The sequence below is a fragment of the Asterias amurensis genome, chromosome 14 (assembly GCF_032118995.1).
Source record: "Asterias amurensis chromosome 14, ASM3211899v1".
Taxonomy (NCBI): Eukaryota; Metazoa; Echinodermata; class Asteroidea; order Forcipulatida; family Asteriidae; genus Asterias; species Asterias amurensis.
The window spans coordinates 14,709,786-14,846,697 of NC_092661.1; the positions used below are offsets into that span (position 1 = coordinate 14,709,786).

Consider the following 136,912-nt stretch of genomic DNA (forward strand, 5'->3'; position numbering starts at 1 on the left):
ACCGACATCCTGTCAACTGATACCTACCGACGCCTGCCAAGTAACTCCTGTTCAGTCATCGAATGCACCCCCACTGCTAAATTCTGCACTCTCTATCAAGCGCAGGTCATAGACAACACCATGTACCGTCACCTCAAGCCATCCGCATCCGCCTAATCACGTTTTTTTGGCCAACCTTAAGAGCCACAAGCCAGATGTTCCTCTTCGTCCCATCGTGGCGTCCCGGGGTCACCCACCTACAATACTGCAAGACACCCCACCAAGACCCTTCATCCACTAGTTGGCCTCACTGAACATAACATTAACAACTCAAGCAAGTTCGTCGACATTATCAAATACATACATCTCCGGGCAACTGAGATCCTTGTCAGTTTTGACATCATGTCACTATTCACCAACATACCAACTGAAGAAGCATGCAACATTGCCGAACAATGCCTTTAATCCTAACCTACACTGACAGACCGCACAAGACTCACTCCAGAACAAGTCCACGACATCCTTATCACCTGCTTCTCCGCTTTTAGATTCAGGTGGCGAGACTAATTCTACAAACAAACCTCTGGGGCCACCATGGGATCTCTACTATCCCCGGTCCTGATGGATTTGTTCATGGAGGAGTTTTAACTTGACGGTATCAAGAACGCCAATCTTCGCCCCAACCTCAGGTTCCGCTACATTGACGACACCTTTGTGGTTTTGGCCCAACGGCAAGACAGCACTCCAAAAGTTCTTCCATCAACTGAACAGTCAATATCTACGTATCCGATTCAACATGGAACAAGAACAAAACAATGCTATGTCCTTCCTAGGTGCCGAAGTAACAAAACAAGCTGATGGTACTCTAGCCCACACGGTACATCACAAGCCAACGCACACCAACAGATACGTTCACAACTCATTATTCCACCATCCTCGCTTCAAGTCTGCTGTCTCCAACACCTTGGTCCATTGGACCTTGGACACCTGTGACAAGGGCAGCTTGAAGCAGGAACTACAACACATCAAGACATCACGTCAACTTAATGGCTACAAAACTTTCAACCTCAGCGAGCCCAAGCCAAGTCTCACACCAGATGAACTACCAGAGTTCAAGGCTGCAATCTCCCTCCAAAACATTGGCCTATCTTCTCACAAGCTTCAACGTATCTTCATTCAAGCTCAAGTCAAGACCTTCCATACAGCATCAAACAAGATTCAAGCATCACTCCACACACACAAGGACAAGCAAGACACTCGAGACAAAGCCAGCGTTTACCACATTCCCTGCGATTACTGTAAAGTATACATCGTGGAACCAGGGCGCAATATCTCAACAAGAATCAAGGAACACAAAGCACATGGCACACTGGAACACCTCAACAATTCAGCCATCATCAAATATTCACACGAACACGACAGCATCATTAAGTGGAATCAAGCCAAACTCATAGCTCATGTACAGTCCTGGCACAAATGCAGAGTCGGGGAGGCCATCGATATACAAGCACGCCATACAGTTCCAGAAGACATCGGTTTCTTCATTAACGACATCTGGTCACACATCCTCAAGCCAACCCTTCCAGCAGCAGCTCACCACAAGAATGTCACACTCCAATGCACACACATCCAGCCAGCAATCAACTCACATGCATTACCGGCCAAGAACAGCTTTGATCCATCCCGCCCAAATGCTCATCCATCCAGCACTTCTAAAGTTCGACCATCGCCTGTAGTCCAACATTCTCCTGAAGACGAGCAGAATAAACTGTTAGAAACATCGAGACCAAACCTGCTCTTTCCAGAGCCAATACTCACCTTAAGAGGTTTACACATGGTTGTCCCCGTAAATTCTTATTTCTCCACACCATGCAAAGCTTCAAACAATACATATCCAAGATGGGATTAAATCGCAACAAACCTAGGTAGAATAGCTAGAGAATGATCTCTTTATACTCAAAACTCTATTTCGAGATGCATTTTTCTCATTGTCTGTATTTTTTCTTTAATTTTTTTACGGCGACGGTGATCCATCTGCCTATTGGAGACCAATGGAAACTGCACCATTCCAGTTGCGGCCATGAAGACATCAATGGGAGCTGTGTATCTTTGAGGAAAACGACAGGAAAAGGTAAGTTTATTTTAAGGGACCGTAAGTTGTTGTGATTTATCCTGAAATCAAGATTATGTCTAGATTTAAAAGGGGCTCCATGCTAAAATTTAGCTTTGAAAATCACCAGTTTTCCAATTGCTAGAGTCCTCATGAAAAAAATCTAAACCTCGCAGCATGAATATTGTTCTATGGTGAAAAGTATTTAATGAGAATAGTGGTTTTGTAATAACTTGATTGGCATATATTTCAGGAGTCTGCAGTTCTGCTGGGTATGTGGTGTGCTACCTGCCGATGACCAAAAGCCATGATGCAACAGTGCCTGACTATGCGGACAGCATCCCAGCTGTCTTTTAAGTGCACCAAACATAGGTAGATAGCTAGAGAATGATCTCTTTAATCTCTAAACTCTGTTGGGGAAGTGCTTTTTGCTAATAGTTTGTATTTGTCGTTTATTTTTTACGGCGACGGTGAACTGGTGAAATGTTTAACCATCTGCCCATGGGAGTCCAGTTGAAACTGCACATGCCGGCCATGAAGTAATCATTGGGACCTTTGTACGCTGTGAGCAAAATGACAAGACAGGGTAAGTTTATATTTAGTTTAATTGTTGGCAAATTTTGTGATTTTGACTGGAGCATAACTGTTTTCCTCTTCTGGATTAGTGATGTGAAAAAAATAACATTGTATTACATAAATGTGCCAAATACAACCTTGCAACATGAACTATAATTGTTCTACAGTAAAAAGTATTTGGTGAAAATAACTATACTGAAATGTCTTAATTGACATATATTTCAGGAGTCTGCAGATCTGCTTGGGATACCTGCTGATAACAAGCGCCAACATGAAAACAGCCGAGAGGATGCCTGCCTATGCGGACAACATCCCAGTTGTCATTGAAGTGCACCAAACATAGGTAGATAGCTAGAGAATGATCTCTTTAATCTCAAAACTTCATTTCGCAGTGCATTTCATTTGCTTGGATCCTTTTTGTTCTTAAGCAGCTCTATGAAAGTTGGCCCTGATGATCCAAGTCTTGATATGGTACTAATGCGAGCTAGCATTGTAATTTTGTTGTAGATGATTGTGACGACTGCGTGTCAACATGGACCATGAAGATGTGACGTCACAGTACAGAAAGATACATCATGGCTTGAGGAGATAGACTTATTCCTCAGCTACTCACCAGGGTCCTAAGTGGAATTTGAAGGTATGATCTGTTTTAGCGAAGCTTGAGATGAAAGTTTAGAAATCCATACAAGTGCAGACAATAGACATTTCTTAGGTTTCATTATTCAAACATAGTCCCATATACCTTAATAATAATAATAAACAGTTCTTATATAGCGCAAATTACAAAATAAAGTCTCTAAGGGCTTCTATGATTGAAAAGATGGGTTTTAAGTTTAGATTTAAATGTTCGTAGCGTGGCACAGTCTATGATATTGTTGGGAAGAGAGTTCCAAAGTCTTGGAGAAGCATATTTGAAGGAGCGATGACCGTTGACCTTGTCTGAAAAATGTATGTTAAAGCGTGCGCCAGGAGGGTCACTGAGTGAGGGATATGCATACTTAATAAAAAGCAATTCTTGATATAGTATACACACATCTTTAACCTTTAAATCCAAATCTCGCTCTAATTATTTTTTTCTTTCTTTTTTGATCATATTTAATACAGGATTAACACGTTCGAACATCTTCAAGTTGGACGCGTGAAGATGCTGTGCCACCTTAGGCAACACCAATAAAACACTTGCTTCACCACCTCATCTAAGGCATCATGACAACAGATGAACATTGTCAACAGAATGAACCCAAAGAACACAAACGAGACGAAGAGGCAGACCAAGTTGGCGTTAGATGGATGACATCAGAGAATTTGGAAGCGTCACTTGGATGCGACAAGCGCAAGAACGATCAACGACATTCTCTAGATAGATATTTTGCCACTTACACAAAAATATTTACTCTGTACAAAGTCAAGACAACATAAGGTTATTTGTAAAAGTAAACTCACTACCAATAACAAGTAAACAAGTGTGTTAAGGACTGTATATAAGTGGTGATTTATGTAATGAAGTTTTGTATTGTAATAATGAATTAAATATAAATTGTAACTTTTATTTTGTGTCACTCTGTAATTTAATTAGTTATTAATCTAATTGTTTACATGGTATCTGTTCAGGGGTACCCTCACATGGTGGCCACCATGTTTTTTTACTGGTTACTATATGAAGACATGTAAATATTGTGACACACTTGGGGTTTAGAACTCTTTTTAAAGTTTGTTATGTCAAAGGTCATGACCTTGTGTGTGTTTGAGTACTCATTAACCAGGTTTATTATTACAAAGGTCTAGACATTGTTCATGGTATTTATTAAGGATAATCAGTCCAGTTTTTGAGTACTCTTAACGTCGTTAAACAAGTGTGTTAAGGACTGTTTATAAGTGGTGATTTATGTAATGAAGTTTTGTATTGTAATAATGAATTAATTAAAAATTGTAACTTTTATTTTGTGTCACTCTGTAATTCAATTATTTGTTATTCTATTGTTTACATGGTATCTGTTCTGGGGTACCCTCACATGGTGGCTACCATGTTTCTTTACTGGTTACTATATGAAGACATGTCAATATTGTGACACACTTGGGGTTTAGTAACTCTTGTTAAAGTTTTTAATGTCAAAGGTCATGACCTTGTGTGTGTGTTTGAGTACTCATTAAACAGGTTTATAGTTACAAAGGTCTAGACATTGTCCATGGTATTTATATGGATAATCAGTCCAGTTTTCGAGTACTCTTAAGACGTTAAATAAGTGTGTTAAGGACTGTTAGTGGTGGTATATGTAATGAAGTTTTGTATTTTGATAATGAATTAAATATAAATTGTAACTTTTATTTTGTGTCACTCTGTAATTCAATTATTTATTATTTTAATTATTAACATGGTATCTCTTCTGGGGTACCCTCACATGGTGGCCACCATGTTTTTTTTACTGGTTACTATCTGAAGACATGTAAATATTGTGACACACTTGGGGTTTAGAACTCTTTTTAAAGTTTGTTATGTCAAAGGTCATGACCTTGTGTGTGTTTGAGTACTCATTAACCAGGTTTATTATTACAAAGGTCTAGACATTGTTCATGGTATTTATTAAGGATAATCAGTCCAGTTTTTGAGTACTCTTAACGTCGTTAAACAAGTGTGTTAAGGACTGTTTATAAGTGGTGATTTATGTAATGAAGTTTTGTATTGTAATAATGAATTAATTAAAAATTGTAACTTTTATTTTGTGTCACTCTGTAATTCAATTATTTGTTATTCTATTGTTTACATGGTATCTGTTCTGGGGTACCCTCACATGGTGGCTACCATGTTTCTTTACTGGTTACTATATGAAGACATGTCAATATTGTGACACACTTGGGGTTTAGTAACTCTTGTTAAAGTTTTTAATGTCAAAGGTCATGACCTTGTGTGTGTGTTTGAGTACTCATTAAACAGGTTTATAGTTACAAAGGTCTAGACATTGTCCATGGTATTTATATGGATAATCAGTCCAGTTTTCGAGTACTCTTAAGACGTTAAATAAGTGTGTTAAGGACTGTTAGTGGTGGTATATGTAATGAAGTTTTGTATTTTGATAATGAATTAAATATAAATTGTAACTTTTATTTTGTGTCACTCTGTAATTCAATTATTTGTTATTCTTATTGTTTACATGGTATCTGTTCTGGGGTACCCTCACATGGTGGCCACCATGTTTTTTTTACTGGTTACTATATGAAGACATGTAAATATTGTGACACACTTGGGGTTTAGTAACTCTTGTTAAAGTTTGTAATGTCAAAGGTCATGACCTTGTGTGTGTTTGAGTACTCATTAACCAGGTTTATTATTACAAAGGTCTAGACATTGTTCATGGTATTTGTTAGGGATAATCAGTCCAGTTTTTGAGTACTCTTAACGACGTTAAACAAGTGTGTTAAGGACTGTATATAAGTGGCGATTTATGTAATGAAGTTTTGTATTGTAATAATGAATTAAATATAAATTGTAACTTTTGTTTTGTGTCACTCTGTAATTCAATTATTTATTATTTTAATTATTAACATGGTATCTCTTCTGGGGTACCCTCACATGGTGGCCACAATGTTTTTTTACTGGTTACTATCTGAAGACATGTAAATATTGTGACACACTTGGGGTTTAGAACTCTTTTTAAAGTTTGTTATGTCAAAGGTCATGACCTTGTGTGTGTTTGAGTACTCATTAACCAGGTTTATTATTACAAAGGTCTAGACATTGTTCATGGTATTTATTAAGGATAATCAGTCCAGTTTTTGAGTACTCTTAACGTCGTTAAACAAGTGTGTTAAGGACTGTTTATAAGTGGTGATTTATGTAATGAAGTTTTGTATTGTAATAATGAATTAATTAAAAATTGTAACTTTTATTTTGTGTCACTCTGTAATTCAATTATTTGTTATTCTATTGTTTACATGGTATCTGTTCTGGGGTACCCTCACATGGTGGCTACCATGTTTCTTTACTGGTTACTATATGAAGACATGTCAATATTGTGACACACTTGGAGTTTAGTAACTATGTTAAAGTTTTTAATGTCAAAGGTCATGACCTTGTGTGTGTGTTTGAGTACTCATTAAACAGGTTTATAATTACAAAGGTCTAGACATTGTCCATGGTATTTATATGGATAATCAGTCCAGTTTTCGAGTACTCTTAAGACGTTAAACAAGTGTGTTAAGGACTGTAAGTGGTGGTATATGTAATGAAGTTTTGTATTTTGATAATAAATTAAAATTGTAACTTTTATTTTGTGTCACTCTGTAATTCAATTATTTGTTATTCTTATTGTTTACATGGTATCTGTTCTGGGGTACCCTCACATGGTGGCCACCATGTTTTTTTACTGGTTACTATATGAAGACATGTAAATATTGTGACACACTTGGGGTTTAGTAACTCTTGTTAAAGTTTGTAATGTCAAAGGTCATGACCTTGTGTGTGTTTGAGTACTCATTAACCAGGTTTATTATTACAAAGGTCTAGACATTGTTCATGGTATTTGTTAGGGATAATCAGTCCAGTTTTTGAGTACTCTTAACGACGTTAAACAAGTGTGTTAAGGACTGTATATAAGTGGCGATTTATGTAATGAAGTTTTGTATTGTAATAATGAATTAAATATAAATTGTAACTTTTGTTTTGTGTCACTCTGTAATTCAATTATTTATTATTTTAATTATTAACATGGTATCTCTTCTGGGGTACCCTCACATGGTGGCCACCATGTTTTTTTACTGGTTACTATATGAAGACATGTAAATATTGTGACACACTTGGGGTTAAGAACTCTTTTTAAAGTTTGTTATGTCAAAGGTCATGACCTTGTGTGTGTTTGAGTACTCATTAACCAGGTTTATTATTACAATGGTCTAGACATATTGTTCATGGTATTTGTTAAGGATAATCAGTCCAGTTTTTGAGTACTCTTAACGACGTTAAACAAGTGTGTTAAGGACTGTATATAAGTGGCGATTTATGTAATGAAGTTTTGTATTGTAATAATGAATTAAATATAAATTGTAACTTTTGTTTTGTGTCACTCTGTAATTCAATTATTTGTTATTCTAATTGTTTACATGGTATCTATTCTGGGGTACCCTCACATGGTGGCCACCATGTTTTTTTACTGGTTACTATATGAAGACATGTAAATATTGTGACACACTTGGGGTTTAGTAACTCTTTTTAAAGTTTGTTATGTCAAAGGTCATGACCTTGTGTGTGTTTGAGTACTCATTAACCAGGTTTATAATTACAAAGGTCTAGCCATTGTCCATGGTATTTATATGGATTATCAGTCCAGTTTTTGAGTACTCTAAGAGTCTTAACGACGTTAAAAAAGTGTGTTAAGGACTGTATATAAGTGTTGATTTATGTAATGAAGTTTTGTATCGTAATAATGAATTAATTATAAATTGTAACCTTTTATTTTGTGTCACCCTGTAATTCAATTATTTATTATTCTAATTATTAACATGGTATCTGTTTGGGGTACCCTCACATGGTGGCCACCATGTTTTTTACTGGTTACTATAGGAAGACATGTAAATATTGTGACACACTTGGGGTTTGAAGTAACTCTTTTTCAAAGGTCATGACCTTGTGTGTGTTTGAGTACTCATTAACCAGGTTTATTATTACGAAGGTCTAGACATTTTCCACGGTATTTATTAAGGGTATGCAGTCCAGTTTTGGAGTACTCTTAACGACGTTATTTGATAACAAGGTTATGACATTGTTTATGGTGTTTACATGTATATACGGTTTCGAGTACTCATTAACGAGGTTTTGTAATTACAAAGGTCATGCCATTTTCTAGGGTTTTTATGAAGGGTGTTTGATTCAGGGAATGACCGGGTTGGTGGCTGGCGCTGTAAGGTTGACATTGTTTGCAGTGTTAATTATGGGTGTTTGAGTACTCATTAACGATGTATTATGATCTCTTTTCACTGTTAATTGTGGGGTGGGAGATGACAACCTTCACGTGGTCCACCCTGTTGTTAACTAATTGTCATCAAACAATAGAGCTTTATAACCATGTTTATAAAGCTCTACGCACCAAACCAATTTGTTAATGACATTGTGATGACATTTTCTTTGGTGTTTATTTAGAGAGTTTGAGTACTCATTAAGGTTGACATTGTTTGCAGTGTTAATTTAGTGTGTTTGAGTACTCATTAACGATGTATTAGGATCTCTTTTAACTGTTAATTGTGGGGTGGGAGATGACAACCTTCACGTGGTCCACCCTGTTGTAAACTAATTGTCATCAAACAATAGAGCTATATAAACAAAGCTCTATGCAGCAAAAACAAAATTTTAATTACAAGGTCATGACATTTTCTAGGGGGTTTGAGTACTCATTAACGATGTAGATTTTAAACGATCTCTTTAAACAGTTATTTGTGGGGTGGGAGGTGACAACCTTCACGTGGTCCATCCTGTTGTTAACTAATTGTCATCAAACATTAGAGCTATGCATATACAAGTTTAAAGCTCTATGCATCAAACCATACCCTTTTCATGAAATGCCCGCAGTAGATTTGAACAAATGTGTGAAAATGTTGTTTGTTCTTTTATGCAAATCACTTGTTTATTTTGTAAGATGTTACGGGAAACAGCAGGGTCACGGCAAACGTGCGGCGTGCGCCGTCTCCGTTTTAATTAAGTAAACTCATTTTGGGGAAGATGTATGCTGTTTAGTGTAACCCGTTCGTATGTACGCAAAAGAAACAAAAGCGCCCGCCTAGCGCGTTAGCGCTGCTGGAATAGAACGCGCGTATGTCATGTAACCCTGACGTCATAATCAATTCCATAAAAAAAATTACGAAATTGTAACATTTTGCCCATTTTTTTGACACCGAAAAAATATGTTTCCCGCAGTAAAAATGTAAAAAGCTAACAACGGCAACATTCTTCAAGATACTTAAAATTTTATGCATTCAAATCTCTAACGTAATGGGAAACAGTCAGGGTCACGGCAAACGTGAAGGGTTCATAAAAAAAGAGTTATATTCATAACACACTTTGCGACGGTTTTTCTTTAAAATGTGTATACGGTTAAACAATTTTGACAACCCTTCATTTAGCAAAACATCTCGAGATAATCCTCCTTCATTTTAAGTGTTGTTCAAATATTTCCCACCAAGCGGAGCGTTTTACTGACGTGCTTATGAACACTCGGATTTTCTCATGAATTCTCAAAGGGTCTGGGAGCGCCTATTCTGATCACGATTTTGCAAAGAAACGCTGCGCGTCAGCTTCATTATCTCGTAGTTGTGCACTGACTGAGCCAAAAGGGAATTAATGACTTGATGAGCTTTTAAGAATGTTCATGATCAGTCCATGCATCAAACAGTTCATGACATGTTCATCACAGCAGTTCATGAACCAAGTTCATGAACTGATCCTTTCCATTAATGGACAAGTTAAAAACGTTTTGTGTGTTTTCATAAAAGTCAATTTATAAGCTTTCTTTGCAGTTAATGAACTTCTAATGAATAATCATAACTCAACTGTGTATTAACTTAACTCCCTGTTTACAAATTGGTATACATTTTCTTCTAAATTTAATTATTTACAGTTTCTGTATGTCAGTGATAGTAGTGATCATTAGTATCATAATTACCAAGCACTTTACTCTGACAATTTTTGTTCCTGCCCTTTAGGTGTACAGTAATTAGTTTTAAAAATTTCAATTTATTTGCCAGGTTAACATTACGCATTTATAAAATAAAGACATTGATCATGTGAAACAAGAAACAACTGTGTGATGTAGAATGATCATTGTAAAGTAATAGAAAACACCCTGCCCTGTAAAACACTCTGCATTGTTTTGTTGTCAAATGAAAATGTGCCTGTGTGAATTATGATTAATTTTGTTCACCTAAAAGAACTCGGGCAAAATCCGAGTCGGTTTCCTTTGATTTTGAAACTTGGCACGGTGACAGTTTTATTAAAGAGATAGTTACACAGTAAGTAGTAGTGTTTGTTTTGAAGAACATCGTTGGTTATCAACTCTTATTCTAGAAATTAAAACGTCACTTTGTATACAACATAAATTTGTCTTGCAACAGTCTCTTTAAATCCTCCATAACAACACATCGAACAAATGGAAGAAACAAATCAAGCAGGGACAATCTTCATTATTTGCACAAATTTAAAGTTGTCATTTTTGCCACTATTTACACTAATGTATGTATACATAAGCCGTGATAGTAGTAAAATTTACGTATATAATTTTAACCTAAAATCTTCAAGCAAATGTTTCTTGAAACAACCCCAAACAAAAGTGTCAATAACATAGACAAAAGGAATGACGGGAGGTTTTATATGGCCTCAACATTATTACTTATTTTTCTACCTTGTAGAAATGCCGAAAACTACAAATTTTTTGCATTAACAAGTGCAAATAACCAGTGGAGCCTTACGTGTTTCTAAGTTTTGCTCTTTGCTTGGCAAATAAAACCATATTTGTTGTAATCTAGCGACTGTTTACATCGCGCACAGAGAGGTAAAAGATTTGCCACGATTTTACGGACACCTTGAAAACAGGACCTCCTCCTTATCGCACATATTATTACAGTTAATCGCACTCATATTACAATTTATTGCAAAATATTTTCAGAAGCGAAGTAGTGCAGCCATTGTGAATGGTGATTGCGTGATGACTGATCTTGAACGGCACCTCTGTAAAATGTTCAAAGTCATTGAAATAGTTGGTAAGAGGGGCAGAACTGTTCCTGTGCTTCTTGGTACTGATGTGATGGCGTGGTTGAAGGCTCTGGTCGCAAATAGAAATGCAGCTGGAGTGGCACAAGACAATATATTCTTATTCGCACGAAGTTGTTACGGAGGCTCAGGTCATATACGAGGAAGCGACTGTCTACGAGCATATGCAAATCAGGCGGGCCTTGAGAATGCTGATAGCATGCGGTCTACAAAGCTTCGTAAACATGTAGCGACTGTTTCGCAAATTCTGGCCTTGAATGAACATCAGCTTGAAACACTTGCAAACTTCATGGGTCATGATTTGCGGGTCCATCGTGAGTACTACCGGTTGCCAGACACTGTCCAGAGGGTTACCAAACTGTCTAGACTCTTCCTCAGCTTGGAGAGAGGCAACTTGGTTTCGCAACATGGCAAATCTTTGGAGGAGTTGCATGTTACTGGAGGTAAACAAACCCGTTTTTAACTTGTCTTTCCAAATTAATTCAAACTGTGGTAACTCCCCCCCCCATAACATTCATTCACTGTACAACCTCCCCCCCCCATCCCCCCCCCCCACCCAATGGATTGGCCAACATGTTTAGGTGTGTGCGCCAAAAAGCAAGCATACCTAAATGTTACAATTGCTCTTTGTTTTTGGGGCATGATAACTCGGCCTGTGGCCGTCATCACCTAACCCCCCCCCCCCCCCCATTTTGAACATCATTCACTGTACACCCCAAACCCCACACACCCAACCCAACGGATTGGCCCACATTTTTATTTGTGTGCCAGAAAGTCATCAAAGCTAACTGTAGAAGTTTTATTTCTTTTTATTGCAGAAGGCTTCAGCAGCGATGAGGACAGCAGTGATTCAGGTGACTCGTGTGACCCAGCTTTGGAGGACAGTGTTGATGACAGTAAGTTTGTAATATTTGTGACTGCCTATATCTCTTGTAGGTCTCTTGCATATGCTGGTCCTATTCCCTGTTGACCGACCCCCCTAGACCCAAATGCGATAAGATGCCAGACTCCGTTTGCTGTCAACAAATTTAAGGTGTCATGCACCACCAAAGTACAGTCATAACCTAAAGTCACTCTGTAGGCACAGCCGAGTGATTAGCCCATCTCGGCAACTCATTCTGTACGGTAGCATGAAACAAGATGGCTGCTTCTTGTCAGGCATTTTCTGCAGGTACCTTTATCGCATTCTTTTGTGCTCAGTTGCGTATTGATTTACTCGAGGAGTAAATGTCACATCGGTAACATGAACATATTTAGGTTATGTATACGCCCCATTTGATTATGTTGACTAATTTACCTCTTCTTTCCTGTGTGTTGTAGGAAGGCCACCAACCCAAACGGATCCAGCTCCAAAAGATCGACAAGTCAAGCGTCGACAATTCAAGCGACGCCCCTGGACTGCCCAGGAAAAGAAAGACGTCACCGAGGGCTTGCAGAGATTCTTTTTGCTGAAGAAGATTCCAGGGAAACGTGACATTGAATCGTCCTGTCCTGTGGCATTGCAGACCAGAACTTGGAGAAACATTAAGGACTTTTGTAGAAACACGATGACACTTCAACAAATTTAAGGTCTCATGCACCACCAAAGTACAGTCATAACCTAGAGTGACTCTGTAGGCACAGCCAAATTATTAGTCTAGACTTTTGGCCTGCCCCCCCCCCCCCCCCCCCCAGGAACAAGAAAATACGTGTACCACCCCCAACAACATTTCCTAGAAGGCCAGTATACACATTGACATTAGTGAACCGCAAGAACAAGGATTCATGTGTTATGTCCTCACATCGATAGGTACCATTCGACTTTTGGCAATGTCCTCCATTGGATAGTATGAAAAGTATGTCCTCAATCTGCAGTGTACACATGTATTGGTGGGTGTGTGTGCGTGTAGTTCATGTAGGCCTACATTGTATCCATGCTCTACGACAAAACAGCACTGCGTGGCTGTGGGCATTATGGGTTGTGTATACACATGCAGACTCCGTTGAAGGCGCGCGTAATTCAAATTCCACTACGCTGGGATTCGCCTCATCTTTCTTCGTGCGATTTTGAACAAAATGTTAAACTACTATGAACTTGAAACTTATCATAAACATGAACCTTCATGAGTAGATGAACCCGCAACTTTTTTGGAATGATGACGTCATTGATGACGTCATTACGTTAAATAAACGGTAAATAATTGAAAAATTCATATCTTGAGAACCACAAACGCTACGTACAAGATTCTTTCACTACATGAAACCTCTTGTAATGTTCTACAAATGTTGTACACAACGTGACCTCATTTGACCATTCACCCGAACACCCTGAGTTTGTACACAAACTCTAAATTTCTAGTTATTATTATTATTATTCAATATGTATAGCTCTATGGTTAAACGCAACCTTAAAACTTGTTTTTTATGTGATTATTTGACATTAATATGTGGAACTCAGTTTTGTAATTGCGATGGATTTTTTCAATAAACCTGTTTTATATTAAATTGAATTAATTTTGTCAACTTTAATTTGCATTGCATTGATTAAGGTTCTTCCTCTTTAATGCTTTATTCTGGCCCTATGCTTTAGCATTGAGTAGGATTCTGGCCCATGCTTTAGCACTGTGTAGGATTCTGTCCCTATGCTTTAGCACTGTGTAGGATTCTGGCCCTATGCTTTAGCATTGAGTAGGATTCTGGCCCTATGCTTTAGCATTGAGTAGGATTCTGTCCCTATGCTTTAGCACTGTGTAGGATTCTTCCCCTATGCTTTAGCACTGTGTAGATTCTGTCCCTATGCTTTAGCATTGAGTAACATTCTCTGACACTTTCGTCATAAAAACTCATGCTATTCTGCAAACACATTATAATGATCCATGATTTACAAGGCAGAGGGCGCCCTATCTAGCCCTCCGTTGGTTTCAGCAATCATTGGTTTTGTACAGTACTCTATGGAGTAGAGCAGAAAGCACAGGTCAATGAGTAGAGTAGAATCCTACTTCGCCTGTGTGGTAAAATTTTTGTTAACATATCTTGCAGGGTATATCATAGGGTCAATAGAGGCTGGAATGACGTCAGGTCACTGACTGCATACCGATCTGCCTGGAGAGCGTTGACTGCCTCATGCGTCGGATGACGCATGAACCCCTAAGTCTAAGTAAGTATGTAAATTATTCAAACAAACTATGGGGATTGGGATATGGTTCCTATAATGAAGTGTTTAAACGTTGTATGTGGGGTGGGGGGGGGGGGGTCTAGTTTGGGACAATCCGCCCGGGCGAAATAGTAATCCGCCCGGGCGAAATAGTAATCCGCCCGGGCGAAATAGTAATCCGCCCGGGCGAAATAGCAATTCGCCCGGGCGAAATAGCAATCCGCCCGGGCGAAATAGTAATCTGCCCGGGCGAAATAGTAATCCGCCCGGGCGAAATAGTAATTCGCTCGGGCGAAATAGTAATCCGCCCGGGCGAAATAGTAATCCGCCCGGGCGAAATAGTAATCCGCCCGGGCGAAATAGTAATTCGCCCGGGCGAAACAGTAATCCGCCCGGGCGAAATAGTAATCCGCCCGGGCGAAATAGTAATTCGCTCGGGCGAAATAGTAATCCGCCCGGGCGAAATAGTAATCCGCCCGGGCGAAATAGTAATCCGCCCGGGCGAAATAGTAATCCGCCCGGGCGAAATAGTAATCCGTCCGGGCGAAATAGTAATTCGCCCGGGCGAGTTAGTAATCCGCCCGGACGAAATAGTAATCCGCCCGGGCGAAATAGTAATCCGCCCGGGCGAAATAGTGGAGCCCGATTTTGTTTTCGGTATGTCCTATATACGCTTCCGTAACAACCTCCATGTCACAATATTTTTTTATTTTTTTTAATTATTTATTGTTATCATTATTATTATTTCTTATTTTTTGGGGGGCACTCAAATTTGTCTCAAATAATTTGGGCCTTCAAAAAGTTAATGAGCGCGCCGCCGACGCTCTGTTTTCTTTATATTTACCGGGCGTGCTCACAGACATACCGAACGCGGGCGTGCACCCTGGCAGAAAATGAATAATAATAGCGCCCTCTGCTGGCAAATTCTTGGTCACACCACGGTCAAACAGAGCTATAAAAACCCTAGCCCGAACGTCTGACGTCATTCTTCAGAAATGGGTCAGGCCTCCCAGTGATGGGAACTGACTGAGAGCAGAGTCGTTTTGTTTTATATCCTTCAAAATCCTTCAAAACTCACTCTGAACAAACAAACCGTAAGCGAACGCTGTGGCGTCTGATTGCGACTGAAACAACAACTTTACGTTCACTTTGTTTCAGGAGTCCACCCCTTCACTTGATGCAAAGAGGTTGTACCTTAACTTTATTCAAGAGGCCGTACCTTTACTTGATGTAAGAGGTCGTGGTGCGAATGTCGTCACTGTAAAAAAATACCGTTAAATGTTACGGTCCTTTAAATCACCGTAAACTTTACTGTGGAAGTCGTGTAAATTGTGCCTTGTTGAAGGGGGAGTTTGCAAAACTTCCACTGTGAAATTTACTGCCCTTTACCTGGCATCCTATATAGCTACCAGGTAAAGCACCGTATTTTATGTTTTTGTTTTTTGTTTTTACAGTGTAGGCCAACCTTAACTTGATGCAAAGAGGCCGTTCCTTAACTTGGTGTATAGTGGTCGTACATTAAATTATACCAAAGAGGGCGTAATGCCATTAAGGCCGTATCTTAACTTGATACCAAAAGGCCATAATATATTTGCTGGCAGTGTAAGCACTTAACTGACAAACCTATAGAAGTTTGAGATCGATCGGCCATCTGGTTCACGAGAGAGTATAGTGAAAAACCGATTACAAATTTTGCATTGCATCTATGCCAAAAAACAAAAAATGAATAAAACGCTCACTGAGCGATAAACTCCGAACGCGAAATTAGATTATTCATTTCTCACCAAATATGAAGTTTCAGACGGAAATATTTCAAGGGATATTTTCTTCATATCGTCATCATTAGATCGTGTAAGTTTTATGTAAATCTGTGATCTCCACGAGTTTTGTTTCTTCCCAATTCTGTAACGAGAGGAAGCATCAATTACGGCATTTTCGCAACCGCAAATTAATTGTCTTGAATCAAAGACAACAGACGTACAATTGAAGGCGCTTTAGCAACATCACACCAACCACCACAAGTTTGACTTTGTCTTGAATCAAAGAAGGTAATCGTAGAACGGAATAATGAATGCATAATACGGTGCATAAAAATGCTGTCATCCCAAACGATGACCATCGTTATCTGTCAGACAAGCAAGTCCACAAAAAAGGAGCAATTTTTGATATATTATAAACGAGCTAACGGGTCTCTTGGGATCCCGGACCATTCACTATGTTCGCTTGACTGCTGACAATAATTGAGTAATCATACAGACAACCGTTCTGGTTCGTATGACAAACCAATAATGAGCCCCAAGCCATGACACCTTTTATTTGTTTTACAGTCAGAGAATAGCATGGGGTCCATTTTGTGTGATTTAATGGCATTTGACACATTAATTGGTGATATTGTCAAAGACCAGTAAATTCTCTCTTGGTGTTTCCCAATTCATAAAAAATGAATAACATGTGAATTGGACTAAATTATTGGTCGTCAATTTTTGCAAGAGAATAATGTAAAGAAAAGAAAAACACTCTACTTGCCTTGCTGTATTACTTTTTTGTGCTTTCAGATGCATAATAAAAGGCTTCAACTAAAGTCTTTTATTGACGGAGTGAGTTAATAACCTCTTTCTTAAAAATTACGTTATATTAGAGGAAGTTGTTTCTCATAAGCTTTCCATTGTTCGTTTTATCCAGGTTCGAATCCTGGTCATGGCACAAACTTTATTTTACTTTCCAATTTTCCAATTTTTGATACAATGTCAGCCGTACAGTAAAGTAGCTTGCCATGATCGTCTAGTGGTTAGGACATTGCGTTGTGGTCGCAATAACCCAGGTTCGAATCCTGGTCACGGCACAAACTTTAATTTAATTTCCTTTTTTTAATATAAAAATCTGTTTTCATTTTAACAAACTAAACCTTCAAAAAGAAGACGTTATCAGTCTTACGGTCAAGTAGTTTGCCGTGATCGTCTAGTGGTTAGGACATTGCGTTGTGGTCGCAATAACCCAGGTTCGAATCCTGGTCACGGCACAAACTTTATTTTACTTTCCCTTTTTTAATACAAAATCTTTATTCAATTTAACAAACTAAACCTGTAAATTGAAGACCAATGTCAGCCGTTCGGTCAAGTTAGTAGTTTGCCGAGAGTGGTTATGACATTGCGTTGTGGTCGCAATAACCCAGGTTCGAATCCTGGTCACGGCACAAACTTTATTTTACTTTCCCTTTTTTAATACAAAATCTTTATTCAATTTAACAAACTAAACCTGTAAATTGAAGACCAATGTCAGCCGTTCGGTCAAGTTAGTAGTTTGCCGAGAGTGGTTAGGACACTGCGTTGTGGTCGCAATAACCCAGGTTCGAATCCTGGTCACGGCACAAACTTTATTTTATTTTCCCTTTTTTAATACAAAATCTTTATTCAATTTAACAAACTAAACCTGTAAATTGAAGACCAATGTCAGCCGTACGGTCAAGTAGTTTGCCGTGATCGTCTAGTGGTTAGGACACTGCGTTGTGGTCGCAATAACCCAGGTTCGAATCCTGGTCACGGCACAAACTTTATTTTACTATCCCTTTTTTAATACAAAATATTTCTTCAATTTAACAAACTAAACCTGTAAATTGAAGACCAATGTCAGCTGTACGGTCAAGTTAGTTTGCCGTGATCGTCTAGTGGTTAGGACATTGCGTTGTGGTCGCAATAACCCAGGTTCGAATCCTGGTCACGGCACAAACTTTATTTTACTTTCCCTTTTTTAATACAAAATCTTTATTCAATTTAACAAACTAAACCTTCAAAAAGAAGACGTTATCAGTGTTACGGTCAAGTAGTTTGCCGTGATCGTCTAGTGGTTAGGACATTGCGTTGTGGTCGCAATAACCCAGGTTCGAATCCTGGTCACGGCACAAACTTTATTTTACTATCCCTTTTTTAATACAAAATCTTTCTTCAATTTAACAAACTAAACCTGTAAATTGAAGACCAAATGTCACCCGTACGGTCAAGTAGTTTGCCGTGATCGTCTAGTGGTTAGGACATTGCGTTGTGGTCGCAATAACCCAGGTTCGAATCCTGGTCACGGCACAAACTTTATTTTACTATCCCTTTTTTAATACAAAATCTTTATTCAATTTAACAAACTAAACCTGAAATTGAAGACCAATGTCAGCCGTTCGGTCAAGTAGTTTGCCGTGATCGTCTAGTGGTTAGGACATTGCGTTGTGGTCGCAATAACCCAGGTTCGAATCCTGGTCACGGCACAAACTTTATTTTACTATCCCTTTTTTAATACAAAATCTTTCTTCAATTTAACAAACTAAACCTGTAAATTGAAGACCAAATGTCACCCGTACGGTCAAGTAGTTTGCCGTGATCGTCTAGTGGTTAGGACATTGCGTTGTGGTCGCAATAACCCAGGTTCGAATCCTGGTCACGGCACAAACTTTATTTTACTATCCCTTTTTTAATACAAAATCTTTATTCAATTTAACAAACTAAACCTGTAAATTGAAGACCAATGTCAGCCGTTCGGTCAAGTAGTTTGCCGTGATCGTCTAGTGGTTAGGACATTGCGTTGTGGTCGCAATAACCCAGGTTCGAATCCTGGTCACGGCACAAACTTTATTTTACTATCTCTTTTTTAATACAAAATCTTTCTTCAATTTAACAAACTAAACCTGTAAATTGAAGACCAATGTCAGCCGTACGGTCAAGTAGCTTGCCGTGATCGTCTAGTGGTTAGGACATTGCGTTGTGGTCGCAATAACCCAGGTTCGAATCCTGGTCACAGCACGAACTTCCATGTTCCTGTTTTTAATTCCCTCTTTAAACATTTGTATGTACCATTAATTGTTCAATTCATGAACGATATAAACCTATAAAAAGAAGACACTATCAGTAGTACTGTCTTTTTGAAAAAGAATCCCGAGTCAAATTTATTTGTGGATGATAATTCAATAACAAGTTATTACGTTATAAAATAAATCGGTTTGTTTTTCCTCTCTTATTTTGTCTCTTCTTTTCGTAATTGCTTTAATCTTCTTAAGATAGTCTTCCCACGCTTATTTCCTTAATGTAACAATTAGCCTGCTTGGAAATTAACATTGGTCATTATTTGGAACAACATTACAGGGCCCAATTTCATTGGCTCTGTTGGCCGCCGAATTCCGCGCTTATACGATCACGATTCCCCGCTTACGTGCAAGCGCCGAATTTCTGTGCTAGCCTTGTAAGCGTAGAATGCCTAGTAACGTGGAGTACGCACGCGCAAAAGCCAACATTCGCCGCTAACCCGTAAAATACGCTTGCCGTAAGCACAGAATTCCCTGCTTCCGTAAGCGCCGATTCTGTGCTTACGGTAAGCTGAGCCATGAAATTGGGCCCAGATAGGCGCGTTGGTCAAAAATGGCCGTCATTGTGACAAAGTGTTTTTATTTTATTTTTTAGTTTTGACCGTGTTTATTGCTTAGTTGTGAAGTTGTGACCGTGTTTAGTTTGGCCTTTTTAATAATTAAAAAACACTTGGATTGCTGCATTCATTTTGAAATCAGATGCACCTGACCAATCACAACTCAGAAGGTTGGCTTTTCAAGCCGATGACGTACACAGGCTACGCGCTCCTAAAGAAGCACGTATAAACAGCACCTTCGAAACTGCACCTCGGGTGTGGATAAGGCTTCGTGTGCGTCAGAGCCACGGTTTCTAAAAGGCCGTAAGCTCCCCTGAGCAGTCGATAATTTTGCAAAACAAAACTGTAAATTTTAGAATTCTTTGTCTTGATACTGTTATTAAATTGCATTCACATAGTGGGTATTGTAACGTGCAGGGACTTGTACAAGTTTAACATAATCATGCTTAATTTGCATAATACCGTGCACGTTTTTGACGTATTGGATGGTTCTTTTGTTGGTTGCTTTGAATTCATTTCCACTGTGTACAATTTGGGAATGTGGCTGAAATGTGTGGTATGCTAAACATTGGGTGCAGAGAGTGGGGCGGTGGTCACGATTTCATTTACGAGGCAAAGCCCTTTTCATTCCGTTAGTTCAGAGTAATTATGGTTCGCACCCTCTAGCCCGAGAACTCCCTTACACCGCTCCTCAATTCTCATGTAAGTGCGATTCTGTCAGCCCCTCTGCTCTTATTTATTTATTGGATCAAACTATATTGCAATAACTGTTGTTTGTGATTAAAATTTATCATGTGGACGCCCCCATGGAAGCTATGTGCCACACTTTTGTGTGTGTGTCAACGTTGGTTTAACCATGGATGAAGAAATTTCTTCCTCCATGGTTTAACTAAGTCAATCCCCGACCCACCCCAATTGTATTAATATACATTGTCAAGCTGTTATTTCCCACGTGGCGGTGTTTGTACCGCATTGATGGGTTTTGTACTGTAAACTGCCAATTATTGGCTTGAGTAGGAGACTACGTTGCAGCAGAAGCAATGCTATAATAACCGCGTTCTAATAATTATATTGAATTCGGGCTCTCTTTCCCTTTTTGAAATAATCCTCTAAGAAGGAACGGGTGCATAACGGTGTTGTTAGAGACGTAGTCTCACCTCTAAAGCAGGAAGGAAAAGTTTCCGTATGGCGCCACCACTTTTTCATTCAATATGAAATAATATAGTATGAGATATCCCTTTTTGAAAAAATTTGTGAAAAAGTGGTGGCGAGGTGCGGAAAGTTATCCGACAGGAAATATGTTTGTTATTTAAAGTTACACTATACAAAAAAACCTCGCTGTGGTATTAAACAAAAACGATCCACCGGGCTCTGCCGCACCACGCCAATTGAGGTTGTCCTTTGACCAATCATGTACGCCGTGTGTTAACACATCTGGGCCCAATTTCATAAAGCTGCTAAGCACACAAACTTGCTTAGCATGAAATTTCTTCTTAGATAAAAACAGGATTAGGTCTACCAACCATATTTCATTTGTGGCATATCGCTTATTACTGGTGTAACAGTGGTATTCACCTTGCTAACCCTGCAAATCACGTGGAAGTTTGGTTGGTAATCCCGTTTTTATCGAGGAAGAAAAATGTCATGCTATAAGCGACATGTTTGTGCTTAGCAGCTCTGTGAAACTGGGCCCTGTGCGTTTCGATTGTTTCATCATCAGATTACCTAAGATGGCGGCTTTATGACGTCAATGGCGATGGTCTGTTGTCCATTCTAGTTCTTTTTAATTTAAATTCTGAACAAATATATAAATAAAGCAATCAAAATATAAATCATGGATTAAAACATCAATGTCTCTTTCTGTTTTATTTAAATCACACGTTTATTATTAATTGTTTTATCACAGACCGTGTACCAAACCAAAACGCATAAACACTTTGAAATTAATTACACAAATAATTTAAATTGATGATGCCTCAAAGATTTTCTAAGTTGAAATGCTTGCACAGTCACAACCGTGGGTATACCTTTTGTTACAACAACACCAAATGAACAAGTATTATGAACGTTGAGTAACTATAATTTACGGATTTTATTAAAAAACCTTCAATAATACTTCTCAATGACATTATTATTTTTTTAAAGAATATTGAGACAACTGCAACTGAAGTGGTTTCCAAACTGTTGTTCATAAAATGCATATGGAAAAAAACGTGTACTAATGACAGTGGCTGTGCACCTATGAATAATACATGTAATTCCATTAAGAGAACTACTGCATTTATATCTACAATGTGAGATTAATTTTGACAACGAAGGATTTGTAATCAAGCAGAAAAAAATGAAATATACATACATTTCAGCTCAAAGCTATGAGTACTATAAGGTAGGAGTCTTTGCAGGATGAATTACTCTTGTTTGTTGCCCACTTGGAAAAAATTTCATTAAAAGAAGTGCACTCTAAATTTGTTATTGCGGATTTAATTTTTTTTTTTTTTTACCCATACACCGATGTTTGTATAGCACGTATACTCAGTACTTACCCGCTAGTTCTGTGACAAAACCCACATGCATATTACTCGAGTGGGATTCGAACAAGTGCTGATTCGAACCCGTGATATAGGAATTCTAGAGCAGTGTAATTTTAAAAATATTATGCAAACTGTTGTCCAAGCTGTCATTTTGTAAGTATGTATCTTTCTTTTTCGAAAAAAAGTAACGTAATTCAGTATGATAACTCGTACAGGCAATGTAATATTTTCAGACTTTCATCTGAATTCAGATTGTTTATGTCTGCTTTGTGAAAACTAGAAACAATGTTGATTTCTACAGTTATAAAGAAAATCTGCTCTGTAAGCACTTTCTCGTATTGCGAATGTGATGAGACCACTGTTCACATAATCAAGTTCTTGAAATCTATTAATTCAGTGGTTTTACCAAAATGAGGACTTGTCATCACTTTTTTCAACATTCCTTCTTAAGTTTGCTCCCGACTTAATTTATATAATTTTGTCAGTAATAACTGTTATTATTCGAGCATCGGTCTCTTACACTTCCTCAAGGTGGTGACTGCAAACAATAAGGAAATTGTTGCACAGAATGTATGCAAGGATGAGACTGCCTCAAAGCAGCATCAAGTAGTGTCGAATCATTGCAAACAAATACCATTGTGTTTTATTGCGCCAGTTTTACTGGCAGAAAAACTGCGTATAAATAATCTGTACATTCTCATATTGCACAAAACGTACATGGGACTTACCCAACTAACCCTTTCCACACTGTATCTCTTGTTCCGTGGAATACAGCCCCGGGGAGGCCCTGGGACTTTTTTTACCTCACGGTTACCTCGGTGCACTTTCACACTGTGTACCTATTCCACGGGGTTCCGGTTGCACGTTTCAAGAATACCACGGGGTTTTACCGCTCAACCCCGACTCCAGAGCATGGGGTGGCTACTCCCCGGGGTATGCCCATTTGCTGGGGCAGACCAGGGGTGAAGCGATCATTGTCTGAAAGGGCTGCCCGATATTCCCACGGGGGCAACCCGGGGAATACAGAGTAGTGTGAAAGGGGCCAATGCTTGACCGTTGCAAAAACCGCATTGCAACTTACACAGAAAATTAACACAATCACTAGCCTTTAAATGCGTAAACACAAACGCTATAACTTAATATTGCTTTATGAACTGCACAATAACTGTGAATAAAAGACCTGTTTAAAGTTTATAATGTAAACGATAAATTCGTTGTTGCAAATTTGAACAACATCAGTGTTTAACACTGACGTTGCTATACGTGACGTAAAATGAATGAACAGCAAAAGCGAAATGAGTGCAAAGCATAGTGTTAGATTACACCTTATCTGAATAGGTGTTATAATGGGTGTGTCTAGTTGGGTGTAACACCAGATGCCATACCATATTTTAGACTGGGTATAAAATAACACAGATGTTTTTTAAGGTGTAGGCCTACACTCTAGAGTGTGTTTGAATGCTACAAACCACGTAAGCAGGTGAAAAATGATGAGCATGTTTAAAAAGTTGGTACAACATTGAGTTTAAACTCTTAACACTGTTTTTATAGACCCTGGACACTATTGGTAATTGTCAAAGACAAGTTTTCTCACTTGCTGTATCTCAACGTATGCATAAAATAACAACATGTGAAAATTTGAGCTCAATTGGTTGTCGAAGTTTCGAGATAATAATGAGAAAAAACACCATTGTCACACGAAGTTGTGTGGGTTCAGATGCCTAATTTCGAGACCTCAAATTCTAAACCTGAGGTCATGAAATCAAATTAGTGGAAAACTACTTCTTTCTCGACAACTACCTCACTTCAGAGGGAGCTGTTTCTCACGATTTTTTGTACTATCAACCTCTCCTCATTACTCATAATCAAGAAAGGTTTTATGATAATAATTATTTGAGTAATACCAATAGTGTCCACTGCCTTTAAGGTATCATCAATTGTGATACACATATTATCTGGGTAGTTTATAAAATGTCAACTGTGTGCCGGATTCTCTTGGGTGTTACACCGGTAGTGTTAAATCTACACCATGTAATAGACGTATTTCAGCTCGGGGGTTTTCCGGCAGACACAATTTCTAGACCCGACGCAGTCGTTCCCGGACCCGGCATAGCAACCCAAGCCTCGGCAGCAATTATTCTGGCGATTGGTAATTGTGCAACTCTTTCCGTAGCCAAGACACTGAAAAAAGGGAATAATATTACAGATTGGTTATAGTTGATTGTTGTATTGGAATATTAAACCAAATAACGCACTCTTATAATAGGTGCATTTTTAATGCATACTTTTCATTCAGTGGACACATTTTTTCAATGTACAAATTTGTCAATGCACAACTTGAAGTACCGAATTTGAAGTATCAGTGATAAAGACAACAGACAGACTCAATGATTCCTGGTATAAAACATTTCATGGAATAATATTTCAAGGGAAGTCTTTCACCATTACCTTCTGTAAACCCTGTAAATTATTTGTAAATCTGTGAACTTTTTATTTTTGTTCTGTTCAGAAAGTGTCCGATGGATGGCTTTAAGGTTATGTGCCCCAGCATCGTAGGATAGATTTGTAGCCTACTCCGCAAAAACTGGGGTGTTAAATAAACTGCCATGGTGTCAGATTTATCCACATTGACGCCGTGTAGTTTTTTTTATCACATTAATACTAAAAGAACCAATTAATTAACACCGGGGGTTTTGAAGCGTAGAGGGGGCTATGAACCAAGCTCCGTTGCATGTCATTTCTTCAATTTCCATAAAAAATTTTGTTTACTACTTATTGTTAAATCACTGTGCAATGGTTTAGTGTGAGAACTGTTTTGAAAATGGTGGTTGAAAATGCATGGATAAAGAAAGAAAGAAAACCACATGTCATTGATTATTAGTAAATGGGTTAATTGATGGTGTACATACAGTTTGAACTCAACACTGACAAAACAACAACACGAAGAACAAGCAGTTTTACTTTGTAATCGGACAACAGTGCTTGAAAGAGGGTTTCAGATGTTAGCAGTCACGTTGGCAAGATGAATAGAAGGAAAAAGAGAAAAGTGCAACCGTGCAACCGTTTGCAAATTCAAAAGAATTTTTCAGATCATGCAGTTTTAGGGGGAAAATGCAAACAAGCAAACTTTTTGTTTAAAACGGGAGTCCAAAAATATCCAACGTTTAGTTGTTACATAAACCTTCATATTTCTTGACCTTAAAACAAGCAACGCCGGTAGATTGAAGTGCATCATTTTGCTTACAGGGTAATGTTTCAATATTATTTCATCATTTTGTAAAACAATAAAGTGTTGGTTCGACTTTATCTCTGGCTCGGACTTTCCACAAATTTTGCTTATCCTTAATTTGTACCAACGAAGCAAGGCTTAATTGAAATTGGCGGGTTCAGACAAAGTCGGTTTCATTGAGCTGCTGAGATGCACTTGCTACTAGGGTAGAACAATTTGATCAAACCAAAAATGCAAGTGACATTGATGTTGGTCATAGTTTCCCTCCTGACTGAAGCTAACCATCTGAATGTATTTTTATGTCAAGCAGCTCAGTGAAAAAAATGTGCCTTGGTTGACGTAAACAAAAATAGGTAAAACAATAATGTGAGAAACTATGGTTTAAAATGAAGACATGTATCAACCCAAACTATGGACATTTTTGTTGTTTGAGACACCCTTTATTATGACATTTTGTAACCCACCGATAATGGTTCAAAGTACGGTCTCAGTAGTGTTTTTATGCAGTTAGACCGAAGTGCACCACGTGGGGAGGAAGTTTCACACGTTCTTTTGATTTGCTCTAGAACAGATCTGTCAGGCTTTAATAAGGAGGTAGAAATACAGGTCCTTTACTAAGTGTTTCTTGGTTAATTAACAAAAAACATATCACATAGTGCTCCTGTACTAAGAAAACTTGTGTGGTTAGGCATTCACTAACAAAACTATATAATCATGCAGGTTTAAAATTCCCTTTGGAAACAAAACATTACAGTTTGTTCACTACCTTATTTCGTGCAAATTCATACAATCAAATACGATGGTGTTTGGTTTCAATTATTTCTTGACTTGACGCTTCTAACAACTCCTGTTCTGAAGTTGAATCTCGACCTAACCAACAAATATTCTCATATCTCATCAAGTTGCCTCAAAACAGAAATTGTAAACTACAAACAAATAGCAAAGCAAAACGGGGGGCAGACAAGCTAAGCAGAGTATAGAGCAGTCTAGGTTTCGGGTCTGACTAACCATTTAAACTAGTCACGGATAAGCTACTCTACAACCCAGTCACACTTAAAGGCAGTGGACACTATTGGTAATTGTCAAAGACTAGCCATCATCAGTTGGTGTATCTCAACATATGCATAAAATAACAAACCTGTGAAAATTTGAGCTCAATCGGTCATCGAACTTGCGAGATAATAATGAAAGACAAAACACCCTTGTCACACGAAGTTGTGTGCTTTCTGATGCTTGATTTCGAGACCTTAAATTCTAAACTTGAGGTCTCGAAATTAAATTCATCGAAAATTACTTCTTTCTCGTCACTTCAGAGGGAGCTGTTTCTCACAATGTTTTATACTATCAACCTCTCCCCATTACTTCTAATCAAGAACGGTTTTATGATGATAATTATTTTGAGTAATTACCAATAGTGTCCACTGCCTTTAAAGTAGACACTATTGCTAATTACTCAAAATAATTATTAGCATAACAGCTGTATTGGTAACGAGTAATAGGAATAGGTTGATTGTATAAAACATTGTGAGAAATGGCTCCCTCTGAAGTGACGTAGTTTTCGAGGAAGAAGTAATTTTCCGCGAATTTGATTTCAAGACCTCAGATTTAGAATTTGAGGTCTCGAAAGCATCTGAAAGCACACAACTTCGTGTGACAAGGTGTTTTTTCTTTCATTATTATCTCGCGACTTCGACGACCAATTGAATTCAAATTTTCATAAGTTTGTTATTTCATGCATATGTTGAGATACACCAAGTGAGAATATACTGGTCTTTGACAATTACTTAGTCTCATTTTCCCTTTCTCTTCTCTGCTTTATGTGTTTAAGTGCAGGTATAGCAAAGCATATGACCCAACAAGAATAACATTGCTCAAGGCATTCTTTAAAAAAAAAAAATGCATTTTTGTAACAAATTATTCATTTTTGTTTATATGAGACTAATCGTATGTTTCTGTTTCGGCCAAGGTTATCTATACTTGTACTTTTACAAAACAGTAATTTCACAAACAAGACACAATCAATCGGACGGAAAACAGTACCACAACAGGGCTAATACTGTTTGTGGTCTTCGAACCTAATGAGGCCACATGCACGGTAATACGGTGACTTCAACTCAAGTTCAGTTTCTGTCGTGCCGCAAAGGGGGGGGGGGGGGAATTCTTCAGGTTTGATTGTGTTTTAAAAAACAATTCTTTTACTAGACCGTGTTTGTTTACGAAGTTAAAAAAAATGTCTTGACTGTACAAAATGACGGGGGCACGAAGTGAACGTCAAACTACACAATGCCGAGGCTTTTATTTTCTACTTTAAAACATAACTTCAACCAAGTTCCTTTCATCATAATGTAAAACATATTTGGGCGCATTTTGTAGCCCAAATCGCCCAGTCCAAGTCAATGTGCCCCCTTTAGCTTAAATGTTGCCTTATTAGCGACATCGTATTGCAACCCACATGTGTTAAGGCTATTCATACAAAAGAATCCCATTGTTAATAATTGTTAATGAGGCTTACTAACAAAAATGATACCTTATTGTTGTTATGTATTTATTTGTTTAACACGTCTGAATGTTTACCATTTGTTTTCCATTTTGTGCGGGTCCCCTTGGTGGTGGTTTTGGTCTCCTCTTGTACTCTTGTAAAAGGTTCTCAAACCAATCGTCGCTCTCGTCCTCCATTGCAGCCACTGTCATGACAACTGTTGCCATGACAACCACGAATAGTAGTGCGCATGTCTTCATTGTGTGTGTATGCCCTAGTTGGCAGTCAAAGAGTGCGGTTCAAAAATCTGTGGAGAAAGCGAGAAAAAAAAAGTGATTTTAGTTTTGTTGTGGCTGGTTATTTTTTTTACACCGGGTCAGACGGTACAAAGGAAAAGAGGGCGCAATTTCTAATGCCAGAGACGCGATTTGGTTTGTTTTGCATTGTGCCTACTGAGTTTTGTTTTATTAGTAAATGGGTTTCTTAGTTAGGCTACCTGATTGTGTAAAACATTTCTCAAATTGCATTATATTGTATAATATGTAGCTGCAACAGACTACCTCATACCACGTAAGTTTTCGTTGGCATTGTTTCCCATTCATTACCAAACGTGTACAGACCCTTTAAAGAAGTGTTTTCTTTTTAGAATATAATATTCCCAAAAGTTGTATCTTGCGTGACTCAAAAAGCTCAAAAATGATTTTTTTTTTTGGCACAACGCAATATTGTGGACAAATGACTGGACAGAAAAATCAGTTTCTAGTGTCATCGAACAAGGAAAACCGTAGACTCGTCACCAGTCACTTACCTAAGGGGATAGATAGATAGATATATAAGAACTTTGTTATCCCACACAAGTGGCAAAAAAAAAATCAAGTGACGGAAGGGAGCTTTTTGAGTCACAAGTGGATGAGGTGGGTGACGCGTGGAATCGCCCCCGGATTTGCCATAACTAGTTCGTCACGATGATGAAATTACTTGACATTACTGCGTGTCGTGGCCGAGCGGTTAAAAGTGCATCAGGCTGAAGTTAGGGTTTGCTAAAGTCATTAGGGTGTGGGTTCAAATCCTGGTCATGACACTGTGTACTTGAGCGAGACACTTAACTATAATAGCTCATCACTCAGGTAAATGGATTCCTGTCAGGGCTGAGATGGTTCTTGTGATTGATTTAGCTTTTATAGCAACACTCCAACATGGAGAGGAAAGGGTTTCGGGAATGAAATATAATGGCCCAGTGATATAGGATTTGAGGCATTGCATGGTGAGGGATCAGTATATTGGTTTGCGGAACACAATGTGTGTATCTACTTGCTAGGTAGAGTTTGTTCTTAGAGAACTGCTTTTCTTTATTCTACTACCGCGGGGTAGATTTATCAGATGTTCGGGAGACGTCTAAGTTCTGAAAAGAAAGTTCTGCCTTGAAATACTACAACCATTAGGGCCCAGTTCCGTATAGTCTGTTAGCATAACAACTTGCTAAGTGCAGAAATCTCCTACAGAGTCTGAATACAAACCCAAATTCATTAAAGTTTGCATTGTTGCAATTGTCGCCCCTCGCATTTTTGTTTGCAGTATTTTCTGTTTATGTACGAACATCGGATGATTGGATTTGCTGCGGTCGGAATGACGCGGTAAAACGGGTCACACTTCCCTTGAAGTTGGTGTGACCCTCGTGAGACCATGATTGAGGTCATACGAGTGTTTAGCGAAGCCCTCTGAGTAAGGAAAGAATTGTTTTTCTAAACCCGACATCGGGCATAGGTCTACCTCCAGAGAGGAATCGCGGGGACTGTGTCGTCATGATCGAGTTGTGAACGACCGCCTATATGCCGCGACCCCTGCGCCCTCTCTCGGTATTGTGCTGTTTATGGAGAGTGTGCTCCCCTTCCCCATAACATTTATTGCGTTAAATTAAAAATAAAACATTAGTGCTTGACAAATATTAATAAATAACTTGGTTTGAAAATAGCATTCGTGGTGTATAAACTGGTGATACATGGTGTATTAAGCGTGCTGTTAAATTGTTAACCATATTATTCAATACTACACATAACAAACAATGCACTGTACACAATGGTAAGTGTGCAATTATTTGACATAATCCACGCCCACTTTTTAACACCGATCTACGCCATTTTAGCACCAACCCATTTCTCCTTGCGACAGGAACCATTAAATTCTCCTCTATTGGGCATAATCTGCCCTGGAAAAAGTCTGACCAGTTCCCCAAAGTCACTGAGACCAAATTAATGAAATGGATAAAATTTGTTTGCTTGTGTACCACCCATACTTCTACGCGTTTCTTCTTGGTAAACTATATTTTCACACCTCTGTCAAAGCCAACATTCCTTCGTGTACAGCTGCTATGTCACGTCCAGGCTAATTAAGTTCACAAAGCGTAAACCACTCTTCAATCTTTTCAATTTATTTGTATTAATAAGAACCCAAATGAGCGTTTTCGTTGACGCCTCAGCTGTTACAGAGCCATGTAATGACAGTCGTTGTCCAAGAACACCTAATTATTTCCCTCCATATACAAAAATGACTCTCAGAAAACCCTGTCTTGCATTTCTGTTCATTATTATTTTGTGCTTCGATGAAAGTGTCAACGTAATAAATAAATGCGTATTTAAGATAAGACGTGGAGGCCATGGGATACAGTGCATTAGTTGATATGATGTTGACCTACATCAAACCACTTTTTCAAATTCGAAAGCGATTTTTTTAAGGCTTCGCTGCAAATAAGAGTTATTTTCGTAGCTCTCATGAGTTCTATATTATAGTGGTCTAACAAACAAACTTATTCTTTGCCTAATAATTGTCCCTATGTTGACGGTCAAAATAGTTCATCCTTTGAATAATTTGAACAAAGAGGGGAAATAATATTACAATAAGTTATTAAGATTGTGCCCTTACACTGATGTGAAGGCCTATTGCATACTCAGTACTTTCCCGAGTTTGTTGTAAAGACATCTGGCAATCACTTGGATGCATGACATTCAGATACCTCCAAGCCCAGACATGAATTATTTTATAGTAATAATATTAATCTAAGCATTATATAGCGTATTTTTACACAAAAAGGTACCACAACGCCTTACAACAATAATTACAAGCAAGATGTTGTTAAATTGATATTATTGACACTCAGCATATTTTGTTGTATTGTTGTGTAATTATTTTTTTCGTATGCCATGTATTCAAGCATTTGTTTTTCAATGGTAGGACCACTAAAACCGAATTGAATCGAATCGTGATTGTATGATACCGGTTTGTTTATTTTACAAGGTGGGCTCGCGTTTCCTAACATTTCAGCGTAACTACCTCCTCGTTGAATACAAATACAGAAAGTTCTGGAAACCAAAAATTTACTGCGTCCCAACGCTTTGGTTGCCGTTTATCTTTAAGCAAAGAATCCAAATGAGCTTGGCGTCAGGAGTATTCTAGATTCATAAGGCAACCGTTTTCCTCTTGATGAGTGCCAATCAGGAAGGATTTGCCCACAGCCCGTTTGCGACGGCTTCCTGTTAGTTCAATCAATTTATGACTGGGCTAAGCAATTAGGCAGCAAAATTGACAGGTGGGTAATTGCCAACCACAACGTACTCTCCTCGCCAAGTAGAAATAACGCTCACATGTAATCATAATAATTCTTATTGACAATAATGAAGGTTTTCTCCTCATTGATATGTGAGTGAGTAACTTTATTTATGGCACAAAGTATGGGCTGGGGGTATAGACACTATTGGTAATTACTAAAATAGTTATTAGCATAAAAACTAACTTGATAACGAGCAATGGAGAGCTGTTGTTACATTGTGAGAAACAGCTCCCTCTGAAGTAACGTAGTTTTTTTTTTAGAAAGGGGTAATTTCTTCAACAGAAGCCTTTTTCATGCATCTGAATGCATACAAAGTAGTGCAACAAGGGTGGTTTTACTCTTTCATATTCTCTTCTAAATTCGATGACCAGTTGAGCCAAAATTTTCACAGATTTGTTATTTTATTCAGTTGAGACACACCAACCACTGGTCTTTGACAATAACCAAAGGTGTCTTTCAGTGTCCTATGGCCTAGCCCCAATGTAACTATATCTCAGAATTACTTATTCCCAAAAGGCAACCTACGTCTCGCGTTCTCCGATCATCATCATCTACCCGCCCACCTGGAGTTCAACTCTGGTCCTACCCCCCCCCCCCCCCCGCACTCGCTATGGAAAACGAGCCTTCTCAATCGCCACTCCCACTCTTCAGAACAATCTCCACGTTCACATCCGTGCCTCCACTACACTGGACTCATTTAAAACCGCTCTCAAAACCCCCCTTTTTTAAATCCATCTAAGCTGTTCAGTTTCTGCTGCTTCATCCAACTTTAAATTGTCATTTTGGGGGTGTTATCGTACACTACTTATTTCAGCGCTTAGAAACCTGGTACTAAGCGCTCTATAAATCCATGTTATTCATTATTTCTGGTATTCCATGCCAATCGAAAGTACATTTAGACGTCATCATTATAGTTGTCGACTTAGAGCAAGTCCTTGAACGCATTTATAAATTAGACGGGCCAATTAAAGTCTCTATAATAAGGTTTGACAAGATACTTGATTAGTAATGGCTTCACCACGATAGTTTGTAAGTTCTTTTCTGCAGTCTGAAAAGTGCCCTTTCACAATCTATGAATGTTTGATGCTCGTTACACGAGAAAACACAGGGGTAATTTATTGACACCGAATGGCGCAACCAATTACGCCTATTGCGTAATTAACCGATTCTTTATAATGGTAATGTTGTCAGTTGAAGTGCTTAATTTGCTATTATGAGGCAAACAACCTTTTAACTTCTGGATGTCTGTCAATCAAGCTAATTAGATACAGTACCTCATCAATTTTGTTTTACCTCTGGGCGACCGTTTGTGAATTACAAAGAAAGACATTTTGGCGGGCGATTACTCCAATTTCCTTGTAAACTAAAGGCAATGTCAACTTTTGGACACAAATCACTATCACTGATGGCTGACACATTGAGGGGAAAGGGTGACGCTTTGTAACCAAAAAAAAAACCAAACAACTAACAAAAAAGAAGTTGGCTGTGATAAGTAGACTTGGCCGCTTCCTATAGAACCATGGGTGAATATGCCCGAACCATCTAGAACCATTGTTAAAGGGAAGGTACACGTTTGGTAATTACTCAAAGCAAATATTAACTTAAAAACTGACTAGGTAACGAGCATTGGAGAGCTGTTGATAGTATAAAACATTGTGAGAAACGGCTCCCTCTGATAGAGCAGCATAGATTTTGGAGTAGAGGCAATTCCTCACTAAAATAATAAAATACTTCTAACTAGAAGTCTTTTATTCCTATCTGAAAGCACACAAATTTGTCCGACAAGGGTGTTTCCTCTTTCATCATTTTCTCCCAACTCCGATGACCAATTGAGCTCAAATTTTCACAGGTTTGTTATTTTATGCTTATGTTGGGATACAACAAGTGAGAACACTGGTCTTTGACAATTACCAATAGTGTACCTTCCCTTTAACCCGAGGGGCGTATAATGGTGTCTTTTGACACCCTATTTGAAATGTGAACAAGCACCCTATTTTTATCTGCCCTTACATTTAATGTATTGTGAGAGAATAATTTTGATACAGTTTTGTTAGGTTCCAACAAACCTGGACACCTTTTTACAAAATGTAGGTCTATGGCTAAAACTTTGTTTAGGACCATCCTCTGCATAAGTAAGGATGCATTGAACAACGTGTGTCAACGTTCTTGGTGTTTCGTGGTATTTGGCAAAGCCCAGGAGTAAATACATATTCAAACCGGGGACATAACACAGTAGGGTACACGGTTCGGGAAAGGTCCACAGTTGAAAAACATGTACAAAACCAATCGGAGCAGTTGCCAACCAAAAGAGGGACAATATGAGGTCCAAGATTGCAGGCGTTATTATACAAGCTTGGAAGTCATGCGGGTTTCGACAACGGCCATTATAGCTACATTTTGGCAGCTACATTTTGGCAACAAACCCCGTTCGTTTTATATACGCTTTCATTATAGTTCAGCGATTAAAATATGGTTATTTATTCCATAACCCGGGGCCAGTAAATCCATAAGGAGTATCAGTTATCTTTTTGTGTAATCTTTCCAAAGAGTAATCGGATTAGGGTGGCATGAGAATAGTGGATTGATGTATTTTCGTGAAAGCAATCTCTTAATACGATGAGCTATTAGGATAGGAAACGCCCCGGGGTTGACAATCACTGTAGATAACCTGAGTAGGAGGTTGTGTCCGTCTTGACGGTTCTTCGGGCGCCCTGGTAGTACTGTATATACTCAGTACTTTCCCGAGCTCTGTGGAAAAAAACCAGGCATAATATTTGGATAGGATTCGAACCCACGACCTTTGCAATCTATAGCAGTGTCACTGAGATTACCCGGTAGCTAGAGACAGTTCGAATATTTTAGCAGCGGGTACGGTGACGGAAATTTGCATTGGGGATACAAAATATAAATGTTTTTTTTTTGTAAATACCGTTTCGTTCGTGCAGTGACTCTCTCGGTGAACTCTGGCTTTTTGATTTCAATCAGCTATGACTGTTGAAATCGAATTGACCAGATTTCACCTCTGGTGATCATACACTGCGACAATCCACTCACCACAGTCGGTCATTATTAAATAATTTTGTAAAGTATGTTTTACTAATTACTTTATCTTACATCAATTTATTTTTCAATTCCTCTTCATCACTAGACATAATTATATTTTTTTTATTGACTGCATTTTAAGACCCCTAGAGAATCCAATTCAATCAAAGACCGATGCCTCATCCAACATGGATGTTTTCTATTAAGAAAAACAGATGGGCGATCTATCACTGTTCTACGGGGAACACTCGGGGTGTAAAAGCAACCTTTCCTGGAGTGACGGGCAAAATCACTGGCAATTTTTCTCTCCAGTCGTTGGTGGCAGGGTATAAACAAGATTTTTAGTGCCTGATCCATCATAGTAACACGCATGTCGAGTCGTGATGCAGTCACAATTGGGTGGATTGCAAAGACATGGGATGAAGTGGTTATGGTTAATCTTTTCAGTGGATGTTGACAAAGGGTTGTTCTTTTTTAAAAAGTACAATATTTTGATCATGTCCCAAAAAGGGATAAGTCCTTCTATGTTGTTAGAGCGAGTCCCTTCTCTCAACGATAAATGTATTCGTTTTTCTTTTTTGCGGGGAAAACATTTAAAAGGCGCAATTTTGGTAACTTAAAAAATAATGGTTAAGCCCTCCCATGTCGTTAAAGAGAGATTCCCTTTCTCTCAAGTGGGTTTTGTTTACGTACACAACACACGGGATTACGCCTTAACGTCCCATTCGAAGGACGAAGCAATCATGGTAAGTCTTGCTTAAGGACACACTTGTCAAAACCGGGACTTCAACCCAACCCATACTGATCACTAAGCACCATAGTTTGAGTCCGGTGCTCTTGACCGTTCGGCCACGACACGACACATTGTAATCCAACTACATTATAAAAACACCCACAAGAGTATGGTAAATTTAAAGAAATGACCATTATAAATCGTGTTATCATTGCGTATACAGGGTACCTGACAAAGACCAGTGTGATGAGCCATGGAGTTTCTTCCTCCATGGATGAGCGAACCATCCTAACCCAACGTTGGCAGGTGAGCGTCAAAAATTATTTTTTGAAAAAACCCAAACACAAAACACCTTAAGTTACCATTTTTTTCACATTTGACTAATCTCTTGTACAAATTGACTAAGTGATATTTTCAGTATAAACTTGATCTCAGTTTGATCTTAGACAAATTAAAGCTCCCCGAAATGTCAGATCTAGATTTGTACTGGATTATATTAGTCAATCTATCCTCAATCAAGATTGCACTTTCATAATGTTTATTTATCATCATAACCAACCGGAAATCCCATTGATCTGTGTATAGAGTATAGAACACCCGTGGTGTTTACATAAAGTGTATCCCCCTGACATCCCCATACACAACCTCGCAGTGAAAGAGAAAACCTTAAGACAATTCCGGGCTAATTATTAGTCCATTCGATTAAAGAGGGGATACCCTCCCCTACTATAATTCCATCCTCCAGGGGGACTTGGTTTAATAGAACCCACGGCTTTCACCGTAGTCCCGTAGGTCATGAGGGATGGGTGTATTTGTTGCACCTGCCTGTGGCTTGAATATGCCAGCGCAAATTCCTGTCTTCACCATCTCATGGAGGAAGACCGCCTCGAGAGTACCAATCTAGCCGTCCAAATATCGGTATACGTTGCGTTGGGTCCTTACTTTAAAGGCAGAGGACACTTACTATTGGTAATTACTCAAAGTAATTATTAGCATAAAACCTTTCTTTGTGACGAGTAATGGGGAGAGGTTGATGGTATAAAACATTGTAAGAAACGGCTCCCCCTGAAGTGCCATAGTTTTCGAGAAAGAAGTAATTTTCCACGAATTTGATTTCGAGACCTCAAGTTTAGAACTTGAGGTCTCGAAATCAACCATCTAAACGCACACAACTTCGTGTGACAATGGTGCTTTTTTTCTTTCATTATTTTCTCGCAAGTTCTATGACCGATTGTGCTCAAATTTTCATAGGTTTATTTTATGCATGTGTTGAGATACACCAAGTGTGAAGGCTAGTCTTTGACAATTACCAGTAGTGTCCACTGCCTTTAACCATTAAATGCACTGAACACTATGGATAATTAATCAAGATATATATGAGCATTAAAACTAGATTGGTATAACGAGCAATGGGGAGCTGTCTAAAAAACATCGTAAGGAACAGCTCCCTCTGAACGTAGTTTTTGAGAAAGAGGTTGACTCACCCAAATATACCTTTTTTGCAATCTGAAAGCACAAAAGTTCGTGCAACAATGGTGTTTGTTCTTCTCTTGCCTTACACTTCGATGACCAATTGAGTCCAATTTGTGGCAGATTTGTAACCATGCATAATGTTGGGATACACCAAATGAGAATACTGGTCTGAAAATTACCAAAGGTGTCCATGACCTTTGTCTTGAGTGAGTGAGAAATAACCTCTTTCGCAAAAACTACGTTCAATTCAGAGGGAGTCGTTTCTCACAACATTTTATACTAATAACAGCTCTCCATTTTCTCATTACCAAGTCACTGTCCTTATATGCTAACCATTCTCTTGAGAAATTACCAATAGTGTCCAGAGCCTTTAAAGGTAAAGAAAAACCACAGAGGTTCTACCATCAGGGAGACAAAAAGGTCAACTGCGAAGAGATATCAATTTCTATACGGATGTGTTTTTCCTCGGTATGGTTGCTAATCAGCTGAATATGTTACCGGCTGGGGCCGAGACTATTTCCGTTTGTGCCGGCGGGCTTTTTTTTCCAAAATGACAAAGGCAATCAATGAAATCCTGTTGGAGTATGAGGAATTATTTATTAAGTGCAATCACAAGATCGACTAGTCTCCGTGGTGACAAAGCGAAACTAGAGCTTTAGAGAAGACAAATTTAGCTTCTTTTAAGGCAATCAAACCCGCTCCTCATTTGATTCTGTTTGTCCCTTTTTTAACGGTGAACGAAAATGGGGTCTTTATTTTACAAAACGATGGATCTTCCAATAATTTAAACGGACTTGGAAATGTCCATGAAGCTTGAAGACTACATTTCATAGTCTGCCTATAAGGATCATTCTGCCGTACGCCCTTACTGGCCTGTATTCTTCCTTTTTTGAAAGGGCAAAAGTATGGCCTGCCCTTCTTCCAGGCACACTATAAGCAATTTATTCTATGAAACAAACGTCCGTAAGCAATAAAATGTTTCCACAGGAAACAGTATGGCATCACGGTTACATCTTTGTTTTTTTTCTAGAGAATTACCCCAACGAGAATTTGTCCGATTCCAATACGAAATTTAACCTGCAATGACTTATGAATCACAGAACACCAGTTTTCAAGCTAGGTTTCTGGAAACTTTGCACGCCATTATTACTGCGTACAGGCCGCTTGTCACCTGGCACGCTGCAGCGGGCCGGTTTGTCTTTACGCTGATGAGACAGACACCTGCCGTAGAATTCGAGTTGTCGCGGGTTCGACTTCTACCGTAGACACCACTTGATTTTCCCCGCAGGTCTCGGAGTACACAATGCTTGTTACTGACCTACCGTATTGTGCAAAACAGCTGAAAGCGTGTTTTGATTAGGGTTGCTATAATGTTTAGGAGTTGCAAGGGTCGTAGGTTCGAGTCCCAGCCGAGTGGTATGCCTGTGATGTTGTTCACAGAGTTCGGGAAAGTACTGATACAGTGCTAAAACACATTGGTTTACATGTATAGGGGTAAACCAAAATTAATTTGTTTAGAATAAATATTTAGCCAAAATTATTAATATCAATGAAGTTATTATTATAACAATACCATTTATAACCATTTTGAGAAGATAATCACAGCACCTTGACGTTGACCAAAAGTACATCCTTGATGAAACGACCATTGAGCCTTAATTACTAATAGCATTAATTATATCCAAGCTAGCCATCCATGGTTCCGGGCATCATCATTCTAAGCCCCTTGGGGATTAGGGTGGATCATCACCCTAAGCCTCCATGGAGATTAAGATGGTAAGTAATGGGATATGTAGGCTGAAGGCTCAATTTACACGCATTAAGAATTAATGGAATATAGTGGGTTTGTTTAATCAAGGTCTGATCCATCAGTTCGCTGGTTGTGGATGAGGACTTCTCCTGGAAACGTCGTGTCCCCAGTATTCAGAAGTGAAAGTGATGCTTATTATAATGAAATGGGGAGTGTTAAGGGGGTACACTGACTATTGTTCCTTCCAATGTTGGTTTGGTGGAGTTAATTTGACTAGACGAAACTATTCAGTTATTTTAGTAATGCCATTTTTTCTTTAAAAAAGCAGATTGTTGTTGAACTTTAAATTGGTCAGTGGGAACTTAAAAAACAATGTTTACTACTGCATCAGAGTTCTCAACAAATCAATGAAGCTCATTGTAATGTTATTTGAAATGTAATAACCGCAAGTTGTAGTTTTTTGTAGGCACCGTGAGCTAATTTAAAAAGCAAAATATTAGAAGCAGTGAAGTGAACCACACTTACCACCTGTTACCTTCAGACTAGATGCAATTTCTTTACGAAATCAAATTCCTTCACGAATGTCAACAGTGATTATCATTTTAGTACACTGAGAACAACCTGTAACTTCACCTTGATCTTCCTTTACAAATAATGTCCATAGCTAAATTTCATGGAGCTGCTATGCACAAAAATTTGCCTCGCATGAAATTTCTTCGTTGATAAAAACAGGATTACAAACCAAAATTCCATCTGTTATATATTGCTTGTTACTGGTATTCAGCTGTTGTTTGCTTATCCTGAAAATCACGTGGAAATTTGGTTGGTAATCCTGTTTTTTTAATCAAGGCAAAAATGTCATGCTAAGCAAATGTCTGTGCTTGGCAGCTCTATGAAATTGGGCCCATGTCTCACATTGATATACGTACTTCATATTGTAAATGCAGAGTGTAAATGCCGGTATTTCGGCAGATATCATTTTTGTGTTATCCAACCAGGATTGACAAACATCTGCGTCGAAATGAGAATATGAAATGTTTGTATAGTTTGTCTAGTCTGTTTTTGATGTTTTGTTGTCACAGTGTGGAGATGATTTTTCTTCTGTGTTTTTCTCGAAATCAGTTATTTTTCACATGATTTTACGCCAAGTGACGAGTTCCTTTTTAATATGTTTTTCTGGCCAGCTTCAACAAAAATCCCACACTCGGCTCATTTAATTTTAGTTTGAAAATGACTACTCCCGGTGCTTCAGAATTTGGCAGATGAAAGGAGTAATTCCATTTGAAAAGTTGAGCAATCAATGGTCAAATTAGACAACTCATATTCATAATATTGCGAAGACCGTTCAATTTCTTAACAACCAGCAGCAAAAGGCTGTCACCTAAATCCTCAATGAGCAATCGTTTTTTCACATGTTAGTTTTCTTCAAATGTTTGCATTCAAACTCGTTTACAAAGGCTAATACACTGCAAATCCCGTTGGTAAAAAATTTCCCAACTTTTCTGCCCAACGTTGGTTCAAATATCAACTGACTACATAATTGGGCATAACTTAACCAACAGTGGTTGGGCAATAACGTTTATCTAATAGTTGGGCAAACAGTTTAACAAAACAAGTTGGTCAAATCATTTTACCCAATAGTTGGGCAAGTTTGTTTACCATTATGTTGGTTAAGATGTTGCCCAATAATGTAGTCAGTTGATATTTGAACCAACGTTGGGCAACCGTGTTGGGCAAAGGTTGCTACCCAACAAAAGTAGCAATGATTGACTATTTGTTGGTTACTTCTTTATTCAATTGTTGGTTAGGCCAAAAAAAAAAAAAAAAACGTTGATCGTCCGGATTTTTCCAAAAAGAGGAAGATGAGGGCCCTTTTTTTTAAACGTAAAATATGATGCAACAAAAACTTCAATTCGGAAAGGGCATCTAATTTGCGGTACTCTTTCAACACTGGATTCATCTGATATGTGCAGTCTATAATGTTTTCAGCCAGTCATTCCTCTTCACTTCTGCTTCAACTTCTGCTTTGTTGTATCTGCTGGAAGCTGGGCAACTGTTGGGTAAAATGATTTGACCAACTTGTTTTGCAGTGCAGGCGGCCAGCATTATCATAATGTGCTATGCCCATTTTGTGTGTGCGCATTGTCGGCCTGCCAGTGGTCCACCCCATGAAATGGCTGTTACAATGAAGATGACAAAATTCTAGGTCACCGAAAGCGTCAAATATCATCGCCACAAATATTTGACAAGCAATCTTTGAAAGGAAAATTAAATTTGATCTATCTATCCTTTTATAAAAAATAAATAAAAAAAGTAATCCACACAATTCCTGGTAGCCGTTAACGAGACGCACTTATCGCTCCTACGGGGATTATCGTTTCTGAACCTGAAATAATGAGTTATTGAATAACAATAGCGCAATTTAATGTCATGCAGGTCGTGAAAACAGCCACTGTTGGTTCCAATTTCCTGCCCTTTGTGTTGAACATGGAGGTTTGAGTTTTACATGGAGGTTTACTTTTGTTGGCCCCGAGCCGCATGACTTGTCCTTGTTTTCCCCGTGTTACAATAATAACAATAATAATAACAATACCTTTGTACGGGTTGTATGTAGTCTTGAAATCAAGTCGGTAACTGTTGTGCGGTAAAATGCCCTTGGTGTGATAATAAATGCATTTGAAAGAATCTAATTCTGACTATATACTGCGTTGCAAAAATTATTTTATTTTTTGACCTAATACTGCATTATGTCTTGTAATGGATTATTCCTCAAATCCAAAAGGCCCAAATTATACAGCTCACAATTTAAAGGTAAATAAATTTATCATGTCAGAAGTAACCTGGTAAAAGAGTTAGCAATCAACAGTGTTCATTGCCCTTTTTTTTTTTTTTTTGCTTTTTTAAAATGACAATTTCCGAATAATATTGGGTCTATATAATTTTGTCGAGATAACTGAGCCCGATCAAAAAGTCCGGAACACAACGGATTTAATCTAACCCTTGCCTTTCGATCGTTAACGACGACGGACTGTTCAGCCATTTCCCCAACACGGGAGTAAACATCAAACTATGCACGGTGGGCTCCGTCCTACTTTACTTCTGAAAACTAAACTGTGTCCCTACACATGAATCAGTGTATTTTATGGGTACACCTTTAAATATTGGTTGTTTTTGCTTCTAACCTATAACGTTTCAGAGAAGCACTCCATTCCCCAATCTCGAAGAGTATTTTTGACAGCCAGCCGCCATGATGTTGCTTGTGTGTGTGTAGGCCTACCACTACTACATACAGTACGAACGTTGTACATGTACATGTACACTAATACTAAATCATTACAGTTTTGTTACAATATTGCGCACCGGTAACTTTGCCCAACAACCAGAAAGCTTTGTGCACAACACCATTGGTTACTGTGGTAATTTTGACCAACTTCTCGGGCAAATCTTGCCCAACTACAATAACATATACATTGGACCAACCAGTTAACCAATAATTTGGTCAACTTTGCCCAAGCGTGTTGGGCAACGGTTTTGTTTAACCAACGTCCATTATTTGTGACCAACAAATTAGTAATGCATTTACCCAACACATTTTTTGACCAACAAATTTGCAGTGTATACTGTTTGCAGTGTTTTTGCAAATCTGTGATCATTTCTAATTTCAATCTTATGACATGTAATATAGTATGCACGTTTCCGGGTCAAAAATATATTAGCTTCATCCCAATGGTCAATGTGAAGGAAACGACATATTTTCTTAATACTCAGAGCGTACTCTAGTAATTGAAAACAGAGGGAAAGAATAACAAGGAATTACAAGTCGCTCCCAAAGGACAATCTAAAAGCAACCCTAATCAAAATTGTTACGACTTGAAAAAAAAACCATATTAAAATACACATGACAATGGTTAGAGTATTATACTACATGGCGGTCTGGTTTGATATTGGTGCATAATCAATACAGGGGACTCAAATTGTGATAGACTCAAGAAGGCACAATAATGCTGTGTTTGCCTCCAAGTTTACTGAAAATATTGCGCTGTATGACATGGCCTCAATACCCGAGTTTTGGGAACGAGTCGGATACAAAATGGATTTCTTGCAGCTGAATTTCTTTCCGGTGTGCGTTGATACTTCAGTTTGTCTCCGTGTTGTGTGTTTGTATAAGGCAGCTGTGCAGATTCAAACTAAGTCTCTTATTCTCACTGTAGTAGAACAGACTGTGTGTGATTTAACCTCGAGAGCGTACGAGCTTTTGCGAGATTCTGAACTTCCGGGAACCTCGAATAATAGCAGCTACAGCGTGCATTGAGGAAGTTGTTTGTAAAAAAAAAAAAAAAAAAAAAAAAATTGCAGAGTGATTTTTTTTGTAGGGAGAACCGGGGGGGGGGGTAAATTCCACCCATAGACTATGGTTTGATAAGTTGTTCAAAAGCTACCCTTAATTTCCGCTTCACAATTTTTTACCATAAAGAACAGTCCACCAATAGGGTTTCGGGATTGATGTGACAGAAATAAAAACCACGCGCAAATTGCACCCACAATAACCTCCAAATATAATTTGATGGCTCAAAGGTGCTTGTGTTGCAACATTGCAGTTCCCAGTTCCTTTATCGTTTCAAGTCACGTTCGTTTTTTTCACACGTTCACGTAACGCGCATTTTCAAACTCATTATTCAGTAAAGCACGCACACATAACGCGTGAAAGCAACGCATACAGCTCATTTGAATCTACAGGTTAGTGCTCGATTGGGAGTTGGTAATGTTTCAGGAATTTCTGAAGTACGATCATTGTTATCTTTTACCTTTTTAAAACAGTCTCAGAGCTTGGAATTTATATATGCACTTATGTTTCACAGTTCATATGAAGCAAACAACATTACGACATATGAGGACAAAGCTGGTGCACTTTTACGTGGTTAGTGACATTGACTGACCACAATGGCAATTGTCTATCGAACTCTGACGTCACACCCCTATAGTGCTCTGCCCGTGCCTTATTTGCAGCTTGGCGTTACCTTTTCCAGCTCAAAAGTGTGCACGCTCATAGTGGCCCATTTTACAAAGAGCTACATATAATATAGATCTTAACTGCAAATCAATCGTATTGCTAAGTAAAGTGTGATGTCACAATACAAAACAATCTGGTAATACGGACAATTTGTCTTTGCGGAGAATTTATTGTATTTTCGAAATCGAGACCTTGATTGTAATTTTACCACCCGTTGTATAGTGTTGGTACCCGGTGTCACCTCGCTAGACGTGAATGATAGGCTCAACATTCTTGTGAAAACACCATGACAGTTTCTTGATGTTATTTCACCAAAGAAGACACTGGTATTTAGCTGAAACATTCCACATGTGTGGCTTTACTTGTTTCTTACTTTGCCTTATAAGTCATGCATTATAGTTGGTGTCTGAAACAGTGACTTCGGCTACAGCTTCGGCTAGATCGCGCGCGTCTCCCCATTCTTCAACACTGTGGCAGACGCGCTGATGAGCCGTAAGCTCTAGCCGAAGTCGCCGTTTCGAACACAGCCTTTCTTTGACAAAAAAACAATGACTCCACACAATTTGAAGGAAACAAAATCCCTCAACCTATCAAGTCCCAACCTTCTTGGACACGCCTGGGACTTACCGAATATTAGTCACTATGACCGTACAGTATTATGCCTGCCAGTAAATGCCCAGGAGTGCTCAGAGGCCATTTTAGTATAAAATATGATTATTTATATGGGGTTAAATCAATAAAGTTTTTGAATCACAGTCCTTTCTTGGTCCAACATTTAATTACAATGGCACCTCCCAATTAACATTATGGATTATTTTGGGCCGAATGTAATCTTTGGGTTATTAATTTTGTCTTTACACCCTGGACATATTAACCGTTGGGAGAGACAATTTCGAGGCTGAACGGTCCTTAAGAAAATTGTATAGATTTTCCAATCACTCTAAAACGGACAGAATGAAGAAATATCGATCACGCTACATACGTAATTGAGCGGAGTTATGATTTTCTTACAGTTGTGGAGTGTCCAATTTCAGACGTACATTCTGCACAGACATACTCAAAACAAATCATAAGTTATTGTGTATTTTGTCTTATCACTTCTTCTCCTTAAACTACAATCCCGTCCACATCTCATTGGGCACCCGCATTGGGGCCCCCGTGCACCCTATCAAAACTGGCTCTCCTTGCATTGTCTTCGTAACAGTCAACATTGAGCGAGGAACGGGGGAAGAGGAGAGAATGTTTATTGTCAGGTGGGGGGGGGGGTGGTGGGGGGGGGGGGTGGACAGGGAATGTTTATTGTAACGTTACGAATATGTGTCCTAAGCATTTTAACAAGGTAGCCATAATGGTTAGTGCATGGTTAGTCCTCCATGGTTAGTGTGTGTCATTGTAGGCTAGACTTGTAAAAACACGAAAACCTATACTGAGCAGCCGATTCCGCTTGGCCGATTCCAAGGCTTTGCCTGAGAATCAGGTTAAAATGCATATTCTGTTTAAGCAGTCTCTAAAATTCCTAACTTATAAATGGTTAATTCCCATTACTCTAACAACACCTCCACGAATGGATTTGCATCCATTATAACCGATCATTCGTCACAGTTAACTTCCAACAGTTTATAAATATTTGAGACAAATGGCTAATTTCGCCTTAATTTTCCACACTTGGGTGCACCTCGTTTTTAAGTACTCTTTCCCGCCGGGCCGTGTTTACTGTCACTTGTTCATCCATTTTGCAAAGGTATTAACTGCAAATGCCTATCAAATATTCATCTTCATTAAAAGGTAAATGTCTTTCTTGCCACGTTTGAGATATGCATCTGTTGTTCATAGCATACTTAACCTATAAATATCATTGTTTGGCAGGTAATAACTTGAAAAGCACTTCGTGGTTATATAGTGTAAAATCCTATGCTGTATATGGTTTTAGTCTGCACTTAACTGCAGAAACTTGGGTGTTATAATTGACATGAATGTTGTCACATACCCAAGAGAGCGAAACAACAATACCACTGTGTTTGAGTTGACAGAACTGAACTCATTTTAACACAACCCGCTATTTTGACGTGTTCTGGCAGTGTTTAAGGTAATATCAGTGGATATACTTACACTATTTTAGAGGTATCATATTCTCGTGGTATCTCGTTATTGTAGTAATGTAATTTCCTTTTCATTGTTTGATTATTCATTCCTTTATTATGTGCTTAATGTGCTTACACTATAACGTACTATCTTGTTGTGTTAAATGTGTATGCTACATTGTAACATGCTATAGTGTTTTCACTATATATTATTCTTATTCTTATTCTTATTCTTGTTCTTGTTCTTGTTCTTGTTCTTGTTCTTGTTCTTGTTCTTGTTCTTGTTCTTGTTCTTGTTCTTGTTCTTGTTCTTGTTCTTGTTCTTGTTCTTGTTCTTGTTCTTGTTCTTGTTCTTGTTCTTGTTCTTGTTCTTGTTCTTGTTCTTGTTCTTGTTCTTGTTCTTGTTCTTGTTCTTGTTCTTGTTCTTGTTCTTGTTCTTGTTCTTGTTCTTGTTCTTGTTCTTGTTCTTGTTCTTGTTCTTGTTCTTGTTCTTGTTCTTGTTCTTGTTCTTGTTCTTGTTCTTGTTCTTGTTCTTGTTCTTGTTCTTGTTCTTGTTCTTGTTCTTGTTCTTGTTCTTGTTCTTGTTCTTGTTCTTGTTCTTGTTCTTGTTCTTGTTCTTGTTCTTGTTCTTGTTCTTGTTCTTGTTCTTGTTCTTGTTCTTGTTCTTGTTCTTATTATTTATTCGGCATGAAAACACATACAAAGTACAAACATATACAGTACAAAACAAAAGCCAGGGACATATGCCTGTAATTAAAAAAGTTTACCTAAAAACTGTAACCCGAAGGCCTTCAATTCCAATATCCCTGGCCATATATTAAAAATCTATAATTATTTACAATAAATCTATAAAGACATTAAGAACATTAAGACAAAAACAGAAAGGTAATTAAAAGAAGGGACACAGAATAAGTAAAAATGCAAAATAGCCCCATTTAAAACGGTTCCTCTATCAGTTTAAAAAGAGTTGTATATGTGACAGGTATAAAGTAATACCCCCACAAAACTATTTTCTTGTGCATTCAATTTCCTTTTTAATGAATATTCATATCCTCGGGCGCCACCAACGGCGACCCCTCCGTCATTATTCTCTGCGTCGAAGACGAACGAACATTGAATATTCTCTTCGTCTTCTTTTACAGAATAAACGTTATAACTGCAGCCAAAGTGTCCTCGTATCCCTCATTTTGACCTCACATATATAAAGAGTTATAAAGAGTCTTATATGTAATAAGTAGTGTACACTAAAACTATGTTCACACTAAACACTATGTTCACACTAAACATCCCATACATGATAGTGTTTTTACATCAAAAGGTAATAACGTTCTTATTAACTGTTCACCCTCCAGTGTGATATCCTAATATCCAAATGCAAACAATTAGAAACAGTCTACAGATCCAGTCTTAATGAGACTAGTCACTAGTTCATTACAAACATCTAATGAAAAGATAATAATTTCAAATCCACTAGCCGCGTGTGACCGGGGAGAGAGACTAGGTAAGCATTATAAAAGATTTGCCGCTGGCCCTACAGCTGGATATGTAATGATGGCGTCAAAGAGCTACGGCTACGGCTGTTGCTAAAGGGTGTTACTGTGTAAGGCCGTATCCGAATTGGCGGCTACAACTATGGCTACGGCTGTTGCTAAGGGTGATGCATGCTGTGTAATGCCGTATCCGAATTGGCGTCTAGAGCTACGGCTACCGCTGTTGCTAGAGGGTGATGCCGTGTAATGCCGTATCCGAATTGGCGTCTACAGCTACGGCTACGGCTGTTGCTAAGGGTGATGCTGCGTAAGGCCGTCTCCGAATTGGCATCTACAACTACGGCTACGGCTGTTGCTAAAGGGTGTTGCATGCTGTGTAAGGCCGTATCCGATTTGACGGCTACAGCTACGGCTACGGCTGTTGCTAAAGGGTGTTGCTGTGTAAGGCCGTATCCGAATTGGCATATACAACTACGGCTATGGCTGTTGCTTAAGTGTGATGTTGTGTAAGGTCGTATCCGATTTGGCGACTACAGCTACGGCTACGGCTAGCAGTAACACCCTTTACCTATAGAGATGTCCTGAACCTCAACGCATGATGACGCAGACATCTAGCCGAAGCCCGTAGCTGCAATTTTGTAGCCTGCCAGATCGGACACGGCCTAACATCAACCTATACACAGAAATGACACGTGTTCGACACAATAAAAGTTTGATGCCCCGATTCTGACTGTGTCAATAACCGCAGGGAAAAGACAATTGAGACACATAGCCATCATAAACCAAAAACGGTTCGTCCATCAAAATAATAATAACACAAGCCGGAAGTAAAGAGATAGATCTCATATTGGGTGCACTTGTCATTTTGTTGGCAAGCAAGAGCAAAAAAAAACCCTGTACTGATATGTGCTCTACTCTCAGAATGCAATCAAAAACTTGCCTTTTTTAAACTGATGGAAAAGAGCCTCGTAGCTGCTATGGCAGAGACTTGTTAAACTACCCGAGGCAAGATTAAGAGTGTCATTTCATAGACGCCATGTGAATGCCGCAGAAGGGCTTACACTTTTTCTTATTCTTATTTTTCGCCTTGGCACAACCCGCGGGCGAACAACCTGGAAACGGCACTTAACAAACCCCGTTGTCGCTGTTCTCTCCACGCTCATACTCATCTCACCCACTCTCTCTTTAGTCCCGGTTTTATAAAGTTGTTTGGATGCTGTATGGGTGCCACTTTACTACACTGGTGCCCGCAAGCCAAAACAAACATTTTGACCAATGGGCAACTGAAGATGGCCGTTTGAGACTTCCGTGGCGTTTTTGTTCGCGGCACTCCATATACACTGAAGCATGTTTCTCGTTGAACACACCAATTGTAAACCATCAAGTGGGATTTCAAAACTTTTAATTCCATACTCAAAATTCACAAGACGATCAAGTGTAATATATGGTATAGTTCATTATCATCATATGAAGTGAAATAATTACCAACGGGATGAGAAAAAAATCAGCTTGAAAGATAACAAGTTCAATAACATAGTTTAAATGTTGGATTTATTTACCGTTAGGCCTATAGTAATGTAATTTTCGGTGTGTCCGGTTTATCGATTTGATAGTTTTTTTTTAAACCAATCTTGGGTGGGATAACTTAAACCTGGTTTGTGTTAACAATCAGTGTGTCTTCTTCTACCGATTGTAGTTGTGTTTTTAATCAATCTTCGTTAGGGATAACTTAAACCTGGCTTGTGTAAACAATCAGTGTGTTTAAGTGACCGATTGTAGTTATGTTTTTAACCAATCTTTGTTAGGGATAACTTAAACCTGGCTTGTGTAAACAATCAATGTGTTTAATCTACCTCTAATGTTGTTTTAACCAATCTTCGTTCAGGATAACTTAAATATGGTTTTAGTTAACAATCAGATGTCTAATCAACCGATATTGTAGTTGTGTTTTTTAACCAATCTTCGTTAAGGTTAACTTAAACCTGATTTGTAAAGAATCAGTAGGCCATGTTTAATCTACCGAATATGTTTTTAACCAATCTTCGTCAGGGATATGCTTTAACCTGGTTTGTGTTAACAATCACTGTCTCTAATCTGTAACGATATTTTAATTATGTGTTTAACCAATCTTCGTTCGGGATAACTTAAACCTGGTTTGCCCAAAAGCAATCTGCCAGAACAATCAACTTTGTATTCGGTTCTCGAAACTGTTTCCACGTTATTTCCAAGGGATATTAAATGTGTTAGGTGAATAAACCTTGACGTAGTCTGTTCATCCCCAACACCTGTTAATTTAATCAAGCAGCGCCGTGAGAGAGATGGCAAGCAACCAACTTGATCACGGTCTTACCCGATATGACTGACAACTTATACCATCCGTAGTTGCCTATCCAATCGAATAACAAACCATAAGGGAATGATAGTAACACTATCACCTCAAACCCTGTGAACATTCAGTCCCCTTGATATTAATTGGAAGCTCGTTCCATAACGTTCCGCATGAAGGCTGGGGTGTTTCGAGAGCTCTCTCCTTGAATTCTACTACGTGCGCACACCACTGATGACCAAGGTTTTCAGTTTCATGAATTAAAGACAGTGTATGTTGGAAACTATTGGTAATTGTCAAAGACCAGTCTCCTCACTTGGTGTATCTCAACATATCCGTAAAATAACAAACCTGTGAAATGTTGAGCTCAATTGGTCGTCGAAGTTGCGAGATGAAAGAAAAAACGCCCTGGTCACACGAAGTTGTGTGCTTTCAGATGCTTGATTTCGTGACCTCAAATTCTAAATCTGAGGTCTCAGAATCAAATTCGTGGAAAATTACTTCTTTCTTGAAAACTACTCCACTTCAGAGGGAGCCGTTTCTCACAATGTTTTGTACCATCAACCTCTCCCCATTACTGGTCACCAAGTAAGGTTTTATGCTAATAACTATTTTGAGTAGTTACCAATAGTTTCCACTGCCTTTAAGTTCGTATGGGATTGCCTAATAATAGATGGATATTTATTGGCAGGGAAAGCAACACGACTTGTTCACTGTGATTACTAACAGGTATACGGGATTTATTGGTTTAATCGCAATAATATCTCTCCATTTGATTAGAACAGACGTTGAATGTTCATAAAAATGCGGCTGTGATGTGTGGGTGATAAAGCTAATGGAAATCTCAAAGGATAGCCTATACAAACAAAATGCAAGAAAACCGGTAAATGGAACATAATGGCTAAACCGTTTACACTTTAAACAATTCCAGGTCAGTACTCACTCTGACTCAAAGTCCAGGGGCTCCTGACCTAACTGGGTCAGGCTGACCCAGTACCTGATGAAAAACTGGGTGTTGACCCGGTCGGATTCTGCGTCATTCTGGCTTATGACACAACTTCTGGGTCATGACCCCGAAATAAATCGGGTCCTGCCTGATCTGGATTCGGGTCCGATGTAAAGTTGTTAAGAGAAAGATATGGAACCAATATCACAAAACACCTGTATTACAAATGCATTAACTTTTCCTGGGGCCTTTCTCAAACCACGGCTTGGGCTCCGGCTCAGGCTTAGGCTCCGCGTGCTGTGTACGCAGCTTGCATTTAACCTGCATTTTGGAGCAGCGCGTATTGCACGGATATCAGCGCGCGGAGCCCGAGCCGGAGCCCAAGCCGAGCTTTGAGAAAGGCCCCTGATAGAAGTTATACTTGCAAGATGTACACCGTTACCTTACTAACAATACAAACAAGACCCAAGCCTGATGTTTAGAACAGATCAAGACATTAAAGTCAGTGAACCCTCTCGGCCAATTTTAATTATCTCAACCAACGATGCAATGTTTCTTTTAAAAACAACCCTGTCCACTGAGTGAACCATATACAAATCCAGCACCCAATTGACGTACGTGGTATCGAATGGCGATTATTCATTTTTCTTTTTCAACGATGTCATGTTTCTTTTGAAAACATTCCATCAGTACCATCGTCGAATAGTCCACTACGTGAACCATGTACGAATCCAGTACCCAATTGATGTACGTTGTATCAAATGGCGATTACTCATTTTTCTTTTTCAATGTCATGTTTCTTTTGAAAACATTCCATCAGTACCATCGTCTAATTACGTGAACCATGTACGAATCCAGTACCCAATTGACGTACGTGGTATCGAATGGCGATTATTCATTTTTCTTTTTCAACGATATCATGTTTCTTTTGAAAACACACCCGTCAAATTTTCCACTGAGTGAACCATGTACGAATCCAGTACCCAATTGACGTACGTTGTATCGAATGGTAATTTAATTACTATGAATAAGGATTTTTTCTTTTTCAACGATGCCATGTTTCTTTTGAAAACATTCCATCAGTACCATCGTCGAATAGTCCACTACGTGAACCATGTACGAATCCAGTACCCAATTGATGTACGTGGTATCGGATGGCAATCAAAAAGTTTTTTTTTTCTCTCAACGATGTCATGTCTCCTTTAGAACATCCCAGAACATCGTGGTCACATTCTCCACCTAGCGAACCTTTACGAATCCAGTACCCAATTGAAGTACGTGGTATCGAATGGCGATTTAATCAAGTTTTCCTTCTTTCCAGTCCCTTATTATTTCGTGTACTTTTTCTTTCGCTAGACGCATCGGATTACATGGTTTTAATCAAATCGCAGGACACAGTGTGGAAACTTTCACTGTTTTAAGTTCTCCACGTCCGCATGGTGGTGGGTTCAAATCCCGGGACGGGTAGAAACCCGAGACTACCTGGTGGATTGCTATTCTTGATTTATGTTTTGTGTTTATTTTTTTATATTTTTTTATCAACCAACTTTGATTTGCTATGTTTCTAAAAAGACTAAGTGTCGGTTTCTCCCCTTTTTTTCCTTCAAGAGTTCTTTATTGGAATTTTGTTATGACATGATGAGGCATGTGACGAGTTCAATAAAAGGCTGTCACATGCCATCCGTTGCAGCGGACGTGAATGGACTTTTTTCAGGTATCGGTTTTAAAGACAGTGGACACTATTGGTTATTGTCAAAGACCAGTCTTCTCACTTGGTGTATCTCAGCATATGCATTAAATAACAAACCTGTGAAAATTTGAGCTCAATCGGTCGTCGAAGTTGCGAGATGATAATGAAAGAAAAAACACCCTTGTCACACGAAGTTGTGTGCGTTTAGATGGTTGATTTCGAGACCTTAAGTTCTAAACTTGAGGTCTCGAAATCAAATTCATGGAAAATTACTTCTTTCTCGAAAACTATGGCACTTTAGAGGGAGCCGTTTCTCACAATGTTTTATACCATCAACCTCTCCCCATTACTCGTTACCAAGTGAGGGTTTATGCTGATAATTATTTTGAGTAATTACCAATAGTGTCCACTGCCTTTAGGTATTATGGTTGTAAAAATTGGAAGTTAAAGGTATTATAACAGGATTTGTAGATCAGAACCAAAACATTCTCAAATTCTAACAGTGTTTGTGTTTGTGTTTAATGTGATCAACCACATCTAATAACAAACAATGGGGTCTTAATCCGCTGAGTGGGCCAGGACAAGTAGTTAAACATCATGCACCATTTTCAAAAAGGACTTCATTTAAGAGGTTTTTATAACATTTCGCATAATTTATTTTTTTAGAGTATACGAACTACCTAATCAGTATAAAGCTGTCAGATTAAAAACAAACCTTAATTGCTCTAGAACTGCAAGGGTCGTGGGTTCAAATCCCACCCGAGTAACATGCCTGTGATATTTTTTCACAGGACTCGGGAAAGTACTGAGTATACAGTGCTAACACACATCGGTGTATGGGTAAAACCAAAATAATATTCTTTATCCCCGATGCAAATTTAACATTTATTAAACCTTTATTTATTTACACACTTCCAATCCTGTATAGTTATCAGGATGGATGCAATTAAAGCTGCGTTCGCGTGCCACTCCCCTCAGTTTTATCCTCCAAATTTCTGATAAAATCTTGATCGTAGACACTCAAGTTTCAGAATTTCTCATGGGAAACGTTTCATAGAGAAGATGATAACATTGATAATAAAAGAGTACTGCATGTTTAAATATGACTTTTCGATCGTCGCTATTAGAGCCCGCTTCCTCCGTGGACGTAGGGGTTCCTCTTTTTAATTATGTGTGCCTTTATTAAAGTGTCTTGGGTTTTGGTTGAAATTAACTTTTTTCTCCCTTGAGTTTGCAGAGTCTGTTATTTAAATTATCAATTGATGTATGGGTAGCACGTGACTATAGAGTTCTAGGTGAAGTGTTCTGTAATGTAATATACCGAGTAGTTCAAACTATGTAAAAAAAAATTGGTTTATACAGGGTTAAATCATAATTGACTGTTGTTGTTATTGTGTTTGGGGTTTGTAAATATCAAAAGAGTTAAGCATGTTTTAGGTATACTTTGCAGTGTGTGGACCATAAGAACGACTAGTAGGCTTGCGTGTACAATCATGTACAGCTACAAGAACTATAGTTGGTGGTTTCGAACAGTGCTCGTCTTCTCCTAAAGACGAGTCTGAAGACCAGCAGAGTATACTGTTCGAAACGTCGAGACCACATCGCTGGAGGGTAGTTGGTGCCGGTTCTTTTTAGGATCATCACAAGTTTACTGCACAGATTTTCTCCTGCATGTTTTGATGTTTTTTTTTTCTTTTCTTGAAGTGCCACACCCCGTTTCCACCCACCCCGCCCCCATCCAAGCCCAAGCCATCGTGTTAAATTGTTTTGGGTTTTGTTTTGAATTGTGAGATGAGAGTCACCCCTTCTTTGTTCTTATTGGCATTCTGCATGGAATCCTGTATAATTATATGCAACAGTTCCACACAGCATCCAGCATTGTTGTATTACCAGAATGATCTATAAATTAAAGCAATCATCAATAATTCAATTCGTCTGGCACGACCAACACACTATATAGGTAAAGTTGTTTCCACACGGGATTCACGCGGAATTTTTTAATCCCACAAAAATAATTGAATTGATTGAGCATAACGGACTCGATGGGTACTTGTTTTATATTTCATGACAGGGTGTCTGGGGTCCCATGGTATGTTGAGAGGTGAGCCCTTCAAGTGGACACGGACTGTACTACATGGACCTACTTGAGTGCAAGACTACACACGCACACGCACAAACAACATGCCGTAGTATGTTTACATTTGCATCCTAGTGGTCTTAAAGGGAAAGGTTACCTCTGGTTTTTGGAACCTTTTTATAAAAATGTTGTGTATACAATACAAGAGAAACTCTGTGTTGCAAACTGCTTACCAACCAAAAAGGAACTTAGTATCAAAAAATTGCAAAAAGATAGTTAGTGGCCTGACTTTTCGAAAACAGCATACAGAGTCTTTCTCGAAGGCTAATCTGATAAGGTGAACATTTAATTCCAAAAAGGTGGTCGAGTTGGGATATCGGCAACAATCTGGAGCGATTATGTCCACGCACGAAGAATAATCCGTAATTGGAATACCAGATCTGAAGGTTACTACTGTCAGTACGCTTCTAAGATTCACATTTTGGGTGATAAATTTAAAAACTCATAAATGTTTCCGTAATCACATTACTTCAAGTGAAATGATTCTCAACGTGCTTTATACCATTGAACGCCGCGGCCGTATGCCTTTTCTTCTAATAAAGTAAGCATTTATTGCTTTAAATTTTAAGAGTGGGTACCACATATTTACCTTTCCCTTTGAAAAGGGGATGCCACTTGCTCATTTGTTAGTATACTTTATACAACCATTTCAGATTTTGTGCTTAGACAAACAAACACGATGATTAATTGAAACAATGGAACGTGTTAAAGCCATTGGACCCTTTCGGTAAACAGTGCTGTCCAAGGCCCACACTTTGTGTACCACAACTTTTATATATCAAATAACAAACCTGTGAAAATTTAGGCTCAATCGGTCATCGGAGTCGGTAGAAAACAACGTAAAAACCCACCCTTGTTTCCGCGCGTTTCGCCGTGTCATGACATGTGTTTAAAATAAATCCGTAATTCTCGTTAACGAGAATATATATTGTTTGGCTGTTTTCTCAAAAAGTAAAGCATTTCATGGAGTAAATATTTCAAGAGAAGTCTTTCACCATTGCCTTCTGTAAACCCTGTAAGTTATTTGTAAATCTGTGAATTTTTTTTTTTTCTGAACCGAAAGGGTCCAATGGCTTTAACGGCACTGGACACCTTTGGTAATTATCAAAGACCATTCTTCTTACTTGGTGTATCTCAACATACGCATAAAATAACAAACCGGTGGAAATTGGAAGTCAATTGGTGGTCGAAGTTGCGAGAGAATAATGGAAGAAAACCGTTGTGTGTGCTTTCAGATTCCTGAATTCGAGACCTAATATTTTCGTGTGAAATAACTTCTTTCTCAAAAACTCTGTTTCTTCAGAGGGAGCCGTTTCTCACAATGTTTTATACTTTCAACAGCTCTCCGCTGCTCGTTACCAACTAAGCTGTTAAGGTCCGGTCACAAAGGCCCCGATAACGAGAACGATAACGAGAACGATAACGAGAACGATAAAGATGCACGCCCTCGGTTGGTTGAAATGCTCCACGCATAATACGCCCACGCTCATTCAACCAATCGAGGGCGTGCATTTTTATCGTTTTCGTTATCGTTCTCGTGTGACCGGGCCTTTATGCTAACAATTTTTTGGAATAATTAACAAAATTGCATTATGGATAAATATTAACATGTTGGGATTTACCATAACCGATCTGCGATAAGCAGCCTATTTCACTGTCATACAATAAATATAAAAGCAATTTTACCTCGTCTGTTGTAAACTTCAATCAACTGCACTTTGAGGCGTTCTAATTTAAATAGCTATTATATTCAATTTGAATATGACATTCTTTTTAAGTCGGGCGATGTCGGCATCCAATTAATTAGCAGAGCAGACGCAACTATGAATAATTAATTTATGCAAAAAACTGACGAGATATTGAAAGCTTTTCGAGTGGGTTGTTAATGGCTTTATTCTCTTAATCGCATGACAAAGGGAGCATTAATATTTAACACGTCATGAAGTGCAAACTAATGACTGTTTTAAAGAGCTTTTTGCAAAAAAAAAAAAAAAATAGAGTGCAGCGACGATTAGATTGATCGCCTTTTGTTTGGGAAATGACGCAGAAGATGTATTTGTTTTGTTTTGATGGGTGAGAACAAACAAAAGTCGGTATCTTTTCGTGAACACAAACAAAAAACCCACACAGTCACTCCTTTATGTTACTTTGTGCCAATTCTCACTGGATTCATTGGCAATTATTCAAACACAAAGCCTGAGGGCTGTCCCCCCAATCTACTCCAACCCATTTAAAGATGCACTTTAGTATTTGATGAGTTTTTGGGGCCATACTTTTGAGAGCTCTTCAGTCCATTTATCAATATCATTGTTTGTTGAGAAACAATTTCGGAGCCGTTGAAGGAGAGCTTCTAATAGTTTACCTCGAGGCTGTACTTATACTTGATTTACAAATTCATCTTATGACAAACACACAGTCGTCGACTCATCAATTAAGACATTCATATCTTTAATTGTTTTTATTTTGAGGGTGAAACTCAACTATTATTTATAATGGTTTCCATTTTAAAAGTTATAGTACTTCACTGTAAATGGTTAATGCATTGGTAAACAATTTGCACCACTCTATTTGCGAGATATAAACGAAAAGTACACACTTCAAAGCACTGGAAACGTTTGGTAATTGTCAAAGACCAGTATTCTCACTTGGTTTATCCCATCATAATGCATAACATAACAAATCAATGGGAGTCTGGGCTCAATTGGTCATCAAATTTGCAATTATATAAAAAAAATTAAAAAAAATAAAAACCTTGGTGCATTACTTTGTGTGCTTTCAAATGCATAATACAAGGCTTCAGCTGAAATCTTTAAATTTGTGAGTGAGAAATTTCCTCTTTCTAAAAAACTACGTTACTTCAGAGGGACCTGTTTCTCACAATGTTAAACAGCTCTCCAATGCTCGTTCCCAAGAAGTTCCTATATGCTATTGAGTAATTACTAATAGGGTCCATGCCTTTAAGTAAATATTTATAACGAGCCCAAATTATTTTGTAAATGAATGCTAATGTATGTGCTTGATGGCTGTAAAGGTGCTATGGGATCCCGCATGACGTTTTTTTTCATGTCTTCGCTATTAAAGCGTGCCACCAAATTTGATCTGATTTCTTTTCTTCCGTCAAATATTGGTTGTGTTGTGTATTAATTGAGAACTTGATTTATTTTATTATTTTATTAACCTTTCCTATAAGAACCTAAATATATTTAGGAATGTGGGTCTCGAGGCCCAACTTATTATAGACTTGATTCAAGTCCCATTCTCGTGCGAGGGGTCCCTATAAGCATACCCGCCGTCAAAATATAGCTATTGCGGTCCAGTTTGGGGAATGCAGAGCATCATAAAACAATAGTTTTCTGGCGATGGTACGGGATTGGGACTTGAGTCACGTCTACACTTAGTATAAAACAATAGTTTTCTGGCGATAGTACGGGATCGGGACTTGAGTCAAGTCTGCACTTATTAAAGAACCCTTGCCCAACAGCCCCAGTTCCCTTGCACTATGCTTTCATTAGATGCTTGATTAATGCTTCAGACCTGAAGCCTTTCTGAGATTCAAAATGTGTGGGTTGAAAATTACAAACTCTTTCTGAAATGTATTAGCACGATAAACGACTGGATGGGCGTGGTCAGCAGCATCGGTGCCGAATAGACCTTTATCATGGTGTGGTCATCTTGATTTTACTCCATTCCCAACTCATTGTAACCAAACTGAGGCTGGGCGAAATAATAGCCTGGTGCTATGCGCAATGAATGTTAGCATTCATTACTGTTATTGGAAACAGGGAACATGACCAAGATGGTGACAGCGTGATAAAGGTCTATTCAGGGAGAGACCAATGATTTGCAAACAGGGGATAAATCTAACAACTTTGCCGCGCGTAGAACCTGTATACGAACCACCCAGAGTTATCAGCAGATTTCAATTGCTGTATAGATAGATGCTTCTCAGTTTGTTAGGACAGTGTTGATCAAAATCAGTATAGATTTTAATCATATCAGTCCAACTTAAAGTCACCTGGAAATATATATATATATTTTTTCAAACATAAGAGTATATGCTTACGAACAATAAAACAATTTTTTTTGTAATTGTTTGTCACGATTTATATGTTTAAAAAATATATAAAGTTGTTTGGTCAAGTCGTGAGTTGGTACATTTCAAAAAGTGTTTTTCTGCATTCAGCAGCAATACACCTGGCCGGAAAAAAAAGATTTTTTATTTTTTTTGAAACGTACAAACTCACGATTTGGTCCGTACATGTACTTTGCAATTGTGTTTACTCTACGCATTACAGGCAAAGTCTGCCTCGATTGACGTCACGAACAGCGCCCTCTCGGGTCGGGGTCTACTCTTAAATTTGTAAATAACATAAGAACTGATTTTTTTAAACCTTAGCTAACTGTTTATTCACATTCCACTCATCAAAACACATATATTAGTGACAAAAGCTTTATTTTGAAAAAATACCACTTCCAGGTGACTTTAATTTTTATTCTCAGGAAATCAAATCATTAAAGGCAGTGGACACTATTGGTAATTATTCAAAATAATTATTAGCATAAAACCTTTCTTGGTGACTAGTAATGGGGAGAGGTTGATGGTATAAAACATTGTGAAAAACGGCTCCCTTTGAAGTGCCATAGTTTTTGAGAAAGAAGTAATTTTCCACGAATTTGATTTCGAGACCTCAGATTTAGAACTTGAGGTCTCGAAATCAACCATCTAAACGCACACAACTTCGTGTGACAAGGGTGTTTTTTTCTTTCATTTTTATCTCGCAACTTCGATGACCGATTGAGCTCAAATTTTCACAAGTTTGTTATTTTATGCATAATGTTAAGATACACCAACTGTGAAGGCTGGTCGTTGACAATTACCAATAGTGTCCAGTGTATTTAAAAGGAAGGTGCACGTTTGGTAATTACTCAACACAAGTATTAACTTAAAAACTGACTTGGTAACGAGCTGTTGATAGTATAAAACATTGTGAGAAACGGCTCCCTCTGGAGTAGCTCAGATTTTGAGAAAGAGTTAATTTCTCACTAAAGTAACTAAAGACTTCTATAGCCAGAAGTCTTTTATTCCTATCTGAAAGCTCACAAATTCGTCCAACAAGGTTTTTTTTTCTTTCATCATTTTCTCGCAACTTCGATGACCAGTTGAGCTCAAATTTCCACAGGCTTGTTATTTTATGCTTATGTTGGGATACACCAAGTGAGAACTTGGACAATTACCAAATGAGTTCAGTGCCCTTGAATGATCTCCAGTGGAGCAAGACTGTCCACTTCAAACGAAATGTTAATAACAGAACACAAGTTGTTTTCTTTTGCTGAAAAGTTTCCGCTACAATATGAAACCAAAGCGGCAGTGGGCGGCCAGACTGGAGTGCGATTCCTCTGACGATTGTCAACAATCTTAAAGGCACTGGACACGTTTGGTAATTGTTAAAGACCAGTATTCCCACTTGGTGTATTCCAATATATTATACACAAAATACAAAACCTGTGAACATTAATTGGACTCACTTTAATATCGCAGTTGCAAGAAAATAGGTGGTGCATAATAAAAAGGCTTCAGGCCTGACGTTTAACTGTTATAGTTTTAGTGAGAAATTACCTCTTTCTCAAAAACTACGTTACTTCAGAGGGAGCCGTTTATCACAATCTTTTATACTATCAACATCTCTCCATTGCTCGTTACCAAGTAAGGTTTTATGCTAACAATTGTTTCGAGTACTTATTACCAACAGTGTCCACTGCCTTTAACCTATACAATGAGCAACTTATGGTATCTGAAATAGCTCAGAAGTCTGACAAGTTAGTACTGTAGACAAGAATGCTTGCTGTAAAACAGTGCCGCCTAGTTTAACCCTTCTGCGCGGTAAAGTGTTCTGTGTTCTTAAACGTATAAACTATCATGTTAACAACCATCAAACCATATGAACAAGGGAGCGTTTCTTGGTCTTTGGTCAAACTGGGCATCTAATGCGGACACAAGTAACTCCGGTACGTTTTCAGCATAATACTGACGTGTTTTTCCACACGTGGCATGCATTTTACACGACACACGGGACCTACGGCTTTTCGTTCCACCCGAAGGACGAAGCAATAATTGTTAAATGTCTTAGTCAAGGACACTTGATGTCAAGACTGGAACTCGAACCCACACTCTGCTGATCAGAAACACAATGGCCCAATTTCCTAAAGGCTGTAAGCACAAAACAAACTTGCTAAACACAGAACAAAAGTATTGCTTAACAGAAACTGGTTACCAGCCAAAATCACATTAAGTTTACAATGCTGGGACTGGCCAGGACTGCTAAGCATTATTTCCTGCTAAGAAACAGCTTTATGCAATTGGGCAAATATTATATAGCCTGGTGCGCTACACTGCTCGGCCAGGACGCGCAATAAGTGACTTGCTCGGGTAATTCTAACCGTCTGGTTCGAATCCAACACGAATTTAACGGCGGGCTTTGACCACGCCATTCTTTATGCAACTGTATCCTGTTTTAGTTTGAAGTAAAAAGTACAATAATAACAACTGCATTTCTATAGAGCCTAACACCTCCAGAAGAAAGTCTTTGTGGGCGACAAGAGGAACACAAGAATATGTGTACGATGAATTGAACAGAAATGTTTTGAGAAGAGTCTTGAAACTTGAGATAGTTGAAGCTTGTTCGATGTGTAGAGGGAGATTGTCCATAAATGGGGTGCCGCAAATTGAAAACAACGTTGACCATTATTTCGAGGACATCTATAGGCCTTTAGTACAATAAAGTTGACAATAAAGTTAGCGTACAGGGCATGAAATCTTGTTACACGTTTTGGCCTAGAGAATGTGAAAGCTTTTTGGTACCACTCAACTCAAGCAAATAAATTATTTTCTTGTCAATTAATTAATGTTTTTTTTTGCAAGCACTCTTCTCCTCTCAGAAAACTTTGTTGTATCTAGCTCAGTAGATCAACACTATATCACAGATCAGTTGCACACTAACAAAACAATAAGCAAATGCAAATGGAAACAATAAATATTCAAAACCGAATTATAGCTTTTCTCTCAAACCACAGAGCAAGGAACAGCTCAAACCGAGGTTGAGAGGGTAATGGTCAGTGCTCCCTTTATTGGGATTATCTATTATTGCTTTGCCAAAAGGGGGACACGTTAGACAAGGACGGTGTCTGATATTGATTCAAGGGGGTGATGCAAACTCGATTTACAGCCCTCTCTCTTTGTTGTTTTTTGTCCATTTCAAAACTGACAATTTAAAAGAAAAAAATGCTGGCCTTACCTTTTTGCGATGCAAATGTCTACTCCTCAGTGGCTGTGACGTAGTTTGGAAGCTTCAAGAATCGTTGGGCTGCGTTGTCTGCTGTTTGAGATCGGGAGATGGAATGTAATGCGATAGAGTTATATTCAGTGAGTGACATTGATATCGACTGTCTGTTGGTTCTATAGGCTCGGTGTGTGATGAGGGGGGCCTTGAAGTGATACCGTCACACCGTTCGAGACCAATCAAAGAGAGCCTCTCGGTCATGTGAGGTGGTTACCGCTTCGTCCCGACCAATGAGAGAGGTTGACACTTTCGCTGATGAATATCATGAAGCACAGAATGTGTGAGAGTTTACCTCTGCGCTTACGAGTTGATCTGCTGTCAGTGATTATGCTCTATGAATAAACATGAGGTTGTGTGTAATCGTTACCACTGGCGCTATGCGGATAGGCGACTTGTGCAGGTCTATAAATCATGAATAAGCATGAGGAGATGGCAGTGATCAACCAATTAAGGTATTGACAATGCATAGCTGACCCGTCAAAAATAATTAATGATTCAATAAGTAGCTAAACAAAAAAGACTCTGGCAATTCAACCATGCATACAAAGCCTCATTTCTGCTCTGCCGTTGAGTGGCCTTTTAGTGCATTTATTAATAATTGGAAATAAAACAAAAGGAGTTTTCCAGCTTAGCCTTTGGCAGCTTATTTTTAAATAATTAAAGTATATCTGGCGCCAATTACCTCGGGGAAATGTCTTTAGAAATCCTGGTTTATCTACCAATTTCAACTGTAGTCTAATGCCATTACATAGACATAACTCACTATACTATACCTTCCTATAAAGGATTAGGAAAACATAGTCAAGCTGCCCAAGGACTTCATGGCGTTGTTATTCAATTAATTCATTCATTCTGGCTTACAAAAAAAAATACAATTCAATACAAAAAATGCGAGACAAAGAGTTACGAACAACAAAATCAAACAGAGTATAGTTAATTTTGGATGTGGATTGCGGACACGTACTTACTCAATCAAAATAATTGTTAGCATACAAACTTATTGCGACCACGATCACGGTAAGCTACTTGGCCGTACGGCTGACATTGTCTTCTTTTTGTAGGTTTAGTTTGTTAAATTGAATAAAGATTTTGTATTAAAAAAGGGATAGTAAAATAAAGTTTGTGCCGTGACCAGGATTCGAACCTGGGTTATTGCGACCACAACGCAATGTCCTAACCACTAGACGATCACGGCAAACTACTTGACCGTACGGCTGACATTGGTCTTCAATTTACAGGTTTAGTTTGTTAAATTGAATAAAGATTGTGTATTAAAAAAGGGATAGTAAAATAAAGTTTGTGCCGTGACCAGGATTCGAACCTGGGTTATTGCGACCACAACGCAATGTCCTAACCACTAGACGATCACGGCAAGCTACTTGACCGTGCGGCTGACATTGGTCTTCGTTTTGCAGGTTTGGTTTGTTTATTTAAAGAAAAAACAGATATATGTAAAAAAGAGAAGAATTTATAAACCAGGAAACAAAATAAAGTGTGTGCCATGACCAGGACTCGAACCTGGGTTATTGCGACCACAACGCAATGTCCTAACCACTAGACGATCACGGCAAACTACTTGACCGTACAGCTGACATTGTCTACTTTTTTAGCGTTTAGTTTGTTAATATCTATGAAGTTTTTATATTAAAAAAGGGAAAAATAAAGTTTGTGCCGTGACCAGGATTCGAACCTGGGTTATTGCGACCACAACGCAATGTCCTAACCACTAGACGATCACGGCAAACTACTTGACCGAACGGCTGACATTGGTCTTCGTTTTACAGGTTTAGTTTGTTAAATTGAATAAAGATTTTGTATTAAAACAGGGAAATTAAAATAAAGTGTGTGCCGTGACCAGGATTCGAACCTGGGTTATTGCGACCACAACGCAATGTCCTAACCACTAGACGATCACGGCAAACTACTTGACCGAACGGCTGACATTGGTCTTCGTTTTACAGGTTTAGTTTGTTAAATTGAATAAAGATTTTGTATTAAAAAAGGGATAGTAAAATAAAGTTCGTGCCGTGACCAGGATTCGAACCTGGGTTTATGCGACCACAACGCAATGTCCTAACCACTAGACGATCACGGCAAACTGCTTGACCGTACGGCTGACATTGGTCTTCCTTTTACAGGTTTAGTTTGTTAAATTGAATAAAGATTTTGTATTAAAAAAGGGAAATTAAAATAAAGTGTGTGCCGTGACCAGGATTCGAACCTGGGTTATTGCGACCACAACGCAATGTCCTAACCACTAGACGATCACGGCAAACTACTTGACCGTACAGCTGACATTGTCTTCTTTTTGTAGGTTTAGTTTATTTAATTGAAAACCGATTTTATATTAAAAAAGGGAAATTAAAATAAAGTGTGTGCCGTGACTAGGATTCGAACCTGGGTTATTGCGACCACAACGCAATGTCCTAACCACTAGACGATCACGGCAAGCTACTTGACCGTACGGTTGGTCTTCGTTTTGCAGGTTTAGCTTGTTTAGTTGGACAAAAATGATGTCTACAATGTAAATTTACAAAAACAATAAGACAATGTGTGCCGTGACCAGGATTCGAACCTGGGTTATTTCGACTTGGGTAACCACTAGACGATCACGGCAAGCTAGTCGACGGTGGGACTGACATTTGTATTTTTTTTTTGGCAGGTTTGTTTTTGTTAAATTGAATAAAACAATTAATTTGTGCTACGATTTGTTTTCATTTTGAGATACTGTTATTTGGCGCCGCGTCTTGTCTTTGCCAAAATTGTTGCACCTTTTTGCAGCTTTATTGTACCATTAAATATACTAACCTCTGAGACCTGGTAATTTAAAAAAAAATTCATGCATAATACCAGTTCTGTTTTAAAATTCCTATATCCATCCCTATGTAAAAAAAAAAATAATTGCTTAGCATGCCATTTCTTCCTTTTGATATAAAAACAGGATTTAACATCACCGACCAAATATCAATTTGTATCATATATTGTCAGCCTATGTAATATTGTTTGCTTTAGATTCCCGTGGCATTTTGGTTGGTAGGCTAATCCTGTTTTTATCAAGGATGACATTTCTAAGCATTTTTTGTGTGCTTAGCATGCTCTGTGGAATTGGGCCAGGTAGATTTAAAAAAATGTTCATCCCTAATACAAGTTCCGTTTTAAAATTCCAATATCCACCCCCATGCCAAGAAACATGTATCCGGAGGTTAGTATTTTAATAGTATTAATACCTCTGAGACCTGGGGTCGATATCACAAAGAGTACGGACTAGTCCTAACTAGGACTAGTCCTAGGAGATATACAAATTACATGGATGGTTCTAAGTTAGGACGAGTAACTGGTCCTAACTCGAGATAAGACTAGTCTTAACTCTTTGTGAAATCCACCCCAGGGCCCAATTTCATAGAGCTGCTAAGCACAAAAATTTGCTAAGCATGAAATTTTTGCCTTTATAAAAACAAGTTTTCCAACCAAATTTCCATGTGGTTTTCCGGATAAGCCAACATTCAGCTGAATACCAGTAACAGGCAATATCCATCAAATGGAAATTTTGTGGGTAATCTTGTTTTTATCAAGGAAGAAATTTCATGCTAAGCAAAATTTAGTGCTTAGCAGCTCTATGAAATCGGGCCCTCATAAGTAAACAAAAAATGCATGCCTATTACAAGTTCTGTTTAAAATTTTATCCATCCCCGTGTGTCAAGAAACACAGGGCCCAATTTCATAGAGCTGCTATAAGCAAAGAATTTTGCTTAGCATGAAATTGCTTCATTTGAATTAAAATAACAGGATGTTGATGTTTGCTTATCCTGAAGATCACGTGAAAATTTGGTTTGTTATCCTGTTGTTATCAAGGCAAACTTTTCATGCTAAGCACATTTTTGTGCTTAGCAGCTCTATGAAGTTGGGCTCTGCTCAGAGCATGAACCGGGTGTGACGGTTGCAAGGAATGGCTGTTTATTTAGAACGGCTGTTTAATGTATAACGAATTCGGGTAAATCTAAAATGTCGCGTGGCGATGGCATCAACGCGCTGTGTGAGTATCACATGCAACAGCCGTATACTTTGCCCAGTTGCTACAAACATCCAAAATGGCCGCTGTCAACAACGGAATGCGGACTAGTCCTGCTTCACGAAAAGTAAGTGATGATACACCTAAAGTTATCATTAAAGTAATATATTTCTAACCTATTGTTATTCAATGCACTGTTCTAAGAATTGTCGGTTTAAAAATGTTGTATCGGTGTCTAGTTAAGAATAAGAGAGACAAAAGCCGACCGTGTTTTGTGAGTGTGGGTCGGGGGTGCGAGATGTTTCGAATTCGAATGCGGAATGGGGATGTCGATTGAGTGAAATGCCAACTTCCTTGCCCAGCCCTAGAACTAGAGGTTCGTTCCGACTTCTGAAGTGTTGACATAACTTATTATTGTATACTAAACAAAGAGAGGTTTTACATTCATTGATTAATTCATTTATTCATTCTGTTTTTAACAATAACATGTTTAACTTTATTGTCACTCACACATGCACACACATAGCACATACAGTGAAATTCTTAGTTTGCCTCGTGAATACAAAACATATTAAATTTTTAAATTAAAATAAAAAATTAAAAAACACAGTGTATGTTGTGGACTTTCAAGTTCTCGCTACACTCCATTCTATAGTCCACTGGGCATGAGTGCGCGACGTAAGCCATCCCTAGACCCAGTAACTGGGGCGCTGTGTTCCTTTTTCGAAATTTTGACATTTTCTGTCATAACTGGGGCGCTGTATTCCGTTTTCGAAATTTTGACATTTTCTGTCATAGTTACAGCGCCCCAGTGACTGGGTCTAAGCCATCCCCTGGTTCCCCCCCCCCCCCCCAATTATCAGCAGATTTGAACATACCAATATCCAGATTCTTGTGGTTTTTTAGTTGGATATAACAATTCCCTAATTTTGTATTTTCTCAATTTTCTTTTAGCTCAATAAAAAGGAAGTAAACGTCAAGTTCCAATCGGTAACAACAGGCTTCACACAACAAGAGAAGGTTGCTAGAGAGAGTTCATTCGACACAACGAGATCGTTGTTCCTCCATGCTCCGGGCATCCCAGTGTCAGTCCCAGATGAACTAATCAGGATAAAGGCAAGATTAGAGTCCCGCTCTTTAAAACACAAAATCGTCTAATGAGGCTAAAAATGCTAACAGCTACGGTGCAGTATCAAGGAATTTAAAACATGGAATATTTGTTTGCATAGATTTATATAGAAATAATAGAGAGTTGTGTTTTTCCACAGATGTCAAATAATGGCAAAAGCAAAAAGAAGAAAAAATCCCAGAAAAGGTCCGAGAAACCAGAGAGTCTTGACCCGTATGAAACGGATGACAAGGAAGCAAGACGACTGAAGGAACTACAGGAGGTACGATTGGTCTTTGAAATGATTTAAAATTAACAGCTCTCTGTAATGTGTGGAAAGAAAAATGTTGGTGTCAATGACAAATTATGTAAAATAAGCAGTGTTGGTCATGGTGGGCGGTGTCGGGCGGGCCTGCCCGGAACTAACAAATTTCACCAAGCAAAATACACTGTGCTGCTCAGCACAGATTTCCCCTAGATTGTACCTCGGTAATGATGGCCCCATATCTAAACATAAATAACTTTGTTGTACCGCTCGATCTTGGTGGACTAAAATGGATTTAGAGCCGACCACTAAAATTGGTCTAGCTACATGTACAACACCGTTAATGCATGATTATTTTGTTGGGATTCAAGCCAGAATATTGGCAATTGTCGCATGGGTAGCGACCTACGAGCACCATACAATTGCTGAAACACGCAGGAAATTATTCCAGCATGGCATGTCTCCTGTGCTGCTATAAAAATGTGACATGAGTGAGAAGGGTCTATGGAAACAATTGCTTCCATGCCCCATGTAATTGCCTCAGTGCCCCAGTAGCGAGATAAGTGTACCGGATAGATTGTTCAGACACAGTACTAAAATTTAAATGGTTTGGGTCCAACTTTAGTAGGCTGTCTGAACATGGCCACTGAGGTGCCCTTTATGAGGGGCAAGCCTCACAGAGGGGCAAGCCTCATAGAGGGCATTGCCTTGTACTGACCACTGAGGTGCCCTTTATGAGGGGCAAGCCTCATGAGGGGCAAGCCTCATAGAGGGGCAAGCCTCATAGAGGGGCAAGCCTCATAGAGGGCATTGCCTTGCACTGACAAGGAACAAAGTGTCGGGCCTACTTGTGCTCTCCTAACTCCCTAATAACTTTAACAATTGAATGTGAACCTCTTTTGCATGCTGCTCATGGACCCCTTGCTTGCAGTGTATTCTAGCTGGAAAGAATAACAAGGATATTTATGAGAGGTTAAAACCCCTCATGTTGGTAAGAATATCACTCACTCGCTGTTTGACTGTGTATTAACTTTATTTATCTTCAAGCAAACTTGAATTCTCAGTTCAGGGCCTTTATATTTCATGGCTCTACTTACCACTGAATTCTGCGCTATGCGATCACCATTCTCTACTAAACTGTGCAAGCACCGAACTTTTGTGCTAGCTGCGTACGCGAAGAATGGCAAGTTTGCTTGAAGAAAAACTCATAATCACATTGGGGCTCATGGAGTAGTGACAAAAATCATCTGCGCCCCGTATCCAAATTGGCCTTCATCAGCCCCTCTGGACATGGGACAAAGAAGCAAGTTTTTGTCAGTATTACATTGGCGCTAATGTGATTTATAACTATGTAGTTACAGTATTTAAGGTCTCATTTTTTTCTTCTTTTGCTAACAATTTAGTTGAGACTTAATGAGACTTTCTTCACTTAACCTAATCCTGTTAACCCATCTTGTCATATTATTTTGTTGGCGAGTTGACCAAGCATTTAAAAACATTCATGACATGAACATTTTGGTGGCACAACGGTATCCGAATATTCCACACTGTGTATCCCTTCACAACATACATGTAATAACACACTAAAAAAAAACGGGTCGACTGTGATTTTGCTGGCTGGCATGGTGCATTGTCATTCAGGCCTGGAATTACACGCAGTCCATGAAGCACATGGGCTCCAATGCCCCCTGATCTGGGCCTTGGTGCCCCTACAAAAGTTTCCCATTGATTTTAAGATTTTCCAATGGAATTGCCCTTTGCAATATGATTATGGCCTTGCCCTTTTCAAAATGAAATTCCATTCAAAACCATGCTTGATGATATTGAATGGTCAGTGAATAGTTGCAATGGACCCTTCCCATGAAATATGCTAATTATATTCATGCATGCGTACAGACCCTGTTGGTTGGCAAACACCATAGAGTTGTGCACTAAGCAGACGCGCAATCGCGTCTGCGTCACGCACCCATTAGCCGTGTACAAAACAGCGCGATGTTCCCTCATTTTGCCAACCAAAACGTTAGTGCGCAAGCGCTATGTGCAATTTACATACACGTATTTCATGGGAAGGGTCTATTAATGTACTCATGTATGTGTCCTTATAGGGGCTGTATGATGTCTTGATGGTGTAACCCAAAAATGGAATGGGAGAATTTTAGGGCCACTTGGTGGCAGCAGACTTACAGTCTGAAGTACATTTACCTGGTGAATCCATTGTGCCTCTGATCATGCTCAGAACCACATGGATAGAACAATGGAAAGTTACAAAACCTGCCGCCACCTACATGTAGATTAAGTCAGAACGAGGGACTGTAGTTGACTATTGTCGACCATTGGGCTACTTTGCCTGGTATCCAGAATGTATTAATACCATGCATAGGTAACCATGGAACATTGACTAGTGGTTGACAAACCTCCCACATATTGTGATGTTATTTGTGTCGAATCCATTGTGCCTCTGATCATGCTCAGAACCACATGGATAGAACAATGGAAAGTTACAAAACCTGCCGCCACCTACATGTAGATTAAGTCAGAACGAGGGACTGTAGGTGACTATTGTATCAAGAATGTATTATTAACATGATTAATAGCAATGCATAGGTAACCATGGAACATTGACTAGTGGTTGACAAACCTCCCACATATTGTGATGTTATTTGTGTCCCTAGTTTTAACCATGTCTGTAATTCCTTTGCACTTGCTCTGGTAGATTTTTACTACATAAAAGCACCTTTCATAATCGTTTACCCCAATTCCAGAAATCTAGGCCTGATAGAATTACCCAAAATACATCGACACTGTTGATGTTTTCCCATTCCACTAGGCACACAAAGTTATCCCAGTAACAAGAAGCCATACGCAATAAAATGGCTCCTGGCACAAATAATGTGGCATTACTGTTGCATTTTTGTTGCTAGAGTTACCCCAAGTAGATGTTTTTCCATTCCCAGAATCCCTGATGCAGAATTTAACCTTCACGAATGGCAGAAAACCGATCAAACTTTCACACTTAGTTGTCTTGAAACGCAGATTTTCACATTAATTTCTAACACCCTTTCTCCGGTAACATTTCATTACGTCCTTCTTCCTGTCACACAACGGAAAAAGAACTGTTTTATATTATCATAATTCTCTTGTGTGTTAGCACAAAATTTTGGTCAGAAAACCGATTAAACTTTCAGACTTGGATGTCTTGGATGTCTTGAAGCAGCTGGGGTGTCGTGGCCGAGCGGATAAGAGCACCGAACTCAAGCTCTTGTGCTTCTGTTCAGCACAGTGTGGGTTCAAATCCTGGTCTTGACACTTGTGTCTCTGATCAAGACACTTAACTATATTTGCTTCTCTCCACCCAGGGGTAAATGAGTACCTGTGAGGGCAGAGATGGTTATTATTATTATTATTAATATTCTGTAATTTTTTTTTCCATCCTTCTTCCTGGCAGACGACGGAATAAGAAGTGTGTAATATTATGATTATTTTCTTGCGTGTAGCGCCATATGAGAGTGATGGACGATTTAACCAAACTACGGAATCATTACTACGTGGAGTACATGAACAAACTGACGGACAAAGTGGAAGAACAGAGACAGGATATCCAGAAGAAGACAGATCAACTCAACCGCAGGATCCAAAGGAAAGAGTTACAAGAGGTATGTTTCACTCTCCTAGGCCTATATATTTGTCTTGGTTTTTCCGTCGCTCTTTCCTTGACCATAGGATTTTCCTGTGGGGCAGGAAATTGCCATCAAACAGGGCAGAAAGGCGAGCAAATCTCTAGATTTCTTTTTATGGCAGGGATGTAATTTCTCCTTTTTTCAACCGGAAATCCGTTTTCGTGTGACCCCCACCCCCCTCATAAAAACACAGAGATAAAATCATATAGAATGCTCCAGCTTGCAGAGTAGGAATCCTAAACCAAAGATAAGTATTTGTAAGCAGGCTTCGCGCTCACAAGCTTAAGCCTGGTTCATACTTCATGCAAATGCGAAGCGAATTTGACGTGAAATTGACGTTGCAACCCTCCTTTCGCAGCGATATTCGCAAGTGAGTTGAGCAGAGTTGAACTGCTGCGAATTTTTCGTTGCGAATTGGTGACGTCGACATTCGTATCGCATTCGCAGGAAGTATGAACCAGCCTTTACGTTCTCTCTCAAGCTTTCATGCTTTGCGCTCGTACATGTAGTTCAGTTTTTTTTTAAACAGCCTATTACCTCCCTGATATTGTGATGTAGAGCAGCAATCCACAAACTTTTACACCCAATGAAAATTTCAGGCACTTGACTACTGTGGGCAGAGCCCTGCATGCTTCAATATGGTTAAACACTTGCCCTCTCAATGATATCTGCACTGCGTTTGATTTGACTTTATTCCTTCTTTTCTTGTTCAGAAGAAAGAGGCCCATAAAGTGAAGAAGAGGCATGAGAAGTCTTCCATAAATCAAGACAACACTTTCTTAGAGAATCTGCCAAAGAGTAAACTGTACCAGGTAACTTTTTAGAAGATTTGCTATCGTCCGAGAAAGTAAGGCTGTGTTCGTAATAGTGGCTATGGCTACTACTGCTACAGCTAGATTTCGGCATCATCATGTGTTGAAGTATAGGCCGTCCTTAATACGTTTTTACATGCTAAAACTGAGACGAAAATTATTACTTTTACTCATTTCTCAAAAACTACAGCACCTCAGTAAGTAAAATTTAAAGGGAAGCTTTCTACTATCATAATCTTCAAACTGTGTAAGTTTAATGTAAATCTTTGGACATTGTGTTTTTTGTTAGGAAAAAGTACATACATGTATACCCTCTAAAGCCATTGGACATTATTTTGGGAAAAAAAAAAAGAGAAAAAAAGTTCATAGATTTACAGGGTTTACAGAAGGCAATGGTGAAAGACTTCTCTTGAAATATTATTCCATGAAATGCTTTACTTTTTGAGAAAACATTAAAACAGTTATCAATTCTTGATACATGTCATAACACGGCCAAACGTGCGTAAACAAGGGTGGGTTTTCCCGACTCCGATGACCGATTGAGCCTAAACTTTCACAGGTTTGTTATTTTATATATAAGTTGTGACACACGAAGTGTGGGCCTTTGGAAAATACTGTTTACCGAAAGTGTTCAATGGCTTTAACAACACCCTTAACAACAATCATAGCCGTAGCTGTAGCCGCCTATTTGGATTCGGCTTTAGTCTTGCTGAGCACCGTCTATTTGTCTCGCAAACAGGAGCTGGGGGTTCTGAAAAGATCAGATGGTGTAAAGTCTCAACGTTTTAATCACTACGCTCTGATCATCTTCAGAAGAAAGCGCATAATGTCGAGGTGCAGGGTATTTTAAAAAAAACTTGCTTTCTATATTTGTGTTCCAGCCATGCGAAGTTTAAATTCCGTCTTGACAATCAGGGCCAAGTTTCTTAAAGCACAAAAACTTGGTAAGCATTGACAAATTTTGCTTAGCAGAAATAGGTTACTTGCCAAAATCCCGTACAGTTACCATTGCTGCACCCTTGTTTACTGGTTTCCTCATAAGGTTTGCAAGCTACAGTAAATAAGTTTGTTTATGAGGCATTCTTGGTTAGATCAATACCAGAAACACATAATAATAATAATAATAATAATAATAATAATAATAATAATAATAATAATAATAATAATAATAATAATAATAATAATAATAATAAATATTAAAACATTATTCTAAGAAAGACATTAATAATAATCATTCTGTTTGTCCAATATTGTAGATCATTTGTCTTGAAGAGAAACTGTTGAAGGAAGGAAAGCTTAGGACCCTAGAAGACCTGGAAAATTTCTGGAATGACATCAGTAACCCCGACTCTTTCCAATTGATGTTCGGTGGTGGAGAGACCTTAACGACTCTTGGCTACGGGACGCACTTGGGCACACATGAGGACATCCAGTCCGGTAAGAAAATTCCCGAACTCTTGATCAGGGTTGTAGCTTAGACCAATTTTAGTAGTGGGCTTTTAGTCAATTATTTTTTCGAAAGTCCACCAAGTGCTAGCGGATCAACAAAATTATTCATGTTTAGTTTATTATGCGGCCATGATTGCTGCAAGCTTCAGACATGATGCCAGGTTTCTAAACTGTTCGTGTATGGGGCCATTGCAATTAAAGTCAATGGACACTATTGGTAATTGTTAAAAACCAGTCTTCTCACTTGATGTATCTCAACATATGCATAAAATAACAACCTTCACAACCTGTAAAATTTTTAGCTCGATTGGTCGTCGGAGTTGCGAGATAATAATGAAAGAAAATGACACCATTGTCACACGAAGTTGTATGCTTTCATCAGATGCTTGATTTCGAGACCTCAAATTCTAAACTTGAGGTCTCAAAATCAAATTCGTGTAAAATTACTTCGTTCTCGAAAACTACGTCACTTCAGAGGGAGCCATTTCTCACAATGTTTTATACTATCAACCTCTCCCCATTACACGTTACCAAGTGAGGTTTTATGCTGATAATTATTTTGAGTAATTACCAATAGTGTCTACTGCCTTTAAGTTGAACTGAATTTTGAATGGCAAGTAGATACATGTACACGCATGGTGTTACCGCAAACCAAATTTTATATATTGATACCTCACCATGCAATGCCTCAAATCCCATATAACTCTTATATTTCTCTACAGAGCCTTCTGTTTGTAACAGCTTAACTTCCTCTATGAGTTCCCTGCACCAACACGACCAGGAGGAGAGACCCATGGACTCCTTCACCCGAGGCCTGTCTCAGATCGCTGAGGACAACGAGCCCTCCCGCCCAGGAACCAAGACAGGTGGAAGTCACAGTTGGGCAGTAACGCAGCAATCCAAAAAGGTCTGTGTAGATCATAGTAGTAGTAGTAGCAGTAGGGCCATTGCCCGACACGGGCATTCATCGCCAAATTAACCTCTTGAAATAGCTGAGTGCTCTCTTTTCAAGCTCCTTCAGCCTCCGTCAATCATTCATGCCTTGGGGCAAGACTGTTCCAAATGCAGGAAAGCGCCCTCTGTTGTCGATTTTGTTCTAGCCCTGTGAAAATGGCGACCAATGGTTTTGTAGCTGAGAGATATTTTTTTTCAAACTAAAAAACTAAATTCTTATAAAAGAAATGTAGCCTATAACTTTAAAATTCTCCAGTTGTGGAGAAACTGGAGACTGGAGAAAGCTTTGAAAATCACGCTTAGCAGAAACAGGTTGTTACCTGCCAGATTACCATGGAATGTACATTGCAAGTGACTTACTTCCCTCTTTCATTTGTTCTTAGCAGAACAATTTGCTTAGCACTATTGGCTGCTTAACAGCTTGATGAAATTGTGCCCTCTTTGGGAAAAGGTTTTAATAGAACTCGATAAGCACACAAAGGCTGGCTGTTTTACCTATAACTTCATTGTTATTTTTTTTTACAGACGGATAAAATGATAAAGAGAGGCAGTAAAGACGTGACAAGTCTTAAGGAGCAGGAGAATGACCCTACAGTCAAACTTGGAAAGGTAAATTTATGTTTACTTCAAATTTAAGTGCACACAAGTCTAAAGGCCCTTCAACATGTGACCCTCGGACATCGCACCTGTGGCACACACACAAGACAATTATTAACAAAGCTATCCTTGTAAAAGCCAATGGACCCTTTCGGTAAACAGTGTTGTCCAAGGACCACACTTTGTGTACCACAACTTCTACATCAAATAACTAACCTGTGAAAATTTAGGCTCAATCGGTCATCGGAGTTGGGAGAAAACAACTGAAAAACCCACCCTTGTTTGCGCGTGTTTCGCCGTGTCATGACATGTGTTTAAAATAAATCCGAAATTCTCGATTTATATTGTTTTGCTGTTTTCTCAAAAAGTAAAGCATTTCATGGAATAATATTTCAAGAGAAGTCTTTCACCATTGGCTTCTGTAAACCCTGTAAGTTATGTGTAAATCTGTGAATTTTATTTTTTTTTTCTGAACCGAAAGGGTCCAATGGCTTTAAATAGTATCCTTTTTAAATTTTTAATTATTACTGTGCCATTGCCAAGGACCCTTGCTCAATGTGATAAAATTATTCTCATGCACAGAATGTGTCACTAGTGGAACTAAGTGTTCAGTGAATAAACAATCATTACCTACCCCCCCCCCCCCTGAAAACAAAAATAATAATAACAATTCTTATATAGCGCATTTCACAATCAATGCGCTTTACATTAGTTCCCTGGTCATAGGGCCAATAACATCCCTTTTAATGTTTCTCAGCTCCCTTGGGAGTATACAACCTGGGCAGCAGTTTATATCGCTCCAAAGGCTTTTTCATTCACAATATCAACCTCTACCTTCGCAGGTACCCATTTATTCCCCTGGGTGAAGAGAAGCAGTTATAGTAAAGTATCTTGCTCAAGGACACAAGTGTCACGACCGGGATTCAAACCCACACTCCGGTGACTTAGCACCAGAACTTGAATTCGATGCTCTTAACCACTCGGCCATGACACTCTACAAAAAACAAAGGGGAAGTTGGTAAATTTGTGTTTTTAGAAGTCTTGTGAAATTTGGTTAAATAATCACAAACAAACAATGTGACGGACAATTGACACCAACTCCAAGGATCGTTGTTACTGGTGCTCGTGTGAAAGAGCCTTTTGTTTTTCAACTTTCAAAAACATCTACTCTTTCTACTTTTCCTAAGTCTCACAAAATCTTACTTCCAACGGATTGTTAGGTGGAGTTTCCTGCGTTGTCTTGTTTCACCCTTGACCTGGAACCAGCCAAGGCAGATCCAGCTGTCATCAGGATGCGGGAGGAGTACAGGCAGAAAGCGAGGGTACGAGAGTACGAGAAGAGGAGAGTCTTGAAGATGTACGAGACGTCATTGACGCACCAGGCTGCCACGCAACGGTAAGTTGTTGTTTGTCTGTCAATGGCTCTCACTCCTCTCTTGTACATAGTTAATCTCTAGTTATTTATTTATTATTTGCTTTAACAATGTAGTAATTTTGTATACTTTTATTCCCTTTTGATATTGTTCCATTTCTATTTACTAATTAAATCTCATAATTGTTCTATTTTCCAACAAGAGTATCGAATAAACGTATTATGAAATAATTGTCCTATTGGGTCTTTCATGCTTCTGTCGGCTCTTTTGATGGGTTTTCCCCTCTGGCCTCTAATTTGTGTATGTGTGTAATTCATTGTAAAATTTTACTGTTTTTATAATGTTTAGTATTTATATTTGTATCCGTCCTGTAAATAATCTTGCGCTGTTGGATGTTGTATAGTATAAAAATAAAATGAAATATAATAATATTATTGAATTGAATTGACCAACTTATTCTGTTAGCATACCCTCTGTCATGTTCTTTATTTTCTATTTCTTGTTTTTTTGTAGAATAATTGGCAAGAACTCTGAGTTCACTAATGTCCTCACGGGACCAAGTTTAGCCGATGTGGTTCGTATTTTACCTTTTTTTTGTTTTTCTCTTACCAAAATTAGTATGCAACTTATGAATGTGTATGAGTGCATTGGACAGAGTGTTTTCTTGAGTTGAATGTTGAAATGTTTATAGAATGGAACATATTATAAGGAATTTTACTGTTTTATCCATTGCACAGATAAAAAATGTTCTTTAGGGGAAGTGAAACTATTTTTTTAGTGTTTAAAGGTGCTTGCTCAAGAGCACAAGTGGTCATGACTGGGATTTGGACCCACACTCTGCTGCTGACAACACCATAGAGCTTGGGTCCAGTAAAACAGACTGCTCACAAACGTACTTGACTACTGAACAGAACTTAAATTAAAAAAAAAAAAAACTTTAACATTCCAGTCATATTTTCACAGGCTTGTTATTTTATGCTTAAGCTGGGATACACCAAGTGAGAAGATTGGTCTTTGACAATTACCAAATGTGTACCTTCCCTTTATCTATTTTTTGCACCCTTAAAAAGCATAACAGAATAAATTTAATCAGTCAATCATTCATTTCTCTCTTCAACCAGACTGGAATGCTATCCTCGTCCAGTGATTGCAATTCCCACTGTAAAGAGAGTGACCTGTCATCGGAAAGGCCACCTCTTGCTCTGACGATGTCTGGAGAGCCTCCAAGTCGGACATACCAACAACATTACGACCTTCAAGACGATAATGATGACAGTCGCTCTGTTGGCCGGTCAAGTAGACAGAGTTCTACAAGCTCCAATGTCTCCCAGACAAGGTAAAGTTTTATTTTGTTTTTGAAATGTAAAGAGCATCTTGAAGCCATTGGACACTTTCGGTAAACAGTATTGTCTAAGGCCAACACTTCGTGTATCACAACTTCTATATAAAATAACAAACCTGTGAAAATTTAGGCTCAATCGGTCATCGGAGTCGGAAGAAAATAACGGGAAAACCCACCCTTGTTTCCGCACGTTTCACCGTGTCAGGACATGTGTTTACTATAAATCCGTAATTCTCGTTGTCGAGAATTGATAATTGTTTCAATGTTTTCTCAAAAAGTAAAGTATTTCATGGAATAATATTTCATGAGAAGTCTTTTTCCTTTACCTTCTGTAAACCCTGTAAGTTATTTGAAAATTTGTGAACTTTTTTTTTTTCCTGTTCCGAAAGTGTATAATGGCTTTAAAAGGCAATGAACACCTTTGCTAATCGTCAATGACCAGTTATCTCACTTACATGTATCTGAATGATACAGTTACCTAACCCGTGACTCCTTTCTTCTTTCTTTCTGCTCCAGCATGCAAATGATTGCACACCTTTGTTCCATTTGTCTCTATTGAAACCCCTAATCCCCTAATCCCCTAACCCCTTGGTGCCAACTTATGTAGCTGTAAACAAAATAAAAATGGGAAAATAATATATACACTATCAATATTTAGCCGTCCTGATCACATCCATTGGTACACGGACGGGTCTGGCAATGCATTTCACTTGTCCGTGTACTCCCCAACCTCCACTGTGTTGTCCATTTAGGGGGACCCGGTGACGCGTTTCCCAGGGATACTGTGAGCCAGCACCACTACATGTTCATGTACCCTTTTCTTTGTTCCACGTGTGTCCATTGACAACCGTAATCCATAAACTACACTATCGCTTCTGGCGGTTGAAGTCCGTTTTGCAATGGACTTTTGTTCCATGCTGCCGGTGGACGTAAATATCTGTCCGCGAGTTGCGAAATGAAAACGCCCGCTACGGGCATTCTATCGAAGGATATTTGAAAATTCCGACGCAAACATTCTTGGCATGGGTGTATTGATCTATTATCGAGGACAAAACTTTTACCTTTCGCCGGGGGATAACCGCTAATTTTTTGTTTGAAAAATAATACCGCTCAGGGCCCAGCATTTTTTTAATAATACGGACGTGAAGTGGTTAAAAGACTTCAGGCCTGAAGCCATTCCTTAGGCAGCTGAAAGCACACAAATATGTGAAACAAAGGGTGTTTTTTGCTTTATTATTCTCTTGCAACTTCGATTGAGCCCAAATTTCCACAGATTTGTTATGTTATGCATATGTTTGGATATACCAAGTGAGAATACTGGCTTTTTGAAAATTACCAAACGTGTCTAGTGCCTTCAAGCAAGTCATTGTGCCAGACGTTGTTCAAGTCTAACTTGCAAAATGGTTTATTGACTCATCAAAGATAAAGCGATGATGAAATAATAATAATCATGAGGAGGTTGTCAGAGGTCAGAGTGAACCCATAAACGGTAAAAAATGACACACACACACTGCGTGATATTTCACTTTTGATTTCCGGCAGTTAGCTTTCACTGCATTGTATTCCAAACCACACAGAGTTTTGATTTGAGCTCATTCCACTTTCAGTTTTGTCAATTTAAATTTTTTTAACTGTTCAGGGACAGAAAAATATTGATCTGTTGTGATGGTTTGTCACAGTTGAAACTGTATTTCCAATGTGGAAACAAACAAACAAACAATCAAACACCCCCAAAAAAGAAACAAACAAACAAATAGCACAAAACTCCAAAAAGATCAGCAAACAAAGCCTTAGAAAGTTATCAGTAGTAATTTTACATTCAAATTGTGTAAATTTTTGTCCATAAAAATAAAAATTCAAAATTTATATGCTAAACATTGAGAAAAACATAACACTAAAAAATACAGTTGTAATGATAAAACTATATTTACACATATAATTTTACAGCGAGAAAAAAAAATATATGTTAACTATTTCAGAAAACCGACAAAACTAAATAAAGGCCTTAAAACCTTAAAATCATTAAGGTGTGTTACCAAGTCAACAAAGAAATTTACATGTAGTTGTTACATAATTTATTCACAGACTTTCTTCCCCTCAACTCTCTATTAAACTATTTTGTTCCTTGCCATCAAGAGGTTATTGATCATGTTTATAATCAGATAGTGTTTCAATTCTGGGTCATGAAATGTAAATGGTTTGCACAAAGCTATTAACCTTCAATGTATTTCCTTTAATATCTGGCCACTGGCCATTGTGAAAACAACAAGATAAATACAAGGGCACAATTAAGCCTCGGCAACTAGTGCGATTAGTGTCAAATTTGCGACTATTGATTGCTTAGTTGCGAGGCGTTTACTGTTTTTCAACTACTAAAAGAATAGCTGTGACTGCCTGTTTGGTGCAATTGTGTCGCTCACAACTGTTCACGACAACCAGACTTCAGTGACACAATCCTCCAATCCTTTCAGCGTGAATTTTACTATATTGCGCCTCCGGCAAACATTTGCTGCAATGCATTTTTGAAATTAAAAATTATTCACGACTAGTGTTGAGGTCGCGACTATTTGAGGTACGACTTGTTGATAAGTAAATTTCACTAGTCGCCCAGCCGTCGATTTCACAAAGAGTTAGGACTCGTCTTATCTCGAGTTAGGACGAGTAACTTGTCCTAACTTAGGATTAATCTTAAGGTCTGCATGCTACAGTGCTGGGTTGGGACTCGTCCTAAGCCCTAAGATTAGTCTTAAGTTAGGAAGAGTTTTGTGAAATCGACGGCTGGCCTACTGATAATGCAACTTCTGACTTCATCAATTGCTTAAAGTTCTTATAAACTGACAGGTTTAAAAGACCAGTATTCTCATTGGGTATCCCAACTTCTATGCGTAAAAAAACAACTCTGAGAAAAGTTGAGCTCAATTAGCCTATAGTCATCATTGGAAAGTGAGTGAAACAATCAGACAAAAACATGATGTTATTAGAAATCAGTGAAATCATAAAATAGAATTTTGTTAACAATTTCTCGGTGACCGAGCTTGAGCTATCACAGTTTTTCTTTTAAATACACATTTTGATTCACATAAGTTGTGGATATAACTTTCTTTGACATGGTTAAAATGTTTTCAAGTTATTTAATTACTTTCTTTTTTTACAACTTCTGAATAAAACTTTTCGAGATTATTAAAAGTGATATAATACAGTTTATCATACACCCATAATTATATAATTTAAAGACATCTTTAGACATTTTATAGACCGTATTGAATAACCCCTTCGTTGCTATGAAAGTCGCCATCTTGTAGGTCAAACCGTATGTGTGTCCAAATGGGTACATCAATGAAGCACGCATTCAGCAGCATTCCTGGTTTGATTTCTACGGCACATGCTCGCACACACCCATTGCACAGATGCCAATAAAGCCATGTTGCAGGGCAGATATTTGAACAGTGACGTCATATTCAATACGGTCTATAGAGAAAGTGTAAAACTTCTCAATAGAGAAAGTGTAAAACTTCTCAAACAATCAGTGTAGTATATTGCCTGCCAGAAAGGCCTAGGAATGTACTAAGGTCACTTGTTACAAGGTTTACACAACTCACCATACCACCCCCATTGCGTATTGACCAATCACAACTCATTGCGCCACCAAAAGTCCGACAAGATAAAGTCGGACATGCGTCCGTGTATGCTTGGCGCACGCGGCAGAGTTGTGCAGAATGGCATAGAGAGGCTCACGTGTTCTTGCTCGCACGTGCGCCGTGGGTGGAGCCTACTGGATCGGTCTATTGTACCATGATTGGTTTTACAAAATATCAGTTTGGAAAATATTTCTTGGTATTACTGGACACACGGGGTGACTGATCAGACAGAAACCTCCGGAGACTGATGTGACGTCGTTGGTGTCGTTTCCGTACGTCTGAGACACGGCAAAGCCTGCCTTAGCCCCTCCTGGAACCTCCGATACTTAAAGGTATAGATGATCGGATTGGCGCACATGTTGAAGAAGGCCAGGCAGACAGAGACGTTATAGAGTGTCTCGTTAATGTGGGTGGTACCGCTGACGTTGAAGTAGAAGTAACACACCTCGTTCAGCGCCCAACACACGGCAAACACTAAGCTGACTAGAATCAGTGTCTTGATGATGTTACGCCGGGTGCGCTCGTTGTTTTTCTCCATCAGCTGTTCATGGTTTGTTCTGTTTGTTGAGTTCCCGGATGGAATATGGCAGATGAGTTCATCCCGCAGCGTCTTGTAAATCCGGGCGTATGCGATAATCATGAAAGTCAGCGGGAAGAGGTAGGTGACAGTGAGGATGAAGATCGAGTAGACTATTTGAGCTCCTCGGCTTGAGAACTCGTTCACCACACAACGACCGTCCTGGACGATGTGCATTGCAGCGTAGTACGACTGGTAGGTGTAGCCCACAACCCACGGGAGACAGGCCAGCAGGAGTGACTTTGGCCACTCGAGTAGTGAACAGCTCCTGTACTTGAAGGGGTAGACGATGGCGAAGTAGCGTTCACCGGTTAAGCAGACCAGGTTGAGGGATGACGTGATGATGGTGGCCCAGAAGAGATACTTGGAGTTCCAGACCGAACAGAGGAATCGTGCTGCTACCGGGGAGGAGGCGGGGAGGTCCGGCTCCGGAGTCAGGAAACACAAGATCAGAAGGATGGAGGTCACCAAGTCAATGATGGATTGGTTGACGATTAAGATGTTTATATTACCCTTGCGCGATTTCACCATGTGTGTCAGGACGTAGATCACTAAGCCATTACCCATAATGCCCAGGCTGGCGATGACGCCATACACGATCTTGAGACCCAGCGAGAGATTCGTTAAGTGCCACTCTGCCATTGGATCCTGGTCACCCATTGTTCTTTTTTAAATACCTTGAAAGATACAGATCCAGTGCCGGCTTTTGTTTACTGCTTCAGGAGTGACACATGCGACGTCTGTTTTCAAAACCAGGGATTTACAGTTGCTTCTCTGCTTGGTTGTTCGCTTTGCTGGAGCTACCAATGTTCTGTCTACTTCAGGAGAGACTTGTTGTGGATACCTGTGCTCACACTTCACAGTCTTGAACTACCACAGTACAGCAAACCTTACCTGTAATCCCAACGACTGTTGAAATCGACACTGTTGTGTGTCACAGTTGACTTGGCATGCAGTCAAGTGTCAATTACCTGTGTGCCTGATTTAGAATACAAACTTTATTATGCAAAACAAACCTCGGCGCATTTCTGTCAGGTATGCTTGGTACGTGCCTTCTTGTACACTTTATGGATACTACTTCCTGCTCAGATATTTGTGTATATGAAATAAACTTAAAGATTGCGGAAACACAGAAATGACTAATAATGTGAAAACCCAGTAGCACTGCTTCAGGAAATAGTTTAGTCTTTTTTTTATGGCCAGATTAAAGAAGTCATATCAGAAATTGGGATTGTAATTTTGAATGGCCAGTTCCTGCTCAGATACATGTACATGTGTAAATGAAATAAACTTAAAGAGTGAGTAAACACAAAAGTGAATAATGATATAAAAAAAGAATTTGGCACAAGTATTGCATCAGGAAATATGGCCAGATTAAAGACATCATATAAGAATTAGTGATTGTAATTTGTGTGGCTAGTTTAATGGAATGTTGTAACAGTAAAATATTTTGAAGAAAGGCAGAGCTAATACATGTAACTGTCCCTGATTCTGCCAGAAAGTTACTTAAGAAACAAGCTAATCTTTTCATGTTCTGATGAACAAAGTTGACCTGATAATGGACAACTTATTCTCTAAAGACCGAGCTAGTCTCGCTTGTATTAAATTTTTGAGAACCAGATATTTGATTCTTTAATGTTATAGGCTGTGTATACGCTCACAAATTCAAAGGAAAACCACACAATTTCCAGGACTAGTTGTGCTGAATCATTTTATTCTACTTTTAAAATATCTTTCCAACCATTCATTTCATAACCAATGCTTTGAGTGAAGCTGAAAGCCCCAAATCCGAAGGCATAGTTCCTGGTAGGGCGCTACATTGGTTTAGCCCCACCCTACGAAAAAAAAAATGAATTGTCAATAACCATAGTGATTTAAAGGGACACAATGCCTTTGAACAGCCTTTGAACAGTCGAGTTGGTCTATAGGCCTAAAGCAGTTAAAACATGATGCACACAAATGTGCCTCGAAACTTTGTGGAGTCAAGTTTTTTTACTCCATAAAATGGCCGGCTGTGTTACTTCGCAAAGTATTTATGTACATGTATGTAAACCGATGTGTATTAGTATACAAATATTAACTTCTTCGAGTGCTATGGTTAAAACTATGACTCCCGAGGTGATCCCCGGAGCGTTCTATTTTCCCGAGGTAAAGGCGAGGGGAAATGGAACGCTCCGGGGATCACCGAGGGAGTCATAGGGAAAATGGAACGCTCCGGGGATCACCGAGGGAGTCATAGTTTTAACCATTGCACAAGTAAAAGCAGGTAATATTTGTTTTATAACACCCCAAACATTTCTAAATACTGTACTATTAAGTTACAGACCTGAATGCTACAATCCACAGACGACACAAATACAGATTGCGAAAACTTTTACTGTGCTGCATGTAGCGTTATGTAATCCGAAATGGTTACAGACTATTAATTGATCATCCTCGCACGCAACGGTCGTCTGGGTACTGCACGCCGTGTGATAGTCTTAAGACTAGCGCAGGGCAAACCGATGCACTATCACACGGCAAACCGATGCACTATCACACAGCCGCCGTCTAGTAAAATGTGACGCGATCTAAACCAATGAAAAGGCAGAATAATGGTAAGGGGTGTTATAACACTGTATACTTTCCCGTATCTGTAAACGAAAAACAGGCAAATTACTCGGCTGGGATTTGAATTTCACGTCTTTGCAATTCTAGTGCAGTGTTTTACTAAACAGACCACGGAGATTGCCCGACAGCTAGAGGTAGTTGGAATCCTATATTTTAACAGCGGGTACCACAATGATTTAGTTGTCATTTTTGTTTTATTTATTTATTCTTTTTGGGGGGAGGGGTGTTCAGTTTCCTGACTGTAACCACAATTCACAGTTGAATAGTCCCAACTAATGTGGACAGACCAGACTTTTTGGAACTTCCAGCCTTACTGAAGTTATTCTTTGTCGAATCGTTATGAAAAAGTTGGGTACTCTTTCCGTGTTAGAGTCAAGAGAGTGCCATGAGCAAAGTTCATGGTCGATACAGATGTTTGAGTCCACGGAAGGAAATGCATGTATTTCCTGTGCCAAGTTACTGTTGTCTAAATATTGACTCGCTAGAGGATTATTCCAGAACTGTACATTTATTTAGAAGTACAGCTTTAGGGTGTAACAGTAAAACCCAAAAGAACGATCAAATTACTCATTGCGGTTAGGTGCAATGAGGCGGGTCCATTTGCTCTAACGTTAGGTGCCCACTGAAGTAGTTTACCGTCAGTATGGAGGCGGTGAATTGTTTGTGCGTGGGGCTTTTGGGGTGTGCACCTCCTTCTATATCTTTTATATAGAGGAACATTCCAGAACTGCATATTTAAGTAGAATTATACATGTGCATATATGGTAGAAGTAGGGTGTAACAGTAGAAGCAAATGAAGGATCAAATTATAGTAATAATAATATTATTGAAGTCTTATATAGCGCACATATCTTCCAAACAAGGTACTCAAGGCACTGAGTATATATACATGTACAAACTTTCAGAAAGATTGGTTATTGCAGTGATGAATTCTGAGACCCAATTATGTAGGACCTTATAAGGGTTTACAAGGTGCTGCGGCGCATTCAGCAGCCACTGCCAGGAACACTGGAGCGAACCCCCTTCTCTTTTCGATAAGTGCACTGGGTTCTTTAACATGAGTAACACAGCACCGAAGGACTAAGCAATGGTAAAGTGTCTTGCTTAAGAACACAAGTGTCACGGCTGGGGATTTAAACCCACATTCTGCTGATCAGAAGCACCAGGGTTTGCATCTGGTACTCTTAATCGCTCGGCCACGATACTTCCATTACTCAATTGCGGTTAGGTGCAATGAGGCGGATTCATAGAGTCAATAGCTTTGGGATTGTTAATCAACCACTAAAAAAGTTTACTTTCAAATAAGGAGGTGTTGGATTGTTTTTGTGTGGGGTTTTGGGGCGTGCATATTCTTGTCGTCAAGTTGTTAATGTTCTGTCGCGGTGAGATAGTCAAGTTGTAACGGTGACTTCCACTCGCCGTTAAATGGAACTGTAGTCGTGAGAGCGGTAGTCTCGTGGGGCCAGCAGTCTGGTCTTGCGAGCGGCGGGAACCGCGGGGGGATTCGGAATAGAGTTGAAACGCTATCACAACGACAGGCATTTAAAGTCTAGGGCGTGCACCTCCTCTTGGCTCCCCAGCATGCCCAGCGACAGGCTTGCATTTGGAACTCTACTTCTCAATGGCCCAATTTCATAGAGCTGCTTTCATTGGGCAGAACAGTGCCAGTGTACTTCTTTCTCATACCAACTCCCATCCATCCTGCTACCCCCACCTACACCTGTAATAAACGAAAACAAAACAAGGCAAAAATATGTAATACACAAACATCAAACCACATTAAGATCCCTAAACAGTTACAATGCATGTAAGGGATAAATAAACAAAACTAGGGAAATTTGTGAAACAAAAGCTGAAGCAAACAAATGGCATGGTAACATACACTTCATACAACAGAAACTTTATTATAATAATTTTATATTATTATGTTTCATCTTCTCTCCCTTTCTATCAGATTAAGAGATGGACTGGCGCCCTCTATGCCGGTTGGAAAGTATCTCCGTCCAGAGAGGCCTTCTCCGTTAACATTAGAGACCATTCTGCCAGAGTGCAAGATCAAGGTGAGTCAAACCTGGCAGTCAGGTTAGACTTGTGGACAAGTCGTTAATGGTCTGCCGCGGCGAGATAGTAAACTGTGGTGGTGCTCTCGCTAGATCACTGCTACCGCGCAACTTGATATCGCGCGAACTGCTGGTTGCCGACTTCTACTCCCCATTATGGGACCATAGTAGTGGGGCCAGAAGTCTCGCGAGAGTACTGCGGGAATCACGGGGAGATTCGGAATAGAGTCTGGACGCTATCACCGCGACAGACATTTAACGACTTGTTCACAGTCAGATTGGTGTAAGGGTATCTTGCCTTGCACCTTGGGACCCTGATTCGAATCCCACCGGTGGCACTATGTGGATTGGGTTTTCAGTCCCTACTTGACAGCGTTGGTTTTCCCTGGAATTACTCTTTGGGGTTTTCTTCCCGCATCTAAAACTTAAATTTCTTCATACATGTAGTTAAAGAGCAGGACAGTTCTTTTTAGAACTGAGAAGTCTCCCGAACCCTCGAACATCTACTCCCCGGTAGTAGAATAAAGCAAGACAGTTCTCTAAGAACAAACTCTACCTGGCAAGTAGACACACACCTGTGTTACCGCAAACCAAATGTACACATAAGGGAATTAATTTTCATTTATAACCCTGGTCCTTTTGGTTGGTTAGTTGTTTGCAAAAGCTAATTCTTTTTTTTATAGAGAATATATATTCAAATAAACGATGAGTCAAATTCATGGAAAGAGAAAAATTCACCCAGAAAATATCAATGAAGAGAGTTGAGATTAAAGTGTCAAGACCGGGATTTGAACCCACGCTCTGCTGATCAGAAACACCAGTGTTTGAGTATGGTGTGCTTGACTGCTCGACCATGACACACACATACACTGGTGTGCAACTAGGGGCACACCCCACTTAATTAACTCCCATATAATATAGCATACAATGCAAAATTGTAAATATTACAAAATACACAGAAAATACTTTGCCCCGTACCTGGGCCCAATTTCATACAGCTGCTAAGTACACATGCTTAGCGTGAAATTTTTGCCTTGATAAAAACAGGATTACCAACCAAAATTCCACATGATTTTCAGGATAAGCTAAACAACAGCTGAATACCAGTAACAGGCAATATGCAACAAATGCAAATTTGGTTGGCAATGCTGTTTTTATCAAGGAAGAAATTTCATGCTAAGCAAATTTGTGTGCTTAGCAGCTAGCTCCATGAAATGACCTTGCATGTCACGGTTTCAGAGAGCATTTTGAAAAGAAAAAAAAACCCAGAATGTTGCTGATGTATCTGCTTGGATGTAGAAACTATTTTCCCACGGCAGCCTTGACTTCATGTCATGGTATTATTATGATGTTGGAAACGAAAACCTCATTGTCATTTCCTGACATGATAAACAATAACAAAAAATACCCAGAAGTTAACCAAATGCCTTTTCATTGCCCTCAGTTATCCGGGATGTAGTTCTGGAAAAGAATAACTAAACAAATCAGTTACTGTAGCTAGGATTTGTCCCTTAGCAATTTTGTTTATGGACACTCTACTGCTTCTGCGGTTTACCAAGCACGCGACAGTATTCAGGCAAAGGGTAGAATACACATGTTCCTGGGTTCGAATCCCACCCGAGTGATTTGTCTGTGGATTGTGTTCACAGAACTCGGGAAAGTACTGAGTATACAGAGCTTAAAGACACTGGACACTATTGGTAATTGTCTAAGACCAGTCTTCTCACTTGGTGTATCTCAACATATGCATAAAATAACAAACCTGTGAAAATTTGAGCTTGATTGGTCGTCGGAGTTGCGAGATAACTATGAAAGAAAAAACATCCTTATCACACGAAGTTGTGTGTTTTCAGATGCTTGATTTCGAAACCTCAAAGTCTAAATCTGAGGTCTCAAAGTCAAATTCGTGAACAATTACTTCCTTCTTGAAAACTACGTAACTTCAGGGGGAGACGTTTCTCACAATGTTTTATACTATCAACCTCTCCCCATTACTCGTTACCAAGTAAGGTTTTATGCTAACAATTGTTTTGAGTAATTACCAATAGTGTCCACTGCCTTTAATACATTAGTGTAATGGTAATAACAAATTTTAGTATTTTTTGTTGTTGATTTAATTTATTTTTATATATTGTTTTCAATTTATTGTTTTTTGTTTTGTTAGGACCAGTTAAGAGGAGAGCCTCTAGACAGGAACTATATTTCTTTTAGGCAATCCTTCAGGCTCCAGCTGGTTCCCTTTCTTCCTCTGTATTTTAAATTGCTTTTGTTGTACCTTGTCTTGTTTTTACCAGTGTGCAATTGTTCCTTTTTTATCTGCTGGAGAAATAAATATCCGAAAAGAATCCTGGTCGTGACACTTGAGCAAGATACTTTACTATAATTGCTTCTCTTCACCCAGGGGATTAAATGGGTACCTGCGAGGGTAGAGGTTGATATTGTGAAGGAAAAGCCTTTGGAGCGATATAAACTGTTGCCCAGGTTGTATACTCCCAAGGGAGCTGAGAAACATTAAAAAAGGGATGTTATTGGCCCTATGACTAGGGCACTAATGTAAAGCGCATTGATACGGTTATTGTGAAATGCGCTATATAAGAATTGGTTATTATTATTGGTTATTAGAAATAACTATGCTGACATTATTACTCTAATCAGGTGACACTTGTAAATGCATTTCATTATTTTTTGTTTGACTGAATGATCAGTTCGCTGAAATGCAAAAGTGAAGCATTTTTTTAATTTTTTAATTTATTTTATTTTTTATTTGCACACATTTATTTTTGTTACTGCCCTACATTTACACATTTTTTACAAAGTGTGTTTCAAATGATGAGTAGCTTACAGTAATACATAGTAACTTAGGATATGAAAACAAATGAAAGTTCACAATGATTTAAATAGTTATAATAATATATATTAGGAAGCTTAAAGCTTAAAGTACATGTAGGACAACCTGTTCACACAGTATTACCTGTTACAACAACTGAGACAATCTTTTTGCTTTGCAAATCTTTTTGTTTTGCAAATCTTTTTGCTTTGCAAATCTTTTTGCTTTGCAAATCTTTTTGCTTTGCAAATCTTTTTGCTTTGCAAATCTTTTTGCTTTGCCTATGAACTCACCATGCACATTGCTACAATCTGGCCTGTCATTCTTTGAACCATGATTTGACAAATACAAAGTGTTGTTTTCAGCATGATCTCTTGTTTTTCCCGGAGGTAACCCTTTCCGTATCTTTACTTGATTTTGCAGGAAGCTAAAGGGCTGAGTACGCTTTGGACCAACTATGGAAAGTTTCTGCCGAGTGTAAATTGATCCAACATTGAACCTGTAACATGGTCAGTAAACCGTCCATCCATCACACCAAAAAAAAAAAAAAAAAATCATTTTTTTATTATTTTTATTTACTGCTCACACAAAGTTAGGAAACTCTTTTTAACCAAGTATGTCTTTATTATTTATGACTCTCTTTGTATGTTATATTCCCTCATTGTCATTCATGAAGCCAAATTCAGCAACATGTAATCATTGCAAATTTGGTATCATTTAAAAGAAGAACACTTCAGCTTTGCATGGATAATATAACATATACAAAGAGAGTAATAAATAACAGAGATATACTTGGTTAAAGCAATTGGACACTTTCGGAACAGAAACAAATTAAAAGTTCACAGATTTACAAATAACTTACAGAAGGTAGTGGTGAAAGACTTCTCTTGAAATATTATTCCATGAAATGCTTTACTTTTTGAGAAAACATTCAAACAATATCAATTCTCGATAGCGAGAATAACGGATTTATTTTAAACAAATGTCATGACACGGCGAAACATGCGGAAACAAGGGTGGGTTTTCCCGTTATTTTCTCCCGACTTCGATGACCAATTGAGCCTAAATTTCCACAGGTTGTTATTTTATATAGAAGTTGTGATACACGAAGTGTGGGCCTTTGGACAATACTGTTTACCGAAAGTGTCCAATGGCTTTAATGGCATGGCACTCTAAGCACAACAATTCGCGGGAAGCACTGATGAGCTGAAAAGGGAAGTAGTGGGTGGTACCAATGTGCTTTAGTTTCATCAGAGCACCATAGGGTGATAATATTTATAGGTGGGTGGTCGAACGGACTTGTGTCATTTTATGTTGAGTACTTGAGTTGAACTGGTGATTGTCATTTTTTTCGTGAATATTGAATTGAATTTGTCAAGGATTTGCCTGATTGTTAGCAGCAAGAAGATTGTATCTGAACTTGGTTGACTGTTTCTAGGAGTTCGATTTGACTGTTGAGTTAGTGATTCAATCTAAACGTTTACGTTTTACGTTTACCTTGTTAAACTCGGCAGGTGGTTGATAGTTGGTGGAGTGCAGATTGGACAAACAAAGGTGCTCTATACACGATGGGTATGTTGAGGTTTCTATTACCGCTCATGATGTGTTTGATGGCTTGTCATGCCGTCCCTACGATCGACATTCCCCCTCGGGAATCCACAGTGCGTGTGCTGGGTTCGGTCACCCTCACATGCAAGGTGATGAACAAGGGCCTGTACGTAGTGTCGTGGCTCAAGAAAGGACGAGTCATCAGCAACGACGAGGCGATCGTGTCATCAGCCGTGGAGTCGTCTCGCTACTTCATCGTCGGCGAGCCCTCGGAGGGTAACTATAGCTTAAGGATAATAAACATCCTCACTTCGGACCGTGACATGTTCAAGTGCCAGCTCCGGGCTCCCCCGGGGACCGGTGATCCCGACGTGCAGTCCCCCCCAGTAACCCTGATCGTCCAGTCCCCACCGGTGGGGGACTACCCGACATGCTACCAGCAGTATAACGAGACTCGTGGGCTATCGGTTGGCACGGAGCTCAAATTCGGATGCCGATCGGAGATCGGGGAGCCGGCCGCCCAGCTCGTGTGGACACTGAACGGTACGGAGTTGGAGTCCAACGTAGACAGCGCGACTACGGGTTTCATCGGCATGGAGTTCCGTCGAAACATCACTGTGGAAGACCACAAGAAAATCTTCCTATGCACTCTGACCCACGAGCTTTTGCCCGGACCGAGAACCTGCGAGGTCGGGCCCCTTGATGTGCTTTTCCCGCCGATAGAAGTCAAGGTGGAGTCCAAGTTAACATTGCATAAAGTTGGGAGTAACTTGTTGCTGTTGTGCAACGTGAAGGCGAACCCACTTGTGATGTCATCGGACTACAGATGGTACACCATACCGCCAATTGACGAGTCACGCATCCAAAGCCCACCTGGAATGGTTTGGTTTTTAAGCAAATTGGAAGCCGGTGACGATGGTACGGTAGTGATATGCGAGGCTCGAAACAGTATGGGTGCTCTGAACTCCTCATTTACAATCTCCGTCACGAAGGAGACCACTCCTCCCCCGCCCCCAACAGCACCGGCACGACCCACGCTACCTAGAATCACCCGACCCAGATCGACATTGGCCTCGGCGAACCATTTCGACACCCCGTATGTTATTATCCTGATGCTGATAGCCATAGCCCTGCTCATGCTTGCCGTAACTCTAGTCATCATCGCCATGAAGAGAAAGAAGCAGCCAGCGGCAATCTTAACAGTGACCGACTTGGATAATCTCCACGCCGACGTGCACTCCCTTGCCTCCTTCGGCAACATCTCCCGACACGGCACCCCATACCTGGACCGAGTGGACTACGAACTCGGCCGTAGCCGCTCCCACAGCCGGGACCACATGTTCGACACAGAGAGCCTGGACTCTGCTTCGGCTTTCACGATGAGGGGCATGTCTTCCGACTCCCCAACCCACAGGAAATACAGCGTGGACTCCCTCGGTAAACCGCTAGGTAACCACACCCAGTATCGAGACCACCACCCCCGCCGTCAGAGCAACGGATCCCCGGTACACCATCTTTCGGCTAAACGCCTGGACTCGTCGCCCGTGAAAGAGCGCAAACAGAGCGATTCCGCTCTCAGCCAAGCGGGCCGTCCCTTGCCGAAGATCGGACCGGTGGTGGAGCAGAACGAATACGCCGAGTTAACCCCGGTATCTGCTCGTAAGAAGTACATCGAAGTATCGTAGAACTCCGTGGCGTCCCCGGAGTCCGGATACTGCGAGGATGACATCCTCATCAAAAACGTTGACAGTAGCTACTCGTTGCAGTCTTCTAATAACTGTAACTGCAGCCGTAAGATGTCTCATGTTGAGGTTTGAACTGGGACTAATCGTACCGAGCTATCACTCCAGTCAAAGCTCACCCATAATTTGGTTGCTGAATTGATTTTTGAAAACGGGAACTTTTTATTACAGTGGGTAATTTAATGCAACAACAAAATTAACGTTAAGGCCAACACGTTTGTTGCAATTCTATTGCTAACGCCATGTTCGTAGAGCTGCTTCAGCAGAAACTACTGCTTAAAATCATTCTTATTTACATCTTCGGCAAAAACAACAATAAACAACGACATAAAAAACATGTTTTGGCAACCCAAAGGGGTTATTACATGCTCTGGATTCGGCATCGGGTTCTGTCGCTGAGCTTAGCACGTATGCAGAGCAAGACAATTGTCAAAACAACCGCGGGGTCACGCTAGCTTGAGCTGAATCTGGAGCCGAAGCCGTGGTTTCGAAACGGCCAATTGAATAATACCGTAATTCTTATACCACGCATAATAAATTTACGTTATTTGCTAAGCGAACCTTTGCTTCGATGCAGGAAAGGTCCCAATTTCATAAAGCTGTTGTACTGCTTGACAAATTCCTGCTAAGTAAGAATTTAGTGAACCAGTCACAACAATGCCAACTTAATGTAATTTTGGCTTGTAACCTAGCAAGTTTGTGTGCTTATTTCCTAAAGGGCCCAATTCCATATAGCCTGTAAGCACAAATATGTAGTGGTGTCTTGCTTCGCCTTCCACCTCTGGGACCCTGGTTCGAATCCCACCGGGGCACTGTGTGGGTCGAGTTTCCAGCCCAAACTTGACTGTGTGGGTTTTCTTCATCCCCACCAGGGGCGGTCAGGTTGGGGTAGTGGTGTCTTGCCTCACCTTCATCCTCTGGGACCCTGGTTCGAATCCCACTGGGGCACTGTGTGGATTGGGTTTTCAGTCACTACTTGACTGTGTGGGTTTCCCTGGAATAGTTATCTGGGATTTCTTCCCGCATCTAAACCTTAAATTTCTTCATTCTCGTTTGGCTGTAGTAAGAGCCTTGAGAATATATATCAACACATCAGGGAATTGTTTTTCATTTATAACCTTGGTCCTTTTGGTTGGTTAGTTGTTTGCAACAGCTAATTCTTTTTTTTCTAGAGAATATATATTCAAATAAACGATGAGTCAAATTCATGGAAAGAGAAAAATTCACCCAGAAAATATCAATGAAGAGAGTTGAGATTAAAGTGTCAAGACCGGGATTTGAACCCATGCTCTGCTGATCAGAAACACCAGTGCTTGAGTATGGTGTGCTTGACTGCTCGACCATGACACACTAATAAACTGGTGTGCAACTAGGGGTACACCCCACTTAATTAACTCCCATATAATATAGCGTAGAGTGCAATATTTTAAATATTAAATAATACACAGAAAATACTTAGTCCCACACCTGGGCCCAATTTCAAGTACAAAAATTTGCTTAACTGAAACTTTTGCCTTGAAAAAAAAACAGATTACCAACCAAAATTCCATGTGATTTTCAGGATAAGCAAAACAACAGCTGAATACCAGTAACAGGCAGTATGCAACAAATGCAAATTTGGTTGGCAATGCTGTTTTTATCAAGGAAGAAATTTCATGCTAAGCAAATTTTGGTGCTTAGCAGCTCCATGCAATTGGGCCCTTGTGAGCAAGGTTTAGACCTTGCATGTCACGGTTTCAGAGAGCATTTTGAAAGAAATAATCAAGAATGTTGCTGATGTACTTCTTGGATGTTACAAACTATTTGCCCACGGCAGCCTTGACTTCATGTCACAGTATTATTATGATGTTGGAAACGAAAACCTCATTGTCATTTCCTGACATGATAAACAATAACAAAAAATACCCAGAAGTTAACACAAATGCTTTTTCATTGCCCTCAGTTATCCGGGATGTAGTTCTGGAGAAGAATATTTAAACAAATCAGTTACTGTACCTAGGATTTGTCCCTTAGAAATTTTGTTTATGGACACTCTACTACTTCTATTGTTTACCAAGCAGGTAAAGGGTAAAATACACTGGTTCCTGGGTTTGAATCCCGCCAGAGTGATTTGTCTGTGGATTGTGTTCACAGAACTCGGGAAAGTACTACAGAGCTTATTACATCAAATCAGTGTAAGGGTAATAGCAAGTTATAGCATTTGTTGTTGTTGATATAAGTTATATAATATATTATTTTCAATTTATTGTTGTTTTTGTTAGAACCATGGTTAAAGCCATTGGACCCTTTCGGTACAGAAAAAATAAAATACAAAAATTCACAGATTTACAAATAACTTACAGGGTTTACAGAAAGTAGTGGTGAAAGACTTCTCTTGAAATATTATTCCATGAAATGCTTTACTTTTTGAGAAAACAGTAAAACAATATCAATTCTCGATATCGAGATTTACGGATTTATTTTAAACACATGTCATGACACGGCGAAACGTGCGGATACAAGGGTGGGTTTTCCCCGTTATTTTCTCCCGACTCCGATGACCGATTGAGCCTAAATTTTCACAAATTTTCACACTGTTTACCGAAAGTGTCCAATGGCTTTAAAGCCATTGGACCCTTTCGGTTAACAGTGTTGTCTAAGGCCCACACTTTGTGTACCACAACTTCTATATCAAATAACAAACCTGTGAAAATTTAGGCTCAATCGGTCATCGGAGTCGGGAGAAAACAACGGAAAAACCCACCCTTGTTTTCGCGCGTTTCGCCGTGTAATGACATGTGTTTAAAACAAATCCGTAATTCTCGTTAACGAGAATTTATATTGTTTTGCTGTTTTCTCAAAAAGTAAAGCATTTCATGGAATAATATTTCAGGAGAAGTCTTTCACCATTACCTTCTGTAAACCCTGTAAGTTATTTGTAAATCTGTGAACTTTTTTTTTTTTTTTCTGAACCGAAAGGGTCCAATGGCTTTAAGAGGAGAGCCTCTAGACAGGAACTATATTTCTTTTAGGCGATCCTTCAGGCTTCAGCCGGTTCCCTTTTCTTCCTCTGTATTTTAAACTGCTCTTATTGTATCTTGTCTTGTTTTTACCAGTGTGCAATTGTACTTTTTTATCTGCTGGAGAAATAAATATTACTATGCTATCATTATTGCTGGTGACACTTGTGAATGCATTTCCTTATTTTTTTCCTGACTGAATGGTCAGTTCGCTGAAATGCAAAAGTGAAGCATTTTTTACCTGTTATAACAATTGAGACAATCTTTTTGCTTTGCCTACAAATGCAAACTATGAACTCACCACTCACATTGCGTCAGTTTGGCCTGTCATTCTTTGAACCATGATTTGACAAATACAAAGTGTTGTTTTCAGCATGATCTCTTGTTTTTCCTGGAGGTAACCCTTTCCGTTTCTATACTTGGTTTTGCAGGAAGCTAAAGGGCTGAGCACGCTTTGGACCAACTACGGAAAGTTTCTGCCGAGTGTAAAATTGATCCAACATTGAACCTGTAACATGGTCAGTAAACCGTCCATCCATCACACCAAAAAAGAAAGAAAGAGTTTTGATTGTTGTTATATATTTCTGGTACTGAAATAAAGAATGCCTCATAAGTGAACTAAATCACCGTAGTTCCTAGGCCTGTGAGGAAACCCGTTAATATGAGTGCTTACTATGTTAACCAGAAACTGGATCTGGATAAATTTTCTCAACGCTCTAATTAGAGGCAAACGAGAATAGAAGATGATGAAGAAATTACAGTTTTAGATGTGGGAGGAAAACCCCACTAGAAAACTATTCCAGGAAAAACCAACGCTGGCAAGTAGGGACTGAAAACCCAATCCATATACATGTAGTGCCCCTGGTGGGATTCGAGCTGTGGTCCTAGAGGTGCAAGGCTAGGCAAGACACCACTACACCAACCTGACCGCCCTGGGGTGAACCCTTTTTCTTCCAAGATAGTGTTCTGGGTTCTTTTTAAAGGCACTACCAATCTTAAAACATGGGACCTTTTGCTCTGTTCAAGCCTTTATTAAAAACAATTTTGTTTGTATTACATGTATTAAGACAGTTGCGAAACTTGTAGTCAATTCTGGGAAACTGACTTAATCGGACTTGGGCGTTTCAAAACATTCAAATGTTTTAAAAGATCTTTAAATTTTTGTTCATATTCAACAGAAAATGAAACCTTTCGAATTATGTCATTCTTTCATCAGGTATGTCACATATTGTCATTTCCTGGACGAGAAAACTACATCATTTATTTTCCCTGGAAGGTCAAACTTTGTACAATTCCAATCATTTAGTTTTAGTCTAACCCACCCTGCAAACAACCTGTGAGTCACATTTCAGAGAAAACAATTATTGTTTTCTCTCCATATTTTGTTTGTATAGGACAGTTGCAAAACCGGGGGGGGGGGGGGGGCCCTTCAACCCCCCCCCCCTGCTCCGTTCAAGCCCTTGATAAAAAACAATTTTGTTTGTATTAAGACAGTTGCGAAACCGCCCCCTGCCCTGTTCAAACCCTTGCCCGCACCCTTAGCCCCACCTGTACAGCAGGTGGGGCTAGGTCACTCTACCTCCCGATATGAGGTTATTAGTTGTGATGAATCGCTACACAGTGGTGTGATTTCTTCTATTTTTAAAACGTAATTCCGGGTGTTTTTTACCTCCAAAAAGAAGAAATTTCATTTCGTTTGCTTTGCCCCCCCCCCCCCCCAAAGATCAATTTCATTAAACAAAATGAATTTTATAGGGCTGCTTAAGCAACAAATTTGCTTTAGCACGAAAACAGCTCGGTTATTTTTCACATGTTACTAGCAAAAATGTCATGCCATATACATTGCTTGTGACTGGTATTTAGCTGTTGTTTCCTTAGCATAACAATTGAGTGGAATCTTGGCCGGTAAATCTGATTTTACTAAGCAAGGATAATTTTGCTTAAGCAAAATTTTGTGCTTAAGCAGCTCTATGAAATTGGGCCCAGATTGCAGAGCAGGTTTTTTAAAACCTAAGATAAAAGTTAATATTGGGGTTCATTCTCAAACGTTTTCGAGCTCGCACGCTTCGCGCTCAGAGTTCAGTAGAGGTCAGGTTTGTTCTCAAAAACCTGTCACATCCTGTATACATCAAAAGGCCCCCCCCCCCCGGTGTCTAGTTATACAATTGTATAATTAACTATTTTATAGTGTTGTATAGATACTGAAATGAGCGATTTAAGTTTTAAGCAACTCTCCTGACAGTGACTAGGGGGAGCTAGTCGAAATGTTGAGACCAATTTAAGAACTCGCCCCGCGGTAGTGAAGTTTATAGCGTGAAGTCCCCTGGCTCGATTCAAAAAGTTAGTAGTAGGCCTACTGGCTGATTTTCAACCTTCCGCCCAGGTGGTACTTAATAGGTTGGACAGTTCTTTTCAGAACTGCGAAGTCTCCCGAATTTAGTAAGTCTACTCCTCGTAGTAGAATATTAAAAGCAAGACATGTTCTCAAAAGATCTATCTGTGGTGGTAAGTAGAAAACATATGGTGTTACCGCAAACCAAATTATATATAAGTTTTATCACATTTTCAAAACATTTTATAAACTTTTTTATTTATTTTGCCCTGAAAAAGCACTTCCATCCATGCAACAACAAAACAAAATATTCTTCATAGCAACACTTCACGGAAAGAGATGCTTTAGCAGAAAATATTGCTTAACGATTTCCCGCTTAGCAGAAATGAGCAGGGTACCAGTCATATTGGACTCAATTCGGCCGGTAACCTTATTCTACTTGGCATAATTTCATTGCTCTAGGCTACCTTTTGTGCTAAGGCAGCTCTGATGAAATTCAGCCTTGGGCTCTAATTTTATAAAGTGTCTATAAGCAGAAAATTAGCATGGGACCAGCCATAAACTATGTATATTATATATTATTCAAGCTGGTAACCCGTTTTTGCTTAGCAAGATTTCTTTTGTGCTTGAGAGCTTTATGTTAAGTTCAGCCCAGGGTTATCTTTTAGCCCAGGGTTAAATCATCTTATGTGTGTATTTTATAAATATATTATTAAGGATTTTTTTTTTTTAATAATTACTGTGTATAGCAAACACATTTGTATAAATTATTAAATGCTTTAAAATTCACTTTATTTTAAGTTTGCATCGTTGTTATTTTATTTGGAGAAAACAAATGTATCGAATTTCCCCCAGCTTTAACACAACATGACTTTTTAATTGGTCAGTTATTCTTTTTATTGGTTAACTAATAATAGTCAAACATCTCATTCACACTGGATTGTGTTCCAAATACAAGAATTACATTAATAGTACATTTAATTGCTCCAAAAAGTAGTGATCATGAAAACCTACTCTAAAACATTGTGATAAAAACGACACCCTTAAAGGGTCTATGTAACTTTTGTAGAACAAAAAACATAATGTCCACAGATTTACACTTAACTTACACAGTTAAAAACATAATGTCCACAGATTTACACCTAACTTAAACAGTTTGAAGAAAATGATAGCAAAAAGCTTCCCTGAAAAATATTACGTGCTGAGGTGCTGTAGTTTTGGGGAAATAAGTAAAACAATGTCATGAACATAATTTTCATCTCATGAGACGAAAATTATTTTTATCATTTACAAACGTATTTTCATGACATCGTTTTACTCATTGTTCAAAAATTACAGCACCTCAGTAAGTAATATTTAAAGAGAGCCTTTCCACCATCATTTATCTTCAAACCCTGTAAGTTAAATGTAAATCTAAAAGTACCTAAATCCATTATACACTTTCGGTACAGAAAAAAAAAGTTCACAGTTTTACAAATAACTAACAGGGTTTACAGAAGGTAATGGTGAAAGACTTCTCTTTAAATATTATTCCATGAAATGCTTTACTTTTTGAGAAAACAGTAAAACAATATCAATTCTCGATAGCGAGAATTACGAATTTATTCTGAACACATGTCATGTCACGAGGAAACGCGCGGAAACAAGAGTGGGTTTTCCCCGTTATTTTCTCCCGACTCCGATGACCGATTGAGCCTAAATTTTCACAGGTTTGTTATTTTGTATAGAAGTTGTGCAGTTTAATGCAGTTTTAGAAAAAGGTAATGAGAAACTGTTTCACAAGTTACGTTTGAATTTGAGAAACTTTTGTTTGAGGCTTGAATAAAAGACTTTTCCGGGCCTCGGAAAAAACCTGCACACGGTTCTATGCAACAATGTTTTGTTTTCTTCTTCAATATTTCCTCTGCAACTTCGATGACCAATTGAGCCCAAATTTGCATAGGTTGTTAATGGAATGCATATTCTGTTGGGGATACTGCTACTACTAACAAGCATACACCGCCTTTAAAAAAAAGTAACACTAAATATTACACGTTTCTATGGCGCTCCGCAATTAAAGTAGATTTAGTTATGAAAAACAACACCAACAACAGCAACACCAAAAAAACAACAAGCATTCACAATCAGCCATACATTTACAGAAATTGCAGGGAATATCTTCCTCCATGCAGGGAGTAGCAACTTCAAACTAAAATACGAATTATTGATGTGTTATCCCGTCACTACAAAATAACTTAACTATACACAACAAAACACATTCATCTCCTCTATGATGAATAAACACATGTTGGTTTTCACCCGGAACAATCTCCTTGGTATCGACACTACAGTATCCTTAGTTCCAGTTTCCGTCACTGTGGTTTAGAAACCCGGAACAATCTCCAGGAAACCAACACCCTGTAAGCCGGAACCTTGTCCATGTTCCTGCTTACCGTAAGCGAAAGAAGAAACGATGCTTACTGAAGCTAAACAGAACCTTAGACTGGTACCATGTCTTTTCCTGCAAGGATAAAGACAGGTACTTGCTTTTCAGAACCAGTGATTTCATTGGATACAATAGTTGCATTCGAAGTGTTTTGATTGGTCCGAGGTGACGTTTGTCTGCTGCATTGATTGAATGTAGGTGAAAGGTGATTATGGGCCGGGATTGACCTAGGCGAGAGACCACTCTCTGGCGTTATTCACGAGCCTCGAAGTGTGACGTCAGATGTTCAGGCTAAGAAAACCCCGACGCGTAGTTTTAAAGCAAGTAATAATTCTTATACCAGGCGTAAGCTGTTAAGCGCGCCTTTGCTTAGATGTAGAGGAGGGCCCACTTCATAAAGCTGTTAAGCAGAAACTACTGATTGACAAATTTCTTTGCTAAGCAAGAATTGAGTGGGCACCAGTCACAACAGTGTAAACTTAATGTAAATTAAAAGCAATACTTTTCTGTGATTAGTAAGTTGTTGTGCTAACAGGCGTTAAAAACATTTAAGCAGCCGTTTTGTGCTTACTTAGCGTTCCTTGGCAGGTTTTTTTTTTCCATTTTCACGTAAAGCTGTTTACCGTAAGCAAGTGTAAAATGCTCGCTAACCCGCGGTAAGCACACGAGTGATGTAACAATGCAAATCCATGGTGAACGTACATGCACGCCTAGAAATTGTCTACTTTCTTGAAAAAACATGGTGAAATACGTTTATGCTTACGCAATTTTTTTTTGCTACAGTAAGCGCAAAATTTGCTTACGGGTAAAACAGCTTTATGAAATTGGGCCCAGGCCATAAGCGTCCAGTAAGCATGGCACTCTAAGCACAACAATCCGCAGTAAGCACTGATGAGCTGAAAACGGAAGTAGTGGGTGGTACCAATGTGCTTTAGTTTCATCAGAGCACCATAGGGTGATAATATTTATATGTAGGTGGTCGACCAGACTTGTGTCATTTTATGTTGAGTACTTGAGTTGAACTGGTGATTGTCATTTTTATCGTGAATATTGAATTGAATTTGTCAAGGATTTGCCTGATTGTTTAGCAGCAAGAAGATTGTATCTGAACTTGGTTGACTGTTTCTAGGAGTTCGATTTGACTGTTGAGTTAGTGATTCAATCTAAACGTTTACGTTTACGTTTACGTTTACCTTGTTAAACTCGGCAGGTGCTTGATAGTTGGTGGAGTGCAGATTGGACAAACAAAGGTGCTCTATACACGATGGGTATGTTGAGGTTTCTATTACCGCTCATGATGTGTTTGATGGCTTGTCATGCCGTCCCCACGATCGACATTCCCCCACGGGAATCCACAGTGCGTGTGCGGGGTTCGGTCACCCTTACATGCAAGGTGATGAACAAGGGCCTGTACGTAGTGTCGTGGCTCAAGCAAGGACGAGTCATCAGCAACGACGAGGCGATCGTGTCATCAGCCGTGGAGTCGTCTCGCTACTCCATAGTCGGCGAGCCCTCGGAGGGTAACTATAGCTTAAGGATAACAAACATCCTCCTTTCGGACAATGACATGTTCAAGTGCCAGCTCCGGGCTCCCTCGGGGACCGGTTTTCGCGACGTGCAGTCCCGCCCAGTAACCCTGATCGTCCAGCACCCACCGGCGGAGGGCTACCCGACATGCTACCCGCAGTATACCGAGATTCGTGGGCTATCGGTCGGCACGGAGCTCAAATTCGGATGCGAAACTCAGATCGGGGAGCCGGCCGCCCAGCTCCTGTGGACACTGAACGGTACGGAGCTGGAGTCCGACGTGGACAGCGCGACTACGGATTTCATCGGCATGGAGTTCCGTCGAAACATCACTGTGGAAGACCACAAGAAAATCTTCCTATGCACTCTGACCCACGAGCTTTTGCCCGGACCGAGAACCTGCGAGGTCGGGCCCCTTGATGTGCTTTTCCCGCCGATAGAAGCCAAGGTGGAGTCGAAGTCAACATCGCATAAAGTTGGGAGTACCTTGTTGCTGTCGTGCAACGCGAAGGCGAACCCACTTGTGATGCCATCAGACTACAGATGGTACACCATACCGCCAATCGACGAGTCAAAGCAAAGCCCACTTGGAATGGTTTGGGTTTTGAGCAAATTGGAAGCCGGTTACGATGGTACGGTAGTGATATGCGAGGCTCGAAACAGTATGGGTGCTCTGAACTCCTCATTTACAATCTCCGTCACGAAGGAGACCACTCCTCCCCCGCCCCCAACAGCACCGGCACGACCCACGCTACCTAGAATCACCCGACCCAGATCGACATCGGCCTCGGCGAACCCTTTCGGCACCCCGTATGTTATTATCCTGATCCTGATAGCCATAGCCCTGCTCATGCTTGCCATTACTCTAGTCATCATCGCCATGAAGAGAAAGAAGCAGCCAGCGGCAATCTTAACAGTGACCGACTTGGATAATCTCCACGCCGACGTGCACTCCCTTGCCTCCTTCGGCAACATCTCCCGACACGGTACCCCATACCTGGACCGAGTGGATTACGAACTCGGCCGTAGCCGCTCCCACAGCCGGGACCACATGTTCGACACAGATAGCCTGGACTCTGCCTCGGCTCTCATGATGAGAGGCATGTCTTCCGACTCCCCAACTCATAGGAAATACAGCGTGGACTCCCTCGGTAAACCGCTAGGTAACCACACCCAGTACCGAGACCACCACCCCCGCCGTCCGAGCAACGGATCCCCGGTACACCATCCTTCCGCTAAACGCCTGGACTCGTCGCCCGTGAAACAGCGCAAACAGAGCGATTCCGCTCTCAGCCAAGCGGGCCGTCCCTTACCGAAGATCGGACCGGTGGTGGAGCAGAACGAATACGCCGAGTTAACCCCGGTATCCGCCCGTAAGAAGTACAACGAAGTATCGCAGAACTCCGTGGCGTCCCCGGAGTCCGGATACTGCGAGGATGATGTCCTCGTCAAAAACGTGGACAATAGCTACTCGTTGCAGTCTTCTAATAACTGTAACTGCAGCCGTAAGATGTCTCATGTTGAGGTTTGAACTGGGACTAATCGTACCGAGCTATCACTCCCGTCGACGGCATTCACCCCCTCCCTCCCCTTCCCCTGAGGAAGGAAAGACGGTACAAAGCTCACCCATACTTTGGTTGCTGAATTGATTTTTGAAAACGGGAACTTTTTATTACAGTGTTTGAGACTTTAAAAAGATTCGATCTAGTCTCTCTAAAACCCGCTAAAAAAAGAAGCAAAATGCACTTCTAACTTCTGTACGCACATAAAATTGTCTGCTGTAAAAAGTCTTTGATGAAAGGTGACTTTCAATAATTCTATTATTGAACGAAAAACGTGAAGAAAAAAAAACTTGAAAGAAAAAAATACGTGAGCAAAATGCAATTCTTACTTCTGTATGCAATGTCTACTGTTAAAAGAATTTGATGAAAAAAAGTGTAGTCAAAAGACAGCAACCAAAAGGGACAAGACATGAAGGACGTCTTTACAAGTGTTGTTGAGTAAATACTGAAGATTGTTGAGAAGGTGTATAAGAAAAGACAGGCAGTGACCTAAGAACTGGACTTGCGTAGTCGAGTGTTTCTCATTTGAAGAGTTGCCAAAATGAGCTGTATAAGCCACAGTTTAATACTCTAAGCCTCATTGTGAACATTTTGTATTGAGACACAATGTTTACTTTAATTAAAACTAAGCTACTTTAAAAACTTAGCTATGATTTATAATTATTTCTTCTTAAAGGCACTGGACACGTTTGGTAATTGTCAAAGACCAGTATCCTCACTTGATGAATGCCAACATAATTATGAATAAAATAACAAACAAATTTGGGCTCAAATTGGTCATCAAATTTGCAAGAGAGAATAATGAAGAAAAACACACTTGTTTAATTACTTTGTGTGCCCCAGATGTCTAATAAAAGGATTCAGCTGAAGTATTTTATTCTTTGAGTGAGAAATTACCTTTTTCTCAAAAACTACGTTACTTCAGAGGGAGCCGTTTCTCTGATGTTTTATGCTAACAACAGCTCTCCGTTGCTCGTTACCAAGTAAGTTTTTATTCTAACAATTATTTTGAGTAATTACCAATAGTGTCCATTGCCTTTAATGTTATTCCTATATAAAAAAGGCCTAGTTTGCTAGACATCGTCGTGTGCCAAGAAGAATGACGTGACGAAAAGTTATCAAAGAAAGTGCGTATTAGCAAAATGTGAAAAAAATTGTGTTTCATTTAGAGTTTGAAAGTTTGATCAGTTTACAGGCATTCATTTGGGCATCATAAAAGTGTAAAACTCTGCATGAGAATGAGCAAACATTCCTTTGGGGTAATTCCATGCAACAACAAAATTAACGTAAGGGCCAACACGTTTGTTGCCCTTTTATTGCTAACGCCATGTTCGTAGAGCCGCTTAAGCAGAAAATATTTACTTCGGCAAAAACAACAATGAACCAACAAATAAAAAACATGTTTTGGCAATCCAAAGGGGTTATTACATGAATAATTAATGTTTAAGAGGATACGTCAGCATAACATTTTCTGACCGTAAGTCACGTGGTTCATCAGCCTAGTTCTTTCATTCTATAATATACGTTCAATAAATATAACAGTATAGGGTATATACTTTTGGTATTAATTTAGTCAAAGACCTGGGATCGATTTCACAAAGAGTTAGGACTCGTCTTATCTCGAATTAGGACGAGTAACTCTTCCTAACTTAGGATTAATCTTAAGGTCTGCATGCTACAGTGCAGGGTTGGGACTCGTCCTAAGTCCTAAGATTAGTCTTAAAGCCATCAGACCCTTTCGGTAAACAGTGTTGTCCAAGGCCCACACTTTGTGTATCACAACTTCTACATCAAATAACAAACCTGTGAAAGTATAGGTTCAATCAGTTATCGGAGTCGGGAGAAAACACGGAAAAACCCACCCTTGTTTCCACGCGTTTCGCCGTGTCATGACTTGTGTTTAAAATAAATCCGTAATTCTCGTAAACGAGAATTTATAATGCTTTGCTGTTTTCTCAAAAAGTGAAGCATTTCATGGGATAATGTTTCAAGAGAAGTCTTTAACCATTGCCTTCTGTAAACCCTGTAAGTTATTTGTAAATCTGTGAACTTTTTTATTTTTGTCTGAACCGAAAGGGTCCAATGGCTTTAAGTTAGGAAGAGTTTTGTGAAATCGACGGCAGTATCCTCACTTGGTGTATATACCTTTGTTCCACAGACAACTGTGTGCTTTTAGGTGGCTGAACCCTTTCTAATATTTCAAATTGTGGGTGAAAATTGTTTCTTTCTCAAGGATACTTCAAAGGGTGTCCTTTTGAACATTGTTTTTGATTATAATATCAACAGCCATTCAGTGCTCGTTACCAAGTAAGTTTTTATGGGCATTATTTTTGGGACTTATTATACGAAAAGTATACCCACCTTCAAAATATTATTATTGTCTCTAATTGTGTACAATTTATTATAACTAAAATTAATTATTAAAGCAATTGTATTTTTAATTTATCTTTTCTATTTAACGTGTTTAAAGTTCACGATTTAAAACAGAATCACCTTAACTTTGTTTGTGCAACTTATAACAAAGCTTAAATGCTTATTATTTTCCAATATCTTTACAAAAAATGTCAACCTAGGACAGTTTCATGTCTCTGCTTACCACCACGGGATTCTGTGCTTACGGCACCCTGCATAACGCATGATTGGACGTAAGCGGATAAACTTAGCAGTAAGCAGACCCTTGGCATTGGGCTAGGCCCCAATTTCATGAAGCTGTTAAGCAGTAAATACTGCTTGACAAATTTGTTTGCTATGCAAAACCCGAGTGGCACAAGTCGCAATTAACCCGAAACACTCTAAATTGATGTTATTTTGACTTGTAACACTAACCTGCTTATCGGCATATCTGGTAAGCAATACTTTTCTGTGCTTAGCAAGTTTTCTGTGCTGACAGGCGTTGTGAAATTGGACCAGGAGTATACCTTAAAAATAAACATCAAAACACTCGAAGAATTAAGCAAAAAATAATAACACGGTGTACTAAATAAAAAACTAAAGATTATGATGTGTGTATTTTGACATTTCCAATTTTTTTTGAGACTCGGACTGATCTATAAACCACCCCAGTCGGGATATAGTCATACCCCATGAGGAGCCCTCCATGACAAAAATATCCCAAATGCGAATTACAATTAGGTAAACAATAATTCGAATGCAACCATACATAGGGGTATTTGTTTGTGCAGCTTTTGAGTTGACTGAGTTCACATTTCCGCCAGATTGCCGTTTCACCTTGCGGTATTACTTAAAGGTACTGGACATCTACAAGTTTATTTTCTTCTGTTTTTTTTTTTTTGTAAAAAAAGGTTATACGGCTGAAATAAACTGGACACTATTGGTAGTTGTCAAAGATATTCACACTTTTGTATCCCAACATAATGCATAAAATAACAAACATGTATACGTGAACAAATTGGAACCCAATTGTTCATTGAAGTTGCAAGAGAATACTAAAAGAAAAACACGTACCATTGTTCCACAAATTTGTTTGATTTCAAATGCCTAATAAAAAGCTTCAGCTGATTTCTTTAATTTTGACTGAGAAAATACCTTTATCTCAATACAAGTACGTTACTTCAGAGGGAGCCGTTTCTCACAATGTTGTATACTATCAACAGCTCTCCATTTACTCGTAACCATGTAAAAATTATTTTCTTGAGTAATTATCAATAGTCACCAGCGCCTTTGAAGACTATGTTCTCTTCGTTTTGTTTTTAGCCTGATGACCTTTGACATGTTTATTTCCGGTATCTATTTGACATCATACCGGAAGTCGATTGATATCACACGGAAACAGAAACAAGTCTGGTGACTCTACCGCATTTCCGTTTTGATACCCATTGTAATAGTTGGGTTGCTAGATCTAAATCAAACCAACCTTGTCAAAGAGAAAAGGCCTCTTAAATTTGTTTTCTTCTGGAATGAACTATCGCTTCATTTACCGGCTTCCAGGGAACGCTAGGATTGTTCCTATCTCGAGTAAGACGAGTAACCCGTCCTAACTTAGGATGGGTTCAATGCGTCATACGTCTTCGGATAGGGAACTTCACTCATCCTATGTCCTAAGGTTAATCCTAAGTTAGGAAGAGTTTGGTGAAATCGACGGCTGAACACCAATTTTGTATGAATTATTTCGTAAAGGCACTGGACACCCTTGGTAATTGTCAAAGATCAATATTCTCACTATTCTCATCACTTAAATGGAAGGTACACGTTTGGTAATTGTCAAAGACCAGTGTCCTCACTTGGTGTATCCCATCATATGCATAAGATATTAACAAGCCTGTAAAAATTTGAGCTCAATTGGTCATCGGAGTGGCGAGAAAATGATGAAAGAAAAAAAACCTTGCTGGACGAATTTGTGTGCTTTCAGATGGGAATAAAGAACTTCTAACTAGAAGTCTTTAATTATTTTATTGAGAAATTACCTCTTTCTCAAAACCTACGTTACTTCAGAGGGAGTCGTTTCCTACAATATTTTATGCTACCAACAGCTCTCCAATGCTCGTTACCTAGTCAGTTTTTTAAGTTAATATGTTTTGAGTAACTACCAAACGTGTACTTTCCCTTTAATGTATCACAGCAATTGCACTTACACAAAAATCCGAAAATGTTGACTCAATTGGTCATCGAAGTTGCAGGAGAATAATGAAAGAAGAAACACCATTGTTGCACTAAAGTATATTAAGTATTATTTATACAACATTGTGAGAAACAGCTCCCACTGAAGTACCGTAGTTTTTGAGAAAGAGGGAATTTCTCACTGAAGTAATAAAAGAATTCAGCTAAAGCCTGTTATTACTCATCTGAAAGCACACAACTTTGTGTGACAAGGGATTTCTTCCTCTCAATATTCTCTTGCAACTTCGATGACCAATTTATCCCAAGTTTTCTCATGTTTGTTATTAATTTTACGCATGTTGGGATGCACCAAGTGAGAATACTGGTCTTTGACAATATCAAACGTAACATGCGTAATATGTTAGTTTTATTGTATACGTCTACATTTAAAGGCAGTGGACACTATTGGTAATTGTCAAAGAGTAGCCTTTACAGTTGGTTTATCTCAACATATGCATAAAATAACAAACCTGTGAAAATTTGAGCTCAATCGGTCATCGAACTTGCGAGATAATAGTGAAAGAAAAAACACCCTTGTCACACGAAGTTGTGTGCGTTTAGATGGTTGATTTCGAGACCTCAAGTTCTAAATTTGAGGTCTCGAAACCAACTTCGTGGAAAATTACTTCTTTCTCTAAAAGTATGTCACTTCAGAGGGAGCCGTTTCTCACAATGTTTTATACCATCAACCTCTCCTCATTACTCGTTACCAAGGAAGGTTTTATGCTAATAATTATTTTGAGTAATTACCAATAGTGTCCACTGCCTTTAAAGGATTAAAAACAATCGAACAGTTCCAAAAAGTTTGTTTTGTCAAAGAATAGCCAAAAAGCAAACTTTTTACTATATCTAAATGAGCATAATCGTACAAAGACAAAGTAGAAGCAATAAACACGAAACGACATGGTGTTTTATACAGTGGTCTTCAAATTAACAACTTATTTCAAACGAATTTATGCGTCTACTTTTTTTTTCAAATTTAATATCAGTAAGGTTTCAAATTGAAACTTTATGGTATTTTGGGTTTTATGACAAAATTATTGCCAACCATCTTCCACAAAGGGACAAGAGTGTGTTAAACTTTTCATTTCTTACGAAGGTTCCCCATTATGGAACGGTTTGCCTGAGAGATTGCGTAATGAGCTAACCTTGACTTCATTCACTTCTAGGTACTCCCGTTTACGGAGTCATTGAATTATTTTGCATAATATTGGCATTTTGTTGCCTGGTTTTACTCTGATTTGGTTCCTGGTGGTATCGAGTGTTGTTGTTGCTTTAGTGGGGTTTGTTCTTTATACAATGTGTAATTGTTTATACCTTGTTTTGTGTTTTGCTTTTCTACAGGGCCCCAAGGGAGAACAGTGTTTTAACACTGATGGGGCTACCCTGTATAAATAATACTTAATAAGAATAATAGCAAAACTAATTAGATATTAAGTTAAAATGAGAAACGGTAGTTACAGTGTTGTGTTACTTCCTCTCTGTTCTAATAAAAACAATTAAAACGGAAACGCTTTACCCCGATGTTAAAGTCATCGACCATGAACTTTTGGCAGATTTATTAGGTGGTCAACTGAGGGCGCTATACCAAGTACGTTTACTCAGCGAACCTTCGGATTAACTGCCAGATTCTGAAGGCTTTGCTTCAATGAAGGTGCGTTACGTAACCCCATTCATTCTTGAACAATGCTGCCTAACGTGAAAGTTGAATAAGGTCAGAAAGTGGTGGCGTCTCAACGAGTGGAAACTAACATTTTGATGATTTTAAGGGGAGATTTTTAGCCTGCAATATAGCTGAAGTGTTATTAAAGACGATAGCTTTTATTTCATTGTGGAAGGCGTAGTTGGTAAGGGGCTGAGTGCCCGTAGAAACTCGGCCTCATTTATATGCCCCTCAAACTTAAGAATTCTTCTTTCTTTGTGAAAGATTTAGCATAACAATAGAGGCACGGACTGGAATGCTTGACAGCACACACAATCAGGGCTTTCTGAAGACACCAACGCCCTTACATACGTGTGTGCAAGCCTTAAATATCACAGGCAGTGGGTTTGAGTTTTGAGCCAGAGAAACACCTCTGTTTTTATCGTTCTCCCGAAGAAACTTAGAGGGTCAAAATGCTTCTATTCCTCCTGGTCGCTCTGGCGTCTTCGTCCCTAGTCCTCGCCGTGGACGACTCGCCACGATTCGGTATCCAACCACGGGACACGACGGCAATCCATGGTGAGACAGTCTCTATGTACTGTTCCATAAGTGGTCTGCAATCCAGCCAGTTTGTGTGGATCAAAGATGGCACCGTGATCACCCGAGGTTTTAGCGTTGTCTCCGTGGACAGCAACCGGTACTCTATCGGGGCGGCTGAGGAGGGTAACTACCACCTCGTCATCACCGATGCCCGGGCCGAGGACTCCGGAGCCTTCAGGTGTGTGGCCACTACCGGGGGAAGTGGCCTCATCTCACCCATCGCAAACCTCCAAGTCTTTGCCGCTCCCACAGTTGAGTACCCGGTTTGCACCGGGGTGGGGTCCAACGAGGTGGCTGTAGGCGAGATAGTCACCCTGTCCTGCGATGTCGAGGGTGGAAACCCCAAAACGGAGCTGTTCTTGAACAAGGGAGACGTAGCCGTACAGGCAACCGAGACGGCCACAGGAATTACGTAAGTATTTTGTTTAGTCAGAAGAGAACAAAATGGTTTGAATTTGGAATAATATTGACTTAAAATCATTTATTAGTGATGGGGGAAGACAGAGCCGACAATCTAAGAAAGCCAGACATGTCAATTCAAATGCAACCTTTTCTTCATAATGAGCAAAGAATATCAAGTAAAATGCCACCTTTTCGGACAAGTTTCCGTATGGCGCCACCACTTTTTCATTCATTATGAAAAAATATATCATTTACCTCAATGAGATATCCCTTTTGCAAAAATGAGTGAACAAGTGGTGGCGCCTTAAGGAAAGTTATTCTCACTTTGTTTTCATTTTGAGCAAAAAAATCATGATTGTAAAATAGTAATATTGTCGGGTCTAGCATTTTTCTTTTTTAGGGGGGGGGGGGGGGGGGCGAATAACATTTCATTATAAAACTGCACTCCCTTCAGTCTCCCTAGTGTGTAAGGAATACTGGTAAACAACCACAAGTTCGATAGGCCTATTCAAAACCAAAAACACCTTTCGAATAACTGTTCTGCTATTAAATGCAGTGGACACTATTGGTAATTACTCAAAATAATTATCAGACAAAAACCTCGCTTGTGGAAAGAAGTAATTTTCCAAGAATTTGATTTCGAGACCCCAAGTTTAGAATTTGAGGTCTAGAAATCAAGCATCTGAAAGCACACAACTTCGTGTGACAAGGGTGTTTTTTTTCTTTCATTATTATCTCGCAACTCCGACGACCAATCGAGCTCAAATTTTCACAGGTTTGTTGGTTTATGCATATATTGAGTTACACCAAGTGGTGAGACGACTGGTCTTTGATAATAACCAATAGTGTCCACTGTCTTTTAGAATGATTGACTTAATTCAAGTACAATTATTGATAATACAATATTGACCCACGTACAGCATGACCCTCGTGAATAAATAATACAAAATCTAATTTTTGAAGATGGGGAATTCATCTTCATTGATAAAGGCAGTATAATGTCTTCTGGTATTTTACTATGAAACTACACAGGCATAATGCCCGGCCTCTTGAATGATAATACAATGCAACCAACCGTACGATTTTATTCATCGCTTAAAAAGGGCATGGGCGCCCTCTTGTGACGGACCCTGCATGCACAGGCAATGGCATGTTGCCTTTAATATTCAACCATTGCTACACAAACGCTTTAAGCTTATTCAATGCTTTTTTGTTAAAACCAAAATTCATTCAAAATGCTCTTCCCACTTGTGATTCACCATAATTGTTTTAATAGTGACAAAATTATCTATTTACTGTGAATAACACGTAGAGAAAACAAAAATTAAATACGGGAAGAAATCGCAAATATTTTCGAAAATATTAAAGTTCTGCAATTTAAGTATACACGCAAGAATGCCTACGTATAAATTCACGTAAAAAAATACCTTTCGATGTCCCTTCAGGGCTACCATAATTTAATAATGCACGTCTTGTTGTAACAAGACGGAAATAGTAGCTATGAGGTGTGTATGTGTGTACCCATGCTGAGGGGTGGGGCCGGAAGTTATGTTCAGACAGTCACCCTGTTATCAGCCGACATCACAAAGTGTATTCACTAAAATAAAAGTCATTGCGCCAATTTTGAGCATACCTCTCTGCAGGATCCTATGTCTAAGATGGTTGAACACTATTCACGGTTTCTTTATCAGAAAGTGCAATGGGAAAAGAAAAAACAAGTTGGAAATGTTTCAGTTGAAGATAATTAACATGATTGGATGGGCTTTAAGCCGTTGTGTGAGGAATTAATGTAAAACGCAAAAGAAATTCAGACTAAAATTAGTCATTCGGTTTGTTTTATCATACCAATCCTGCTTAAAACTGTTTTGTTATAAAATTAGTTCCCTTTGAGTACGCATGTAGGCCTACTTGAAAATTGTTTTCGAAATTGGCAACAAGCAGCATGAGAAACACTTTTCAATGATTTTTTTTCTCACAAGTTTTGTATATACAATCTTATAAAAGGTAGCCATATTACTTCCATCAAGCATCGCTTAAGTATTGAACTTACTTGCATTTATTTGAATTTAACCAACAAATCTGAGCAGCAACAATTTTGTAAAAAATAATGTTCACTTTTTTTTCTTGCTTAAACGAATAGGTACGAATGGACTGTCCAAGAGGAAGACGAGGCGGTCGAGTTTGTCTGCATCGGCACCCAGCGTTTCTGGGCCGAGCCTCGTACCTGCCGCATGGGTCCATTCACCCTAGTCACCGGTCCACCAACCATGAACCTAGTGCCGGCTGAGGCTACCGTCCAGACCGGCCACTCGGTGTCGTTCCTCTGCAGTGTCGAAGCCGCTCCCCGTGCCGTCTTCAAGTGGTTCATCGCCAACGAGGAAGTGGACGCTGAGCACACTGATGAGAAGATGGCCGTTCAGGTGATTGGTGATAACAGCATCTTATTGATCCACGATGTTGGGGATGTGGGCGAGTCTCGCCAGGTAAGAATGTCAAAGCCTTGCATGGTGTGGATACATAGGAAATCTCTGTAATGGCAGTGTTGACCATACTGGCTCTTTTCAGGACCAACACGGCCCACAAAAGAGATTCACACATGGTTGTACCCGCAAGCTTACTATTAATTTACAATTTCTTCCTACACCATAACTTGTTTTTTTTATCCACTGCCCAGACATTCTCTCTGAATTTCAGATTTAACAACTTGTAAACTGTTCCAGCAAACGCTGCTAAAATCACGATTTTTAAATGGCTTCTAGCCACTGGGCAATCTCGGAGGTCTAGTGGTGAGACATCATAACTCAGTTTCAGGAAAGCTGCTTAGGCACAAAATGTAGCTAAGCACAACAAAATTATGAATTACCAGAATAAGGTTACCAGTCAACTTAGCATGCCACATGTACAAACTGTGACTGGTATTCTGCTGATTTTGGCTAAGCAGAAAATGTTTAAGCGGCTCTATGAAATTGGGCCCTGCTCTAGAATGGGAAAGGTCAATGGTTCGTAGATTTCTTCCCGGAACTTGGGGGAAATCTAGGGCCTTTACAGTGCTTACATACATCGGTGTGTGGGTAAAACAAAATAATATGAATATTTGTTGTTTAGCTCACCAATTGTTTTCATATTGTTATTATTTACATGAACTGTTTCTCCCACCACTTTATATTCAGTATCATTCATTTCCATACTTAAAATACCTTTTTATGACTAACATTATTCCTGGTAACCATGTTTTTGCATTGAATGTTTGTAAACTATTGAATATGAAAATGTAAAAAACTAAAATGTTGTTGACAATATAAATTGCATTTTGTAACTTCAATGTGGCCGCCAATTTGCATTTTCTGTTTCGGTTTTTGAAATTGGATGACAATATTGTATTTGTTGTATTTCATCGTGTTGTTTTTTTGTTTGTTTGTTTTCTATAACTCTTAGGCGAAGGTTCCAAATGTCTCAAATGATCCTCAATGAAACTGTTTGTTAAATTTACCTTCAAATTTTACTTTGATTATAAACTGTTTGCATTTTTATCAGCCTTATATCTCACTGTGTCTTATAGAGAGTGGCAAGATGGTCGCTCTGCATCTAGTGAGGTCTTCATGTTTAACAATAACATTAACATTTGAACATGGGGGTAAGGCCTGATGCTTCACGGAGGCAACGAAGGCCATGCCCCCTGGGTCCAATTTCATAAAGCCTGTAAGCACAAAACCTTGCTAAGCACAGAAAAATAATGCTGAACAGAAACAGAATACCAGTCAAAATTACATTACGTTTTTTACATTGATGTGACTGGTACCCCACTCCATTTTTGCTTAGCAAAGAAATTTTGTCAAGCAACTTTTGCTGCTTAACAGCTTTATAAAATTGGGCACTGGTCCTTTGCGTTGGTGGCCTTGAAATGCTCCACTAAAGACATTTACAAATTTCTCATAGGGTGCCCTTTTCAAAGGAGAAAATGCCTCGGTGCTCTTGCCCTGTCCACAACGAAGCGTACATGCCTGGCGAAGTTGTATTGTGTGAAGTGCATTAGGGACTAAATTCGAAATGATCATGCCCTTAAGCTTTGCATGAACTGTGCCCAAATTGGAAGATTCAAAACGGAAATAGCAATTATACATAACAAGCTGGATAAATCATGACACTTGGTGTGCCAGGGGTGTGGTGAGAGTTTTCCTAGAAATAGAATAATGTGCCGAACAGGTTGGTTCGAGGTTGTAATAGAGACACACGAGACCGTAGTCTTAGACCGTAGTCTAATCCGAATTGGCGGCTACGGCTGTTGCTAAGGGTGTTGCTAAGGACGGACTATACTTCAACGCATGATGACGCAGACATCTAGCCATAGCCACCTAGCCATAGCCGTTTCTGCAGTCGCTAATTCGGACACGGCCATAACTGGCGCAAAACCTAAACCCTGAACTTGACTGTGGATGTCTTTAATCCCCGTGTTTGATTTTGGGTCTAAAATCAGACTTGAGTAAAAATGTTTGCCTTTATCAAGAGCCAGTCCGAAAGGACTTGTAATTGTTAAAGTGCGAACTTCAGACTCAATGGCAAGTCCAAGCAAAGTGTGGACTGGAGCAGTTTGTGTTTGGACCCGAGTTTGGACTTAATGTTAGTCAGCCAAACGTAGGCCTACCTTGTTTGAACCGATGCTTGACAATTCAATTATTTGTGTAACTGTGTAATTAATTACTTTTGTTTTATACTTAGCTCTTTGGTGTATTTTTTATAAGTATTATTTATCGAAGTATTTTGATTTACTTTTGCCTTTTTTCCCGTTGTTTTTTTCAAATCTGATTTTTTTTTCTTCAGCATTTAACAATCCCTAGGCCTATCATTATGTTTCCAGTAATTTGATTATGTAGATATGAAATAATCTTAAAGCATTATGTGTAAACTTGAGATTTCATGAAATAAGATAATGAAATATGTAATTTTTCACTTCCCCTTTGTAGATTATGTGCGTTGTCGAGGCATCAACCGGCATAGTAGCCGCCGAGGCCGTGATGCACGTCCAGCCCGTCTACGCAGTCGTGACAGACGGCCCCATCGAACGGCCCCAGGCCACTAAGAAAACACCGGTGGAGGGCCCTGACAGCGAGAGCCCCAACAACACCCCTACCGATGGGTCTCAAGCAGGCACGGGCGATGACACCAACACCGAGGAGGCCGTGCTGGAATCCTCCATCAGTATCGCTCTCATCGCCGGGTCTAGCGCGGCGGCAGTCATCGTCATTATCGCTGTGATCGTTTCGATCGCCGTACTCCGTAGCAAGCGATCGTCATCGGGTAGCTTCGCAGCCAAGTCGACGGATCAACTGGCAGAGGGCGCTGTTGATGACACCGACAACTACTATTTCCGTCCACGTGGTGTTGGTATTGTTCGCTCTTGGCTGTTCCCAGTTCACAAGGACACGCAGAAGGGAATGGCAGCTTCTGTGGCGAGTACCCAACCACGGAAGTAGATTGGTTTTTAAAAATTACCTTTTTTTAATTTCGTGGACTTCTGTAACCCCACATTTCCTGTACATGTAGCTAAACAGCAACAACAACAGCAACCACCACCAAAGAATAATTTTGAAAAGTAAATTTATGCCTTGGTTTTGTTGGTGTCATCTTCAACCCACTGTTCCAGTTTTAAAGTAATAAAAATGTTTTAGTGTTTTAACTACTCAACGTAAAAACCTTATTGTAAACGAAAACAAAGCAATTAATTATATTTCTCCAAATTCCGGAAGTATTTTTATACTATTTTTAAAAACAACTTTTTATAACTATAATACATGTGTATTCTTTTTGTATTTTAACTTCGCACACTGCAAAAACTGGGGTGTTGAAATTGACACCATGGTTGTTATCGCATATAGATACCGAAAGAGACTCTATTTATGTCACATTTATCTATTTATCTATTTATGTCACAGTGTCAACGGTGTAAGTTTTAACTTCCCAGGTTTTGCAGTTTGAACTAACATTTATTTGTGACCTCTTTTTAAAATTTTAATTAAAAAATTGTAAATAGACTCTATATACCTCAATGCTCCGAGACATAAATGGAATAATATCATTTTTTTCCCAAACACTTATTTTGCTGCGAAAGGGGCCAACTAAACTCTATACACTTTCGTCAGATGACCGTGAATCTGCTTAAAAAATTACCATGAATTTTAGCCAAACTGGCTTATGAAAATCCGAGTAAGAATTTGAAAACATTGTTCAATTTTTTTTTTTATTGAATGAACACAAATACAGACATACGGAATTTCTAGTTGGTACTTCAATAGTTGAGGATTCTTTCAATTTCTGAATAATTATTCTAATTTGCGATATCCATTTTTCTCTATAAAAAAAAGAAGAAAAAAAGAAGAAGAAACAAAACAGTCAAAGTCGTTGTGTATTGCGGTCACGGTCAGGTTGAAAACAGTGTGGTTAAAGTCATGTTATGATGTTCTGCATTTTATGAGAGTTCCATAGATTTCTGACAGTTACTCTAATTTGCGAGCTCCATTTTCTCTTATCATGTTTTGAAATGTCAAATTCGTTTATCCCCAAGCCATGTGTGTTGCGGTCGCAGTCGTTTTGAAAACAGTGGGGTACACTCATGTTGTTATTATAATGATGTTTTGCGTTTATTTTTATGTTCGTCGTATAACCAGCGATTAGGTCTCGAGCTACTAACGGAAACCTGAGTCACAGGTCACTGGGGTCGTTAATGATAAACCCACAGGCTCGCGAAAGATGACATCATTTCAGGGGTGCATCAGCAAGATGGGTAAACATTGATTTGCAAAACTACCCAAACATTGATCAGATTTAGTTCAGGAAGAGTTAAAACTAATTGCGAACGGAAGCACCGGTTAAATAAAAGTGATGTCGACAAATTGTCCAGTTCCTTTCCCCTCTTTGTTGTATGAGGCGTTCGATTGTGGAAAGTTAACTGATCAAAGAAAGTGGCATAATTATGTCAAATGTGAGCGTAGGTGTGAATACTGATCTTAGATATAAATAGAATCTCACTGGCTCATGTTTGTAGACAAGATAATGTGCGTCAGTTGTTGAGTCTAAAACTAAAAAAAGTCTAGAACTAAAAAAAAAACCCCAAAACCCCCCCCAAAAAACCCACATGTTTAACCATAAGATCGCATACTCCGCTGGGTGAAAGCTAACTATTCAACCAATTTTAACAAGCAGAAATGTTTTCCTAATCGGTTTGTATCAATAAACTTCTTGAATCCCGCTCAAGTGTTAATCCAATCAATCAAAAACAACGCCGGTATCCCCACAAAACGTTTCAATTATACATGTACCACATTTTATTACCAGGAAAATGCCATTAAGAAAACAATTGTGTTTGAGCATGGAGGAAGAAAGATTTTCTTCCTCCACGGTTTGAGTCTGTTCTTGAAAATGTTTAAATTGGTACGGGGTGCATGCAGGGGCGGGCTTGTTCGTGTAACACGTCAAATAACGACTGAACATGCTTAATACTTTGCAAAGTTTATGTAAGATGAACTGTGATTTTTGGGGAGAGCAAAATAACATGTTTAGGGTTTTGGGGTACGTTTTTTGTATTTTCTTTCGGGGAAAAAACTTGGACCTTTTTAACGGGTAGTACATAATTGTTTCGAACAGACTGGCTACGTTTTATGTCAAATCGGATGTATCCTGCACCTCTAAATCTAGCCACATGAACGGGGGTTTTATTCTAGGACGGCCGGACATTTGTTTTATTACTAACAGCGCGGTTCTTTTTTGTCTGTATCTATTTCTGGCGACTGTGAAACTATTTTTAGATCAAGAAGTGTATAAATATACATGTGCTCTGATGTTTTAATATCTATAAATAGTTTTGAATCTTATATGGTTTAGTAGTACATGTACATGTATGTATTTTAAGTGTGATTAATATTTTTACCAAACAAGTCTTATTACTATCCTCTTTCTTCAATACTAATTTATGTACATGTATCTTGTTATTGAAATAAACAGTAAACGGTGTAAACTTTGCCCGTATTCCAACGTGAATTTGTAATGTTGTAGGCAACTGTTTAAAAGTTTCGTATATTAAACGCAAGGGTCCATAAATAACTTTCCGAAGTGGGGTTAATTCGCGAGATGTACTGTTTAATATACTTTTTTTTCTTTTCTGCAAGTCCCTGGTTTGATTTGACATAGCGGTGTAACTAATTTTGAATCAGAAAAAAATATTCCACCTTTTTGTTATAAAGATTAAAATTTGGTACGTGACTATTTTGTAATTGGATCACCTATGTTGTCTGTGGTGTCGTTTTATTTATTTCAAGGAATGATCCAGTGGTTTAATTCTCAGTAATGAAAGAAAAACCATCTATCAAAATTGTGTAAAATCATAAATCTGAAATTCTTGAACACGGTACAATGTACATGATCGCTGTTACTGTCCAAGTTAGCTCTTTAGAATTAGAATGTTGCTATAAGAGAAACAAAACGAAAAAAAACACACGTTTTTTGCCTTTAAATCTAAATCTGAGAAGTGTTACCGCGAAACGCTTCTCAAACTTTATACACGTATTCCTAATAGGTCTATGGAATATTCTTCCGCTTGTACATTCGATTCACATATTCTAGTCGACATCTCGAAAACGCGACCAAAATGTTCAGAGTGTTAGTTTCAATGTGTGCATCAAGATTTTACAGGATTAAAACAATCGAGCGTTCTCCCCCCCCCCCCCCAAAAAAAAAAAAAAAAAAAAATGAAGATTGCGTTTTGGCTTTAAAGCCATTGGACACTTTCGGTAAACAGTGTTGTCCAAAGGTCCACACTTCGTGTATCACAACTTATATAATAACAAACCTGTGAAAATTTGGGCTCAATCGGTCATCGGAGCTCGGGAGAAAATAACGGGAAAAGCCACTCTTGTTTCCGCCGTGTCATGACATGTGTTTAAAATAAATACGTAGTTCTCGATATCGAGAATGTATTGTTTTAATGTTTTCTCAAAAAGTAAAGCATTTCATGGAATAATATTTAAAGAGAAGACTTTAAGTTATTTGCAAATCTGTGAACTTTTTTGTTTGTTTCTGTTCCGAAAGTGTCCAATGGCTTTAAATGGCATGAAAGGAATTATAGATATGGGTGAAAATAAATACACATGATTGAGTCACTGTGTTTAGTCATTACCCCCCCCCCCCCCCCCGCAGTGAGGCGTCATGTTTGGGAAAGGGGGGAGGGGGATATAATTGTTGACCAGGTGTGCTGCCCCAGTTCAGACAGGACCCCCGGGTGACAGGACTTGACCGGCAAACTCGCTTCGATACCTGGACAGCACGTGCGAGCCGGGCCCCTCGGAAAGGTGTGCGTTTCTGACAGAAGTGTGGCCAGAGATCCGGGCCCTTCCAGGTTTAGTTTCGGATGGAGAACAAACAATGAAATATGTTTCTTTTCAGAAGTCAGACGGGACCAGAAAACACAAGGGAGAAACGGGAGAATGACTACAAGTCACCAGCCTTTAGGTTTGACCATGGAGAAAGTTGACAAGCAAAATCACCCCATGGCCGACAATAGTCAACTGTTACGTCCATAGTCATAGGCTGACTAAACGCATTATAGGCGAATGTACATGTGTCAAGGATATTATCTAGAAGATCAAATCAAAGAGGTGGAGATGGGCAGGCCACTTAAGGGGTGGGGGGAGGGGGGGGTCAAGGGGGTGTTCAATTGGCATTGACCCCCAATTGGCATTGTTCTCCCTTGAAATTTCTGTCCACGCGCCCAACCGCCTACGCGTGTCTCGTAAACACGCTTAGTGCCTGCGCAAGCCATCTGTAAGAGACCAAACGAAGTGTGGCAAGATATCGACATGTATAAAGCAGTCTCACTCACGATTTTCATTTAGGGCCAATTTTAAATATTGCTTAGCAATTTTCTGCTAGCAGAAATGAGCAGGGCCGTATTTCACAGACCTGCTTCAGCACAAATTGCAGCTAAGCACAACCTAATAATGCTTACCAGAATAAGGTTACCAGCCAAAATACTTTGTAACCTGTACTATTTCGGACTGGCATCCTGCTTACTTCTGCTAAGCAGGAAATTGTCTGCTTATTAAAAGCAGCTCTGTAAAATTGGGCCCTGGTAAAGCTGTTAAGTAACAAATTCTGTTTGACAAGTACCTTTGCTAAACATAAATTTAGCTGGGCACCAGCCACAACAATGCAAACCTAATGTAATCTGACTGGTGACCTGTACACTTTTGTGCTTACATGATTTATGAAATTGGGTCCTGGTCTTTGACCAGACAAATAATACCTTCCCTTTAATCTGAAGGTTTCGATATTACCGGGATTCAACTTGAATGGGCTCAAGACCCAGTAAGGGTCAACAACCTTTCCCCCTTTCTCGGCCAAACTAAAGAAGTTCGCTCTCCCCCTACTCGCTTCCTGTGAGAAAAAGATTGGACGCAGTTGTGTCATATATGCGTACCATGGCGTACTGCTTGCTGTATGTGAGAGGATTTATAAACAATCGCTACAATTTATAGTTTTTGATTCCAACTTAGAATTCCCAAAAGTTAGTACCCGAGGGAAAACAAAAATCAACTTGTCATGTCAAGATTTGTGTTTTGTAGTTAGCATTGATTTTTGGGGGAGTTTGGTGTTGGCAAATCAGTTTGAAGTTGTTGAGAAAATAGAACTAGCTGTTGCAAACTTCTTACAGCACTTTCGGTACAGAAAAAAATTAAATGTTCACAGATTTACAAATAATTTACAGGCTTTACAGAAGGTAATGGTGAAAGACTTATCTTGAAATATTATTTCATGAAATGCTTTACTTTTTGAGAAAACATTAAAACAATATCGATTCTCAATAGCGAGAATTACGGATTTATTTTAAACACATGTCATGACACGGCGAAACGTGGGAAACAAGGGTGGGTTTTCCCGTTATTTTCTCCCGACTCCGATGACCGATTGAGTCTACATTTTCACAGTTATTTTATATATAAGTTGTGGTACACGAAGTGTGGGCCTTTGGACAATACTGTTTACCGAAAGTGTCCAATGGCTTTAACAAACAATAGGACCAATGGTTGAGAAAAAAAAACGCCAGACATTTTGACCCCTTCTCGAACAAGGGATAACATACCTGTTAAATAACAGGAGGTATAAACAAATCTGCTTAGCAGATCTTTAGCAATCTGCTCAGCAGATTTTTGGAAATCGGCTAAGCAGATTTGAAGCAGTCTGGTAATTTTTGTTAACTGCTTAGCTTGTCACCAATCTGCTTAGCTGATTTTTGAAAATTTTGAGAAATCTCACTCGATAAATATTTTGAAATCTGATGCTTAACTGTTTTTTTTTCTGCTAAGCAGATCTTCAACATTCTGCTTAACACTATCTCTTGATGTAACCCCTTTTGGTTACTGTAACCTTTCCAGCATGAATATATAATGACCATTGTCTATGACGTCACAAGAACAAACAGCGCATTCACTGTGGTCAATAAAGTCCCCCATCACTGGCTGAGCGCTACGAGCGGCGCGTCAAGTGTCTGCGACAACCCTTGACCTCAGCGACCTGAAACAGTCAACAAACCGGAAGTAATTTATTTTTCCTGTACATCAAATTTGCCGCTGTCACAATGCTTTTCAATTGTTATCGAAATCGATTCAAAAGAGGAAATCATTGAACAAAAATTAAATTTTATGTAAACCTGTGATCTTTAGACGAGTTTTTTCCCTTACCAATTACGTAATGATTCTTTAATGTTTGGTGCTTTGGTATTGTCGAGTTAACGGCCCCCTATTGCCATTGACACGTCATGTTTGATCACAACATTAATCCTAAAGTTTTACCTTTACCCTTACCCTCAACCTAAAGCAATGCCCTTCACACAGACACTATCTCCCCACGACCTCGGCACTCGAGTTGACCTTTTGTCATTAAAAGTACACTTCGTTAAATAGTGATGAAGTGCCTCTCTAGAAGCGTCACTTCCTTGTGACGTTCTTATCAAAGTGGTTTTTTCCAGTAGATTTTTTATTTTTTACATCGAAAGTAAAACACATTTTTTAGTATCTTTGTAAAGTGCATTTTGTACTAAGCTTATTTTGTACCACATAATCAGTTTTACGTAAGCAAATATATTCAATAGATTGAACTGCCATTGACACGTCGTGTTTGATTTTGTTCAATAAAATTGTTTATAAATATAAACCCAGTTGGCTTGCGTGCTCTCGCACCCTCTCTCTAAAGACGAGCCAGTACAGCTTAAATAAATGCTTTTAAAAACAGCTTTCGGAAGTTGGGCACGACGGGCCCAATCCAACATAGTCCCAGCCGCGTAGCGTGTGGGCAAAGCAAAAGGTTTTGAGCATTGGACTAGCGCCTTAAACTCACCGGAACTTCTCGTAATGGGTGACGCACTATGAGTCAGAATCGCATCAACCGACACAGGGAGAGTATGCAAAGACTGCCACAAATCCCTCAAGAACTAAATGTTATTTGCGGTGTATATGCTCTAGTATTGGTTCAACCGCATTGTACGTTAGTGGCTCGTCTAGCTGCGGCCTGTTGGTCTACTTGAAGCAATCTGAGAAAGATGCTGGGGCAATGGTTAATGGTGGTCGTAACTGCCGTCATCGGGTGGCTGCCAACGCCGACCCATCAGGCCGTCTCGTGGATCTCCTACCCCGCTGATGTTGTCGCTTTCGAAGGGCAGGAGGTGACCCTAAACTGCGGCATAAACTACCCACTAACGCAAGACGACAATCACCATTGGGTGCACTTGGATTCTAATCGACGGGAACAACAAGCATTTCTGACGAACGGTAAAGACATCTCATCGGCACTGACTGCCGACAAACGTCGTCGCTACTCGGTGACGGGCCAGGCTACGAACGGCGGGTACACTTTACGGATAAGCCAGGCAAATAAATACGACAGTGGATTATACGGGTGTTTGGTGTACAGCCGAAACGAAGTCAACAAACGCACACTCTCGAATTTCGCCAAAGTGGAGGTGGTGCCTCGAGCTCTACCAACGGGTACGCCGATGTGTATGGTCGAGCCCCACCACCCGGAACCCGGTACCTCAGTTCAATTTAGTTGCTCCAGTAAGGTGGGTGGATCAACTACGACTTTATCCTGGTCGCTAGGGGGCCAGGCGATAGCCTCCAACATCGTCCGATCGTCAGACAGGACTATTCTGACGTTCCGGAAGACACTTGGCGATATGGATAATCAGGCCGTGTACACATGCACGGAGCAGTATCCGGCAACGGGGAGTAAGCAAGCCTCGTGTAGCATCGTACCATTCGACATGCCGGTGAATATTTCCATCATTCCAATGAAGGAACAAGTCGTCTCCGGAGACTCCGTCTCATTCTACTGCCAGACAGAGTCGGTACCCCCAGCCACGGAGTACACTTGGTACTACGAGGGCCACCCCGTCGTCGAGAGACCAGACCTGTTCCAGATTTCAGACAGTGGGAAGAGAATGACAATCCGGAACGTTGTCGGTGAGGACTTCTCCAAGTACACGGTTCGCTGCACCGTCAAAAATGTGTTGTTAATGAAACGGAGCGCCACGGCGTTCCTGGATGTGATTCCCTTATCACACCGGGAAAAGAGCGTGCGCGAGAACCGGTCGCATTCTTTATCACAAGATGCGACAGGGAGTGATAATAGCCATTCTGAGTTCCCTCCAGGTGACATGCAGGAAGCCAAGCTCCTGACTGTCCTGATCGCATTGACGGCTTCCGTCGGTACAGCCATTCTGTTGGTCCTGGCAATGGTTCTAATCGCGTGTCTACGCCGCCCGATTAAGCGTCACAGGAGCTCCTCTATGGAAGACAGTGACAGGCAGCCCCTCCACGAGATCTCAATACCCTTGCAGGAAGTCAAACAGACCAAGAGTTCCCCGGCGAGGAGAAAAGGCTCCCCCACTAGAAGGAGACCGCTATCGGCATCCTCCTACCAACCTCTCCGTCGAGACACGAGTCTATCCGCGAGTGGTGCTACTACGAAGAAACCGTCCCCAAGAAGGAAATTCTCGTCCCCGGCAGCCCCAACGCACATCAAGAGCGTCTCGCTTTACGAGAACGCAGTGCCACTTAGGTTGTCTTTGTCGGATGGGTTAAACGAAGAGGTGGCCTCCAGGACGCACAGAAAAGGACCATTCGCTCCCGTATCAATCTAATCTCAAAGGGCCTTTGTCACACAGGGCAATTTACAGGCAACTTGAAGCCAACCAATTACAGTGCATGCTACAGGACAACTTTGGTAACACATGAGTAATTTTTTAAACAATGTCTTATGATCCCACGAAAAAATTATGAACTTTCACTATGTGAATACCCTTTCTTTATGGAGATTGCCTGGAACTGGTTGCCAGTAAATTGCCTCGTGTGTCATGACCTTTAAGAGTTGTTGTTTAATACAGGGCCAAATTTCATAAAGCCTGTACGCATAGAACAGTTTTGCTTAACAGAAACAGGTTACCAGCCAAAATTACATAAGTTGTCATTATTGTGACTGGTGCCCTAATAATATGCTTAGAAAAGAAAAATCTCCAAGCGGTAATTTCTGCTTTAACAGCGTTATGAAATTGGGCCCTACTGTGTTTTTATTGTGTTGTTTGTTTTCTGGTTATGAAAAATACAGCCGTTGTTGCATAATCTCAAAGCGGAAGTCATTTTGCTGAAATAAATTGTTGTTTACTCCTGCTGCACATGCAAAATATACTAGCTCTGGATTGAGGGAACCAAGAGGTTACATGGAAATATCAAACAATATAATCATCATCATTGTCATCATCGTCATCATTATGCTGCCTGTCACAAAGTAGTAGTAGTAGTAGTAGTACTATTTTCGTACACAGCACTTTATCACCCATATACCTTTATCATGCTGCATCCATCTTGGTAATGTTCCACGTATCGAATAACAATAATGAATGCTGATTATTTTCCAATTAGGAACCAGACTATTTTGTTCTTCCAGCATCGGTTTGGTAACATTGATACCAATGGGAGAAATTCAAGACGGCTGCACCGTGATAAAGGTCTGTAGGGCCGCATCAAAGCGCTAAGTAGTTTAGTCTGCAAAGTATGTGCAGCTAGTATTGCAGTATGATACACATTCCTTATAGCATGCACCATGCGATGGTTTACAGGGTGCTTAGGCGCAATATGCTGCAAATCAAACCAGGAACATCGGGGCGAACCCCTTCACTTTACGATATTAGTGTACTGGTTTTTTTTTACGTGCATTACGCAACACACGGCACCTACGGTTTTACGTCCCATCCGAAGGACGAAACATGGTTTAGTGTCTTGCTTAAGGGCACAAGTGTCACGACTCTCGAACCCGAAACAGAAACACCAGAGCTTGAGCCCGGTGCTCGTATCTGTTCTTATTTCTCGACACCCGCTCTCCTATTGGCCCTTCGGGTTGCTAGGGATTGTCTTGACTTTGTGCCGATTTCCCTCATTGTCATACTCTTATCTCTGGATTGTATCTTTGTACTGGGGGCCAAGGTGACCTCGTTTTCTAGACACTTGAGGGAGTTGGGGAGTAGTCTCAAAGGAAACTTAAAGGCACTGGACAACATTGGTAATTACTCAAACTAACTGTTGGCATACAAACTCATTTGATAACGAGCTTCTGATAGTATAAAATTTTGTGAGAAACCGTTCCCTCATAAATGTATTTTCTAAGAAAGAGGCAATTTTTCACTCCCGGCCTGAAACCTTTTATTTGTGTATGCATCTGAAAGTTCACAAAGTTGTGCAACAATGGTGTTTTTTTCTTTCTTTCATTATTCTCTTGCAACTTCGATGACCAAGTTCTCACAGGTTTGTTGTTATTTTATGCATATGTTGGGATACACCAAGTGAGAATATTGATCTTTGACAATTACCAAAATGTGTCCAGTGCCTTTAAATCGTAAATGGACATAAAACAAATGTATTTATTTGTTAGTCACACGCTGAGAGTATTGCGTCTAGATACATGTTTTAAAGGTGTGTGTATTGTATGACGAGATAGTTATTCATTTAATCTCAGTGTTCATGTAGCTGGTAATTGCTGGAATTTTTAAGATGGTTTAAAATCCTTTCATTCTGGATAGAAAACAACCACAGCATCCTTTGAGTCTGCAGCTCAAACCGAGACCGGAAAAAGTTTGTTAAAAATTATTTTCCATTGTTGTGGATTGAACTTGCAAATTATGTAATTGTGGTGAATAAGGACCACCCGTCTCTGACTCATCCGTTTCTTTATCACGCAATAAGTTCAGGTTTGATGGAAAATGATTGCAAATCTGGTACAGACATGGTGGTTTTAAACAGGTAGCGTCACTATGACTGGGAGGGGCGGAGTTTGAGAAGGTGATGTGTAGAGACTCTTAAGTCGTAACACATTTTCTTCTGTTGTTTTCTTTTTGGGGTGAGATGTCTCAATTATACACAACGATCTTGTCTTTACCATACGATTATTTCCCGACCATATGGGTTGAAAGGTTGCTGTTTCTTCTTAATTTTGTTTTATTATGGCGTTCAAGGCAGTGGACACTATTGGTAATTACTCAAAATAATTAGCATGAAACCTCACTTGGTAATGGGTAATGGGGAGCTGCCGATAGTATAAAACACTGTGAGAAACGGCTCCCTCTGAAGTAACATAGTTTTCGAGAAAGAAGTAACTTTCTACGAATTTGATTTCGAGAACTCAGATTTAGAATTTGACGTATCGAAATCAAGCATTAGAAAACACACAACTTCTTGTGACAAGGGTTATTTTGCTTTTATTATTATCTCGCAACTTCGATGTCCGATTGAGCTCAAATTTTCACAGGTTTGTTATTTTATGCATATGTTGAGATACACCAAGTGAGAAGACTGGTCTTTGACAGTTACCAATAGTGTCCACTGTCTTTAATGAGGACTTTAGTGGAAACTGAGTGTTGAATTTGATCTTGCAGCCCCTCTTTAAAGATCTTGTGTATTCGCTGTAGAAGTTTTTAATCCTCTGTTGGCATGGTACACCGTTCCTAAAAAACATTCCGGTAATTTTTAGATTAGGTCTGTAAAGATAATGTGCTGTATTTGGGAGTAGGGCCAAAGTTTCCATATGTCGAGTTTTAAAGCTTACGTTTAGATATCACAATCTATGTTAGGGTTTAGGAGGCTGTTTACAGTGACAAAACCTTACAATTGCATCATTTTGCAGTACCGTGGTATTTTTACTGCCATAATGTAACGGTCGAGTCAAACAGTGAAATCCACAACAAACATATGGTAAAAGATGTATTCAAACTATTTGGTGGAAAATTACCTAACAATACAGCTCTCCAGTGCTCCTTTATCAACGAAGTTTTTGCGGTCGTTTAATTGTACATAAAGTACACCATGCATTTAAAGCGACAATGCTCCACACTTTTGAAATCTAATGCTGTGCTATTCATCTATGGTTTTTTTTTAAACTAAAGGTAGGCTGAATTTATTACTCACGCGAGATGTCTAGGAAAATAGCCTACCGACCTGTCACTGCCATGCGTTCTCTCAAACCGGATACGAGTGTCCAAGAGTTCTCTTGTAGTGCTTCCGTTAATCAACAGCTGTGGTGCACACTTAATGGAAAGCTGACAAAACTTTTGTGCTAGATTTTGACCATTCGTGCTCACTATGGTCCAATTTCTGCAAACTGGTTTGAGATCAAAATTATACGAAATCTCTTGTTTTCATACAGAAGCGTATTTCCTCCACATAAATATTTTTTTCTCTCTCTTATCATGTACGTACACGATAAGTTGTCGTGTAAGTACATGATAAATCCAAATTTATCGTGTACGTACATGATAAGTCAAACAACTTATCGTGTACATACACGATAAGTTATCGGGTACGTACACGATAATTTATTGTGTACGTACATGATAAGTTTATTGTGTACGTACATGATAATTTTGGATTTATTGTGTCCGTACACATACACGATAAGTTTTGATTTATATTGTATGTACATGATAAGTTATCGTGTACGTACACGATAAGAGATTTGGCCGAATAAATAACAATAATAATAATAAAAAGAGAGGGAAACATTATTCATTTTCATCATCATGTTCAAATTGTAACATTATCGAATTTTATCTCATGAAGACAAGCAGGGTCTTTCGTTCGAAGCGTTGAGACAAAACCGGCTCTTTTCAGCTCGTGCCAACACTCAACACAAAGGGGCTTTACACAATAATGTTTGTCCCCGCAAGTTCTTCTTTTTCTTGTTCACACCTTGCAAAGCTTCAGTGATCCAAAAATTTCTCAAATCGTAAAACGACACTGTGGACTAACTTACGAAATGATTCTCTTTGTTTTGCAGACTTATGTCTTGCACCCTGTCTGCAAAACTATTGGGCAGGTGTTTTGTTTGCGTAAAAAGGTGACACAGATCATTCTCTTTCGGCCTCGAATAAATCATGTTGATTTGAATAACAGCTTTCTGCAAAGCTTCAGAAATCACTTTAACCAACAAACAGCGTTTTGTAAACGACACTGTGAAAGTATCGTTATAATATACGAATTGTTTGTCTGTATTTTGCAGACCAATGAAAGTAATAGGGGTATCATTTTCGTAAAAAGATGACACAGACCATTGCTCTTTAAGCCTCGACTAGGGCAGTAAAGACCTTTAGTTTATTTGAACTGTAGCCAAAACAAGATGGCGTCTATTCTCCATGAGGAATACTCTGTTGTCACTGAGCTTGATATCTATCCTGTTCGTAATAGTGTGACGTACTTCCGTTGTAAGCCCCGCCCACTTCACACAAACTGGCTCCACAGATTACCAGAAACCCATTAGCCCTTTTTGAGATATGGAGTGCAGTTTGGTTTGAGTGTATTACAGACAAACTTAGCGTCATAGTATAGTATTGTGCCTACCGTATTTCAAAATGTGTCATAGGATTGGCACTGAGACCGTTTATACGTAAAGGCAGTGGACACTATTGATAATTACTCAAAATAATTATTGGCATAAAACCTCACTTGGTAACGAGTAATGGGGAGAGGTTGATAGTACAAAACGTTGTGAGAAACGGCTCCCTCTGAAGTGACGTAGTTTTCGAGAAAGAAGTAATTTTCCACGAATTTGACATCGAGACCTCAGATTTAGAATTTGAGGTCACAAAATCAACCATCTGAAAGCACACAACTTCGTGTGACCAGGGTGTTTTTTTCTTTCATTATTATCTCGCAACTTCGACAACCAATTGAACTCCAGTTTTCACAGGTTTGTTATTTCATGCTTATGTTGAGATTCACCAAGTGAGAAAACTGGTATTTGACAATTACCAATAATGTCCACGGCCTTTAATGATTATGCAAAACAAGTGAAATTATAACTGGACATAATGGCTTTTCATGCAAACTGTTTCAAAAATTCTAAGGTCTTATCAGAATGAAAGGTTTCTTTCATAAATACTCTTGAGTTATAACATAATGCTCTTCAATGATAATAATAATAATAATAATAATAATAATAATAATAATACGGACATTTATAGCGCGCAATGACCTATAAAAATATACTCTACTGCGCATTACAAGGAATACAAAAAATGTAGAGAAAAAATGAAGGAAAAAAAAGAAAAAAATACACAAACAGAGCAATATGTAATTCGTGTTACAATAAAACAGAGGTCTGCCATGTTTTAAGTTGAGCCGGAGGTGAAGCTAGAACTGTGTGTTCAGAACACACTGTATTGTTACCGTGGGCATATTATTTGTTTGTATAACTGCTCTATTTAAAACGATTACCTCCGAATCTAACGTCCTGTAAATTAATTTAGCTGAGTGGTGTTTTTGTTATTGCTGCTGCTGCTGCTGCTGTTGCTTTTGTTGTTATTGTTGTTGCTGCTGAAATTGTATAACTGCTCTATTTAAAACGATGTTTACCTCCTAATCTAACGTCCCGCACAGTAACTTAGCTAAGCGTTTGTGTTGTTGTTGTTGTTGTTGTTGTTGCTGTTGTTGTTGTTGTTGTTGTTGTTGTTGTGGTTGTTGTTGTTGTTGTTGCTGCTGCTGATGTTATTGATGTTGTTGTTGCTGATGTTGTGTTATGTTTAGTAACCAGGGCCCAATTTCAAAGAGCTGCTAAGCACAACATTTTGCTTAGCATGACATTTCTTTCTTGATAAAAACAGGATTACCGACCAAATTTCCATTTGTTGCATGTTGCTTTCTCACTGGTATACATATGTTGTTTGCTTGCCCTAAAAATCAAGTGGAAGTTTGGTTGGCATTCCTGTTTTTATCAAGGGAGAAGTTTCATGTTAAGCAAATTTTCGTGCTTAGCAGCTCTATAAAATTGGGCCCTGGTACAACATCAACCAAGTCTTACATACAAAACTTTAAAACATGGCCTCCGTGGTGAATAAGACTATGACTTTGTTACATAAAACTTATAACCCTTTGATGTTTTCCGCTCAGCAACCAGCCTACCTTTAGGTGAAATTATTCTGTTGGATCTTAAAACTATTTTTTTCTTCTTCTGCTATAGACAGCTCAGCAGCGTTTTAGGAACTTAACTCTCTGAGATTTTGTTCTTAATTAACAGCTTGTATACAATTCATATTGTGGAATTTAAGAATGATTAGTTTGTTTAAAAAGGAATGAATAAGCTTAACCGTGCTGCATCGTGTATTGAAATGGGAGTGAAATTGCTTGAAGTAGTTACTTTCGTTTTTGTGTTTAAGATTTTAATTGTCAAATATTTTACGACTTGTTTATGTCTGACTGTCTTCTGCAATAATGTAAATATTCCGAATCTCTTTCTTTTTAAAGATTTTTTTTAAACAAATAATTATTAAAATGCTGGTTTATTGACCCTTCCCCGGTGGAATGGGTTTTTAGTTTCGATAATTATTAGAAGATGTATATGGAAATTATGAAAAGTAATATTACTTTAATAAAAAAAATGCAAACAAACAAAAAAGATCTATCTATATATATATATATATATAAATAATATTTATTTTGGACTAAAATTAGTGTAAACAGATGATGATGTTGAATTCTTTGTTTTAAAAGTCAATAAAGTTTACTCGTAAACCTGAAGTCAAATCTTGATATTCGACTCTTGAATCTTAAATTGTTAATACTCTCCTGAACGCAATGCTGCTGCTCTGAAGAGGGTGGATTGCAATAATCCATTTCTGCTCTGCGCTTATATAATTATGCTGTCAAGATTGTGCTCATCAGTTTTGGTATTGTCAGTTTGTCCTGAGAGAGATTGGAAGCCGCCCATCCCAAATAAAGGACTTTGTTCAGTTCACTCTGTGTCAATGTCTATAGACCTTTATCACGCTGTCACCATCTTGGTCATGTTCCCTGTTTCCAATAACAGTATGCTAACATTCATTAGGCATGGCACCAGACTATTATTTCGTCCAGCCTCACTTTGGTAACAATGAGTTGGAATGGAGTAAAATCAAGATGACCACACCGTGATTAAGGTCTATAAAGAACCTTGATATAAGTTGGTGGGAGTTACAGAAAGGAAATTAACGCTGATTATAAAACGTGTATTGACGCACGTAGTGCCGAAGGCCTAACCTCTTGTATTATGACGTCACCAAACTAAAACAGCGCCCTCACTGAAGTCAATGAACACCCAATACTGGTCCCCTGTCTTTATGCGCAAGGATAAAATGCACTGGTCTTTGAACTGCATGGTTCCGATTTGCGGTTTTCAAAACTCTCCCCTTCCAAGTTGTATACAGTTTGAACTTTGACATGCGTCCTCGCGTACATATGAGCGTAACACCCCGTTGTATGGACTTATCCCATTGGCTGATAAACCTTACTCGTGACCCGACCATTAAAATCTGAATAATAACTTGTTTGTCTTTTTAATCTATCATATCATTAGGAAGCAGTAGCATTTCTCAGAAGAGATGATTTGTCATGAAATTGGCCCCTCTTTGTGAGGTTTCTTAAGAGGATATGACCCCTTGTCCCTTCAGACTGAATACAATGACCGTCTGGCCCCGGTCGCACATAAATTAGCATTGACAGACCCAAGCAATGCCCTCCTTAAAGGCACTGGATACTTGTAAATACTCAAAATAATTATTAGCATAAAAACTTGAGCAATTGAGAGCTGTTGATAGTATGACACAGTGTGAGAAACGGCTCACCGTGTGACAGGGGTGTTTTTTTTCCTTTATATAATTATGTTATCTCGCAACTTCGATGACTAATTGAGCTCAGATTTTCACATGTTTGTTGGTTTATGCATATGTTGAGATACACCAAGTGAGAGGACTGGTCTTTGACATTTACCAATAGTGTCAAGTGTCTTTAACTCTTTGTGAAATGTAAAATCCACCCCTGTGCCTTTAAGGACCAACCGGCAAAAAGGAGTGCACCTAAGGACAGTGTACGGTTCTAGACGGCACCAGTTGATGGATCCCCAATGGCGCTTGTAGTTCTATAATTAGAATTTACGGAATGTGAAAAGGACACTCATCTAGTACATGAACATCGCTCTAATGTGTGACTAGAAAGGATGAGTTGTGAGTTTACACTGACACTGAACTTTATACTACAACTCCTCTTAAATTTCTCCCAACAAAATACAGAGTTTTTTAGCACCTGGGTCAAATTTTGTAAAGCTGCTAAGCACAAAAATTTGCTCAACATGAAGTTTCTTCCTTGATAAAAACAGGATTACAAACCAATTGTCTATTTGTTGCACATTATTACTTGTTACTTGTATTCAGCTGTTGTTTGCTTATCCTGAAAATCACGTGAAAATTTGGTTGGTAATCCTGTTTTGATCAAGGAAGAAATTTCATGCTAAGCACATTTTTGTGCTTAGCATCTCTATGAAATGTGGCCCTGATTACCAAACAACTTCACCATATCAAACCTGTGTTTTTATTTTTAGAAATAATTTCGACTATTATTACAAAATTCCCTGCTTCAAAGTGCAGGCATAAGACACGTACACACTTCTTCCCAGAAAAAGGAAAAAAAAAAACATGAAGTGCAGATCCTCCACGTAAACATGAGTTTTCTCCTTTTTTCGAACCATTTTGTTATTCTTCTCAACATCACCATTTCATGCAATAGTGAATCTTTCAACAGCTTATTTTCAACTGTAAAGCACTAAATACACTAAAAGGAAGGAAGCGATTAATTATCTTCATTCACAGCATGCATGTTATTTATCGAGGGGTTAATTTATGCCCATTCAAAGAAAGTGTGCGAAATTGGGATTGACCAATACTCACTTTTTAGGACTGTCGTCTGAAATATTTTGAAGGAAAACTGAGCCAAACAATATGATTATGTACAACCCGAATGATGTATTTTCGTTAAAATGTATTGAAATTATTTGCAACAATTTAGTTGTATGACCCAATGAATATGTATATTTTGTTTGAAAGTCGCTTTAGACTTTTAAGTAAACTTTAGTGCAGAAGTTCAACATCAGAACATCAGAACATCAGGATTCGAACTGCCTCTAGCTACCGGGCTATCTCGGTAGTCTAGTTGGTAAGACACTGCTCTAGAATTGCAAGGGTCGTGGGTTCGAATCAAACCCGAGTAGGATAAATATGCCTGTGATATTTTTTTTCACAGGACTCGGGAAAGTACTGAGTATACGGCGCTATAACACACATCGATGTATGGGGAAAAAAAAAACTTGTGTTCATTGCTGTTAAAAAAAACCAGAAGAAGCAAGAAGTAAGAAACTACTGGCGTCTGTTAACCATTAATTGGTTATGTGACTGGTTAACTCACTGGTGTCATTTTTAACAAATTAAGTTTTTTTTTGCAGTGTTGTTACGTCCCGTGCAACGTCCCTTGATTTTCAATAATTATTCCATTTAGTCATTTTATCTATACAATGCATTGTTAATACAAGTTGTCTATCTTTAGCGACCGGGGACGTGCCCTTTGCCAAAAGTAAGCACCCACTTCCTGCCGCGTACTTATTTATTTATGGAATCATAAAATTATTTAAAACAGCATGAGCAAAGAAGACAAGGTCTCATTACGCATAATGTACCCTCTGTTTAGCTTATAAGGGATAACCTAAAGAGATTTTCGGACCTGCACCCCCCCCCCCCCGCCCCCATATAATAAAATAAAATGTATGCACCCCTCTGGTTAGCTATGGGATAAAGAGATTTAAAAATCGCATAAAAGTAACTCCATCGCCCCAACCAACATCGACCCAAAAAAAGAAAAAAACACTAACCCCTGATAGTATAAAGAGATTTAAAAAATCTCATAATAAGCTACCCCGTCTCCCTAACCAGCCCAAACCCCAAAGATAAAATGAATGTGCCCTTCTAGTTAACTATGGTTTAAAGCCATCTATAGTTAACTATGGTTTAAAAAGACTTAAAAATCGCATAAAAGTAACCCCAACCAAACCCCAGAATAAATAAATGCATCTCCTTGGTTAGCTATATAGCATATCTCTATATAGAGATTTACAACAAAAATCCTCAACCTACCTATAAGTACCCCCGGTTAGCTTATGGACTTATAAGGTCACTTAAAAACGGTCCAGCATTTCCAGCTAGACCCCCTCTTGTTAGAGGTAATCTACAGGGATTTCTCTCTTAAAAAAAAGAAAGAAAATAAAAATATATTATGCAAGCTCACCCCAAACAAGGCCACCCTGATCTACAAGATTGTTTAATGTACAACACAAATCAGGGGAGCTGAAGGTAGGAATTGATATTCCTCTTAAAACAGTCAAGATAGCTTGAAAGCAACCCCCTCCCCCTGAAAACAGTAAATAAAAAAACTGAAACATTATTTTGATGAACTTTTTGTTGAGTTCACGGAACCACCGTGTACACGGCGGAAATGACATTGACAGGGGATGACCCTGAGACCAAATCCCTGCCAGGTCTCATGGGCCTCATTGTGTTGATCGTCGGAATTAAAGAGATGACACACCAATTGTCTTATAATTTTTTGTGATGAGCAGATTTTAGATTCGAACACAATTAGTAATGACTCAGAATAACTGCTAGCATAAACAACTTACTACTTTTGATAGTATAAGACACTGTGAGAAACGGCTCGCTTTGATGCTCTGAAGTGACGTAGGTGTTGAGAAAGAGGCAATTTCTTAATCAAATGTTAAAAGGTAAACAAAAGAAAAAATAGGCATCTGAAAGCACACAAATGTGTGCAACAAGGGTAAAATTTAGTTCAAATTTTCTGAGATTAAATATTTTATGCGTATGTTGCACCAAATGGAAGTTGATGATGTTTTCTGCTAAAAGGAAAACTAATAACAATTTTTCGCTGCTTTAAGCAAGCTTTAGGCAGCTCTAAGAAATTTGGCTCTTATCTGCAATGTCGTCAGTTAATTTTATCTTGAAGGCCCGACTCACCAGAAAAAAAGTTTTGAAAATGTTAACCAACCTGGGAGGTATAGTTATGACACCATTACCTGATGATGTACCTTGTACCTCAACGCTGATTCATAACTACACCCCTCAGGTTGCTTATCTTTTTTCAAAATCAGCACGTACAAAAGACTTTGATGAAGTACTGTACCTTTATTCTGACTCATGGAGTCTATCTTACCAGTAACTGCAATGTTGTAACACCTTGTCAATGCTGTTATTCATCTTTAATTGTGGTTTGCTTTAAGCAACGGCTCAAGGGACGTCAAAGCTGCTGTAAACCCATGGATGAAGTAGGGTGACTAAACCACCGAAAACTGCATTCAGGTCAAACAAGTTTGAGTTGTCATGAGAATTATTTTTTGTTTGTATGCAAGTCGCCAGAAACACTAGGCCTGAAGGCCACTTCAAGGCGCGGGCTACGGTCATTTTTTTCCGTTGCCAGCTACTCCTAGGGCTGAAACAGTGTTACCCCTTTTACAGTCCATACGGATGTAGGCTTGGGTATCATCAATCAGAAGCCTGGCCGGTAGAGGCTTATGTTACCTTAAAACTCCACTTTTGACAAAGACAGTAATAACAGGTCCCGCAGACAACAGCTTTGGTTACACTTATACGCAAATAATAGGTCAAGGCCTATACGTATCGGTTTTTTTTTAGACATCATGAAAAAGAAGAGAAAAAAAAAAACAGTTCATGTTCAAATGACAACAATAAGGGCAATCAGTAGTTAGCATGCAAAATTACCATAACGTAATGACCTTTTTTTTAATAAATATTATTAATGGTTGTATTGCTTTAATGACATTGTAGCCAAAACAGGCTCAGTAATATTACATTATTTTAAACACACAAGAGTAGCATCATTAAAATTCGGAAAATCTGAGACCAACAATTACAAAATTGCACACTAAAATAGACATGCATGAACGATTGTTTACTTAAACTATTTTGGGGGCAGTTATTGTCTTTATAGTAGTTGCACAGTG

General features: G+C 39.2%; 6 protein-coding genes and 18 non-coding genes across 29 annotated transcripts; 14 read left to right on the forward strand and 10 right to left on the reverse strand.

Moving 5' to 3' along the window:
- Positions 1 to 10,892: 10,892 nt before the first annotated feature.
- LOC139947188 (uncharacterized) lies at positions 10,893 to 13,048 on the forward strand. Its single transcript, XM_071945055.1, has 3 exons — positions 10,893 to 11,857; positions 12,233 to 12,310; positions 12,735 to 13,048. Exons 1-3 carry the CDS (start codon positions 11,350 to 11,352, stop codon positions 12,980 to 12,982), a joined length of 834 nt encoding a protein of 277 aa, XP_071801156.1. The 5' UTR covers positions 10,893 to 11,349; the 3' UTR covers positions 12,983 to 13,048.
- Positions 13,049 to 17,317: 4,269 nt separating this feature from the next.
- Trnah-gug (transfer RNA histidin (anticodon GUG)) lies at positions 17,318 to 17,389 on the forward strand. Its single transcript has one exon. It is a non-coding gene; the product is annotated as a tRNA-His (tRNA).
- A 105-nt stretch (positions 17,390 to 17,494) lies between these two features.
- Positions 17,495 to 17,566, forward strand: Trnah-gug (transfer RNA histidin (anticodon GUG)). Its single transcript has one exon. It is a non-coding gene; the product is annotated as a tRNA-His (tRNA).
- Positions 17,567 to 18,019: 453 nt separating this feature from the next.
- Trnah-gug (transfer RNA histidin (anticodon GUG)) lies at positions 18,020 to 18,091 on the forward strand. Its single transcript has one exon. It is a non-coding gene; the product is annotated as a tRNA-His (tRNA).
- Positions 18,092 to 18,197: 106 nt separating this feature from the next.
- On the forward strand, positions 18,198 to 18,269 carry Trnah-gug (transfer RNA histidin (anticodon GUG)). The gene has a single exon. It is a non-coding gene; the product is annotated as a tRNA-His (tRNA).
- A 104-nt stretch (positions 18,270 to 18,373) lies between these two features.
- Trnah-gug (transfer RNA histidin (anticodon GUG)) lies at positions 18,374 to 18,445 on the forward strand. The gene has a single exon. It is a non-coding gene; the product is annotated as a tRNA-His (tRNA).
- Positions 18,446 to 18,551: 106 nt separating this feature from the next.
- On the forward strand, positions 18,552 to 18,623 carry Trnah-gug (transfer RNA histidin (anticodon GUG)). The gene has a single exon. It is a non-coding gene; the product is annotated as a tRNA-His (tRNA).
- A 104-nt stretch (positions 18,624 to 18,727) lies between these two features.
- On the forward strand, positions 18,728 to 18,799 carry Trnah-gug (transfer RNA histidin (anticodon GUG)). The gene has a single exon. It is a non-coding gene; the product is annotated as a tRNA-His (tRNA).
- Positions 18,800 to 18,905: 106 nt separating this feature from the next.
- On the forward strand, positions 18,906 to 18,977 carry Trnah-gug (transfer RNA histidin (anticodon GUG)). The gene has a single exon. It is a non-coding gene; the product is annotated as a tRNA-His (tRNA).
- Positions 18,978 to 19,082: 105 nt separating this feature from the next.
- Trnah-gug (transfer RNA histidin (anticodon GUG)) lies at positions 19,083 to 19,154 on the forward strand. The gene has a single exon. It is a non-coding gene; the product is annotated as a tRNA-His (tRNA).
- A 105-nt stretch (positions 19,155 to 19,259) lies between these two features.
- Trnah-gug (transfer RNA histidin (anticodon GUG)) lies at positions 19,260 to 19,331 on the forward strand. Its single transcript has one exon. It is a non-coding gene; the product is annotated as a tRNA-His (tRNA).
- Positions 19,332 to 21,786: 2,455 nt separating this feature from the next.
- LOC139947570 (uncharacterized) lies at positions 21,787 to 61,905 on the reverse strand. 2 transcript variants are annotated; one of them, XM_071945512.1, is made up of 4 exons: positions 61,762 to 61,905; positions 28,282 to 28,493; positions 26,172 to 26,288; positions 21,787 to 24,659 (listed from the first exon to the last, which is right to left on the reverse strand). In XM_071945512.1, the coding sequence occupies exons 2-4, from the start codon at positions 28,444 to 28,446 to the stop codon at positions 24,501 to 24,503; spliced, it is 441 nt and encodes a 146-aa protein (XP_071801613.1). In that variant the 5' UTR covers positions 28,447 to 28,493; positions 61,762 to 61,905; the 3' UTR covers positions 21,787 to 24,500. The 2 variants fall into 2 exon arrangements, 1 of the variants encoding a protein (XP_071801613.1); XR_011787369.1 differs by lacking the exons at positions 26,172 to 26,288; positions 61,762 to 61,905 and having other exon boundaries at positions 24,522 to 24,659; positions 28,282 to 28,423.
- Positions 61,906 to 62,929: 1,024 nt separating this feature from the next.
- Trnah-gug (transfer RNA histidin (anticodon GUG)) lies at positions 62,930 to 63,001 on the reverse strand. Its single transcript has one exon. It is a non-coding gene; the product is annotated as a tRNA-His (tRNA).
- A 105-nt stretch (positions 63,002 to 63,106) lies between these two features.
- On the reverse strand, positions 63,107 to 63,178 carry Trnah-gug (transfer RNA histidin (anticodon GUG)). The gene has a single exon. It is a non-coding gene; the product is annotated as a tRNA-His (tRNA).
- Positions 63,179 to 63,303: 125 nt separating this feature from the next.
- Positions 63,304 to 63,375, reverse strand: Trnah-gug (transfer RNA histidin (anticodon GUG)). The gene has a single exon. It is a non-coding gene; the product is annotated as a tRNA-His (tRNA).
- Positions 63,376 to 63,475: 100 nt separating this feature from the next.
- Positions 63,476 to 63,547, reverse strand: Trnah-gug (transfer RNA histidin (anticodon GUG)). Its single transcript has one exon. It is a non-coding gene; the product is annotated as a tRNA-His (tRNA).
- Positions 63,548 to 63,652: 105 nt separating this feature from the next.
- Trnah-gug (transfer RNA histidin (anticodon GUG)) lies at positions 63,653 to 63,724 on the reverse strand. Its single transcript has one exon. It is a non-coding gene; the product is annotated as a tRNA-His (tRNA).
- A 105-nt stretch (positions 63,725 to 63,829) lies between these two features.
- On the reverse strand, positions 63,830 to 63,901 carry Trnah-gug (transfer RNA histidin (anticodon GUG)). Its single transcript has one exon. It is a non-coding gene; the product is annotated as a tRNA-His (tRNA).
- A 105-nt stretch (positions 63,902 to 64,006) lies between these two features.
- Trnah-gug (transfer RNA histidin (anticodon GUG)) lies at positions 64,007 to 64,078 on the reverse strand. The gene has a single exon. It is a non-coding gene; the product is annotated as a tRNA-His (tRNA).
- A 104-nt stretch (positions 64,079 to 64,182) lies between these two features.
- Positions 64,183 to 64,254, reverse strand: Trnah-gug (transfer RNA histidin (anticodon GUG)). Its single transcript has one exon. It is a non-coding gene; the product is annotated as a tRNA-His (tRNA).
- A 1,610-nt stretch (positions 64,255 to 65,864) lies between these two features.
- LOC139946803 (uncharacterized) lies at positions 65,865 to 101,475 on the forward strand. Of its 5 annotated transcripts, none has more exons than XM_071944506.1 (15): positions 65,865 to 65,942; positions 66,770 to 66,931; positions 67,084 to 67,206; positions 68,120 to 68,179; positions 70,683 to 70,841; positions 71,579 to 71,677; positions 72,934 to 73,114; positions 73,849 to 74,033; positions 74,606 to 74,689; positions 75,898 to 76,073; positions 76,564 to 76,624; positions 77,172 to 77,386; positions 86,172 to 86,277; positions 95,825 to 95,911; positions 101,361 to 101,475. In XM_071944506.1, the coding sequence occupies exons 1-14, from the start codon at positions 65,895 to 65,897 to the stop codon at positions 95,897 to 95,899; spliced, it is 1,734 nt and encodes a 577-aa protein (XP_071800607.1). In that variant the 5' UTR covers positions 65,865 to 65,894; the 3' UTR covers positions 95,900 to 95,911; positions 101,361 to 101,475. The 5 variants fall into 5 exon arrangements, with proteins under 5 accessions (XP_071800607.1, XP_071800608.1, XP_071800609.1 ...); XM_071944507.1 differs by lacking the exon at positions 101,361 to 101,475 and adding an exon at positions 89,528 to 89,613 and having other exon boundaries at positions 95,825 to 99,035; XM_071944508.1 differs by lacking the exons at positions 95,825 to 95,911; positions 101,361 to 101,475 and adding exons at positions 89,528 to 89,613; positions 90,619 to 90,729.
- Positions 78,751 to 82,624, reverse strand: LOC139947113 (galanin receptor 2b-like). Its single transcript, XM_071944956.1, has one exon. The coding sequence runs from the start codon at positions 82,265 to 82,267 to the stop codon at positions 81,254 to 81,256; it is 1,014 nt and encodes a 337-aa protein (XP_071801057.1). The 5' UTR covers positions 82,268 to 82,624; the 3' UTR covers positions 78,751 to 81,253.
- On the forward strand, positions 101,415 to 106,546 carry LOC139946801 (uncharacterized). The gene has a single exon (XM_071944501.1). It carries the CDS (start codon positions 101,415 to 101,417, stop codon positions 103,206 to 103,208), a length of 1,794 nt encoding a protein of 597 aa, XP_071800602.1. The 3' UTR covers positions 103,209 to 106,546.
- A 3,012-nt stretch (positions 106,547 to 109,558) lies between these two features.
- On the forward strand, positions 109,559 to 116,290 carry LOC139947443 (peroxidasin-like). The gene is made up of 3 exons (XM_071945351.1): positions 109,559 to 110,510; positions 112,641 to 112,983; positions 115,462 to 116,290. The coding sequence occupies exons 1-3, from the start codon at positions 109,972 to 109,974 to the stop codon at positions 115,969 to 115,971; spliced, it is 1,392 nt and encodes a 463-aa protein (XP_071801452.1). The 5' UTR covers positions 109,559 to 109,971; the 3' UTR covers positions 115,972 to 116,290.
- Positions 116,291 to 136,912: the final 20,622 nt, after the last annotated feature.

Bases quoted from the DNA above. Each gene is read 5' to 3' on its own strand.
- LOC139947570 (XM_071945512.1), bottom strand. From the start codon at position 28,446: ATGAAGACATGCGCACTACTATTCGTGGTTGTCATGGCAACAGTTGTC. The intron at 26,289-28,281 runs GTAAACATTCAG...TCCTTATTAAAG, and splicing joins CACAAAATGGAAAACAAATG to CCTGACAGATCTGTTCTAGA. The intron at 24,660-26,171 runs GTGGGTTACAAA...CCCTTTTTTCAG, and splicing joins CGTACTTTGAACCATTATCG to TGTCTTGGCTACGGAAAGAG.
- LOC139947188 (XM_071945055.1), top strand. From the start codon at position 11,350: ATGACTGATCTTGAACGGCACCTCTGTAAAATGTTCAAAGTCATTGAA. The intron at 11,858-12,232 runs GTAAACAAACCC...TTTTTATTGCAG, and splicing joins GGAGTTGCATGTTACTGGAG to AAGGCTTCAGCAGCGATGAG. The intron at 12,311-12,734 runs GTAAGTTTGTAA...TGTGTGTTGTAG, and splicing joins GGAGGACAGTGTTGATGACA to GAAGGCCACCAACCCAAACG.
- LOC139946801 (XM_071944501.1), top strand. From the start codon at position 101,415: ATGGGTATGTTGAGGTTTCTATTACCGCTCATGATGTGTTTGATGGCT.
- LOC139946803 (XM_071944506.1), top strand. From the start codon at position 65,895: ATGGCCGCTGTCAACAACGGAATGCGGACTAGTCCTGCTTCACGAAAA. The intron at 65,943-66,769 runs GTAAGTGATGAT...ATTTTCTTTTAG, and splicing joins CTAGTCCTGCTTCACGAAAA to CTCAATAAAAAGGAAGTAAA. The intron at 71,678-72,933 runs GTAACTTTTTAG...CCAATATTGTAG, and splicing joins CAAAGAGTAAACTGTACCAG to ATCATTTGTCTTGAAGAGAA.
- LOC139947113 (XM_071944956.1), bottom strand. From the start codon at position 82,267: ATGGGTGACCAGGATCCAATGGCAGAGTGGCACTTAACGAATCTCTCG.
- LOC139947443 (XM_071945351.1), top strand. From the start codon at position 109,972: ATGCTTCTATTCCTCCTGGTCGCTCTGGCGTCTTCGTCCCTAGTCCTC. The intron at 110,511-112,640 runs GTAAGTATTTTG...TTAAACGAATAG, and splicing joins GAGACGGCCACAGGAATTAC to GTACGAATGGACTGTCCAAG. The intron at 112,984-115,461 runs GTAAGAATGTCA...TCCCCTTTGTAG, and splicing joins ATGTGGGCGAGTCTCGCCAG to ATTATGTGCGTTGTCGAGGC.